The sequence below is a fragment of the Pyrgilauda ruficollis genome, unplaced genomic scaffold, assembly GCF_017590135.1.
Source record: "Pyrgilauda ruficollis isolate IOZ18807 unplaced genomic scaffold, ASM1759013v1 scaffold12, whole genome shotgun sequence".
Lineage (NCBI taxonomy): Eukaryota > Metazoa > Chordata > Aves > Passeriformes > Passeridae > Pyrgilauda > Pyrgilauda ruficollis.
In genome coordinates, this window is record NW_024510321.1 from 9,388,431 (window position 1) to 9,532,609 (window position 144,179).

A 144,179-nucleotide genomic window follows, 5' to 3' on the forward strand; every position below is an offset into this window, starting at 1 on the left:
ATCAGTTGTGTCAGGTAACTCCAGAATGGCAAAGCAGGCCTATTTGGCTTAACTAAGTGAAGAGGAAAAGGTTTATTTGAACTTATTCTGGAATGCACAAGAGTTACTTAGATTTGTTTTATCTTGCAATTCAGAAGGATTTCATGGTTCAGAGAGAAAAGCTTTAGTTCCTTTAGTTGAAAGATTTGGGGTGGAATTCATCTGATTAAATGCAGAGGCCTGCTCTTTATCTGAGCTACCCCAGCCTCCAGAAATAATCAGTAAAAATCTAGTCACTATAGACTACAAAGTCTAAGACAGAATTTCTCTAACTCTAAAATAGACATTTAAAATACAACCGATGGATTGAATCCTAAAAGGGTCTGTTTCTCTACAATGAATATAAAGGGAGGCTCAGAAATAGTTGTTACTTGTGTTTAAGGAACATGAGGTGACTCCTGTTCCCAGGATCTGCTCTTGGTCTTCCTGCTAACCTGCTGTATGGCTCTGGAAGCCCAAATGCTATTTAAAAAAACCCAAAAATAAACCAAAAAAACCCCAAAAAACAAACAAACAAACAAACAAAAACCCCACCAAACCAAGAATGTTATTTCAGACGTCATTACTCTATTGATGACATCTATTAGGCAATATCTTTCAGGCACCTATATTTACTCACAGTGAGTTTTGATTTTCATATTTTTGTACTTGTGCTCTGACACTCATTCTGTGTGTTCTGCATGTATACTTGCATTTGCGAATACAATATTTATAGAAATATATATATAGATATATATATATATATATACATCTGTATGGTCTTCAAACAGCAATGTCATACAGAATGTAACAGGACAGAACATCAGTATCAAATGTGCCTCTTTGTACAATACCATACAGATAATTAACAATGAATTCTTTAACTGTTGGCGTCATCTAAGGTTAGAAAATTTTCCTTACCAGCTAATGTTAATAGGCCATGAGTTTTAAAAACAAAAACAATTAAATTATTCTTCACAGTGTTATAAAAGAAAAATTGAATGCCTCACTGTAGATCCCCAGCTGTATGTGGGAGGTGAGAGTGAATATAAATTTCATGGGAAAGTTACCTGAGGATAACAGCAAAAAGGAATAATAAAGAATCCCTACCTAAATCTACACTTTTAAAAGCCCATTGTGAAGTGGATTGCTAAATTTATTTAAAGAAACAATCAACTACAGAAAAAAAAAGCTGCTTCAAATCTTGAAATCTTGTATCTTAAGAAGTATTTCTTTTTAATTTATTTGAAAAAAGTTGAAGAAAATATGACTATTAAGTTTAGAAGAGTTACCTGAAATTCATCGTTACAGAATATAAAAGGATTGACTGAGGATCACTGAAGGGCCGTGTCTGTAAATTGGTTACTTTTTAATTTCTGTGACACTTTACAAGAAGAATTTCTGAAAAGAAAAACCCCTGAATAAAAGAGAAAGGAGTTGTGTTATGGAGAAAAAAAAAAAAAAGAAAAGTATATTTAGCCAATTTTCCAAACTGCCTGAAGTCTTGCATCATTTAAGCAATTTATAGTGTTAATGAGTTAGAACTCAAATATAAACATATTTGTAGAATCTTAGATTATGGGCAGGGACACCTTTCACTAGACCAGATTGCTCAAAGCCCATCCAATCTGGACCTGAACAATTTCAGGGATGAGATATCCACAGCTTCTCTGGGCCACCTGTTCCAGGGCCTCACCACCCTCACAGTAAAGAATTTCTTCCTAATACCTAATCTAGACCTGCCCTGTGTCAGTTTTAAACCGTTCCCCCTTGTCATTACTAGTAATGGTAAATGTCTCTCTCCATCTACCTTATAAACCCCTTTAGGAAGAGAAAGGCTGCAGTGAGGTCTCCCTGGAGCCTCTTCATACTTATTACTAGACAAGATGATAAAGAAAAGTGAATCAGAAAAGTATTCAGGAAGGTGCCAGAATATATATTGTGGCAGCAACTTAATGTTGCACATTTAAGGCATGTATAACTTTGACTATCTGAATGCACTGTAAATTATTATTCAACAGAAGCCAGCCACAGCAATCAGCTATGTGCCACTGCATGACCTCACCCAAGATCAATATCCATGCAAGCAAATTAACCAATATTACACAATGAAAAATGAAATAAAGTTTATTTTAATGTCATTATAGTATATCATTATTTCACCAAGTGTCCAGGATTTTACCAGGTGAATTCATTCTATATCCTTAGCACTAATGCACAAGGAATAAATACTTTTTTCATTAAGGTTGCAGAGCACAGCTCATCAAACAGCCTGGTTACCAAATAATATTCCATTTAAGTTAATGCTACATTTATTATTACCCAAATTACTGCAGGTCTCCCAAATAGCCTATATTGTAGTCACCCTTCTTGCCAGGATATTATTCTGAGCTAAAATCTATGTTGCTGTGAAATTAGACTGGACTTACCCAAGCCATATGGTTTAAAGCTATCTTGAGTGTCTTTTTATTACAATACAGTCATTCTGAGTGGTACAGCTCACAGATTTAGATATTTAAATTTAGATGTTTACAAGCGAGCTAAGATCTCATTACAATCAAGAGAGATCTAATCAGATAAATTTACTGAAACCTAGAGATCTATTCTGTCAACTCTAAAATAGACAGTTACTTTTGAATAGTTTTTTAGGCTATCCATAGAATTTTTCTCAGCATAATACCAATATAGCACTGCTTTGCAATGCAGTCTCAGGATCCTTAATTCGGTGATCCCTAATGTAACTCCAGTAATATCACTCTGTTATCTAGGCTTTGGAATTTCTGTTATCTAGCTTATCTGTTATCTAGGCATTTCTTTGAAATGTCAGTCTTTATGGATTGAAATGCTGCTGTCTTAATTCCCTCTTTTTGATTATCATACAGAGCATAAATAGACAATAGTTATTCATTTTCATCTCAATTTGAAACTTCAGACTTGAAGCTCAGTTTATACGCAGGTTATCCAGAAAAAGACAAACAAAAAGTGGGGAAATATGACACTGTTTCCCGGATAAAGGTAACTGTTCACTAGGGGAGAAATAGTCTGCTATGATGGTTGGCGCACAAACCAAAGCCTGACATTTCACAGTCCTTTACTCTCCTGGCTGTAGAAGTTCTCTCTTAGCCTTTGACAACAGGCCAGGCTGCCCAGGACTCACCTTCAGGCTGTCATGCTGCCACAGCAAACAGTAACACAGCTGTTTGTGCATAGCTGACCAAGTTCTTATTGTACAAAGGGAAACTAAAAAATAGAAAACCAGTACAATGGAATTAGAGGCTAAATTGATAGGAAAGGAAATGAAGCCATAATCTTAAATAAAGGTTTCTGGACTTGCTTAGAACAAAAACTGGTGATATCTCATTCTTTCATACGTTTTCTTTTAGCTAGGGAAAATGATGCAGGGATAATGGAACTCATAGCCACAGTAGTACTTTCATTAATATGTCCTGCTCTGCGTAGGACTCATTGTGATGATTAAGTCAGACCTGCCACAATAGACCACTGGTGTGTAAGTGCTGCTGTCTGTATTACACATCTCTAGATATTGCTATAATAATGCTTTACCATCCTCTGGATCCATTAGACATTCCAACAGGTAGTGGCTTCTCTAGTGAGAAACTTCCATTTCTTTCTACCTTCTCTGATCCCCCTCCAGCTGTCAGCAAATGAACCACAGACTTTGGCTGAATTCTCTGTACAAATCTGTGCCCACTGGAAGGCTTTACAGTCCTCTAAAAACTGTAGCATCATCTACTGAACCATACAAAGTCTTAGTTGGGAAGACTACAGAGAGGAAAAAAAAATTAAAAATTACCAAGTAACTTTCAAACAGTTTCTATAATGTGGCTTATAGGTGGCATGTGAATATTTTACTCTACTTGGTCTACTTGCTTATTTTAAATAACTGACAGGATCAAGTGCAACTTTCAATTAAGCCAGTGACATAGAACTTTGTATTCATTGAGAGGTGAATTAGCTTCTAAATTTTATCTGCCAAGAAATTTGGGAATGACTATTTGGTAGTCTGGAAGATTAAGTCATAAAATTTGAGTCTGGAGAAAAAAAAAAAACCTATTAACCTATAATAAGTTTTAAAATTTATCCCAAACAGAGCATAACATTCCTAAAAAGTTTAACATCACACAAACCACTTTTATGCGAAATTTGAGAAGGAATAACTAAAAATTAATTTTGAAATTCTGAATTGCCTTTAACTAACACATTATTTGTGATTATTTTTGACTCCTAGGTGATAATTGATGACAGCTCATACACTTGAGAGAATCGTGGGACCACAGTACAGGTGGGGTTGGTAAGGATCTTCCAGGAGATCCAGCCCTGCTGCTCACCAGGAGGTCAGCCAGAGCAGGATGGTCAGGACTGTGTCCAGACAGCTTTTGCATAATTCCAAGGATGGAGACTCCACAACCTCCCTGAGCACCCTGAGCCAGCACTGTCACAGTCACAGTGAGAAAGTTTCCTGATGATCAGAGGGAGCCTCCTGAGTTTCTGTTGGAGCCTCTGGTCCTGACACTGGGCCTGGCTCCATCCTCTCGACCCTCTCTCTTGGGGGAGTTATGTACATTGGTAAGATCTCCCCTGAGCCCTCTCTACTTATTGGAATTCTACTTAATATTAACAACTAAAAATTGTAATTCTAGTCAAAACAAGACATATCAATTCCAAGTGCTTAGGTATTTCCTCATCAGGGCAAAAGCAAAAGATTTGAAATGAGAAGCTAAACAGGACATAGTGACTGAGTCCTTTATACAGGCTGGCAGCATTTAAGAATGGTAAATGCATGTCAATATTGATTTTTGGAAGAAAATAATTTCAGTCCTATAAATGCAATGACTCTATAATAAGATCACTTTAAGAGAAAACCAGTTTTGATAGTAGCTGTGAAGGCTACTGGAACCAACAGACCAAGATCTATTTTCAATGAATAAGCATGGGGATGAAAGAAAAATAAATTCTTACTTTACTAGAATTTCTTTCTATATATTATAAGAACATCAGTTAGAGAAGTGACAAGTTATCAGGTGGTTATAAGTCAGCAGGTGATTATCAGCTGAAGAGTTTTACCTAGTTAAGTCAAACGCACTCTATTTCTCTGATTGCATTTAGAACAGCATATTGTGCATATGATTGCTTGCCAATGATTCTGCTGGCAGAAGGATCAAGTCCTAATTTTCTTCAGAGGGCTGCCAACAGGATGGCAATCCAGCCTTGTATCATAGCATTGACTAGCAGATTACCCTGACACCAGAGAAGGGTATTTCACCAGTCATGTGCAAATCATTCGCAAAACATTTTAAGCCACATTTATATATACATTATATATTATACATTTTATCTTCCTGATTCATTCCTCGACTTTTTCCTTGTTAGAAATCGTGGCAGCATTTTGCCTCCATCAGGGAGAGCAGGTGAACAGCTCCAGCCATTCTATGCACCTGCATTAATGCTAAATCAGCTCTCATGAATTGTGCATGAGATCCAATACGTTATAGTCATTAACTCTGGCACAAAGTAAAAAAAAAAGCTTCTTTAGACGAGACTTTCCTTTGCCATGTCAAGCCAGAAATAAACAATACAGAAAGTAGTGAACCAGACCCTAAAGATTTTTTTTTCCTTTTACTTGTATTAAAGGATGAACATGTTAAATTAGGAAACATCAGCTGCAGGAGAAAGAAAGAAAAGATGGAACCGTGACATATAAAGACTGCCTGTGATTAGTTTAATATATAAATTGCTTGGTTGTCCATGATCCATAACAGTAACCAAAGTTTTAAGGTACATTTATATCCATTACAGGAAGAATAAGCCTTGTAACCTACATTCATTCCCTTAGTCCACTAATTGTGTTTTCTCCCTGAAAAATTTTAATGTGGCCATTAAATGAAAAAGTCCATTATTACAGGACCGTACTATTTTCTCTTCAGCACCATAAACTGCTGTAGCTCAGTGATGTGCTTCCCTCTAGTGTCCACAAGATCATAAGAAATCTGTAAAATACTGGGATATGAACTGAGCTACGTTAATTTTCAGTAGGGATTACACACTCATTTTACTTAATGTCTCAGACCAAGGCTCCAGGTGAAGACAGCACAGGATCAGTTTCACAGATTAAATTCTTCACTCACCAAATTGCAATTTAACATTTCCCTCTTCTCATGTCTCAGTTATTATATGAAAACTTAAATGCTATTCATCTCTTCTCTTTGTTTTTGATCTTTTTCTTCTTTGCTTCTTCTCTTTTTTTCCCATTCTATTTTATTTTGGTGATGCTAGCCACACAGGTGACATTTCATCTTATACTATGTTCGTCAAGATCATTTAGGGTGCAGATAAATATACAATTACTATCATAGGCAATTTTACATGACACAGTTAAGTAGTCAGATTATTAAACAGCCATGTTGACAAAAGAACTGGACTGATTTTTATTTCTCCTGATTGCATATCTCCCCAGGCAAATCTGTATTACTGCATTTCAAGAACAAAATAAAAGAAAAAAGAAGCATCTTTTTTTGGTTATTGGATCAACCTGGAATTTTGAGCCAGTTACCAGAACTACTTGCTCCATAATGGTGCTTTGTTTTTTTCTGAATTTTAGTTGAAAGTTCCTTGTTCAGCTTTTTCCCTTGCTTACTTGCATTCTTTATTGAGCACAGTGCAGCTGAGAGTGATATCTGTGTGCATCATTTCAGCTCTCATTCTGCAGAAAGCTCTGCCGGTGGAGCCAGTCTGGAGGTAGAGATGACAGCATTTCACAGGCCATTTGCTGACAGAGCAATGTAACTTATTCATTTTATTATCCTTTTTAAAAAACTGACTCATAATTAAATGCATTGTCTCAGTTCAACAAGAAGAAAAATATTCTGAATCTGATCAACAAAGTCAAAGCGTATTACTACATTAACATTTTCCCTTTAGAAAATAAAATTAATCTGGAAATGAGTAATTTCTTCTTTAGCAGAAAATTTGGAATGTGTAAAATTATGATTTTCAGTTGCAAAATCTGTTTTGGCAAAATCCATTTCCACACTTGAATACAACAATCCTCTCAGTAGATGTATATACTATTATCTCTTTTCCAATAATGATTATTTAGCCTCTCAGGAGTTTTATGGCAGCATACTGAGATTCTTCAGATCATAGTGTTCCTTCATACTCATAGTCTAGAGACACCAAGTTTGTGATGAAAGTATGTGTGTTTGTGTGTGTGCGTGAGAAAGGAAGAGAAAACGTCTTTGAAATGTAGACTTGCCTTTAGGTAACATATTTCTGTCTTATTGTCCTTTCCTGTTTCTTTGTGTACTAGTCTGGGAATTTTATGAAGTCAGTATTTTCTTGCACTTGCTGAAATAGCAAAGTTTCAGAGCTTCATAAAACAAAAATTGCACTGAAAAATAGTAAAAATGGATATAGGAGGCAAGGAATTTGAAGTCCAGATCAAGTACCCGAGTTTTATCAGCTCAAGGGTATGATGCTGTGAGAGATGGAGAGAATAAGGGGAAAGGAAGGCTTACAACTTTAGGAAATATTTTGTTTCTTAATGATTCAACTGAGTTTTAGAAATACTACTGCAGGCTTAAGAGGATTCAGAACAGAATTTTTGCAGGGCTAGTTCTAGCTATCTTTATAAACATTGTCTTTAGAGCACAGTGCAAGGTGTGCTAGAGGAAGAGCTACAGGTAACCTACTGCTCTTTTCTTATGGATGTTCTTTTTTTGGAGAGGGTTTTGTTTGGTTGGGTTTTCTAAGCATCACTTGTTTCTTCCTCACTTCAGAAAATAAGGTTTATGTGACTTTACCATGTGGCAGTCCTCTGATATTCACTTCAAGCCAATTTCAGCTAATAGAGGAGAAGAGGCCCTAAGAGATCTGAATAACTTGTAATCTTTGCAAAAAAATCAGTGGCTTGAGAAGAAAGAGAGAAAAATTGAACATCCTTGTGGAAGGAAAGACTACAAAATATGAGACACATGGGATCATGAACTCAAGATATGTTTTCAAACAATCCACACATGCAGCCGGAGCTAAGCACAGCACGTCTGCCCAGGCAGGGCTGCACAGCAGCTGTGTGGGCAACCTCAGATATGGCAGAAACTGGCAGTGCTACAGAGCATTGCAAGACAGTGATAAGTGTCATGGAAAAACTACGAAAAAGAAAGTGCAAAAATCTGCAAAAGATCATGTTTGCTTAAGTCTGCTGCTCATGGAACAACTCATTAGCAGTTTTTACTTCCAGAGGAAGGCTCAATGAAGGATCCAACTTCAAGTGTCATTCATACATTCATACAGTTTTCTTAACTGCGTGAGGCTTGTCTTTTCTTATTTTTTGAAAAAAAAAAAAAAAGTATGTATGAAAACATGTGTCCTGAAGCCTGCAATACAAAACTAGATTCAACAGAATCTTTAATTTTCCTTTGTATGGAGCTGTGAAATTTCCTTCCCCTAGCAGTGCCAGTGAAGTCAAGGGCAGTAGAAAGTCCAAGAAGTACAGCTTCTGCTTTGGAAATAAAAAGAACATAAAAAGAGAACTCTGGAGATGGGAAGAAGTGGTTTAGGTTGTAACATGGGATAGAGAGTGTGCTGTGTTTCCATGCCTTTGAACAGGTCATAAGTCTTTGGAAACCTATTTGCTTAAGAATGGCAGGTAGTTACACCCCTGAAGTATCTTTGAGGAGCCATGATTAAGATACTCATCCCTCCCATCATAACAATAGCATTTCTCTCTATCACAGGAATTATGTGCAAAGAAAAAGGCATGTTGATGATGATGAAGCAATCAGACACTTCTGTAATCAGAACCTTAAATTGTACTTGGGATGGCTGATGCAGCCGGGTAGAGGCAAGCAACAAAGACCTGTGAAAGACATACTCTGCAGAAACTCACTTCTAAAGCTACTGTTGGTGTCCTCAGGCAGGGGGTTATCTGAGTCTCAGTCTCACACAAAACATACTTGCAAAGAGAGCTACCATAGCCCAATGTTCTGTTGGTAAGCGTCTGATTTTCTGTGACCCCTTTTTGTTTCAGAAGTCCAAGTAGCCTAACTCCAGCTCTGCTGAGCTGTACTGCCACCTCCACAAAGCACCAGCTTCTTTTTGTGCCCCACTGCTGGCTATGCAACTGGAGGCTGGCTCAGAGCTGTGCACTCAGAGAGTGCCTGGCAAGCTCCTGGGGCTGGGGTCACCTGGCAGGCTAAGGAGGATACAGACTTCTGTGCCTCCCACATGACCAGTTTCTCACTGAATATCATTGATGCTCTCTTGTCATGTTTCTGGATTTCTAACCTTCAAGCTGAAAGTCCAAAGGAAGTAAGGGAAGGTCCCTATAGCTCAGCAGCCCCAAAAATATATCACTACCACTGCCATTAGCAGGCTACAGGCTTGAGCTGTCTTTTCAAGGTCTTGAGATTGAGGCTTGGTGGGTTTGGTTTGAACTTGGCCTGCCTGGACGTTTCTACCAGCTTGTGTAGATATAACACCAATTATTCTATGTGGAAGGGTTGCTATGCCTAATTAGTTTTATGTTTGCTTATTTGTCAATGGGAAACCATAGCTTTTCTACGGACAGAGTAAAAAGTAATTCCTCTATGTAGAGGGAAATATTTCCCATTTCAGCATGATGCTGTAGTGGTAGGGCAGCGCAGGGATGGTATGGCAGTGCTGAGAGCACAGGATGCAGTAGAGAGAACAGGCATGGGGTGGTAAGAAAGGTCACAGGGTAGCACTGGGGGTGTCAGGGATGCAGGTAATTCTTCAGTAGTTAGTTAACAAATGGACACAGCTGGACAAAATTGTTTTTTTACCAAAAAAAAAAAACCAAAAAACAAACAAACAAACAAACAAACAAAAAAAAAAAAAAAAAAAAAAAAAAAAACAAAAAAAAAACCAAAAAAAAAAAAAAAAAAAAAAAAAAAAAAAAAAAAAAAAAAAAAAAAAAAAAAAACAGAAAAAAAACCCAAAGAAAAAGCATCTAATATTTGTAAAGCAGTTTACATACAAAATTTGGATGCAGTATGAGGTTGCAGACATTAACTACAAACAAGGCATCAATCTGTGTCAGAAAACATAAACAGCTTAAAGTGAAGAAGAAACCATCAATGTGATACTTGCCTGACAAAGGGGAAGAAACACCATCATCACCATCATTCCTCCCAGGACATAATGTGGGGGCAATGAACCTTCATGCAACACCCTGCTCCTTGCATTCTTTGGGGGAAAAAATGGACCCTTTCCTTTTCTCTTTCCTCATTAATTAGACATAGCAATTCCTTTGATCATCCTGTTGAGATTGAAATTGTATCAACAATAAATTCTTGGCTTTACACAAAAGGTGTGTTTCTTTTTTTGCATTATAAAATTTTGAATTTAGCAGACAGACAAACAAGTACAGTGATGACATAAACTCTCTTTCTTTGAATGCCAGGCTTGGAATTGAGATTCAATTTTAACAACAGAGTAAAATCCACTCCCTTCTATCCTCCTTTTTCTTTTTTTTTTTTTTTTTTTGGTTGTGACACAACTCTGCTACAAAAGTCTTTTGTCAAAAACTACAAGAGATAAGCCTTCCTTTCACAGCATCATGTGGATACTTTCACATCAATAATCTAAATAGCAGCACTAATTCAGCACCAGACTAAGAGACTGCTGGGTTATTCTAATTTATTTAAAATTGAATTAAGGGAGATTTACTTCAGAACATAAGAGAAAACTTTATACAAAAAGAATAGTTGAGATTGGAACAGATTAGATGTGGAGGTCGTAGAAAAGCTTTGTAATTTGAGCTTTTTAATTACCAATTAGTCAGGCTACTGTGAATGAATAGCTGAAATGTTGTCAGGCCCGATCTGGGGCAGTGGGATGGAACAGATGGCCTCTTCAATCCTCTTCCTGCTGTATTTCCAAAGATAATTCTATATTTACTGCATTAATATTTCCTAGTTCACTCATTTTCCTTTGCTGTTGTGCCTTTGACTTAGGCTAGAAGTTTGTTTTCTCCTTTTGTGTCACAGAATCTAGAAAAACACGCAAAACCACAGTGATGCACAGAGAACCCGTCTCACCCAGAGAAAAGCATTAGCTAGTGCTAATGCCTAAATCAGCCAACTACCCCTGGATGTATAATTTCTTCATTTCATTTCATAGGACCTGATGGACTGTAGAATTTTTATTATTTCTTTGAGACTCTGAGCATCTTTGTAATGATGACACAGAGGAAAGATTTAGTTAGGAAGTTTCTGCTGAAGTGCCTGTACGGCTGACATTAACAGGGCAAGGTTATCTGGGTTGTAAGGACAGCTTACAACCCAGAAAGGTGTTTAGTTAATGGCTGTTCCATGCAGGAGACACAGCGAAGGAACAGAAAATGTTATCAGTTGAAAAGAGGGCACAGACTGTGACCAGGAGCAGATAACTGAGACAACAGCAGGGCTCAGAATTCCCACTGCCCGACGTGCCATTCAGGACCCACCTGTTCAGCCTGTGAAAGGGTCAGCCAGCACTTAGCAATGCATGGGAGAGCAAACACCAAGATCAGGGTCTCACAGGAAAGACCAAATACCTTACACAATATTAGAAGAGGCTTATGGCACTGCATGAGACTTATTATGGGGTGTTTTGAGGAAATTGTAGGAATGTGAAGGCCTTACTTGGGATACCTAGGGGAAAGGGCAAAGGTAGCAGCAGGGCTCAAGGTGGATTGGGAAAGAGCAGGCATGGAAAATGGAAGAGGACAAACTAAAAGAGGGCAAGTCACAGGTAAGTAGGTGGCATGCCAGGGTTGTTGTCCTGTGCTTGAGCTCTCCATTAAACTCTGTTTCTACCTATTTTCTGTGCAAGCAGGCTCTCCTGCTCTCCGCTCTGTGTGTGTGCAAGCGCATGACTGTGTGTGCAGGGGCACGTGCTCTGCTGCTGAGCCTCAGGGCCACCTCTCAAATATAAGGCTAGCCAGACAGACCAAGGACTGAGAGTTTGACAGCATGAATGGAAGAATTCTAGAGACAGATCAAGTACATTTAAGATTTAACTCTACTGGTGAAACAGCAAAAAGCAGTCACAAAATGTCTGCACGTCCAAGGCCTCAAATTAGTCTTTTTCTGCATTGAATATAAGCACCAATGTAGTCAAAATACAGTATACAATGCAGCTTGTAGAATATTACTAAAATTACACATAAATCAATAGAAAAATGTTAACTACTTCAGTTTTATGGTAATATCTTCAGTGTCTCCAAAGACTCCATACTGATCTGATTAAAAAAGATTTGAATCATATAAGAAAATACTTAAAATAAGCTCAGTAAAGGCAGCAGATTGTTACCTAGACAACTTGACTCATCTGTGGTGCTAAAACCAAACACTGAGTCTATCACAGCTAGGAAAGGTGTGACCAGCATAAATTCTTAGGGCCTTCTTTTAAAATAGACAGTTAAAATGTAGATTCTAGGTTCCAAACATGAAAACATGCAAAATAAGACAGGTCTAACCAGTGGATAAATAATGATGTACTTTAAAAATTTTATTTATAGACTGTTGAATTCATATTTAAGATTTTTTTTAATTCTATAAATTACATTTCCCTACTGCAACACCCTTGTTTCATATTATTTACATTTTTTTCCTAGGACAAGGAGAAACCCTAAGCACCTTTTTTACAAGTTACATGTTATTTTGATATCTAGTGTGTTAAAGTTTATTTTTCATGTTGATTTAAAAAGCCAAAAATTTACGTGAGAACAAAATACTCATACAGGAACAAAAGATTCTTGCAAACACAACATGTGCATTATAAGGTATGAGGGGTCCCTCTGCTGGGTTTTCCTGTTATTCCAGTCCTGAGATACAATGCACACGAAAGCTCACACTGCATAGTTCAAATTAGTTTTGAAGGAAGTGGCAAAGAAATTAACACTCCTGATAGTTCAGTTGTAACAATTCTTAAACTGTGCACTGATAGGCAAGACAATAAATGGTGTCACAGACATTTCTGAGGAAAATGTATCAACCAGAGTTGTGTACATCTAAACTGTTGCAGAGGAAAAGTTGTACAAATTGTAATACTCCTAAACTACCATTTTCATGAAATCCATGCTAGTTGAGCACTGAGGATACGCCAGTCAGAGATTCAGCATTTATTTCTTCAGAATACTATAAAAACCTACCCAGAAAAACAGGCAGGTTGCAAAGTCTCCTTACAAATTACTCAATGTCTTAATGCTAGGTGGAATTTTCAGCATTACAATGTGAAACAATATGCAATTTTGAGAATAAAATAAATATAAAATAAGCAAAGTAAGATAACATGGGTGTAGCAGTCTGCTCTGCCTACAGAATAGCTTAAAAAATACTCTACATGCACAGGTGATAGATGGAGAATGGGGGTCACACACTGCTGAGCCCAGCCTAGCTCATTAGTCCCAAAGTTAAACATTCTTAGAAGGTTTCCTGACAGAAGCTGGCACTGAGCGGGATGTGGCAGACAAAGCTCCTGATAAAGGAACCATCCCAAAGTTAAACATTCTTAGGTTTCCTGACAGAAGCTGGCACTGAGCAGGATGTGGCAGACAAAGCTCCTGATAAAGGAACCAACTTGTGATAACCCTGATAACTTTTTTAAAGCCCCTGAGCTGACACAGCTGGCCCAGCGATGTATGACATATAAATAAATCACTTTATCCTAGAAAAGCCCAGTCCCACCTTTTTGTGGCAGGGTCTTCCAACATACCCTTTCTTGGAGTGTTTGTGGAATTTACTTCCTTGAATGAGGAAGTCCCTCAAGGCTTGTCCCTGAGTCTGACTGACAGAGATTTGCCCGCAGTCACTGGTATAGGTTACATGGGTATGAGTGACACCAATCTCTACTTAATAATTATTTTTGTAGATTTAGCATCACTGCTTCAATACTTAGTATATTATAGTTAGTTTTAGCTACCTATACCGTGTAGTAAATTATGCTGATTAAGATCTTCCAGTCTAAACATTATCACCATCAATTTAAACCAATATATTATGTTATTGATGTAAATATATTTCATTTGCCATTCTTAATCCTGTGGGATTAATCAGTATAAAGGCTCAGTTACTCCTATATAATAGTTTACACCTAAACCTTTGATTAAGAATATGGCTAAAATTGAATTCAGCTGCACCTAGACTCCTGTTTGTGAAGGAATTCAGAAAGCAAGGAGGTCCTTTCTGCACCCTGTAAATCAATGGGAGAATTTCTCTAACAAACTGTGTCTGAAGATCCTGCTCTGCCCATGACAATGGGTAAAGGCAATCTGCACCAAAATTATTTTCTAAGTAGATTTGTAAAGGATTCTCCAGGCATAGTGCTACTCACAGTCGTGAAAACAGAAACAGAGATAATAGTCCATAATGCTCTCAAATAGCCCATAATGGTATCAAACAATGCCATTCTGTGGGAGTTGTGTCATAATGGGAGGCAAAGAAACATAATAGAAAGAATAAATAAAAGCAGTCAAGTACATAGGATTATTTATAAACAATAAATCAAGGATTAAGCAAACTCAGGACTCCAGAGGCCTGAGGGTGGAGGTGTCTCCTTTCAGTTAATGGTGATGCTGTCTAAGAGACACAAGTGCAGCACAGAATCATCTGCCTCCCTGCAGCACCCAAAAGCACACTTTGATCAGGAAAATGAAAAACAAAGGAACACAAAGAGTTCTCTTCTGTGTATTTCTGAGCTCTTCCAGAGAGTGACGTTTGCTGAAGTGCTCCTCCACAAAACGTGCCTGACCTAGGGCACGTCGTGTGTTCCCAGTGGCCTTTCCCTGCAGTAAGAACATCAGACTTCATCTGCACTTTCCAACATACTAGGCTGAGGTTTTCCCTTTGTACATCAGCTTGAGTTTAATTTTCCTCATTTTATCGTGTCATTTCAGGGGTAACATGTTCTCTTTTAGAAATAATTGCTGGTTTTCTTTGTGCTGCAACAAACATGATGAAATATCTTACAAGGTCTCATTTCCTGTTGGATGTTGAATGATTTATTCATCTCAGCTTGCAAAATTTTTTGCAAGAGGGAAAAAGTGGAAAGAAAAAATGAACAGAAAACCTGGTGGATGCAAATGAGAAGCCCTCACTTAAGATCTGGACTTCAGACTTTAATGCCTTTTTATGGGGTTAATATGTGATGGTTCATGTGGGGAATAAGGTGATGAAGTCCTTTAAGCATAGTCTGTTGTTTAAAATGAGCATTTTACCTGGTTCATACTGAGCAGGGAATAAGGTGATGCAGTCCTTGAAAAAATGTCATTTAAGCATAGTCTGTTGTTTAAAATGAGCATTTTACCTGGTTCATACTGAGCAAGAAAATGTCCTCTATTCTGTTTTTCCTTTTCAGTCTAGGGCAGCTAGAGAAAAAATTTGTGTTTAATTTAGACTCTTTGTAGCAAAAGAATAGCTTGGAGAATACTTCAGGCCAGTACATATTACACTCAGGGTGTGAAGAACAGGACTAGTTTAGAGAGTATGACACCCTGAATTTCCTGAAGCATTTCACAAAAATGCCAAAGGGAACATCCTGCAGAAACTGTCTTGGCTGTTTGCTGGGCAGTTTCCCCTATTATCAGTGTACCTGCTGGGGTTTACTGTGAGTTACTTCTTTACCCACATATGTATAATCTGACTTTTTCAATATTCAGAAAGACTATTTCATATCTGCTCAAATTTATAAGTGAGAATATATTTTTTATTATACACATTCATAAATATTCATTTATTTTGAAAAACCCCAGCAATTAAACAACAAAAACCACCCAAATTAGCACTTATAAGAGAGAGAAAAAAAGTTTTAAATACTGCCTTAGGAAAAAATTTATTTGATCATTCTTATAGGTTATTAAATGCATTTGGAATTTACAGCCACGTAAGACAGGGTATTGGTATATCATCAGAGACAGAGAAAGAAAATGTTCAGATCTTATCTTTTTAGAGTTAAAAATGTCAAGTAAGAGCAGGAGACTCTCTTTACCACAATAAACCATCCCCTGACATGAGGCTTGCTTATTGTCACTGCACCAACATGACAAACAAATGCAGCTTTGGGTCCTCAGCTGGCCTGTAATACCTTTCTGCTCCTGTGAATACATTTTCTCCAAATAGGAACAAGAGCACAGAATCAGGAAGGGAAATGGTGTTGCCTCATCCCAACACAGATCCACTTCTTGTCCCAACATGGTCAGGGCATGCACTAAGAAATAATAACAAATAATTACTGTGAGGTGTCTGAACACAGCCTAAGAGAAACAAGAGCACAGTTCCATGGAAAATGTATTCACTTGAAGTATAAAATAGGCCTTGTAAATATAGAAGCATAAATTTATTCATGTAAATTCAGTCTTGTAGTCCTAGTTAATCTGAGGACATTTATTGAAATACATGGGACATTATAAACTTTTAAATTAAATATAGGAATACTCCAGCATGGTGAGATTCAAACTCTAATTCACTAGATCCAAATATAAAAGAAAACTATTTTCTGACTGGAATTATTGTGCACTCACCTGGAATGCACATTCCACATTTACCATATTCAGAGAAGGGAAAACAACTGTTACACAAAAGGACATAACACTCAGAGCAAATATTGAGAGCTGCAAGATGAAACAAGTATGAAGATGAATCATCAGGAATGTTTTGCTGAGCCTTTGAAGTTGTATTCCCATTTATCTAGAGCACTCAAATGGCAAAAAGCACAATGACCATGTGATAATTTCAGACTGGCAATTGCATTCAAAGTTAAAATGTTTGATCTTATATTTTGTAGCTCTCTGAGATACACTGTTGGGTTTGTAGATTTACAGACCTTTGACTAAAATCTCTTCCTCATTGTAACTCATTCAACTAATTTTAATATCTTTGCAAGGCTTTTGACATGGTCTTCCAATGTAGCCTTTAATCAAACTGGTGAAATACAGTTTCAATTCATGGGCTATGAGTGGAAAATTGACTGGGCAGGTTGCAATCAACAGCATAGAGGGCAGTGAACTCCCAGCACTGAACTTCAGGAGTCAAAGATGGGATCAAAGGATTGTGGACTCATTTAGTTTGGAAAAGACACACACAACCAGTCACTGATCCAGAATGTTACCTGCTTTCTCAGCCCCAGTCTGGTGGCTGTGGGGCAGCAGCCTTTGCTGGGGTCAGTGCTTCCAGTGTCATTTTAATGACTCAAACAATGCAAGTGAATATACTCACAGCAGGTTTGGAGAGAATATCAAAGTGGAGGGAAGGGGCCAGTACACTGGAAGGTAAGAGAATTCCATTCAGAGGAATTCCAAAGGACTAAGGGTATGGACTGATATCAATGTACTTGGGATGGAATAACCACACTCAACTGCCCATGCTGAGTGCTAGCAGCTAGAAAGGAGCTGTGCAAAACACACCTGCGGTCCTGGGGGCATGAAAATGAGTCAAAACTGCCCCCTTCCAGTGGAAAACATCCTGGCCTCTGTTAGCAAGGGTTGGCAAGCAAGGCCAAGGAAATAATTGTTCTCTTCTGTTTGACACTTGTGAGAACTCACCTGGAGTTCTGTGTCCAGCATAATGAGGGATATTGTCATACCAGAGCAAGTTCAGCACAAGGGTCCCCCAGAGGATGGGGGCTGGAGCAGAAGATGAGTAGAGGCTGAGAGAGCTGGCTTGTAAACCTGAAAAAATGAAAATCTAAAGGGAGGTCTACAGCTGCTTAAAGAGGGGGTACAGAGAAGAGAGAGCCAGACTTCTCCTGGAGGTGCAAGAGATGGAACAACTGCCAGTGGACACATATGGCAACAAAGGAAACTCTGACTAGTGTGGAAAAAACATTCACAATGAGGGTAAGCAAAATAATGTCCAGAGAGACTCTATCTCTTCCTAGTGGACATATTAAAATCTCAGTTGGATGCACCCCTGTGAAACCTGCCCTAAGTCTGGCCTCACTTTGAGCAGGGAGTTGGACAGCAAACCTGCAGAGGTTTTTCTCATCAATGCTATTAAGAAGATTCCTCAATACGCAAATTTATTCCATCCATTCTAGAATGAAGCGACTTAGGATAAGTCCCTCTTTCCTCATGGCCTACCATTATAGAAAATATGTAATCATATAACTGCTATCTTGTAGATGGTTAGTATTACATTAAATAAATTCATGTTTTCAGCCAGGACATTTAGTTTTCATCCAGGATATTTCTCATTTAAAAAAAGAAAAATCCTACACAATTAGTATGTTCATTATTTAACACCCAGAACAATCATTAATTTAAACCAGAAATTCTTGAGAAAAACAAAATGAACTTTATATGAGGAGATCGAGGATTAAGAAAATGAATTAGAAATAATTCTATAGAAATATATTTTCTTGTATACAAATTTCATTTTAGATATTCAAATACATAGGTCAATAAAAATCACAAAGCTACACTCTTTAGTTTCTATATCAGAAATTACAAATATACTACAGAACCACTCAATGATTTCTTTAAACAGCTAAGCTTTTGACTAGATCCATTATGAGTTGGCTTTGGCTAAAAACCTCAAAGACTTGTCAGCTGAGATAGATCAAGGAAAATTATGCTGATCTATTTGAGAATAATAGATTTATTTCAAGTGTTCAGGTGATTATTTTTTACCAGCTACATAAGATACTTTAAGCAGACTGATATGATTTATACATTAGTGAGGTTGGAACCTAGCCCAAAGCTACAATTTTAGTTGTTAGACATCTAGGCCTGAGCTGTTCATTGTACATTCCTTTCATATTGATAAACAACTAGAAATTTCTAGACAATTCTGGAGTTGCCTATTTACCTTCATTGATTGTTAAAAAACCCCAGATGACTAACTCAGAGTAAGGGCATATTGATGTTTTGGGTCAGGAGTGTGTTTCCAAGGAAAATCTCAGATCGTGAGTGGGGGCACTGCAACCAGAAGATGCATTCCAGGATCACAACTGAACACTTCTACTGAGACTAGAGTTAATCACAAATAGCCACTACAAAACTTGGATAGTTTATCAGTACTCCACTCCTCAGAACCAACTGTTTGGGTTCTACAGATTCATTCCTATTGCTTGCATAATTTTCTAATGATGACATAGTCCATAACCAAAATTTAGACCTGTATTGTTTAACAAAGACTAATTTCATTTTAGATACCCAGTCCCTAACAACTCATTAATGGGAAATACTACTCATTCATGCCACCATGAGGTTACAGTTTACAGAACAAGGTGTCACTGAAGCTCTCAATTGATTTTGTGATTTAGAAGTTGTCTTCAATTATTGACTTCTTTAATTTACTTAAAAGAAGAATGATGGCATAAAAAGTTTGATCTGTAAATATTTAAACCTTCACAGTGGCTTTCTACTGACATTTGGAAGGTCCCCATGAATGCCATGTTAAAGTGAGGTTTAAGAGACAGTTGTTTCCCTGAGGGCCCTCAGGATAGGAGCACTTTTTATTTTTTTCTTCTCAACAATTTGAGTTGTGTCATCACCTGCTTTACAATTAATTTGAAAAGTAACCCTCCTATGATAGACAGTGCAGAAGTCTATGATCTTCTCTAGCTCCTCATGTTCCTCTGTGAGATCTTGTCTTGTAGGCATGATAATAAATCTAATGAATTGACTGGTGATTAAGCTTCACTTCAGGGAGAGCAAGTCAATCAGGTCTACCAGACTTGAAACAGTTTCAAAATTCACAGACTCCTGCCACACATTTCAGATTAAATTGAATGATAAGTAAAATGAATTTTAAAAAAAGCCCTACTGGAAATTTCACTGACAGATCACTAGAAACAGATGGGGCATAACTCGCTGGTAATGGACTTAATAATTTGTTTCCATATTATTTTGTTACATGTTTGTATTTAATTATTTCCTATATTTTTGTTGTTGTTTGCTTCATTTATTTCAAGGTTTGTTTAGTTTGTGGTGTTCCTTTTACCTTTACTGTATAAAATTTGTACAATAAAACAAAATAATTCCACTTAACAAAGACATATCAAATTTTTCCAGGCAACCTTATCATTTTAACATGGCATGACATAATTTAAAAATGTACTTTTTACTACTTTTAGCATCTAGTGGCAAGTATAGGCAGCAATGCTACTAGACATTGCAAGAGTTTTTCTGTCAAACTACACAGGCCAGTGAGATGGCTGTGCAAAATTCTGTGCCTTACACTGAGGTAAACCCCAAATTACTTATATTTTCAACTCAGTCATATATCAGGAATAGGAAGAATAGCCATCAATTCCGACTTGCCAGATCTCCCAAGATCCTCAAGTGACAAACACATCAGTCCTACATGAAAGATAGCATTTTGGAAGGCAGCCTTAAAATCAGGTTTGAGACGATCAGCAGAAGTTATGAGTACTTTGTAAAGTCACTCCTTGACACTATCCAACATATATTCTCTGGGATCTTGAATCCCTCACAGACAAAATTGTGCAGCTGGCCTAAGGCTGACAAGGCTTTTTCCCCGCATACAAAGCCCAGTGCTTCTGTTTGTTGCTACTGAACTTGGCACATAGCAAGGAAATTGAAAGTCAGTAGGAATTTTAGACATTAGGAGTAATTTCTTCATAGAAAAGGTAACGAGACATTGGCATGAGCTGCCCAGGGAGGTGGTGGAGTCACCATCACTGGCAGTATTTAAGGAAAGACTGGACATGGCAATCAGCGCCATGGTCTGGTTGACACGGTGGTGTTGGGTCATAGGTTGGACTCGATGAGCTCAGAGGTCTTTTCCAGCCTGGCTGATTCTGTGAAATGGGCATGAGCACACTAGAAGGAAAGGAAAGTAAATGTATCAGACTTTTCGAAATGTAAAGTCATGAAATGTAGAGAAAGCATAAAATTCCCCAAGTCTCACTGTTACGTCATCATCAGAGATGCTCCATTTACTGCCAGGAAACCCATTAATGCATTAATGAAATTCTGTGAATTAAAAAAAACAAAACAAAAAAGAAAAACAAAAAACCCACCAACTCAACCTGGAACCTGCAGGAATAGGAATGTACTGTACAAACAATTGTCCATTTCATCAAATGGAACTATAAAACAAAACAAAAACTGAGTTGGCCATTAAAAAGATTCTGCACATTATTGTAAAGTGAGGTGTTTAACTTATGGGAAGGGTGGAGACTATTTTCCAGCTTCTGGTCAGAGTAAAGTGAAACAATTCAGTACTACTCTGACCAAGAAAACTGAAAGCTAGGAATTGAACCTTCTGATTTTGCACAATAAAAAATTGGGTCCGTTAGGCAACTGGAACAATCTAAACCATAAGAAATTTGATTTCTTTTCTGTATAAAATTTCTCAGTTACATACATATAGGAAGATTGTATATAAGTATCCATGTCACACTACTGGCATTGCTTTCCAAGCCCATGCTAAAGAAAACCAAGTATTTATTATAGACATAAGTTTTTCTAGTCAGAAATAAGTGTTTAAAACATGATAACATTTCAAGTTCATTTACTGGTTTTCTTTTATCAGCAATCAACAATCTTTAAGGTCTCATTTACCCCTGTAGTTAAAAAAAAACAAAATAGTCACTATAAAAGTTTGGTTTAAAAAATTTCAACAACTGCTGTTTTCAGATCTTGTGGCAAATTACTTATTTTTTCTATAAAGTATAGTAAACCCACATTGAAAATAATATTTTTATGTATGGATAAATATCCATATATATGCACATTGGTTTAGAATATCTTGCAATTATATGTTCACCATTAAAATATCTTCCTGAGTTCTGATAACAGCAAGAATGAAAATAAACAAATCACATTTTATCTTGGATTATGAGATAGGTAAATCTGTAACTTTATGCTGTGAAATATTCTAGGATTTTGGGAAAGTTGTATCATTTGCTAACTATGAATCACAAAGCTTTAAAAATACCTAATAATTTAATGTTATTTCAAATAACTCTTCTAAAAAACATTACAAAAAAGTGCTAGAAATTTAAATTCATTGAAAGCACCTTTCAGAAATGCATATTTCATACTTTCCAGTTTCTAGGTTGCATGGAAATCCAGATATAGCCTTCTAAGACCAGACTTTATAAAATGCCTATGCCATGATGATGCATTTTCCTATAATACCCTGTAAAATTTAAAAGAAAAAAAAAAAAGAGAAAATAGGACTGTAATTGTTACTGCAAGTCAGGACAGAGCTTCTTATGACTGACAAATCTAAAAGATTGAGTGGCTTGTACAAATCTTCTAAATGTCCATTTCTGGGAACTGAAAACAAACTGGCTTCATTCTCTCCACATGTATTACCTCCTCTGCCCATCCATTTTGCACTGAAGTTAAGCTTTCCTAAAGCAAATTGCAGTGTGCTTACCATATGTAAATAAAATTATGTTCTATAATTTTGCCACCTAAAAATTATTAAAAACATTAATGTTTATGAAAATTTTCATTAATTTAATTCAGTCTTTTTATGCTATCAGTAGATGGAGGTAGTTCAAAACCCTGCTATCAACAATTCCAAAACTACCATGATCCTCTTAGCACAGTGTGAAAAATCTGTTTTATTATAGAAATGTATCTGCCTTGTGTACATCACTCCTCAATTTAAGTATATTTGCACAAGTGCCATAAGCCTAAAATATTTTATTACAAATGAGGCTGGCAGCACCTGATTTATGAGGTTGCCCTTTATTAAGCAGAGGAGAGTTTTGACATCAGGTTGCAGGTTTATTTTCCAGGCTTCACGTAAATGTGGATGACTTGCTCTGCATTTTTAAAAGAATGAGTAATCCTAAGTTTTCCCAAAAACCAGAATGAAGGTGCTTAGTCTCTGGAGACTTCCAATTGCATTGTACACCAGCATCTGTTTTTTACCACCCACTCAGCTACTTTATCAAAGCTACAGATACAAATGGAAAATTGAAGCCAAAGTCACTGTAGCAGAAACCACCTCAGATGTTTCCATAGTCATCTGTTATGTTTTTATAGATTTAAAAATCCTCATTTCTGGAGTAGCACTTCATAAACAAGGACATTAAATTGTCACTGGAAAAAATATTTTCATTTTGGATTGTATTATCCATTCTTCATTGTTTTCCCCCTTTCATTTTTAATCCTGAAGCTTTTCCATGCAGTAATTAATAATAAACAACTAGCTGTTGAAAGGCTGAAAGTGCCCTGTATATTTCTAATTTCATTGACTTTTTAAATGTCAGAAGTATTTTAATGGCATTTTCTTGCAGGTAGTTGGTGGAATCTGGTGAATAAAGAAGTTTATTCAAGATATAAGTTAATGCATACTGGCCAGCTATTACAGTGCACATATATATCACATTTATATTACATATATATTTGGAAGGGAAAAGGGAAGTAGCTATAACATCAGGCAGTAATGTCTGTTCTATAAAAAGGATTACTTTGGAACAATTCCAAAAAAGACTGAATTAATATTGGAGTCCTACATCATACACTTCTGTTCAAGCCTTCAGTTCTGGAAGCCTTAGAGATGCTTGAAGGTTAATGCATACTCCAAAAATGCATTCGTTTATTCAAGCCATGTAATGTTCTTTCCCTGTGCACTACTGAGCCTGACCAACATCTATCTCACATTTAAGCACAGCACAGATCCTGTGTCTGAAACTCTCAAGGGAGGCAGTCTGGTAGTTTAACACAAAATGACACAACTCTACTTTAGTGGGAAGAGAAAATGGATCAGCTTGAGAAAGAAGTCAATGAAGTTTAGTTTTAAGGCATATCTGGGGAAGAACAGCAGTGCCTCTTCCTCTTTGTGTAACAAATGAAACACACATTGCACTGGAAAGCTGTGCAGCTCTCACATTGCCTGTACTGCCTCAGCAAGCTGTCTGGGCAGGCACAAGATTCAACTAAAATGTTAGCACCAGTAGGATGGCTGTTATGTTCATCCCTAGTTGGTACAGCTTTCCTTAAATGTCCAGGTTTTAATTTATCCAAAACTGAAGGATACCACCTATGTCTCTTACTGGTTTTATCCTACACTGTAAAGCAAAATAATTGGGTTTTTTTCCAAAAATATTGCCCTTGTATTCAATCACAGACTGATAGAATGGTTGAGATTGGAAGGGAATCTCTGGACATCACCTGGTCCACTACCCATGGCAAGGAACACTACACATGGCAGCAGACACTACCCATGGCAAGGACAATGAACAAATTCCCTTTTCAGCTCAGTCTCTCACTGTATCTGGTGTTCCAGATCTGTTTTATAGCAGCTGACTTTTCCAAGTACACTTTCCAGAACCTTTGTGCCTAGCTCAGGAGCCCAGAGTCCACATTAGGAAATACATAAAGATAAAGAATATGATGAGGCTTAAGAAAATTCTAGAGAGTTGAAAATTGGTAGAGTTTTTGAAATATTTAGAGTTCTTTTAAAATTAGATTTCCTTTTTGTTGTACTCTTGTTTCTGTTATTGGCCTTTCTACTTCTTCATCAATTCTTTCCCAAAACGGGAATTTCATCTGCCAATCAAAAAGCATACATTTTTCTGATAAGAATTTAATAAGTTTCCATCATTTTTATACTCTATCACTTCAGTGCAGCTTTTTGTGCATCTTTTCATAAATATATTTCTGTGTTAAAAGCATAAATGACTGCTTTTAATTTATGTTTTTAACACAGAAGTACATTTTTTTAAAATTGCATTGACCTTTAAATAAGTGAGAAATTCTATGGAATTTAATGGGAATTAAACAGTGAATTTTAAGGTTTTTCATTTTAAATTTTGAATGATAAACTGTCACACTTTAGGGAACAACTGGAGTATATAGCTAGACAGACTTCCCATAAACATTTTTGTATTATTTTCTGACAGAATTGAGTTTTTAAATAAAAATTAAATGCTAGCAGGCCTATATTCATTCACACAGAAACAGGGTAAATTTAGAGAAAGTTTTAACAAAAGATAACCTTTAAAAGGTTACTGCAGAGTTAAAAAGATGCGTGGCAATGATTTTGAAAATAATTGATTATTTTTTATGTCATAATTATTTAAAGTATTAATTTCAGGGACTGGATGATCAGTACTTCCAGGAAGCCAGGCCTTTTGACAGTGCCTTGGTCTGGATGCCAAAAAAATGACACCTATAATGCTTCATATTACAATATTGGTGAAAGAGATTATATAAACCACAAAGTACTTCCAAACATGAGCTCAGGATTATCTGACACAGAGCTCAGTCGTTGCATGAAAAATTGTACTCAGAAAGAAATGAATGAGAATTTTAAAACAGATGCATAAACCTCAGGAATAGAAAGCAGGGATTATTAAATCCTATGGAAGGAAATGATACCAAAACTAGTAAGGATTATCATTTTCAAATGAATCCAGGCCCCACCACAATGTTTAAACAATCTTATCATTTCTTCAATTATTTTAATTAGGCAATGAAGTGGTTGTGAGAACTGAAAATGAGACAGCTCCTGTAATTTTCTGGCTTTCAAATCAGAATTCAATCTGGCTGAGTTAAAACTTTCTGAAGAATGTTTACACAAGCGCACAAAAATGTGGGAAAAAATATGCAGGAACTTCTAAATTCACCAAATCCAGCTTCCAGCTCTGGCACACGCTGGATTTCATTATATTTTCATCAATTTATAAAGGCCATATGTTAATGCAAAATATAATTTATCACTACTCCAAGCAGCAAATTGTTCTATGGTCCAAGAGGCTGTAAAATGCCAATTAAAAATTGGTATGTTTAAAGCGGACCCTGTGCAGTAGGGTGACTTTAAAAACAGCTGTGCTAAGTACTCTGGGTGGCCTGGCCCTAGTGAAATCAGGAAGCCACCAAAAACAAAGGCACAAGATCTCTGGAGTGATGTGTTGTCATGGCTGTCACTCTCTACAACCTACTCCTGCCACTCAGTTATGCCACATACTCAGAGCTTCAGTATTCAAACAATGCCTTCCTTTTGAAGCAAATTAAACACTGGTATGCAATCACAATTTAATCACATTTGCCTTTTCTTCTAAAATGTAGTGAAATGTGCTGAAACAAGACAATACTGACAGTCAAGTAAAATATTCCTAAAACATCATAATTAAAAAGTCAGGTTATTAAATCACCACTTCTACATTCACCCTTTGGACTCTTGTATGCCTCATGTCCTAATAGTCATAATTGATAACTTCATATAATCAATAATATAATATAATCAATAGTCATAACTGATCACTTCACTTTCGCTGAAGTTAAAAACTGACACAATTTAATAGAGTTTATTTGTTTGTTTTTGTTTTTTTTTTTAAGTAACCTGAATTTCTTATCCATGAAGCTCAGGTAGATATAGCAGAGACAAAATACTAGTATTCTCTCCCCTTCCTAGTAAATATTTTAGTTTTAGGATTTGTCATTCTAAGTTATTCACTGAAGTTAAAAACTGACACAATTTAATAGAGTTTATTTGTTGTTTGTTTTTGTTTTTTTTAAGCAACCTGAATTTCTTATCCATGAAGCTCAGGTACCTATAGCAGAGACAAAATACTAGTATTCTCTCCCCTTCCTAGTAAATATTTTAGTTTTAGGATTTGTCATTCTAAGTTATGATGAATTTGCAAGACAACTTCCTTGTGAAGACTAAAAATGGAAATGAATATTGTGAAAACATGGTTTAGATCACGCTGCAGCCTTCTCCACTAGGAACGGTAGGAATGATTACAGGCTGATATGACAGGAAAGATATGATTATGGTAGGAAAGATATGATTATCATAGGAAAGAGTCTGTCCATGCTCACACTGTTGAGTCTCCAGAGACTTTGCTGTTCCTGGCTCTGCTACGAACACAAGCTCTCACTTTTACTCTCTAACAATATTTAGGTTGCTTTCTGCAGACAGAGAGCCTTCTTGAAATTTCCCAATGGACACTCTTCTAGAGATAAGAATTAAAGTAATAAAGAAAAAGTGATTGCACAAAGGTCACCAAAATACAAAGTCTGAATGTCCAGATTTTCCAAGTTCCATTTTGGTGCCTTAAAGACAATTTATAACCTATATCTTTATGAGGCCTAACAAAGGTTAATCATTTCCTCACTATCAATCTTGAACTAGTGAAAGCAAATTTTTTTATTGAAAGCTATGATGCTATAATTTCAGTTACAGGTCTTTACTTTGAAATTCCAAGTGGTAAAGTCAGATGCTTAATTCCCATGCTTGGATTCCTTTTTCTGAAGAGCAGGAAATTGCCTTCTTTCAGATGTCACTTTCACTTTCTGCAGTCATGTCTCATATGGACAGGTGTGCCTTTTCAAAAAAAAGCTAAAAATAAAAAAAAAAATAGGTGGGGCAGAGTAGGTACACACTTCCCACACACATTAATCCCAAACAGAATGGGATTTCCTAGCACAAGGAATTTCTATACTTCCGTAGTGAAACTGACACTATTCCATTACCTCGTTTTTAGAAAACGAGCCATTGTTTCCTCTGTCAAACCAGCAGAAAAAGGCCAAAATACAATAAAGACTTTGGTTCTTATGATCAATAAATTTACTGTGAAATATTTTTCATTATTTAATTAATTTTAAAGTATTTTGTTTGTTTGCAAAAGCTTTAAAGAGAAACACAGCAGAACAAAAGTTTTACCACATCAGTGCTTTCCTTATAAAAGGAAAACCACAATACAGGAACAAAATATTAAAGTAAAAAAGCTAAAAGTATTTCAGGTGCCAGCCCCAGCCACTAATGGTGCTCCAGTGCACAAAAGGAAATTATATTATCCTGAAATGTGAATCCTAATGTTGAACGCCAAACTGGGTTGAAAAGATTAAGTGGCAAATTTTCAAACACAGACATTTGTCAATCATCCTTCAGGCCAAGAAAAGTCTATCATTCTAATAACATGCAAGTAGCATTTATGCTGTTAAGATAGTCTAATTTTAAAGTTAAATTTTTTAAAAAAAATCTGTTACTGAAAGATTTGTAGGTTCAAATAAGGTTATTACCATCACTACAAAATATCTATTGTCTTCATTTTTTCTGGTTTTTTTCTTCAAGAGAACATATTTGAATCCCACCATTAACAGATGATTACAGACCCTCACAGAGGTGAACTGGAGGCACACAAAATGGTTATTTCATCAGTCATCTGAGAAAGGACCTCTACTAACACACACAACATAAAGATAAACCTTTTGAAAGCTGATGTGTTTTATCTGCAGCCCCACCACACTCCTTTCCTGAATACACTCTCCAAAGCAGTCAACCCAAATTTTATTGGAGGTACAATAAAATTCTAGAAAGAACAGCTATGATTTTGTCACAGGACACTGCACAATAATCCTGGTTATAAATGAATCCCTAAGATTTAGATCCACATCTGCAGCATCAAGTTAGGTAGTCAGGGGGTTCACACTGAAAGGTGTGATCAAAGTGAAATGGCAATCAAGTCTGAAAATGTTCCAGGCTCCAGCACTGATGCCGACTTTGCCCTGTTACCACTGCCCTCTGTTCAGTCCTGACATGGCACTATGCCAACACAGCAGAATCCTCAATTTTGCCCTTCCCTAGTGGCTGCAGATATGGTAAATATTCAAGTCCTGTATCCAGAGTCTACTGTTGAAAAGATGTTCATGAGACAGCTCCAAGACAAGATAAAATGAGGCCTGTTTTACCACACACATATAGTTCTTTTCAGACAAGTGGCAGAAGTTGCCTTTAATTCCAGCTGTTAGGTTCATTACAGTTCCTGATGATTTATGAATGGCACATAGAGAATTGACACCCACTAGAATTATTAAAGTAAAATTACTGAAGATGGGCAGATATTCTCTAAAGGGGCAAACCAACAAAATACTACAGATGAAAGTTACAAATATAATCTTTATGTGATTTCCAGAAGCTGGATGTTAAGTACCTAAGGACTTCTAAAATTACAAGCAAATCCATCCATAAAGAGCTTCAAAATCCTGGTGCAATCCCCTTTCTGTCAGCAAGTGGTGCAGTGCTTAACTTTTGGCTAAACTATCACAGAGAAACCTCAGGCAGTAAGATCAAGGAGCTCAGATAGGTATGAAATAACAAGAACACTACAGTTGGAAGTACAGCAGGCCTGCTTTGAGTTTTAATGGGATTTAAAATTCCCAAGGAGAAAATGTTATGAAATCTTATTGTTCTTACTATTATTCTTATTGCTACTACATTTTCTGATTTTGTAGGGATTAATTCTCTTGAAAATTAATTCTCTTCAGGACCTCAAACCTTCAGTAAAATAAAAATTTCTGCAGATTACTTCATAGTACTTGGTGTAATTTCTGGAATTAACATACATGTGACATGTAATATGTGTGTGTGTATGAGTTTGTATTTTATATTCTGAAGTAAATATAATAGTACAGGACTAGAAACTAAGAATTTCACTCAGAAAGAGTACAGTTAAGCTTTTTTAATGTTCAATTACTACAAGTATAAACCACATTAAGTTATATGAAATTCTACATTCATACTGTAAATACAGAAGACAATGCTTTTCATATAAAAGAATAGTGTATTTTAACACCTGCATGTGAATATTTACAAACTGTTAGCATTAAAGTTATTTTAAAATCAAGTAAGATAAAAATGATAATTTTCTTCTACAGACTTTAGGTTTTTTTCTGTTTAAATAAAACCTTCAAAACATGCCACCCACAGACAACCTCTCTGTTGCCTGGAAATCAACACACCTGAAAGGATGGAATACTGAAAGAAGATAGTTTCACTCTGCATCATCTACTGAGAGTAGGTGGTCAGAAATTAATAGAGGTGGAAGAAGACTATTTAAAAGGGACTCAGCTGACAGAATGGTACCCCAGGAGCCCTACAGAAGTGCACAACCAGGAGCTCAGTATTATCCACAAGGTAGGCTTCTTTGATTTTATTACTGCTTTTTCTAGACGAAATTTATTTACTCATTCCCTTTTACTTTACTACTGTAACACAAAATGAGTTTATGAAAAAAGGTCAGATAAAAATATAATGTTATATTTAGAAGAAACTGCTCTAAATCATGTTATGAATTACAGGTAGCCAAGTTACAGGTTAATATGAATGACAGCAAATGACTGGAAAACTGGAAAAACTAATTTTTAATTCATTAATTAGTAGAAAATAATTTCTATTTAATTGAATTTTCTACAGTAAATAATGCCAGTTTTGTAGATCCAGTGTGTATTTATGAAAATAAGTCTTTCAGAAAAACTTCTTTCAGAAATGGATTTTTAAAATAAACCCCACATATGCGACCCTTAACATATTATATAAATATAAGTATATATAATATAGATAATTATAAATAAATATATATAATGATATATATATAGTATTTAAAAAAAGGGTTTCCCATACAACTTTTTTTCTGTTTCTTCATTGGATAGATGCATTTACCTTTCAAATGTCCCCACCATAAGATCTGAACTTGTTAGGTCTGTCACAGAACATCTGTAAATACAGAGCACAGTGAACAAGCAGCAGCTATCACCTATGTTTGTGTTACTTAAAACTGTAAAACCTTCCTGATTTTATTAAGCCTCCTGTCTTCTCCTAGTTCCAGAAGTTGACAATGTATTGCCCTGGGAGCTGCTTCTTCCTCTTAACTGCCTGCCTTATTGCTACATCCCTTGGTAATCCCCAACGCAACAGCCACCAGTGCTTCCAAAGTGTGCCATGGAGTGAGGTTTTACAGAAGATTGAGCAACTGGTAAGTCAAAGAATAAAACACTGCCACAATCTATAGATGCTGTTTTCCACCTTTCTTCAGTTTAGGTGTAAGGAATTCTCAATTGTGTAACTGCCAGATTACGATTTTTTTCCCCCCCCACATAATTAAAAAGTTATGAGTCAGAAGTTCCTTCTCTCCAAAAGCAAAAATTCAGAACTTTTTTTAGTTTGCACCCCTCCTGTTGAATATATGACATTTGTCTATCTTCCCAAGAAGAGTGCAGGGTCATCTGGAGGAGTCCTTCTAATTGGCATCAGCTGAAACTCTAATACCATAATGTACTTTACCACAACATAATCTCACTGAAAGAAAAAGACATCCACAGTCACAAAGTTTCTGGTACAAAAGACTCTCTGAAACAGTTTGTTAAATCAGCTACATGGAAAGTTTCCTTTCCCACTTTGGCTTCTTTTGTGGCCTGCCCTTTCTTCAACTCTGTACATATTGACATCCTTGGAAAATTTGAAAAAAAAAGTTGAAACAAACAGCTATTCTTCTCATTTCAGACAGGCTTGGGAATCAAATTAATCTTCTTCAAACTTATGAGATATAATGTCTGTGTCATCACTTTTACATTTAATTGTTAAGAAACAAAGTGAGAAGTGACTTTATGAATTTTTTACATAATAAATCTGGTTTAGTACATATTTATAGTTTCTTTCTTATGTTTTCTTTAAGAATAAAAGAGGCTTTTCCTTGGAGTGTGAGGAAGTGAGCAATGAAGATTTGTGTTTCCCTGAGCAGATGCTGAAAGCAGTAAGTAGAAAAACACACATACTTGACATTATCTCACTGTAGTAGCTCTACCTCACACAGCCTATGCATCTTGTCATGAGACTTCTTCACTAGAATTGTGCCACATTATACTACATGCTTAAATGATAACTCTGACCATTAACTTTTCAGTCTAAGTTATTTCTTGGAGAGGCTATTTATGGAAATCACTGTTTTCTTCCTTCTCCTACTATTTAAGTCACGATACCACTTTTACAAGAAAAGGGTTAGATTTTTCTTGTTAGCTCTGCTGTTTAAAGGGGGAAAATTAGTTGGAATAAGTCTGGTAGCATGAAAACCACCAGAACAGCATGCTGGCCTCAGTCAGAAGCAGATCCCATAAAGGCAGTGCAGAGATAATTCCATCTACTACTCAGCACATACATCACTTCACGCGCACAGCTCACTTTGCATCCAGATCTGCAATGCCACAAAATAAGGTACTGGCTGAGAATGTGGTACTGCACCCCAGCCACTCATTCTGGCTGTTTCCAGCTCATCTCTTCAATGGATCTTCTAAAGTGCACCCAGGGAGAAAAAGGACAAAGGATGGCAATATTGGCCTCTCCCACATTTCATCTTCTCCGAGGTAGAGGGAGCTGCCCTTCATCAGACAGGGACTGTGCTTGGGAGGAAAGCCCTGCACAGTCTGATGTCTTGGGCCTGAATTCAAAAGATCTGCTTCTTCCTCTTGGCCTTTTACTTATTGCTTATGCGTTGTAAATATCAAAGTATATAAATGCAGCCCAAAAATGCAAGATAGATTAATTTTACAAAATAGGGGTCCTCCTTATGAAAGCAACTTGAATTGACGCAACTCATGAATTGCAACTGCAAGTTGAACATGCAATTCCCGATTTTCAAATAAATGACATCTTTGCAGTGCATATTACTAGCTAGAATTTTTGCACTGAAAAATATAGAAAAGCACAGGAAAGTGGAGAAAATTGTTTAACAACTTATGATAATTGGACTCAGGTAGTTGAAAAATTAACTTATGTTTAAGTACAGACTTTAGAAACTGAATTTGTTTATACTTTTTTTTTCGGTCATCACAGGTTAAATATGACAATGCAGCCATTGTTCATATAGTGCATGAAATTGCTGAGATTTTCAAGAGAGCAGACAGTCCTTTTCAAAATAAGGACACTTTTCTAAGAGAAATGTATGAGACTCATGCTCAGCTCAAGACATGTGTAAGTACAATTTATTCATTTATATGGCATGTAATTCTAGTCAGATATTCATGGTGAATAAAACAACATGTATGTTGCAAACATGTATGTTGCAGTAGAAAACTTAAAATGCTACATTTTTAAATAATGATAGCTAAATCTTACATCTGCAAGTAGACAGGCATCTTTCAACTCTTTTACTGACCTGTATGGTACAGGAAATTTTAAATTCACACATTTTATTTATGGACTTATTTAAAGATGTGATGCCTAAAAACCAGTATTTCACTTTCTTCTCCTTAAAAACTGCACTAGTTCCAAACAGAGGTTGTTATTATTTTAACTAAATATCAGTTTCATGTGTTTTTCTTCAAGCATGTATGACTTCTGTCAGGACAAGCTAACATAAAGAATTGTAACATAAAGTTGTAGGCAAAAATCTTAGGCCTGCGTTCAGCCTATTTCATCTGAGTGAACTAAAACATATGTGCAGCTTGTTAACTCAGTTGGGGTCAGCTTAAGAACTATTTACAGAGGACAAAGCCTCAGATTTACTGTAGCTTCCCTTGCAACTAATGCCTGTGCCAGGCACCAGATTTGCCAACAAACCTTCAGGAGAGCAAAACCAGGCATACAAAGGTACACCCTACCTGTCTGCTGCAGGGGAGGGAACCCAGGGCTCAGCTCTACAGGGCAGAGAGCTTTCCATGGCTGGACACTGGCCTGAGCAGGAGCACAGGAGCACTGACCTCCAAACCCACTCTGCTGCTCCTGACCAGGCCAGACCCCAGGACTAAGTGTGTACAGCTGTGGACTGTAACCACTGCTTAATACATAAATATACACACATAGACATCAATAATTAGTTTGTGTTACTGATCAAACATAATCACCTCTGCACACCTGTAACACTGAATGTCAGTGACCACCAGTTACTCTGAAATCTGTTTCCTTCAGACTGACAAGACCAGTATTGCCAAAAAAAAAAAAAAGATCCATAGGTGCTTGCCTTGCCCTGAACACTGATACATTCATTTCCTGATCTCTCTGCAGACACAGTGTGTGCTGCACTACCTCTAGCGTTAACCCGTTCAGCAGGCTTGCATATGGCAGCAGAATTACAGTGCTCTCAGCTGATAATCATGTCCATCAGAGGGCACTGTTTGAACTTTTATATACTAGTTATTGTTCAAAATAACAGTCTTCTCTTCTCTTCTCTTCTCTTCTCTTCTCTTCTCTTCTCTTCTCTTCTCTTCTCTTCTCTTCTCTTCTCTTCTCTTCTCTTCTCTTCTCTTCTCTTCTCTTCTCCCTTCCCTTCAGCTGAAGCCCAGACATAACATTAGCCATGAATCTGTAGTGCAAGACTGCTTCAAAAAAATGGAGGATTTTTTGGCTAAGGTAAGTAGGCTGTTTCTTCCTGGCCTGTTTTAATTTAAGGAAGGCTAAAGATAAAAAGCAGCATCTTATGCCAGAAGTCCCACTGCTGATCAAAGCTGCACATACCTGTGAAATTGTGTCCCACTTCCATGCACTACAGATTTTCACTCACTGAAAATCTTCTGGTCCACATTCATGTCAAGGGCAATGTATCATAATGGTCTTTTTAAAAACATTTTATTTTAATTCAGCACCAAAACCCATGGCAGTCTGTGCCTATTTAGAAAAACTTTACATCACATTGGCCAGGATTAACCATATGGCTGTTGGTGGAAAAGAAATGGTCATCATATATATTAAAGAATATTTATGCTTTAGATAGACTTCCTAAAATTAATAATTTTTTTCTTAAATTTCTTTTAAATAATTATATGCTTCTTCTCAACTCACACTGAGTTATTATTGCTTGCCATAATATTGGATGTAATTTTTACAAACCAGTTAATACACATTTCTTAATAACCTTTTTATTCCCAGTCAAATGATCACTGTGTTTGGCAAGAGATCCATGCACATTCCAGAGAGATACTCCAAAGAATTGAAAACTACTCTTTCAAGAGAAGAGCAAAAGATTAGCAAAGTCAGTTTCTATCACATCCTTCAAGGATCTTCTATCAAGTCAAGATGTAAAAATTAAAGGAAGAAGCAACACACTGCTTTCATTTAAGACTATAAACAGATTAACTTATTTTTGTCAAGATATTTTTCTAAACTAATATAAAAACTTAAACCTTAATAAAAAGGATGCAAAAAGCCCTATGTGGACATATTTGTATTTATTTGTTTTACAAAACCAAAGGTGATATTTTTCATAAAATAGATATCATAGATAGGGCCCTCCAAAACTGTTTTCAAGCTAAAAAGTCAGCATATCAGTTACACTATTTGACTTCACATCCATCAAGCTATGGAAATACAAACCTCTGGCAGCCCAATGCTTTTCCAATGCACGTCTCACATTTGCACTCTTGCACTTTTAGCACTGCAGTCACAAGGCTCCCTAACCATTCATGTGTGAAAAGATCAGCCTCTTTCCACAACACTGTGCTGCCAGGCTTCCACAGCCATTCAGGAATTCTGAGACGGCAGTTTGATCATCCAGAAGCAAATTTTATGTATGTACAGATATTTAAAAAAAACAAACACAACAAAACAAACAACAAAAAATCTCCACATTCTGTTGTAAAGACTAGGCCCCTCAACAGCAAAACACCTTTAAATGCTCACATGGTATCTAGGAGGCACTGGCAGCACTGCATACTGGCACATTTTTCCAAACAGCTCACTGAATATTTGAGAGCCTGTAGAAGAAGATAACATCTATGAAACTGACAGTTTTGCAGGAGAGAAAGGAGGGGTACAGTGAATGAACAGTGTTTCATAACATCTTTTAGCAGTATACGCCTTATTCCTGTGGTTCCTGATTTCTAGGTATTGGTTTTCAAGTTGTCTCGTCAGACAAAGATGCTAAAACCAATCAGGAGACTGCAAAAGATTCTAATATTTACACTTTTCTTAGATTGCACAAAGATGAAAAAAGTAAAAATATTTGTAATACCTTATGTGTGTCATTTTCTTTCCATTTTTGGACATTGGCTGGTTTTAAATCTGGTTTGAGTCTTTATAGGCAGCCTAGCACCTCACTTTCCCAAAGTCACAAGATCCCTTCATCTCTCCTTTCAAAAATGGCTTCAGAAAAAACCCCGAACTTCTATCTTTTACAAAGAAATATATGAGTAACCAGTTAATCGATATTAGCCCTTTTGGACCATCACTTTGTCACCAAGTTGAACACAGTTGTGTTCTTTCATGACATATTCACTATACTGCCCTGTTGATGCATCACCTGAATTGGAAAGTGTTCACTCAGCCGAGACTCGATCAGTGTGCAGACACTGTTCCAGCTGAAAAAAATAATGCCCAGAAGTCACACAGAAATCAGTACAAGAATCATAATTCTTCAATTAATAAATTCCACTAAGCCAAATAATACATTAAAATAATGAACAGACTTTCCACATCTTTGAACTGAGGAAGTGTTTCGCCTTCTAAGGCAGATATTGATACATATTAGCATTATTTTTATATGAATCTGCCCTTTCCATCATAAATGGCACAGTGCCAGTGTGAGCATATTATATATACTGATAGCATTAAATACTTAAAAAGAAAATTATAGTAATAATAATGAAAAAGTCTTACTGTCACTTTCCAATGTATTCCCTTGATTATAGTCCAATTTAAAACATACACATATTTATTCTGGAACATGTAGACATTTGTAAACTGAGTTTGGGTACGATGATTATTCAATGCATATGTCTGAATATTTATTTTGATAGTGGTCATAACCTGTTTTAATCAGATTGGAAAGTACAAAAAGCATTTAAAATATTTAATGCAGAACGCATAAGGAGACAAAAGCAACTGTGGAAAAATAAAGGAGTGAAGAGATGCACCGGGCTTTCAAGTTTCAGATAAAGAATCATTTGATGAATGCATTATTTTTACAATACCTATCTCAGTCTTCTATCATAGAAGAAGAGTGACTAGCATTAGAAAAGTTTCAGGCATCTAGCAGTGACACTGTGCATTTCAGATAGCCATTTCAAAGGACAGACACTTTAGTTTCTGAAGGAAAAGTTGGCTATTTCTAACTTTCTTTGGTCTTCAATTAATAAACCAACCTGTACTCTCTTCACAGGAACACATTTTTCTGTGTATTCGCAGATTTGCAGGCAAGTTAGAGCAATACATGAAATTAAGACATCTGTTATCTTCTGTCTGGGGACATCAGTCACAAGACATGGCCACAATCCACTCTGTGTGCCAGACAGTGCCAGAAAGTTTGGACCAGCAGGTATAAATATATAAACATAAATATATAAATATATGTAATTTTTCCCCCTCCATTCTCAGGAAAACTCTCTACAGCACAGGGTAGTCAAAAAATACCTGACCTAACTTTAAAACACTTGGCCATAGCATGATCAAAAAACAGGCTAGAGATCAGTACTTCACTTAGGCTCTGAAGAGCAGAATAACAGCAATCTTGGTTTTATACAACAAAAAATTGACATGACTCAAAAAATACCAATTCATGAGTGGCTTATTCAATTTGTCAAATTCTTGACAAATAGCATTAGAATTGCTAAAGGTTTTTATGCTTTGGAGAAAAAAAGACAGAAGATATTAAGCATCTTCTAAAACACTAATTTTGCAGTGAGAGAGAAAAGACTGGAGGAAAAAGATTTTGAAAAAGAAGAGAAATAAAAATATGAAAGAATTATCATGTTGAACAGCCTACACTTTTTCTTGGAAAATTGTAGATACAGGATTAAATATATGTTATCTTATTTAGCATATGTTTATGAAGTACTTCAGCATGAAAGTATTTCAGAATATAAGTAAAGCAAACAGACTGTACATGCTATAAAACAACATCTTTGCAATAGACTAAATTTATTATTTTTTCTTCTATTTGAAATCACTAGCATGCACAAATTTAAAACTACTCTTTTCTAGTACTCTTTTCAACTACTTATGTCCAGTATATACGAATTTATCTGCCTAGAGGAATTTGTAATATCAACATTTAAGCACAGTTTTGAGTATTCACACTCAAATTTTCATCTTAAAAGCATATTTGTAAAACCTAATTCCTCAGCAGCAGCCTTGATAATTACAAGAAGCGTGTATATCCTCAGATGCAGCAAGCACAATCTTTTAAGTGAAGAACACATTTTAAGGTACAATACTGGAAATTGACCAGTAATACTGTATTATATTAAACATCATATTTAATGAGACCAGATTAATGAGTGTCTAATTCCAACCTCTGAAAGAGATGAGAGTGGTCACTCTTTCCAACACACGCATAGATCCATGATGACTTTGAAGGTTTTCACACTTGCATTCTTATTTCCATAGGCTTTTCCCAATATCATGTGATAAAATTTGATTTTAAACTCTTCCCTAGTCTGTATTGGATAACCAGCATCATTAAAAGTCTAATGGTACTCTCCTTATAGTCTGAACTGATTAATTTAATGAAGCACATAACACAGTTTGGTTTGTCACTCAGATTGAGCGTGAACATTTTAGTGTACCTGATATGGTAAGAGCTTGTAGCTGTCCTTGACCCAGCTATTGCTCAGGAGAAAGGCACCTGGTGGCATACAGGAATGGCAAGAATAGCAAGAGCAAGTGAAAATGGACATATTTATGCTATTAGCATATGACAATCCAAATATACACTAGTTATTTGATGCTTGAAGTTTTAACCCACTCCATTTGCACAGAGGCATCTCAAGAGGAACAGGCACGAGGCAAAGGCACAAATGGGAAAATTCTGCTTACTCAGATTTTACTCAGCTATAGCAACTGAGCTGTTTAGGCAACAACAGTGGTGTCAGTTGTTATTCAGTTTTTAACATGAACTCACAGCTGAAAACAAGAAGAAATGAGTGCCATAAACCAGCTTCTAGACTTTAATGAGAATACATGGTTTTCAGTTTAATCTGAGCTAACCACAACATTGGAAGAAAGCAGCCCCACATTGCCTTTTTATGTGATCTTCACTCAGCCATAGTAGAGGAAAAAACCTTGCTACAGCACGGCCTGTTATAGGCTGGGGTATGTAGCTAATAAGAAAAAAATAGCTGCTCTGAATTATACTCCAGAGAACCCTTCAGAGAGCTTCCATTTAGCTTAAGCTCATATGAGTCAGTCCACACCACATATCAAAACACTAACAGCTTATGGTGCTTTGATGAAGGGACAATTTTATACTGTTTTGTTGGACTTTGTTAACAACACACTCTTCACGTGATAACCTTATTGCTGTAATCATTCTAAGTCTAATGTGCTTTAGACAATTTTGAAATACTTAGAGAAAAATAGTAAAGATTTTATAACAACCATGTTGCTCTTTCCAAGTTACTTTTAATACTTCAGCCATTGTGATACTACAACATTACTAAATTCCACTTCTTGAAACCACTCAAATCCAGTACAAGTTAATAGTCCCATTGTCTCTAGCTAGCTTGGAATACCAACATGATTTTTCTAATGGAAACTGTTCAAAGACAACGCTCTTTCTGACAAATAGAACAGCAATTCTGCAATAAAGAAGTAATATTTTATAGCTAAAGCTTTTTCCTTTCCATATTTTTATATTCTCACCCCATCCTTTTTCCTTCTTCACTTGCACTTTCCCTGAATATATCACAACTGCACATCAGAAAAACCTAGCATAGTCTAGCTGAGATACCAAGTTGTTTTCCAAGTAAGACTTTTCCTGCAGCATGGAGTCCTGAAAATAATTCCACCATCAACAATTTGAGTTCATAAGACAGTCTCACCAGAAATACAGAATTTACCTGGAAGCCCAGCTTCCCCTCTAGAAGAGCAGGTCTAGCACAGAGGAACATGTCCAGCCTTTGTTCAGCTCAGCAAATTCACAATTCTTTCTAGACTCAGCCTTGAAATTTCAATGGACACATGGCTCCATTGTCTCAACTGCTAAACTTGCATAGAGGTCACTTCAAAAACCATCTAGGTGCAAAATCCTGTGCAACATTTTCTAGAATGACCGTGCTTGAGCAGACAGCTTGGGCCAGATAACCTTCCAGCCTTACCCAGTCTGTGATCTGTGACTTTCCTGTCTTTTGTCACAGAACTGTTAATGTTGTTGGCTAGAGTGAAGGATTGCTCCTGTTGACAGGAATGAATATTCTGCTCCTGCTTATTTAAACACTGTTCATCTTTTTGTTTTGTGGATAACTTCTGCTTCTTAAGAAATATAGATAAAATAGGTAAAATTGCTAGTGAATCTTAAGCATTACAGATAAAATAATGAAAATACTATTGCCATATGGTACTCTCTTACATTTGAATTCTTTATTTCTGGTCAAAGAAATTTTCTTATTAAACTCTCATGTCCTGAAAGATATAACTAGATGCAATGTTCATTTTTAAGTACAATATCTAGGTGGCAAAATTATTTAAAGGAAACTATTTCAAATTGTTATTTCATGTTATCTCATAAGGTTTAACTTTGAAGGCCTAATCCAGAGCAGAGGGGAAACTCTGCTGCAAACCTGATGATGTGAACTCATTACAAGGCTGAAAAGGTTGTAAAACTGAATTAGCTCCACGATAAAGGAACAGAGTACAAATCTCCCATTTGCCCTCCTCGTGTGATCCATGTGCTGGATCCGTGCTCAGCAGCCTCTCCCTCCAACACCCACACTACACCTTTCCTTTTAAGAATGTTTATTGCTCCTTTTCCAAGTGTTTGCTGACTGACATTGCTCGAAGATGACAAGGAAGGGATTGCTGCTCCAGACTTGGCTGCGTGCTGCCAGACCAACTCCACAAGTCGTATTCACTTTCATTTTCAGTACTGGCCTTGCTCTGTAGCAAAATCCCCTCCTTTAATGACATCATCTACAGGCACAGTGGCCTCTTGTCAGGGTGCATGGCTTTTGGGACATTGTGGCCCTAACACCTGCAAAGAAAATCCCTGTAATTTCAGCAATTTTGTGCTCTTCATGCTTCTAACAATTCTTTTCCCTGGACAAGGAGGTACCCCTTGGGTCTGAATCTGTCAGCTATGAAATGTTTCCTCTTTTCTCATTAATCACAATCCTGCACTGACTCATGCTGTTCACCCAGACAACTGCACAGTAAGAATTTCCTCACACGAGCCCAAGTTTCTAAAACTACACTGGTTCTTTCTTAAAACAAAATTATTTTCAGGCCAGCTGTAACTCGCTTGGCAGGGAAACCACGTGTGTAAGCCCCACCTGATGTTTTTAGCCTGTAACTGACATTCTTCCCTTCCACGGAAGATGCTATGCCATACTCCAAAGTACATCCTACACTGGGACACAGGGGAGGAGATAAGTCACACGCACCTTCTGATTCCCTTGATGAAAAAGGTTGAAGAAACTACACCAAAATACTTGTGAATGCAATGGGAGATCTGTGCCAACCTTCTTCCAACACCAGGATTCTAAAGGCAAGATGCTGTGCGAGGCATTTGGCCCTAGCAGCAAATGGAGACACTCAAGGTCAAAGAAACACTGCCTTCCTAGAAGGGAAATGAGCAGCCTAAGAAAATTGACTGTAAACATTAAACATTAAATGTTCTCCATCTATGCCTGATCCAAACAATCACCGTTCAATTTACTCACAATATGCTGTCTATTTTCACATAATGATCCTAATGGTATTACTCAAATGTATTTTAAAAGGGCTTTGGTCACTTGCAAAAACAATCAAATAAATCAATTTTTCTTCATTAAAATTCTAAGGGGATTCAAGGAACTATTATACAAGTAAAGAAAAAAGAAAAACAAAAAGGCAAGAAACCAAATATTTAATATGTTTGTATATGGATATGTAATATATTTGAGGCTCAAACTCTTAAATTCTTCAATTCTACACTACACTACACTACAACAGTATTAATTTTGTAAATAAAAGCAAAATCAATCTGGTTTGGGCTTTTTACTCAGCTCTGCTCCATAGTTTAAATATGTAACTTAAATTCTCAGTTATGCCTGTAAACTATTTCTAAACTGTAGGTTCTGGCATAAGCAATATGTTTGGGCTGGTTTTTTGTGTTGTTTTTTTGGGCTTGATTTTTTTTTCAGGGAGGGGGTGGGGGTTGTGCTACAGAATCTGAGATTAGACTTTTTCCGGTTTTGTTCTGTGCGAGGGATGCACACAAATGCATTTTCCAAGGAATTCAATATTAAATACATCTTTGCTAACTTATTAAATTTCACAGACAAGGAGAAATGAGATGTTATTAATTCCCCTCACAGGAAGAAAACAGATCACATTGCATAAGGCATCCAGACCAGCTTCTTGCAAATGAAAATGGCTCTGCCAGTTATTACAGGCTTTTTTTTTTCAATTCTGTGAGGGAAACAGTACATATTTTTCATCCTCTGTTATGATTCTGAATCAAGGTCATAAAAATATTTAGAAGCAAGAGTATGGAAATTGTAGCAGTTAACTACTATACTGAAATTAACGATGGCAGTGAAAAAACTCCTGTTATTCTTACCTTCAATTTAAGAAGAAAGGGGGAAAGAGGTGGGAAGAAAGTTGAAAGTAGTGAAAGCAAGGAGAAAAGGAAAATGGATGATAAGAAAATACATAAAAGGAAGGAAAGGAAGACAAAGACTGCTCTTGAAATGCTAATTATTTGGATGGAATACCTTAGTTCATTATGATCTCTAGGTACTCGTAATCTCTGTCAGAACCTACTGGCTACACGTGTGCATGTGTAATGATGATCCCACTCTCAGCACTGGTACCAAAATTGTTTTTCTAGTCTCCTCGGTCCCGCAAACACAACTCTGTGGCACTGTACTCCCCAGAGAGTTTTTGAAAGAGACAAAAATGTCCTGTACACTCTGGAACACATTCCATTAGAGCAGTTATGCTCTCCCTCCACCTCAGTGCCCCCAAATCAATGTCTCCATTAGGCTTAGGCAATTTTTAATCCTCTTTCAATCCGAAGACACCACGCTGAACAAGAGCCTTTGGAGGACTAGGGTCGCAGCACATACAATAAAATCTGCAGTCACGTATCATTCTGTCCATCTGAGCAGTCTATCACTAACGGCTGCCTGAGGTCTCCACAACCACCTAAGTTATTTTAAGCATTGCTGGTGCTGCCATTTTCAGGCAAGGCACAAAACTGCAAAGAAAACAAGCACAATCTCTATTGCAAAGAGTGAAACCTGTCCTCAAAGGTAAAGCAAACCAATGAGAAATATATATCAAATACATCTCTTAACAGTACAAATAAAAGCAATATAAATTCTTAAACTTCAGCAAAAGCATTTGGTAAGCAAGATGAGTATTTATACTGCAATGGACAACAAGGTCATCTATTTAACTCTCATGTATTACAAAACATAAAGATTGCAAACTATAAACCACAATCAGTTTAATTTTAAATAAACTAAAATTCTCCAGTATCATGAGAACTGTTGAATATTTGGAGGAACTGCTGCACAAATAAGTATTTGGGAGGACTGCATTCTTAATTCATCATATCAGTGATGACATAACTATATTTATATTACTTCAATTATACTGCCATATTAACTTTGTAAAATTCTATTCTTTGTGGAAGGGAACAACCATTGTGAAGCTTGTGAAACATCAGAGCTTCCATTTAGGAATGAAGTTACACTAACCAATCAAATTAATGAAATCAGACTACTGAAATGCTACTAATGGTAGCATTTTTTGAAATATAGTTATGAGTAGATAATTTTAAGTAGAAAAAAATTCTTGTGATTTTTTGGTTGTTTTTCTTTTACACATAAAAATGATCCTCAATGTCATAAAAAAGGGGAAGAGACTCCTGTCTCCTTGAGCAGCCCTAAGTTGCACAAATCATCTACATTCTTTATCTCTCCTAGTTCTTTCAGACTTTTCCCCTTGCAGTTATTTCCATCAATCCTGCGAAGGAAAGGAACAGAGAAAGCTTCAAGCCAAATTATCCATTTGGCCCCAATCCACATAAGCACTTAGTTGATGTGGTCTGTATTCGTGTCTTTTCAGAAACAAGTGGCCAAACATTATTCTAACCAAATTCTGTCAAGGAATATGGTATAACAAATCTTCAGAGAAGACTTTAATATCATTCACTCTTTAACAGTAGTGACCTCCATGTAAAATAAGTCTTGCCCAAGTACATTGAAGCCTTCCTCCACAATCTGCCCACCAATCAGGAGGACATTTTATGGATGGGGACACTCCAACACTCCTGGTGAAGCTGTTCCAAGGGTTCACTAATTCAGAAGTACTGTACAAAAGGACAATACCACCTATAATAAATTAGGGCATTCACCTAAAAGTTCTGCATTTTAGACAATGTTCTAAGGTTATTGTTCACATTTTTACACTGAGCATCAAAGTAAACAAACATAATTTGAGAATTATCCCACAAAGAGTAAGAATTCTCCTTGGTATCTCAAATCCTTTCACACTACTTAAGGAGAAAGCTGCAGGAAGAACTACCACATTCTGAGAACACATGAGTAGTCTGTATCCCTTTAATGCAGACTATGACTATGCATACATGGCCTTACCCACTTCAATGAGACATATACCTTTTGTGGCTCAGTACAGCAAGTTTGCAAATTATTCTGTGGTGCCAAATGATGGCTCACTGTGGAAATTTTCTAGGTGAGAAAGGCTTTCACATCCTTTGACCCCAAACCTGGAGAAATAGCTTAGTCAATTGTATGATTGATTAATTGACTAATTAGCAAAATGTTTCCTCTTATTGAAGTGTTAGGCAGGTTTTTTTCCTGCTTTTTGAGGGTTTTTAAAAATCTCTGAGCAATTATGATACATTTATGACTAGCACTGCTCAATTTTTCCAAAAAGAGTATATCTTACACTATGTATCTTTCACAGTAACAGATTCTCTTTAGTCTGCAATAATTTTGGGTGGTATTTAGCTCAGTTGTGAATTTTCCTACCCAATAAAACAAAAAGAATGCACTTTTCAATTAAGAAGTGGACTCCAGGTCACATCAAACCACAGAAAGATGAGGTTTTAGGGGTTTAGAACTTGGTTGGGATTTTTTTCAATAATCAAAGTTTGAAAGTTAGATAACCTAGACAGATACAGCATGTTGTTTGATGGTGGCACTAAGCAGTAAATTTAGGAGCCAGCAGCAGAAGGAAGGAAAAACAGTGACACATAATGAACCTGTTGGGTACAAATTAAAAATTTGTATGTGTCATTTAAGAAATCATACATGAATTTACCAGAGAACAAATAATATCAAGGCTAAAGACCACACTGACATATTTTCCATATAACTACTTATAGAACATTTTCCATAAAACCCTGGAGGCTTCAAAACTACTATAAGCAGAACAATAGCTTTTGGTTTTAAAGCTATGTAACAACATTCCCATTCAAAATGTTTTGGCTAGGAATTAATTTGCTACTGATTTGTCATGTTTTACATTTAGATTCCAAGATAAAAACGGAGTGGAAGAAATTACTTTACCAAATACTGTTCAATCATTGTCTTTTTTATTTTAATTAAGAACAGTTATAATTAAGTAAACATAGGGATTAAATTTGTGCTTTTAATTTACAGAAGGCCAGATTAAAGTACCATTCAAAACTCTTGTACTTTTATTTCAGCTCAATGCCTTAAATTTGTACCTAACCTTTCAACTGAAGAATCAGTTACAGCAAATTCAAAGCAACAGCCTTTGACATTCAAGAAAAGGTTGTAGCTCATGTTCAATACATGATTTTCATTCATGATGAATATATGGTGATGTTTTGTCATTCCTCACTGAAAACAATAAATAATCCTCTATAGTTGACATGTAGGACCAGGAAATTTTTTCGTACAGGAAGTAGGGGAGTACTATGAAAGAAAGCAGTCAGTTCTCTTAAAGAAATCACTGTCACCATCTGCTCAGAAACTATACCTAAATGATTTATTAGTTCCTTCTTTTCATGCTTATCTGGGCATTCCATGATTAGCTCCCTTAATTTTAAAGTGCCAGAATTTCTGTAAATTCTTCCATCTCATTTTCTGTTCTCTGTGTGGTTTCTAATAATACTAAAAGGTTGAATATGCAGAATTTATTTATCTTTATGATTCCTAAGTCTCATGGAAAAAAGACAGCCAAGCAGAAGAAACAACTCCTCCAAGCACCTCAGACAAACTTGGAAGTGTGGGCTCATGTATCATGGATGCCAGAGAATCCACACCCAAGAAAGGTCTAGCTGTAGAAAACTGTTTCACTTGGCTGGAAATCCATTCATTCAGTTCTGGTATCCATGCTGTAATGTTGTTCTCTTTGGGCATAACTTGTTCTTCCCAGCTGAACCTGATTTCAATGGAAAACGCTGTGCTGAATGTGGTACTGGGTGCATCTGTGGTATCAGACCCAGAAGATGAACTGCTGTACAGTTTAAAGCAGCACCTGGAATGATGCTGGGGCAAGGGGAGGTGGGTAGCAGCCCAAAGTATGTCAAAGAGTCAATCAGGATTTTTTAGGTCATGATGAGATTCAAAGATGGGCAGATAGACTTGACCTACACGGCACAGGGAACAAACAGGCAATGTGAAAAGGATGCACCAGACCACCTGCAATGGTCAGTATCAGAGAACAGGCAAACTCACCTGTCCTCTCCCTATGCCAGGTAAACTGGTTCCATTTAGTATTACAGTAACAGGACAATTATAGCACCTAATGTAGCGTGCAAATGACCTGCTGAGGCTTTATTCTGATACACAGTTTCTGTTTATCAGTTTGCATATCTGAAAAGAGCCTATTCTCTTGGTGTCAGTGTAATTTATACATGTGTACCTAGCTGCATTAACAATATCCCACAAGGCTAACACTGTTTTCCCCAACAATCTTCAACACTTAAGCCAGGCAGTCACTCACTCTTAAGATTAGAGGCAATTGTATTGCTGGAAGATATTTAAGTATATCAAGACAGCCCCAGGAACAAACAGTTCCAAATACTTTCCTCTCCGCCCACCTCTAAAAACCTGGCACAGCCAAAACACAATTCTTCCCCAACAGCTCTACTGAAGAACAAGAAGTAGCTATAAAAAATGATGAAAACATTGGCAGATTCCTTGTTACACGAGGAGGAAAAAATTAATCACTTACAAGTTAATGTGTACAATAGAGCAATTGAAGAAAAAAAATACTTTCAGAAAATAGGAACTCCTTAGCATTGAGGTTGTATTGGGAAGTAAGAGGGACACATCTACTTCCAGACAAAGTGTGAATGCTTCAGCTACAGTGAATAGCCATTTTTTAGAAATAGCTGCACCAAGCAAACACAAGCAACAAGAAGTTGTTGCTTTGTCAAAGTGCTCCTGAGATGACAATGGTCCTTGGTCCATGGTGCTAAAATAGTCACAACAGTTTCTACCAGCAAAAGATCTTCTTGATTTTACAGGTTTTGGATCAAGCCCTGAATCACTCAAAGACCTTAATTCAGCTTTTGCAGAGCTATTCTCAAATAAAATAATGTGATTTCGAATCAAACCAAATCTTCTGAACACAGCATGACTTTGTGGATGTTTACATAGTTCTATAACAGAAGTTCACCTTCATTATAATCTGTGACTCAAGACTTCAGATCCGGGAAAGAATATAGTAAATTCCTACAGAGATATTAATGCTCATGCTATGCAATCTATTTGTCAATGGATCATTTCTGTTGTCAACTCACACTCATAATAGTCTCAGTGTAGATTTGCAAATGTGAGCTGCCCACACGCTAGGTATAAATATCCATTTTCAGGTATGGCTTCAAACACTTATCTATGAGTAATTTTGACTGAACTACTCAAATGACTGTACTTCCACATGTGTCTGCGTGAAAGCTGACAGGATGAGCACGTGTATTTTTACGATGTGAGCTGTCTGTGATGTGATGAAGACATTGAATTAAACCAGTAATTAACACAGCAATTAAAAAATAAAACTCGAGTCAGCATTTTGATGCTGTTTCTGACTCTCTCCCTGACTTGCTTTATTATTTCGTGCAAGTAAATTGGCCGGATTTCGCAAATACTTTTACTTATGCAAAGTACCACAAACAACAGTATACAGGGTAATACAGCTTTATTTGCTTAAATTACCAAAACTCGGCGCTTTTAATGTTTCCGTGACTATGCAAGCTGCTATGATCAAGAACATTATTCTGCCAGCGTGGTGTTACAATACAGGGAATTTAAGAGCGTGCTTAAGTGGTAGTACTTAGTACTAACCACTCCCCAAGCAAAAGCATCAGCGCATAATAGGAGGACGAAAATAAAGGCAGAAAGACTTCGATTCCCACCCGGAGCAATTCCTCCCAACTGCTTGACCTCCGTTGCTCTCTTTGACTCAAACTCTGTCTCTCAGCGCTAATACTCACAGAGCAGCCTCCTTTTCCTACCGGCGCCCGCTGCGGTGCTGAGAATCCTCAGCGGGACGACACACCTGAGGATGAGAGGCCACAAGAGAAAGAGCAGAGCTCGGGGCCTCAGGGTGTCCCTGCCCGCCCCCGTGACACGGACCCTGCCAGACGCGGCCCCCAGCCGTCTGTCCGTCTGTCCTGCATTCCCAGCGGGAGCCGCTCTCCGCTCCCCGCCGGAGCCTTCCGAGCAGCAGCCGGGCGGGCCAGCGAGCCCGAGCCGCGCCGGAGGCATCGGGCTGCGAGGAACCGACACGCTGGAGGCGGAATCCCCCCTCGAGCCTCTGGCAGAGCCGTGAGGGCGACGGGAAGCCGCCGGAGAGCCTCAGCTGAAGGAGCCGCAGGCGCGACGGAGACACGCGGCGCTCCTCAGCCGCTACTGCGGGGAGGATGAGCCAGCTCTAGCCAACACAACTCCCTCCCCCGCGCCGCCGCCGTGCCAAGGCGCCAGCCATGTTCCCGCATCGCCCCCACCTCGGGCGCCGGGAAGGAGAGGGGGAAGGGGAAGGAAGGCGGGGAGGCGGCGCCGGGACTCCCGCCCCGCTGGGGCCGCGCCTCGCCCCCTCCCACCTGCCCGCGCCCCGCGAGCGCCCCCGCCCCGCCCGCCNGGGGCGGGGAGGCGGGGAGGGCGCGGCGGCGGGGCAGAGCGGGGGGCGGCGGGTGCGAGGAGCTTAAGAGGTGCTGCTCGGCTCGCTCTGTTTTTTATTTCCCGGGCTTTTGCACACAGCCTTGCCACTTCCCTCCGGTTTTCTGCAGAGATTTACCTGTCGGTAACCACACACCCACACCGGGCTGCTCGCGCTCTTTTCCCGCAGAGGCCGAACGCTCGGTCCAGCGGAGCGGGGGCAGACCCCGGCGGCCAGGGGCTCCCTCAGCGACCGCGCTCCGCCTCGCCCGCCGGTGCCGCTCCCGCAGCGCCATGGATCACCAGCCTAAGTTTTTCGAGAACCTCTCGGGCGCCGGGAAGGCCATCGGGGTGCTGACCAGCGGCGGAGATGCCCAAGGTAGCGGCTCACACCGTTTGCTCCGGGAGCACGGGGAGGACGAGGGGAAGGAGCCGAGGGGGAAGGAGAACGCGGGGGAGCTGCGGGCACGGTGGGGAGTGGGGCAGCAGCAGGAGAGGGCGAGGAGCCCCTCGAGGGCGGTGTGAGGGGCAGGAAGGAAGGGCCTCCCCGGCTGGCGGGGCGCCCATGCGGGAGGCCGGGGAAACAGCGTGGGCTGCTTCAGGGCTGGTGTCGGCAAACCACGGTGCGGCACATGGAGGGAGTGGAGAGAGGGCTCTGGGAGCGGTTCACACGGGATTGCAGTGGTGCTCGGGTTCCTCTTTCCGTGCTGGCCTTCGACCCGGCTTTCCTTCTAAGCGCGTTTAAAAGATAATTTTTTCACGGCCTGGGCGCTTGAGGTTCAAACATCCCCTCACCCCTTTTTCCCCTGTGCCTTCCTCTCCACGTTTCCTCTGCCCCAGGCTGGGCAAGGGAGAGGGTAGGAACACTGCAGTAACTTTTACTACCAAGATGTCTCGTTCCCTGGAGAGATGGTGGGGTGAGGAGGGATGGCTGATGCGAGCGGGGGAGGAGGAGGTCGTGCCGCCCTGCACGGCGGGTGGGAGGCTTGGCTGCGCTGCTGGGGCTCTGCCAGCCCTCGCCTCATCTGCTTTTCACTTCGTTTTGGCACCAGCAACACGTTTATGTTCCTAGCCGTGGTTTAGAACGCTCAGATCGTGGTTTACTTTCCCCCCGTAGGAGTATGTTAGAAACGTGTCTCGCCTTCTTAAATCTCTTCAGTGTAGAGGAAGTCGTAGCTACTACAGGACAGGGCGAACAAAAGACCTGCAGACATTGAGAGAGATGGGAAAGAAAAGAGGCTTGATCACAATATACCTAGTCAAGAATCCATTTTTTCAACACTTTACTTTCCCTTTTCCTACCAGAATATCGTAATGGGTCCTTTCCAGCTCGGCATATTCTGTGATTCTACGGTAATAGTTTGAAGTTTCAGTTAATTAAGATTTCAAACACGCAATGCTCCGTGCTGTTCGAGAGGACTCTTGCTCTGCTTATACGAGGAGAGTTGTTCAATGATAATTGCTTTTAGCACCTTCTTTTAATTTACAGTTGTTTTACTTTTTTTTTTTCGCCGGGACTGTCTCGAGACTACATTCACTTAAAGAAGAAGCGGCACTTATTCGCGTTTGTGAAGAGAATGGGGGGTGCGAGCCTCTCCTTTCGTTCTGCGTGAGCTCGGTGGTTTAGGGAGCAGTCTCTCCCCAGATTTTACACGGGGAGCTGCTGGGACGAGCCCGCGGCGGGGCAGCCTCCCATCTCCTCTTACCCGGCTTTCCCGGCGCGTCCATGCGGTGGTAGCTTGCATGGACCAGTGTCTCCGCGCTCCCTCCCTCCCTCCGCCGGTGTGTACGTGATCCGCTGCGAGTCGCTGCAGATTCCGCCTCTTTGCGTCATCTGGGCTGGGAGAAGCATCCTCCCTCCCCCTGCCCGCAGGAATAACGGGGAGCCCCCGGGTTTACCTAGGATTATACGAAACTCTAATCGGGATGAAAGGGATTTGTTGCCATCGAGGAGGAAAGTGTTGCAGCTCTGGAGAAAAAAAACAAATAGATGCGTTTAAATGGCTTCTCTTACCCCTCGGTGGGGCTACACTTGTTCAAGTTTTATCCAGTTTGCCCTCAGTGATATCAATTCCACTGCTAAAAGATTCTAGGAGGAACTGAGCATCAGAGCGTCTCTGTCTTAATGGTCTGGTGGCAAAATCGCCATTTTAATTTAAAAGTGTGGCAAAAAGGGTACTGCCTGAAGCAGCAATCCCGTGCTCAGCAAGAGGCTGAGCCCTGCAACTTGCTTCTGCATGGCTGGAGATTATATAATGCAGCAGCAGATGCATCTCTTTTTATAAAGTACTAATCTTCACTGGTCACTGTGTGAATTAAGGCATTTGAAGGACTTGCAGAATCCACGGGTAACATCTAGACTTTATCTCTGGCAGATTGCCACAGAAGCATGCAGAGTTCCAGAGTAACAGCCTGTGAAAGTTACTGTCTAAGGAGTAGGGTTGTCACAAAGACCAAAAAAAGTAAACTGGATGCCTGCCAAGCTGTTTCATTGGCAGCATTGTTGTCCTAACTTTGAAGAACAAGGAAATAACCTTCCCAGCATTTTAGAACTTGATCATTTCACCTGAATCATGCAACAGTGTGTGACCATAACCCCTTACTATCTCGGTAGCAGCAGAGATGTGTAAAATAAGCAGCCTCAAGTCAGTTTGAAGGTTAGGAGTTAAACAAGGGACAGAATGAGTCATGCCCTCTCAAGGTCATTTGCCCTTTGGAGGACAGAGTGTAAATGTGTGAGAGAAGTGAAGTCCTGAAGTGCATGAAGAAGGAAGTATGCTGCTGTTACAGCTATTTGAAAATAATCTGTTCAGGCAAAGTGTAGGTGAGGCAAAGGTACTGACTCAGAAGTAAGCAAAAAAGTTCTAGTATTAGGAATAAAGTTCCAGTCTTCTGTTTTGTTTTGTTTTAGATTTGTCAGACACTAAAAATCTTCAAAGTATCTGTAATCCAAACTAAACTCACAAACAATTGAGTAGAAAAAACACCTGTTAAACACAAAATCTTAATAGGTGCCAGTATTTAGATTGGACTGTAAGTCTGCGCAGAGAATAAAATATACATAAAATTATTTTAAGGTGAAATTAATCCCTTTACTGTTATTTGTACTTCTAATAATTTAAAAGTAGATTTATGTAAATTACACAAAGCTTTCTATTTATAGGGCATGTTAAGTTGTCAGTTACTTCCCCGCATTGGTACTACTTCCTTGAAAGTTTCATTTTTCTTTTTTTTTTCTACCAGTAGAATTTTAAAGACTATAGGATGTATATGTGTCATACTGGACTTTTTTCTTTGTGGAGTTAAAGAATTTATCAGTGATCTGTTTCATAGGAAAACAAGTTCTCTATTTAGTACACTTATAATATGTGTAAGTACCAAACCTGAGAGTCTATCACTTCAGCTAGCCAGCTGTTAAATTGTGAACTGAAAATGTACTTTCCACCGTAATCACAAGTACCTTGAGAGGCAAAAAGTTCTGACAATCAATTCTCAATATTTGTGGGTTGGTTCAGTTTCTGGAGTATTTCTAAATTGTACTGGTTGCAGCTCAGGAAGGTGGTTTAATAAATGGTGTTTAATAACTCACGCTTCTCACTTTGTTGGATTCTCTGGCCATTCTTCTTCAGGTCATGAAGTGCACTGGTTGAATTTTCTGTGGGTTGCCAGTGTCTGCCACAGACAGTGTTGACCACCTAGGTCACTGACGTTCACGCAGCCTCCCAACAGCCTATTCCGGGACCGTGGTAGGCACGGCTCGGCGGCAGGAAGCGTCGTGGGGAAGCCGCTGACAGAAGGTGATTGTGCACTCCTGGGCAAGGATGTGCTTGTGGCTGTGGAGCTGCTGCCCAGCCAACTGACTCGAGGCCTTTGAATAGGACTGTGTTGTTTTTCAGATAAACTCAAAGATTCAGTGTTGAGGAGGACAGCATAAGTAAGGGATGGAAGGTCTGGAATATCATAGCTCATCCTGCTGAAATAAAGTGCTTCGTATCTCTACATTCACAGCGTTCCAGGCTTCCCAAAAACCAAAACCAAGTTGGTTCTAAGGCTTTGTTAGTAGTGTAGATATACAAGTCTTGTCCTGGTGGCATAGATTGGAAGAAGAAATCTTGGCACTGAGCAAATTATAAAGCTCAGCTCCTTCAGCAAATACTGGGTTTAAAAACAGCATAAAAATAGCCCTGAAGAAGCCTTTTGGATTCCAGGGCTTTGGAATACCACTGACCATGACTGTGGAAGCAAAGATTTACATATTTCTGCTCTTGAAGCATTACAGGCTGAGTAACAGAAGATGTATTCAATATAGTAGTGTAAATGTATTAGTCTTGTCCGGGTGGCAAGATTTCTTTTCCACCATAAGCTTCTCAACTAATACAGGAAAATAAATATTTTTTAAGAAGTCACAAACTAAAACAAGCTACATTCTTCTTACGTCATCCAAACTAGAGTTTGTTAATGCTTACGTGATTTGAATATAGTCACAAGGAATTTTTGAATTCTAGCCCCCCAAAAGGCACCTTTTCCAGCTGAGAATAGTGCATGCCAATAGGCATGTATGTGAAATACATATGTGTCTATAGATACAATATTATTAGTACTATTTGTATGTTAAATTAAGGAATGTAGTTATTAATGGATGAATGTAACTATTTCAATGCATTTAGTATTTTTGAGAAGCTGCTTTTATAATTAGTGGATTCAATGGTTGAAACTGGTCTCTTAAGATTTTTAAGAAAGAGGTATGTTTGCCATCTAGATGTTCTGCAATTGTGTTATTCATGCAGTAGAACGTTCTGATCTAATACAGTTGGTGTTCAGGAAAATTGTGTAATGTAGTCTTCAGGTATCTAGAATAACTACTGTGTTTATATGCAATAGAATCTGTAATATAATTAAAAGTAAATGGAACAAATTCAAGTTGTGTTTTTATTGATTCATTCAGTTCTTGATTTGACTGTTCTCTTTTCATGATTATAGGCTCTTACTGACATAACCATTTACATATTTGAATAAAATCTTCCTGTTTGGTAATGTTTAGACATTTTCCTTAGTGATTTTTGCTATATAGTCTTTTAAGTCTGAATCTTTATTCAGGGTAGCACTGAAACATATGTGTTAAGTCATTAAGCCTGTGTTAAAGCCAATGTTTATCTTTAAAATTGGTGATACTTAAGTATTTTTTGATGCTTATCCAAGATGCATAGTTTTGATTTTGCTTTTGAGTGGTTTATGTTACAGTTGTTTATTTAAAGGCATGTCTGACTGACTAAGGCAAGGCAAACTTGGCTTAAACACAAACTCATGTGGAACCTCCTCTGTTGTAGAGGTGCATATGTTCATGAGCCAGGATGCAGGCACAAGAGAGGGGTACTCTTTTGGGGGCAGAGAGAGCCTTTGAAATAATTTAAAGATTTCTGCAGTACTGTTTGTAACCCTGTTATGAAAACCAAGTGCTCCTTTTAAGGACAATTGAATAAACAAGATCAAGGATAATAAATTATCAACTTTTAAATTAATTCGGATGTTATGTAAAGCCCTGAAAGTAGTTGTATTTCACTTAAGCTTTGCTGAGTCCAAAAGAGCAAAATAAAAATTTCCCTCTTTCCTAGGCTTTAATTAAAAAGCAAGTAGTAATTCAGAAACATTTTAAATAATTCTTACATTATTTAAAAAAATACTGGTTTCACTTGTGGCTTTCTTTTGAAGCTGCTATTCTAATCCTGTATGTTTATCAAACCGCATTTATTATTCAGGACTAAATCCACAGTTAACCTGCTAAATCTCTTATAAAGTAGTAAGCATGAGTAATAACATTTCATGGTTATTACAGTAATTCATAAATACTTTTGTAAGACTCCACAAATAATGAAATTTTATTAGACAGTCCTACAGAGGCTTCATGATTTTTTTTTTCTTGAATTACTGCAATTTAGACAGCCAAACTGTAGCAGTCTAAAGCTGCAATGTGTTAACTGTATTTTGCAGGTATCAAATTCTAATATCCTTTAATCTTCAGCCTTTTGAAATGTAAGCTAGGAGCTTGCCAGTAGACACCCAAGTCCTTTTTCTCTATAAGGAGGTAAAATATATAACACAAAATAACAATAAAGTGTAGATTACCTAAATTTATAAAGCTGCAGTGGTAGTACTGGGAAAATGCTGTCTGTCTGTAATCTGTGGGATTACAGATTTTTTTCCCTGGGATTTTTCCTTTTCATGGAGCAGGCAAGTTGTGAATTTTACCTATTTTTTCATGCAAGAAACATGGAAACTGAAAGATATTCACTAAGAAAGTATATGGCTGTATTGAGGATTTATATACAAACTTCCCACAAATAAACCAAACCAAACAACAGCAATCCCTCTGTTTGGAAAAACAAAAAACCCCAAAAAAAAAGCAACCAAAAGCCAAAACAGAAGTGCCAAAAAACCTCCGTACCAAGCAGCAACAACAAAAAAGCCTCCCACACAACGTGTGCTTCAATAGAAGCAAGCTGTGGGCTTTGGTGAAAGGAGTACCTTGTGCTGAGTGTTCCTGTTTGTGGAAAATGGCAGTGCTGTGATGAGCTGTCAGTTTGTTAAAATTAAAGGTCTTTGTCTCTGAGGGGTGTTAATTTTGTTGTGAAAACTGTTTCACTGAGGAGATAACTTTGCTCTGTTTGATCTGAGATTTATCATGCTAACTTTCATTACAGGCTGTCAGATGAGATTCTCTGTTTTTCTTTGGCATCATCTAGTTCTTTGTCTAAAGCTGTGCTTTTAGCTGTCTTGGCATTTGAAAGCTTTTTCCAGCCGTGCCACAAGGCCGACTCCAGCTCTGTAGCAAGAATTCTTGCTACAATTTCCTAAAACAGAACTTATGTGAAAACATTGTTACTTGTGATTTTTGTCGGAAGTGTAAGTGACATCTACACAAACAGCAAAATCAACTTTTTGGTTTTGGCAAACTTAATTCTTTTGTTTCATGTTGAGCAACTTTAGGGACTTTCTGGTTCATAAATAATGAATCTTTGAGAAAAATTCAGCCTGATTCTTTAGACAGGTTGACTTCTGCAGCTCAGTATTTTTTGCAGTTAAGGTCAATACTGTAGGATTAGATCTTTGTGACTTGCTCTGTTGTTTATGTATTCAGTTACCAGCTTTTATATCTGCGGAGAGGTGAACACTTAACACTTGTGTTGAGCAGCAGAGCTTACCTGCTATTTGGCTGTTTTGATATTAAATACAGCAGATTTGGAGAATTCATTCCTGGTACTTTGGGTTGTTACCCTTCTTGGATCCATTTTTTACTGATGAGCCAAGACTGTCAGTGTAGCCCAACTATTTCTCTCTTCATGCTTTGTGTGATCTCCTGTATGTGTTTTGGTGTATGGAAGCAATTAGTTGATTAGTTCTAGAAAGTTCCTGAATAATGGGAAGGGTAATGCAGTATCTGAAGGAATGAATCATAAGAGAAATTAATTTGGCCTGTCTAGAGGGATCAGGGGAACTTCCACTGTTGCTCAAGAGGTTAAGTGTTTGACCATGGGACTTAAATGGAAGATTTTCCAGGATTATAGTTTGTCAGATGTCTTGTGAGCAGAGAATTCCAATCAGAGCTTGCATTTTTGGGACCAAAGTGGCGTTCAGATGCTTTTCTGTCAAATGAGTCAATGTAGTATTATTTATATTAATTTACTGCTACTTTTGTCTTTTTAAATGAGCATCTGTCCTGGTCAGCTTTGGCTCTGCTCCCCACAAATGCTGTATATACACCTGTGTTATTTTGGAAATCCCAGAAAAAACTGTTTGAATATAATTTCTCATTTAAAGAAGCTAAATTTTAGCTTGCTGAATGTTTTGCATTTCAGACTGGAAACTAACCATTATTGCAAAATTAATTTACTTCGTTGTTCGGTAGCTGTAACTTCTACAGTGCTATTTTGCAGTCAGCAGCAATTTAATCTCTGATTAACACACACACACTGGCATTCACATAATTATTGTAACAAAGAATAGTTCTGAACCCTTCATACTCATGGGCTGCTTGCACTGTCATTAAGCAAATTTCTGTTTTAATGGATGCTGGTCATTGTCTTTCTTTAGGAATGAATTAATGTTCTCTTTATTTTCAAGACACAATACTTTTGCTATACAGAAAGTGCTGGATGACTGTAACAATGTGATTTTGCTTTTTCTTCCCAGGTATGAATGCTGCTGTGCGCGCAGTAGTACGCATGGGAATCTATGTAAATGCCAAAGTCTATTTTATTTATGAGGTTAGTTTTGTTTCATTCATTCTGTATTTTGTCTTCTGACTAAACTTGAGTTTTTATAGAAATACACTGGAGACTGAATAGTATAAATTAAAAAATGTGGGTAGGTGCCATTCCTGTTCATTGTGGGTTTTATTTAGTACTTTTTATTTTTGTGGAAATTTACATTTCACAAGGTATATTCTTAAACTTTGTAATTTAAAAGTAATTTCTTAAATATATGGAATTCTTTGTGTGTCACCAAAGACTTGAAAGCAGTCGTCACCCTGCAGTGAGCTACATATCTGTGCACTTGTTGGATGTTTGGCCCCACTTACTGTGCTTCATAAATATTTATTAATATTGTTTAAAGTGCTGATTGTTAATCCTTTGACTCCATTTTCCTAGAGTATGATAAGGCTGTATCCTCACCCTCATTTCACAGATTGCACAGCTTGGTTTTGATCAAGAGTACTGTGGCACTGGTGCCATCTTGCCTGGCTTACAGGTTGCAACTGAAGAAACTCAACCAACAAACAAACAAAAAAAAAAAGCCACATCAAAAACTTGACCCTCATTGGTCTGTCCTGACATCAGAATTTTGTGGCTGAAATTTGTAACTGTATGTGCAGAAAGACTGTAAATTTCTGTAGCAATTATGCAATATGAAAAAAAGATGGGACAAGTTTAATGTCAATGCCAAGGTGATGCTCCATGTATTTGTCTTCCTGGAAGACTTTTGCAGTTAGACTTCTTGTAAAGGATGCTTTAAAATTGTTTTTATACAATTTTTGTAGATTAAACTATACTGTAAATATATTTATTCTATTCCCACTGGAATTCCTGTACAGCTTATTAGTAGTTTGAGGTTATTACAAATCATAATAAAAAAAACTATATGAGAGAAGCTTGGTAGGTCCGCAGTAAAATTCTAACTTTAATATAAAAATATGGAGTACTAGAATTCATAGAAGTGCTTAGAAAACGCTTTTGTTTTAGTTTTGTGCATGGCAAATACTTTTTATCTTTAAAAAGTAGCTGTTTATCCATTTTTTTCCTGGTCTGCTTATTCGTATAGCTCATTTACTAATGAGATGCAAAGTATATTGAAATGCAAATAAGCAGAGGACTGTGCTCCAAAATTCTTTCCTACTACTGTGCTAGAGCAAGTTGCTCTGAATACTTAGTGTGTGCTAATTACATGGCCAATCTCTGAAATTCCTTCAGTGTTCAGCTGTTTCGCAGGCTCACTGAAATGGGTCAGATGCTTCTCTGGAAGTAAGGAGGGTGTTTTGGACATCTTTAAGGCCAGAACTTCGATTTTGAATTTATTTTTTAATTAAGCTTAAGTTAAGAATTGCCTTTTTTTTTTTTTTTTTTTTACCTTTTAAACATATTTGGTACCACAGAGTGATAAATTTCAAGAGAAATGTGAATATTTATTTTTTCTGAACAGGACTTATCAAAATATCACTATTTAAGTCAGGATATTCCTGTGTTTGGTAGAGTTGGCCAGTGTGAAGTCACAGATAATTCTGAAGGAAAAGTGATTGTAAAAAAATTAGTCAGTGTTGGGAATTTTCAGTTTCCCATATATATTGTCCTTCTGTCTTCAATGTAACAGCAGGGTCTGTGAGAAATGCACATTTCATTGCAAGTATGGGCTCTGGAAAAGATCTTGCTTCTAGATCAGTCCTTTCAGTTCTGTATTTCTTAAAGTATCAAACACTAAGCTTTGTTCTTCTCTGACTGGTAATAGTTGAAATATGAAGTCAGTTTTCCTTCACAGTGCCCACAAGTACTTCAGAGAAACAGTTGCAAGCATTGAAATGAAACAGCTGTTTAATTTTACCCCTTTGAGATGGGAAACAGATAAAGGTGACAAGTGTAATAGAAGGTAAAAATCTTCTTCTGATACTTGTCACTAATGTTCCCTGTTCTAAGCCTTTGTGTGATGTATAAAGAGGAGATGTATTTTTGGGTATAGTTTCAGTTATTTATTGCATTTAATAAGGTGTTCCCTCTGAGTTACAGTTTACTGAATGTGGCTTGAGTGTGTCAAGCAAAAAGAATACTGTACCTTAAGCCTATGTTTTGAGCATTTTAACACGTAGGTTGGGATAAAATGGTATTTGTATTGAAGCTGCTCTAAAATAATGAAGGAAAAACCTGAAATGACCATATCTAAAAGAAGAAAAAAGGTATTCTTATTTGGATCCAAAAATTGAGTTATAGGTCTCAGCCTTTTCAAGCTTACTTTGCTGTAGTCATCATGCTTTATTTCTCCTGTAGCTGTGTCTGTCAAATGAACTTTTTTTGTGCTGCAAAACCATCTGTCTTCTACAGCTGTGGCCAGCACTAGTTCATATTCTAAGTAAAAAAGTAACTCTCTTTTCCTAACTGCATTTTTCTTCATCTTGTGATGAGAGATTACTAAGATAAATGAATTAAAATTGGTACTGAATAAGATCTAAGTAATTTTCTAGCCTTTTTAAAATTGGTTTTATGAAAGCCCAGAGAAAGAAGCATTTACATACTAGACTTCATGGCCTATTTGGACTTCAAGTCCCAAAAGGAAAAAAAGAGTAAACTCATGTGAAAATGAAAACTAGAAGATAATTTATATAAAAACTATTATTTGCTATATATCTTTTTATAGTTTATATAAAACTGTGAATTTTTAGCTATAAAATTTAAAAACCCCTTGTGTTTCTTAATTCACTGAAGTTAGCACATTTCAAATTTTTGCTATTAATTGTAAATCTACACAGTTCTGCTAGCTTCACAGTTTAGTATTTTTTAATATTTTATTTTAGTCTGTAGTTATCCTTTTTGGCTATAATCTCATTATTCCTCAAATCTACTCCAGTCTGAATTAAAATTTGAATACCCATGGATTAATTTCACTCATGGTATGGAAATCTAGGAGCTGGAAGTATGTGTAGAGTATCAGGCTGTTCAAGGGAGCTAGTTTATTTTTTTTTTTTCACGAATTAGAAACTGTTAAATTCAGGTTAATTTTTGTTTTGTCTTGTTTTTCTTTTTTAATTGAGAATGGGAAGAAAAAGTGATGCCCCTTATTTATGGCATCTCAATTTTAGAAACTTGAGGTCTTAAATATTTATACAAATAACCTGCCCTTTTTGCAGGATTGAAGCACATAGTTCCCAGTGGATGCGTGCTCTTACTACTAAGCTATGGAGCTTTTAGATTCTGCATCTTGGTTAAGAGTCTTTTTCTCAAGAGGCCAGCATTGGGAGTGCAATGGTACGGCAGTCATGGGTTTCTGTGAGGCAAACTTCGTGTCTTTTCTGTGGGGGTTTGTGCACTCACTGGCAATATTATTTTTTGTTGAGCAATGGCTAAGAATCCTCAGTAAGTAAATTCACATAACTGTTAAAGCCCCAAATGTCTCTCATGTAGCACATCAGAAGATGATTGTTCTTTTTCAAAAGCTTTTGTCTTCAGAGTTCAGGCTGGAAGCCATGTTTGCTCCTACCGTGCTGTCCTGGAGTTGCAGTGTGTGTGAATGTACCCTGTGAGCATTGGACCCACAGAGATTTGTTCTTATTCTTTGAATATTTAGATTTTGGATACATGAAGGATTAAACATAAAATGGAACTTACCTTCACACACTGTGTGCAGTATTTTTGACTGTTCATTTTTTCCATTCTTGCCCCACAGTTTTAGTATCTCAGTACCCAAGCTCCTGTATTTTTAGGATCTAAGTAAGAATTTACTTTTTAAATATAAATTGACAGATTCCCACCCTCATATTACGCTCTGTAGTCACATCTGTGATTTTCAGTAACCATACAATTGATTGGAGAAGTGGTAAACCTTCAAACATACATTGTCCAGTTCTCATCAGTGTTTATCTAACTAAAACAATAAATGGAAATCGTCACCATATTTTACTCAGTTGTAATTAGTAATTAATTTTTTTCCCCAATAACTTTTTTGGAAAGCTGTTCTAATTGTATAGCTTGTATCTTTTAATGGTGTGGAAAACAATGTGACAGTTCTATCTGCCTTATTCAGAGGCAGCATACACATACTTGGAAGACAACTGAATTAGGAAACGTTCATATAACAGTTCGTCATGATTCCAAAGGTTCCCTGTCCTTACCTTGTAGTGGGAGGAATTGTTAATACATCCCCGGTTCTCACTTGGCAGCACAGATATGAACTCCTGACCGAAATGCACAAATTCCTTCTATTTCAATGAAACATGATTCAGGAATGGATCATAGCTCACTCTTAGCCTAGCTGTGAGGTGTTTCATGTCTTAAGCTACTATTTTCTCTCTTTGCTTTTTTCTGTGTTTTAGATTTGTTAATCTGAAAATTGAGAATCTTATTCCATCAGTCTTATTTATGTATATATTTCTTATATGTAATACTTCTTTGGATGCACTTTTGTTTTTCCTCTCAAGTTAAAATGGAAGGTGAATGACTTGAGCACACTTGTACTGTACATATTTTTGTCAGCTCTCAGTGCAATTTACTGTAGTCAGTGTTACAAACTGAATTAAGATGCAACATTACACTGTTTATTGCCAGTGGATCTCTTGAGTTACTGTAGTCGTCAATAGAAATACTTAGAGGAAAAGCTTTTACTCCATTACTGAATGATATAAGGAACATCGAATTCTATGTTAGGAAAAAAAAGGCAAACAAGCAAAGCTGGTGATGAATGAATTTATTAACTTATTAGCCATCATCAAGCTTAATTGTATCTACTGCCATGTTTCTTTCTGAGGATCTTTGCACTTTATCTGAGGGAGAATTTTTTTAAAGTTGCTATGTAGATTAAGCATTATTCTTTTTCCACTTTGCTCTAATTTTGAATAAATTGTGTAAATAATGGCTTAGCTCTTCAAGTCATTGTGTGTGTACATTAGCATACAAATAGTATGTCCTGTATGTAGGGGCCCACAAGGGAACTGGGAAGATGGTTCATCGGGAGCTGTAATGATGGGACAAGGAATAATGGGGTCAAACTGAAAGAGTGGAGATGTAGGTTACTATATGGAGAGAATTCTTTACTGTGAGAGTGGTGAGTCACTGACCAGGTTTCCCAGAGAAGATGAGGATGCCCCAGCCCTGGCAGTGCTCCAGGCCAGGTTGGATGGGGCATTGAGCAGCCTGGTCTAGTGGGAGATGTCCCTGCTGATGGCCAGGGAACCAGAAGGTGATGGATCTTTTAAGGTCCTGTTCAGCCCACGCCATTCTGTGTGTATACATTAGATACATGTCAAAGTTATCTGGAGAGTGTACAAGATATTGAAAAGGTCTGTTGGATGGCAGAAATTAGAGACATAAGTAGTTTTCCATCAGGATGTTTTTTGTTATTGCTTTATCATATTGTCTAACTGAGCAGAAACTTTCATGCTTTCCCCTTGGAAGCTGTACTGGAATCCTGAAATGTCTAATTGAGTAACTGATACTTTTGCTGTGGCCAGGTTATCTTTACATTCTTATTTTCTCATGCCGGTGAGGACTCAAAGTTTGACATTAAAAAATCATATATATTATATGAATACGAACCACTTTAGGCTTAGTATATTTCCAAGTTACTGCTTATTGAGTAAATTCTGCATATTGTGCCTGAATTGTGCCAAATTAAATTTTTCCAGTTTATAGTGTCAGTTTTGCTGTTTTCTGAATTCCCTTCTTGTTCTAGTTCCTGACTTATTGGAAAACCTGCACATAGAAAAAATGTTAACTAACTTCCTTGCTGTGGAGAATATGTACACATAATCTAAAAATGGAGACATAAATATTGTCATGGTTACTTTTCCTTAGTAGTTCTTTGTTTATTTTCTTTAACACATTATGATTTTCCCTGTGGATTTAAATAAATGTCAAAAAGTTGAATGGTAATTCCAGTTTTATTCTGGTGTCTGTCAGTTAGGGTTTTCCAAACTTAGGACTTTTCTCTTTTCTCTTTTTTCTCTCTTTTCTCTTTTCTCTTTTCTCTTTTTTCTCTTTTCTCTTTTCTCTTTTCTTTTCTTTTCTTTTCTTTTCTTTTCTTTTCTTTTCTTTTCTTTTCTTTTCTTTTCGTGTTCACAATATCACCTAATGGAAAATAATGTGTAATTGCCATCCTGCTAGTATTTTTGTAGAGGGGAAATAAAGCAAAGCCAGGCAAAACCCTTTAGCTGCTTGGTGGATAGTTTTCCTTTTTTCAGATGAGTGTAGTTCTTCTCGTATTAAAGCATGCAGTGGTTTTAGAAGACCATTTAAGTTAAGGTAATAGGAATTTCTTAAATGCATCACTAAAAATTGTATTTCTTTTTTAAATGTCTTTTATTTATTGTGTGACTGCCTCAAAAAAAAAAAGAAAAAAAGGTTGTGTCATCTGAGTTCTTGTTCTTTCATGAAAAAAATTTGGGTTATTGCTCTTTATCTTGTTTTGCTTATTACCAGCACTGGGGGGAAAATGTACAATGTGTTACAAAGATTTCCTAAGTTCATGGCCTCAAGCTGAGGTTATGTTTTTAAGGAACATATTTTATAATGCATTTCAAAGTTCTTTGTAGATTTTTTTTTTAAAAATTGAACATTTATTCTGAAAGAAGAAGCACATTACCATTCTAGTTTTATATCTGTGTAATCTCTGTAAAGTATTGCCTTATCTTGATGTTGTTTTTGGAACTAATGCTTTAGGAAGAGGATTTGTTTGGCTTTTTTCCCCCCATAAAAGAAGCACTGATACTTTCTTGAATATTGTTTCATTTAAATTGAGTATTTTTTAATTCAGAGTTCTTAATTAAAGTTTTATTAAAGTGCACAAAGTGAGTATTACTGTAGTGGAAATTTTATGTAGTTTTTAAAATCAGACTTATGAAATACTTTCCCTTTTACAGGGTTACCAGGGAATGGTTGATGGAGGTGATAATATTGTAGAAGTTTCATGGGAAAGTGTTTCGAGTATCCTGCAAGTGGTAAGTGCTAAGGGATGAGAGTGGGACCCAAAACCTCTTTATTCAAACAGAAGAGCCAAAATTCTAGATCCACACACCTGCTGGAGTTATGTATTTGGACTGTGTGATGACTGAGTGACCAGCATGTGCCACTTCCAGGAGAGCTTGATTTCTGCAGTGTGGATGGCTGACACTTGCTAAAGATCTTTTTGTGGTCTTGAATTTGGAGCCCAGCAATAATCTTGAAAACCTTGTTCTAGATTTGCAATGTCACATGTCATTAGCCTCTTAAAGCCATATTGGCAAGTCTGTATTTAATAAGAAAGACATTATAGGGACAAAACATGAAACAGCTGTGTTTTGTAAGGCAAATAATTTCTTACGAAACCCTGTTGGTTTTCTTTGTAAGTGGATTTAGAGTTATAGTAACGGATGTAATTGCAGTGCAGTTCTGCAGAGCTCAGGTACTGCCAATGACTTGGTACATTTTTATTACAACATTCTGCAGTGTGGCCATTTGGATCTCCTCAGCTTTTGCTCAGCATGGTAATGTTGTTACCTCTTCCAGAGCAGGTGCTATGTTTGGCGAAGAGGCCTTACTGCTTGCCAGGCTTTCTGAAAACTACCTCCAGGTGAAGCGTGGGTTTCTTTGGAGTTTTTTGTAATGAACATAAAACAGTTAGCAGAGACGAATTTTTTTTATTATTTTTTAAACCAATGCCCTGGAGTACTGTGAGGTATTTTGTCCTCTGTGTTTGGTTGTTTTTCTTTTCTTCTTTTCTCTCCCCATGTCTATCTTGCAGAATCTGTAAGTAGAATCATGGAATATATCAAGTTGACAGGGACCCATAAAGATCATTGAGTCCTAAAACTAAACAATATGACTAAGACCATCATCCAGATGCATCTTATGATGACAGGAAAATTGTGTTCTCTTGGCCAAGCCGCACAAGAGCATAGGCAGGAGCAGGATGTAGGCTCCTCTATGTGTGTAGTGTAAAAGAAAAACATCTTTCTGAGCTTTATTGCTGATAATTCAACAGACCAACAATGAACCTCAGCATGTGTCTTACAGAATGTGTTTAGTTGTTTTGATGAGAAAGGTTTTGCAGCCCATTGTGTATTTCTGTTTATTCAGAACAAGTAGCATTTTGTTTCAAATACAGTTTCTTTTGCTCTTGCAGCTGTTTTCTAAATATGAAAATATCTAGTTTTAGAGACATTTTTTTAGTCCTATTTTTTTTTTTTTGAGCATCTCTGTATGTACACATCTACCTTTTTGTCTGGAGACAGCTGAATTCTGTTCCATATTTTTCTTTCCACTAGCAGCTATGCAACACAGATGGCAGACTGGCCTGAGAGCTGAAACATCTATTGATAGGGTAGATCGTTTCAGTACAGCCGCTGCAGGTTTGAAGTTCAAATTTAGATGCATGTGACAGATTTACTACAAGTTAAAGTGAAGGGAATGTTTATGCAAAAGTGATGTAATTATCTCCAGATTTGCTTGCAGGAAAAAAAAAATTAATTTTTTCAGTCTTAATTGATACTACTTTTTACTGTGACAATAAATAAGGCAAAAATTAAACTCCTTGAGTGACTGAACAACATGAACGCAGAAGATATGTAAATGATGTGTGTCCAGGAAGACACCCAGCAGTTTTCAGTGACAGGGCAGTTCAGTTATTTTTTAAAATGCCCACCACCGTTTCCAAAAGAAGCTTTTTAATTCATATTAATAAATGCAACAGATAATCAATAAAACAGAAAATGTAGCATTAGTCTGATCTATGAGGAATTAAAGACAGTTATTTTCATAATTCTGTGGAATAACAATGGACACTAATTTTGAATTTCAGGGATACATTTTTTCTCTTACTGTCTATGTATCTTGTGATATTAGGGGGAAAAATACCACACTGAGGCAAATTAATGTAAATATTTAACAAGTTAATATATCACTTTTATTCTTAAATATAAGTAGCAACCTATTTATTTTAATACTGCTAAAATTAATCCGATGTAATTTAATATTTTCCTTCCAGAGTAGCTCTTTATCAGTCATTTCTGAGTGTTTTTTTTGTTTTTCCCTTGTGTATGTATCTGTTCTTGAACATAAATTCCCACAGGTTTGATAATTTTTTTATAATTACCTTACCTCACTGTAAAATGAAAAGACGGAGGTTATGCTACAAAACTCGTCATTGATCCACCTTAGAAACGTGCAGCAATATACCGGATCCCTGACTAAAAGTGCTGTTCTTCCCTCGCCTAGGGAGGCACGGTGATCGGCAGCGCGCGCTGCAAATCCTTCCGCACGCGCGAGGGCCGGCTGCAGGCTGCCCTCAACCTGGTGCAGAGAGGCATCACCAACCTCTGCGTGATCGGCGGCGACGGCAGCTTGACCGGCGCCAACCTCTTCCGGGAGGAGTGGAGCGGGCTGCTGGAAGAGCTGGCGCAGAAAGGTGAGTGTGCCTTCAGTGTGCCTAGACTTCCCCTCCAGTCTGCAGGGAAGGTATGAACCCAAACCGTGGGTGTGCAGACTGTATCCAGAGGGTACATCTCAAGTTTAAAAATCAAAGGTATTCATTCTAGGAAATCGTGTGGTTCTTCATAAAATAATAGCTTTTGGTTTCTGTGCATCTGCTTGTGTGTATCATAAAGGTCCAAAAAAGACCAAATAAGTTACTGGGCAACAGTCTGTGTGGTTTTTGTCCTCTATTATGAATAATTTTCAGGATCTGAACTTCTTACCTTTTGCTTGAAAAAAAAAACTCCTATGCCCTCACATCCAATCTGAGGTGGTAATTCCTCTCCTACAACGAGCTACACATTTGTATGTTATTAAATTATGATGCTTTCCTTCCTGTATGTCATTATTTGTTTAAGATCAGAACATTAAGTGGCTGTTGATAGAAGTACAGCCAGCCCAGTAGTTGCCTTTGATAGAATCCAGGAGAATGTGTAGGGAAGAGTAAAGACTAAAATAATGCCGTGTTGATGCTATGTGTTACTCATAATACATAAAAACTCTGATAGGTTCCATCCATTTCTGTCTTCAGAGCTTCCTGAACCAGATGCTGTTAGCAGTCCTTTATGAATTTCTCTTTCATGAATGTATACTTGAAAGTCTACTTAAAAGCATACAGAATTTTGCTGAAAACATTGCGTAGCAAGGAGTTCTGCAGCTTCACTGAATAATGAAGATTGTGAAGAAACTTCTTCTGTTTATTTTGATCCTGCTGGCTTCTAGATCATTTGATATCCATAGTTTCTGTGTTAGAATAAACCATGAATGATCAATCCTGCTCTCTCTCTGCATGCCACTTGAGATTTTACAGCTGTCTTATTTTCCCTTCATCATCTCCTTTTCTAGATGGAAGAACCCTAGTTTGCTTAGTTGTTCCTTATATGTAAGTTCTATATCTTTGATCATCTTTGTTGCCCTTCTTTGAACCTTTTCCAGTTCTACCCTGTTTTGAGGTGGGGAGGACCACAACTGCACCCAGTATTCAAGATGAGGGCAAACCATGGATCTACACAGTAGTATAATGATCTTTGTTTTGTTCTCTATTATTTTCTTAATATTTTCTAATATTTTGATTTTTTTTTTACCGCTGTTGAGCATTGAAGCTGATTCATTAATGAAAACAGCATTCTTATATTATGCTGGAAATAGTGTTGTTTGTGATGTTAGGGTACATTTTTTTCATGTGTCTTAGTTTACATTTATCTGCAATGAATTCCATCTGATACTTTACTGCTCACTGTGTCTTGCTAGTCTTCATTTCTTCTCAAACACTCCATACGTTTAGATCCCAGTAATTCAGTTTGCAATTGTAAACTTTGGCACTTTGCTGCTCATTCCCTTTTCCAGGTTATTGCTGAGTGTGTTGAACAGTGCAGATCCCTGTAGAACTCCATTGGTTACCTTCCTAAGATACAAGAATTTGCATTTACCACTGCCCTCTGCCTTGTATTTTTACCCTCTCTTTCACATTATTCACATTATTACTCTATGAAAAGCCTTCTGTCTTATACAGTGACTGCTTAGTTTCCTCAAAACCCTTTGGCAAAAGACTTTGTCAATGGCTTTTTAGATATCTAAGTAGAATATGTCAACCAGATATTAAGTCACATTTGGAACTCTAGAAGAGGTTTGTAATGCATGGTATACATTAATAGAAAACATTTTGATTCTTCTTTACAATGTTGTATTCATGGACATTAGTAATATTTTTTCATTATGGTTTCTGCTGTCTTTCTGTAATGTAGAGATTAAACAAACTGATACATAGTTCTTGAATCTCATATTAAAAATTTGGCATTATATTTACTACCATCCCATCCACAGATACTAAGGTAGTTTTAAGTGCTTAAGCAGCTAAGGTGTTTCATCCTTGAGATCCTTTAGAACTCTTGGATGATGCAGCATTTTCATTGCTGTCTTGAGAGACACCGCTAAGACATAGAATAGGAGCTTTTCTGTTCTGTTTGCTTATTAATCATGAAATCAGAGCCTTTCAGTGTTGCAAAACAGAAGTCTTCAAAAGTTGGATGCTGGTTTCTAACTGTTTACATATGCCCATAATCACATCCAGTTTCCATCCTTTTGCTTCTTCATTGCATGTTATACACTGAGACCACGGTTTGAATGATACTGTTTTAATTTGAGACCGTCAATTTTAAGGTTGGTTATAAAACTTGATAATTATTTAACACTTTGAGATAGACTGAAAAGCTCTTATTTCCTTCCTTAATGTAAGGAGTTCTGTGCAGGATTTTTTTGCTTGGATGTTTGATTGGCTTTTGTTTGTAGTTTTGACTAACCTTGTTGCCTAAAATATCTAAACATAATTTAATGTTTGGATATGTTTAGTTTATCAAAGTAGAGCACCCGAGCAATACATCTAATTTTTTTTTTTGGTAGTCTTACAGTTCTTTCTCTGAATACTCCTTTACAGGAAAGATTGATGCAGAGGCTGTTAAGAAATATGCTTACCTTAACATTGTGGGAATGGTTGGATCCATAGACAATGACTTCTGTGGCACTGATATGACCATAGGTACTGACTCAGCTCTGCACAGAATAATTGAAGTTGTGGATGCCATCATGACCACTGCTCAGAGGTAAATGGAGCGTGTTATAGAGATTGATAACAAATACACACATATTTATGCTTTTGTTTAAGTTCATTTTAAATAGAGGTTAGGTAGGTGGGGAAATAAAATTTCTTTTTGACTGCGTGTTTCAAATGGCTTGGTTTCTTTTTTTCTTAGTAACTGCTTTTTCATCATTCCTGTCATGGCAGCACTTCAAGTATGCAATCATAGACTGCATCAGCCTTAGGGGCAGACTTGGTTTCAATGTTTTTAGTCTTTTTCAGACATAGTCTGTTAGAGAAGATCCAGACACACCGTGAATAGTACAAAAATAGTATCTGTCTTATATAAGCTTTATTTCAGTAAGAGTGAAGCAATTAATTTTTTTTTTTTTAAATACAGCTATATCATTACAGTTCTTAACTATGGGTCTGCATCATTTACAATTCCAGTAAAGGTTCATATCTTCTCTCATAGCTGCCCATACATGCTTTGCAAGAAAATAGTGAAAATGAGTTATGCATTGGGAGAGATTTAATTTTAAACATATTATTTAATATGGCAATGATTTTGTTTTCCTAATGTTTTTCTGTTTTGCTATGGAATTCTGAGTTCAGTAACCATAATAAACACAAGCTGTTTCATGATACTAGGTTCAGTTAATTTGTTTTCTTATTTTGACAGCCATCAGAGGACATTTGTTCTGGAGGTTATGGGGAGACACTGTGGGTATGTATTGTCTTCAGCATTTTGTGTCTTGTACAGGTACAATTATGAAAGAAATCTGAACCATGAAAATCTAATCATTTGTTCTATTTTTTAGCTATCTAGCTCTGGTTAGTGCCTTAGCCTGTGGTGCAGACTGGGTGTTTATTCCTGAATACCCACCAGAAGAAGGCTGGGAAGATACAATGTGTGTTAAGCTTTCAGAGGTAATTTGTTAATGTGTTTGAGATTCCCTGATGTCTTTGTGGATGTTTATTTGAAAGCAGTGATTAAAAAGTGTGGTCAGGACTTTAACCAAGTCTTTGGTTTTGGTGTCACATAAAGTTCTCTGTATCTTGAACATTTCTTGCACTCTGTGATTGTTTTGAGGAATCATATGACCCGCCCTGGGAATTGCATAAAATTATATCTATATAAGCAATATGTGCACATTTCCTCAGCAATTTGATGTTAGACATTTTACTTCATCAGTGAAAAGATGTGTATGAAAATAAAAGGTGTGAGATCACATCACATATCAAATTTGAGTGATCAAATACAAGAAATGCTTTCTCAAATCCTAGCAGCTTAATGTAGGGCAATTGATTATAAAATTATGTTGTAAATTACTCTTGTTTGTTTTTTGACTACATGAATGTGCTTTTATTTTTATTACAGAACCGTGCACGAAAGAAAAGGTTGAATATTATTATTGTAGCTGAAGGAGCTATTGATTGCCACAACAAACCTATAACATCAGAGAAGGTTAAGGATGTAAGTGTCAACTTCCCTGTGATACAAGATTTCTATTCATAAGATGGGGCTTATTGTTAATAATGATATTTCTTTACAGTAAATCTGTTCCTATAAGGTAGCTTATCACACAATTGTATTTTGTGCTTGTGCTTTATCATCTAAAATTCCTTAATCAAATTAAAGGCCAATGTTTTCAGTGGCAGTTTATTGGAACCTTTTCTCCTTATAATGCAGCACAGCAGTTCAAAAGCATCTGCTTCATGGGTGCCTTAGTTGATAATTTGAAATCAGCTCAAGCCTGTATTTATAATCCTATTTTACTTTGTATGTCTTGTAAAATTTTTAATATTGGTCTGTCTTACAGTGAACTAATACTGTGTGCTTTGGACAAAGTCTTGTCCAAATGGTTGCTTTGCTAAAAATTTCATTGGTGTTTAAGATGAAGAAATTTTTTAAGCTGATTTTTTCTGCCTTTTTTTTTTTTATTTTAAGGCCTCATTAAGAAATAAATTGGGAAATAGTCATTGGTGGAAAGGAGCTATGATATTTTGACTTTACCTGGGGTTTATCTGTCCTGTAACTATGAAGTTCTGTTTTCCATAGGTTTTAGAGAGACCTTTGACTTCATTCAGAATTGCAGTTTTATGAAGTAACATTTAGCACTACGTGTTCCTAAGTGTACATGATGCTAGCATACATATAAATACTGATAATGATAAACCCACTGTATTTTGAAATTCTATGCAGCTTGTGGTTCAGCGGCTTGGTTTTGACACCCGGGTAACCATCCTGGGCCATGTGCAAAGAGGTGGAACCCCTTCAGCTTTTGACAGAATTCTTGTGAGTATTCCCAAAACAACTGCTCATGGCAACACATAGGGCAACTGCATTTTATTATTTATTTGGGGGTGGGATGGTCTCTACCTGATTAACTTGACAAATCAAATTGTTACCTCACACTAATTGTCTGAATAGCTCGAATTCAGAGTAGTGAAGCACTTTGTGTGAAGGAATCTGTGCTTAGGATCAAAATGCGAAGCTTAATTGTACGTACTTATGGGTATAAACAACCCAAAACTTTATTTCACCTTACCAAGGAGTGATTTGTGTCAGCTTGAGTTACAGAGAAATCAGGACCATTTCTGTGATTGAGGCCTTGTGCATTTCAGTGCTTGCTTGAGCACTCAAACATTCTCTTCTTGCAGGCGAGTCGTATGGGTGTGGAAGCCGTGCTTGCCCTTTTAGAAGCTACTCCAGATACCCCTGCCTGTGTTGTGTCCCTGTCTGGAAACCAGGCTGTCCGTCTGCCTCTGATGGAGTGTGTGCAGATGGTGAGGCTCTGGCAAAAAGCCAATTTATATTATTTATTTACTACAACAGACTACTATGTACAGTAATTGCCTGTTCTCATTAGGACATTGATGGAATGTGTACAGCACTTTCCCATATTTGGGAATGGATAATGAAGTTCATGTATGTCCTCTATGTGTTATCATTGATTTGCAAACTATGAAGGAATAAGAAATACATGTCTTCTTAATTTGTTCTAAAATTTCATCTCAGATCTTCTGTTTTTATTGTTACAACAAATTCTTCAGATGCCTGCATCCCATTTACATGTCATACACAAGTCAGGTTTCTTCACTAAAACCACAGTTTAAATGAAAAGAAGAAAATGAATAATAGATATGCTGATTTTTTTTGTCCCATTAAGGCTTTACGTATTTGTTTCTACTTTCTTCTCCTCCTCCACCCTGTAATTTATGCTATGAGAGGAGGTAGCTCATAAATTGAGGAACTGTCAGTATTTCTTTTTTCATTGTGCAAATATATTAACACATGGAATATATTAAATAATTGAACTCCTGTGTTTTTTAAACATACTGAGTAATCAACTTGTTTTTTCAAGACTCAAGAAGTCCAGAAAGCCATGGATGAGGGAAGATTCCTTGAGGCTGTGAAGCTTCGTGGAAGGTATGGCCAATAGCTCATATCAGTTTATTTGCTGTAGAAAAGCATAGTTACTTTGCTGTTATGCTGGCATGTGACATTTTATTTTAAATATTTTACAAACTATATGGTTTTATGGGTTTGAGAATGAGAGGAGGCAGAAGAGTTGCCTAAATAGAATAATTTAAATTCTTACCTGCATCAAAACATGCAAAACAAAGCAAACTGTAATTCTCTCCTGTGTCAGACTGGGAGCTGTTCCTAGGCTAACTGGTCACAAAGCAAAAAGCTGCTGTGCTGTATGACCTGACTGGTAGCTACCATAAGCTTGTTTATTCATGATTTTGAGGCCAGTCCTGTGAGCTTGTTTGTAAGTAGTTGGTAATTTTCCAGCAGCAATGTAGGAGGAGGTATCCTTCAGTCCTGTCAGGAAAGTGATTTGTGTTTCAAGTCATCTGATAATAAAATGCTTTCTCCCAAGTCCAGAAAACTAATTTGTTAGCTGCATAGTTGTTTTATATTTTATGACTCTTATCTTAAAGAATTGAATATTTTTCATTGTTCTCTCATTTCCAGTTTTTGCATGTTTTACATTTGCAGTAACAATGGTGTTAATATTTCGTACCCGTTTTTTAATGTTTCTGAAAAATTCAAATGTTCCTTTAAAATAACTATGAGTTTGAAATTTTACTATTTTATTTGCTTATCTTATTTGCTCATTTGTTTAGGAGCTTTGAAAACAACCTTAACACGTACAAATTACTATCGCACAGAAGGCCAGATGCTGAGCTTCCAAAGGTAAGGGGGTTTGTTGAATGTACAGTGCATGTCTGCTTTTGGGATCTATTAATAACTCCCTTCAAACCTCTATTATAGCATAGGTTACAAATTAAATATTATAAACATGCTTGAAGCACACTATTCTAATAATAAGTAACATTTTTTAAAGCGAAATACCATTGTAACTAGAAAATTGCTATAGACAGTTTCTTTCAGTCTTGGATGTACAGCTGGTCGAAATTGTTAAAGTGTCTGGTCCTAACAGTTACTGTTTTGCCCTCTGTTTCTTACTATGGGGAGAAGGAGGGGTGATGTTCAAGATCATGATTAAGATTCTGAAAATCTTTAGATAAAGGAGGGTTCCATATTAAAAGAATTCTAAGCCTTCCTTTTGAAGGGTAAAACCACTCATGGGGAAGGGCAAATACAGGAATTCATGGGAAGCAGTACTGAGGGCAGATCCATCACCTTTACGTGAAATAAGTCACTCTGCATAACACAGTTTAAATTAAATAAACGGGCATTGTAGTTCCTAAGATTTATATAAGAGGAAATTTAGATTTATTTAGGAATCAAACACTAAGTTTTGTGTGCAAACAGATCTTGGAAGGAATTTATTTTTGGTTTATTAGAAGTTTACTGAATAATTCTGTTAGATCATAGTAGGTGACTGTGTTATCTGACTTGTTAATTCCTCTTTTAATTGTAGTTTGTGACCATTTGTTACCTTATTTGCATAATTATGTTGCTGTTATACTTTCTAGAAATATTTTTCCCAAATAAATATTTGAGTAATGATTAGTGGTGGTAGCTTCTCAATATTATTAAGGAGCAAAATTGCATTGATAATACAGTAAGCATCTAAAACTGACCTTCAAGAGATTGGGAATTCAGGATTTTTTAGGTGGATATTTAACATTTTCTTTGGCAGATCAGGTGTTTGGGTGATGGGTTTTGTTTTTTTTTTTTTAATACAGCAATGCAAATCCAGGCCTGTTAGCACTGGGCTTTTGTTGTATTTTTTTTAGTACTTCTGTCATACCTTCTGTGATAAATGGCATTAGAAGGAAATGTAGGCCACGTGTAATTACTAACTACTCAGACTTGACCATACTAACTAAATCTGTGTGCCTTTGGTAAAAGAGGTTGAATAGGAATTAAAAAGTAGATGAAATGTGCATGTCACAGGAGCTGAGGAAAGAGCTAAGCTGATTGGATCAGAAGAGCCAGCTGAATGCTCTGCTTCAGCAGTGCTTCTGCACACATTATATTTTGCTGTTTGTGATTACATTGCATTTTTCTACAATCCTTCAACTGTACCACAACCAAAAAAAAAAAAAAAAACCCAAAAAACCCCTACATATACTCTGGTTTGTGTCTCTTTTATTGTGGTTTTTTTTTGGGGGGGGGTTGTTGTTGGTTTGGGGTTTTTTTTGTTTGCTTGTTTTGGTTTTTAATCAGATGAGATTCCATGATAGTTACTTAACAACTGTTCTATTTTTTTTTTTTTTTTTTTTCTCATCTTCCAGAATAAAGCTAAATAATTTCTACCTCTTCTGCAGGACCAAAGTGTTGCAATTGTCATTCAGAAATATTTTAAAAACTTCCATAATCTGAAAATGTGTGGTGTTGGGAAAGATGCTGAGTGCTCGTGTTTGCTAATGGATTATCAGCTTCTTGAAAAACCTGACCGAGAGCTTAATTTTAAAACTTGTCTGTTCCTCTCTGCATTGTATTAGTGATACACACATAAATGCTGCGGTGCTACAGTCAATTCCTACTTTTTTTTCTTCTTTTGCTATTTTGGTGTGTTTGCAAAAAAAAAAAAAAATTCCTGCTTTAGTAACATGAAGCTGGTAACGTGGCCATGATGGGTGGAGCTCTGAGCAGCCTGGTCTAGTGAAAGGTGTCCCCGGCCATGTCAGAGGGTTGGAATGAGATGATCTTTATGGTTCTTCCAACCCCAAATATTCTGTGATTCTATTGTATGTTTCTTGAACCTGGGCTAGAATATAAAAACCTGAATAATTTAACTTGTAAACCAAATGGAATTATGATAAAGTCTTATTTAAGAACAAACATTCTTTTTTCTTAATTGTTTGTCTCTTTGATATTCTGCAAGTGGGGAAGTGTGTCTGCACCTTGCAGTTACCTTTAAATTTTCAACATGTTTAGGGGCTTTGAAATTTTGTTTCCTGCATTCCAGTATTTAGCAACTGCATATGATGTACAAATTAACCGTGGTGTAGAAATCCAAATCCTTACTAAATATTATTTTTATCTTGCAGACTAATTTTAACGTGGCAGTTTTAAACGTTGGTGCCCCTGCAGCTGGAATGAACGCTGCCGTGAGGGCTGCAGTGAGAGTTGGCATAACCGAAGGCCACAAAATATTTGCTGTCATTGATGGTTTTGAAGGGTTCGCTAGAGGAAAGGTCAGTGTCATGTGTGTGCCTTACCAAGTGCTAGGTACCCCATCCCACACCACCACCTTTGCTCACGTTCTTGGAAGGTTTGTTCTGTCATAACTGCTGAGGGAACTGGTTCTCTAAGTGCTTTTATTCATAAAGATCTCTAAAACCTAGATTCTAGCTGTATTTCTCAGCTATTCACATCTGTAGAGTCATTTATGCTGTGTTACTAATCACATGCTGCAGAGCTACAAAATGAGTTCAGATGAATCCTGCCTTTGAGTTTTGGTCAATATTTAGCATGTTGAAGTTTTTTCACAGAGTAGCAGAATAGTCTCTGATTCTGAACAATGAGTTATTGCACATGTATTCCTTTGCTGTAAGAAACTTTGTGATGGTACTTCTTGAGGGAGGAAGCTTTTTTTCCCCTTAGGTATGTTAGATTCTTCTCTTTGCCTGTTTTTAAACGTTATGCATTGGTTGGTGTACTGGCGAGAAACTGAATGCAAGATTACTGATTTTTGTGCCTGGCTGGAGCCACAGATCCCAAAACTTACATCAAAGACCTAGCTTTAGATTTTTTTGCTTCACATTCAGTAGGAGAGGATGTGAAAATAGAGATATGAAACACAGAGACAGGGTTCATCTTGGTATGGAAGAAGAAAGAACAAATGGAATGGAAAGGACTTGCAGCCTACTGCAAGGCAACAAAGCAGTTACGGAATCCAGGGGTGTCACCAAAAGGGATTGTAGTAATTCAAGAGAAATAGAGTTAAACTCTTGATGCTGTTTTCTTCCTTGGCCTCATTTAGTTCTAGTGATGTCAGTGCCCAGCATCTTGTTCCAACAGCTTTTCATGAAGTAGTACCTGTTGTTTGCTGCAGCTCAAGAGAAGTAATTTGATAATCACTTAAAAAATCTCCTTTTTTACTTTTATTCAAAGATAAAGGAAATTTCCTGGGGAGATGTTGGAGGCTGGACTGGCCAAGGAGGATCAATTCTTGGTACAAAACGGTAAAATCAATATTTTTGTCAATTGATATGATGAACTGTAGTGCTTTATGCCACTAGTGTATGATTCCCTGTTCTTTTCTTCCCACAGAGTGTATTTAAGACCTCAATTTTTGTACATTTGGGTTTTTTGAGTTTGTTTTTTGTTCAAATCCTTGTGTTCCAACTTGGGTATCTTTATAGTACTGAACCCTCTCTCAAGAGTGGCAGCTGGGATCTCAACTTAAAAATTTTCCAGGGTTCCTTACACTTCAAAGGATTTCAAACCTGCAGTTTCTTTATATTTGTCATGAGTCCTTATTGTTTGTCTGGAAGAGCTACTTGTGTGGATAAATATGTAAAACAAAAACCATTGTGTTGCCTGCTGACTTTATGGTTTCAGCTTAGTAATGAGTTCTTACTGCTTAAAAGTCTGTAAATTGTTTTTATTTTTCTTTTGATTTAATGATTTTTAGTACTCTTCCTGCAAAATATTTGGAGAAGATTGCTGACCAGATGCGCACTAACAACATTAACGCCCTTATGGTTATTGGTGGATTTGAGGTACACTGAAATATCTAATTATGTCTGAGTAGACTAGAAATCCTAACAAAATTAATAGTCTGGTTTGATTTTTACCCAATCTTCATGTAAGGTGCATTTGGCTCTATCTGTATTTGATACATGACATAGTGTTTAGAATCGTAAGCGTTGTCAGTCAGGGGTTCTCTGGAAAGCTGGCATTCAAGGCAGTGACTGGAACTGCTAAACTGATGTGCTAAATGGATAAATGAGATGAGATAGTGTTATAGTTTTTTGTATTAAAACAAATTAATAACTTCAGTTGTGCAAGTTTCAGTCTATAGAACATCCTTGCAGAAGTTCTTGACTCTTAGTAGAAATTGCACTATGGTTCCTTTTTCAAGCCACTCCTTTCACATAGTGCATGTCAAAACCTGTAATGGATCTAGAGAAGTTTTTTTTTTTTGGCTATATTTCATGTCTGCTTTATTCTAAAAAAAACAATTAATTTTTGAAATTTTGATTCAGGAAAGTATTTTGCCTACTCCTTGCAGAAAAGAATGTGTTCATTGCTTTTTGATGAAGACTGTATCTTCCTTTTTTGTCCAAGCTGTTAGCTATGACCCTAATTCAGGAATATTAAGATGTTTAAATCAGGAGTAACAGTACCTGAAGATTGGGGAACTACTTTGTTTTGTTGAAAACCAACTTTCTGTGCCTAAATATTTCATTTTCATAAAAACATATGCTCTATTTATTGTTTTCAAATATATGCCTGTTTCTAACGCTTTCTTTTTTGTCTGTGTTAGATTTTAGTGGTTCCTTAGTGCTCTGACTTGCTGAAGTGTGCTGTGGTAGAAATGGCTCCCCCTGTGGCCCTTCTCATTTTGTCACTCCCAACTCTGCCCTTCCTTTGTTCATCCTAATTTTTCACGTGATGCCTGTGCCCAACAGGCTTACCTTGGACTTCTGGAATTGTCAGCTGCCCGGGAGAAATATGATGAATTCTGTGTTCCAATGGTTATGGTTCCTGCAACTGTATCCAACAATGTACCGGGTTCAGATTTCAGCATTGGTGCAGATACTGCTCTGAACACTATAACTGATGTAAGTCTGCTCTGGTGTGTGCATATACTAACAAAGCAGTTGTTTAGACTTACTCAATTGGCTACTACTGGATATTTTTGTAGACCAGAACTTAAGAAATGTGATCTGGGAAATTATAATTACTTCATGGCACCACTTTAGAAAAGAGAAAGTCTAGGATCCCAAATGCTTCCATTTAGTTTCTGCTGAAACTACAAAGACCTCTGAATTTTTTAAGTGCAGGATAAGATGGCATCTGTTGTTGTATAAGAAAGAAACAAACAAACTTAAAGCTGAGACTTGGATGATCATTTGCACTGTAGAGGGGGAAAAAAATCTGTTCCTAATATATAGTTGTAGTATACACAGCTGCCACAAACACTGAAGGAAAGTTGCTCTGTTGAGAAGGAGAGTCTTAGTTATGTAACATCTTTACTCCTTGAAGAAAATATGTAAAATCCATATTTCTCAATAATAGGCATTACATTTATTCTGCTAATAGCAGATTTAATAAAAAGAGTTGAGACATGTTAAGTAATTTTTAAAAAATCAAATCCAGTAATACAACATAAAGTAAAAATTGAATGTTTAATCTCTTATGAGGAAAAAGCTTCTCTACTTCGAGTGTGATAGAGCACTGGAGAAATCTGCCCAGGGAGGTAGTGCAGTCTCCTGTGGAGATAATCCAAACCCTCCTGGATTGTTCTTGTGTCACTTGCTCAGGTGTTCCTGCCTTGACAGGGCATTGGACTACATGATCTGCCGAGGCCCCTTCCAACCCCAGCCATTCCTCAGTTCTCTAATACTAATTGCAGTTGAGCAGAAAGCTTAGTCAGTTGGACAAAAAGAGTTTCAAGTTGCTTTTGAAAATTAAATTATCACTTAAATGTATTTGAAAATTTTAATCATGATAGCTTTTTAATTTCAAGGATTCTTCAGGTCCCACCAACTTTAAATGCACTACTATAACTTTTTTTTCCCCCACAATTCCAACATAAATAATTTTAACTTCATCAAAAGAAATTCTTCAATTAGGAAATATCAGTTTCCTGAAGTATTGGCTTGAATAAGACTGTAAGCTACCTAAACTTCATTGAATTAATTTTTCATTGACAACTTGGGTTATAAGTGTTGATGTTGTTTCCAGTTCTGGTAAATAAAAATATCTGTCCAAAATGACTGATTATGAGCTAAGGTGAGTAAAATGATTGTGCATAACATCTGCTTTCCCTCTTTTCTTATCTTCATAAACTTTGTTAACCAAACTGACTTCTTTTTATAGGTTATTTCATGCAAAGGAGGTATATAGTAGGCAGTCAGTCTGTGTTTATATGGTTTGCTTTTCTATTTAGGTTTCTAGGTGTCATTTGCCTTCATTAGATAAAACATTTGTATTTTCAATGCAATAGTTGAAAACTTTCCAAAAGCTTTTATTTTTGTTTTTTGCTAATAGCTTTCTTCTGGTTGTTTTATTTTTGTGTTTAATTTTGCCTACAGTTTTCTCAGGATTAAAGATGAAAAGTAATGGCTTTGCAAGATCTATATTCAGTTGAATGGAAAATTAAATTTGGGTTGATTTTTTCTCTCTTTTTTTTTTTTTAATTTTTTTTTTGTTTGTTTGGTTTTTTTTGGAAGGAGCAGACTTTTGCGTTCGGAAAACATCCTTTCAGTTTTTTGCTCTGATTGTTTGAACACAATTCACAAAACTCCCAGTGAAAAATACATCCTTTCATTCTTGTGCCATGCTCAGATCAGGTGCAGTAGCAACTGTGCCCCTGTTAAATGTCACCAGATAAGCTCAGTACATGTCATACAATTGACTGTGGTAAACAAAAGTAGGAGGTGGACATGAATATCCATTTTATCAAGTTTATATATAGGTTTTATTCTCGTTACCACAGTTAGGTCAATAAATGCATCACAGTTTACAGTGCTGTCAGAGCACCAAAAGAGCTCAGTTTTTCAGTGCTGTCTGAACACCAAAGTGTCATCACACTTAGTTTTTCTGTGGTACAGTTCTTACTTGTGTGGTCTTGCCTACCTCTAGTCAGGTAAGTACAATTGTGCTGGTCATCAGGGATTGCTGCTGTTTGGCATCATTAGACACTTGTCAGTTGTTTTAACTTGGCAAGTGTAAATAGGATGCTGAAACAAGTGCTGATAAAATATGTTAAAATTCTGCATTTAAAAAGAGAAACAAAACCAGACTTAATAGATACATAACTTCTGAATGAGAGATTAGTAAAGAGTGTGCTCCTCACAAAGGCATGTACATTTCTCAATAACTAATTTAGATTCTGTAGCAGATCATGGGGACCCTTCTGAAATGTTCCATTTTTTCCACTTCTGTTCTAAAATCTTGGCTTCAGATTTTGAATAGTGTTTTAAATTTATGATAAACTGTATTTTTCACTTCACTTTTCAGAATATTAGAAAAACTGCTAATGACAACATAAATATAAAGTACCTGGGAAAAGCTGAATGCTTCTACCTGAGGAGGATATTCTTAAGGCTGATATATATAGGCATACAAAATTATCCTTTTAGGATTGTGGGATAAGAACATGAACTTCAGATTTTCTACTAAATGAAGCATCACTAAAATATCTACCATAATAAAAGTATCTATATTTTCAAGTATGTTGCTAATTCAATGAAATGAATAGGGTGTTATTTTGGATGTCAGACCTCAGGAATGTGGCAACCATGAAATGAAAGGAAAAGGTATCATCTAGATGAGAATAATGGAACCCAAAAAAGGGAGAGGCTAAAACTTTCTATTGTGTTTCTTCCATCTTACCTTTCCTTTCACCACAAGAAAAGGGGATACAGACTGATGATTTTGGTTTTGTGGGGGGGGGGGGGGGAAAAACAAATGTTCCCCGAGGAGTAAAGAAAGCTACAGTCAGATGCCTTAAGGCAGTCTCCATACATTTCCTGTGGAAAACAGACGCCTGTACCCTCCCACTAACATGTGTGGCTCCACATTAGTCTGAACTAGGAAGCTGAAAATTAGCCAGGCCACTAGCTAACCTGTTAATTTTTCATCTCCTTCAGTCCTGGTAGCAGCTGATGTGGAGTAAGGGCAGTAACTCCATTCCCTTCAGCTGCCATTTGTATTTAGATCATCTTAAAGTCAACAAACAGTAGTCTTTGCTTGACTGCATGAATTTTTATAACGCATCCTTGGTTATGTTGGTTATGGCAACAACCTTTTTAGTAACACAAATCCAATAAAAGGGTAGGAAATTATTAAACCATTTTATTAACACAGTGCAGTATCCCTCTATGGCCTTACTGTAGTAATTTAAAAAAAATACTAGCATAGCAATTGCTAAAACCATTGATCACTTATTTACCTTTTATAATTAAGTGACCATATATTAAAAGCATTTTCATGTTTTGCCACAGTGATGCAAAGATGTTGCATATAATCATCTAATGCTCATGCTTGGTGAAGGTACAGTCATTGGATATGTTGGCTGAAATCACTTGCATCAAATAAAATGGCAATATTTAATGCAAGTAAAACATATCATAACTGCATCTTAACATACCATAAATGCAGACTAACCAGTTATGTTAGTTATTGCTCTACATCTCCCTTTGACTTGTTTTTCCAGAAGTCTTAATATAAAACTTTTTAGAGAAACTTGTGTTCTGCAGATCTCCAGGAAGCTGTGTGGTTTTACCAAACCGCTGTAACTTTGTATGTCTTTATTCTTTTAATAGAAATAAAAATTGAAAGCAGCCTGACTGAGCTGAGTTGGGCCAGGCAATTACTGAAATTTCCTAAGTGAAGTCTCAGCCACTCAAAAAACCAAATCCCAAATAAACCCCTCCTATTTGTTGCTCCTGGCTGTACTTCTGAGCTCTTTGGGTCTGAAAGTTCCATCTTTTAGGCTGTGTTTCAACCTCAAACTGAAAGTGTAGCAGTGAGCCATTTAATTTACCAAAACAGTGAGAAGAGAGAGATTTTTTTAAAAAGTCAGTTTGCATTTATGCACCTACAGCCATAAATGCACCTACAGCATAAATATCCTGTCTTCTCACTGAACAGGACCTGCTCTGTCTAGGACAAAAGCTCAGAAGGGGAACTCTCACAGGTAGGGGATTTACCCATAATTTTCTTCTAATTTTCTCATTAAACCAGTCACTGTGGAGATATGCCTGGAGATACCTCAATAGGTATCTAATTTTGATCTGCAATAGTTGGCTTCTCTGAACCGATTTGAGAAATCAAGAAAATGAGACTTCTGTGAACATCAGTTTCTGGGAGAAAGAGATGAAAAAGTCGTGTATTGCATAATTAGGCTTTCTGGTGGAGAGCCATTACACAGGCAGTTTGAAAAACTGCCACACTTCATGAGAGATGCTGATGAGTTTAGATTAGAAATAATTGGAATAATGTAATGTATGTTTATTTAAAACAGCTGCAAAATCTTAACATTTATTTTGACATTCACTAGGAGCACCTAATCCTTTTGACATGATAATATATTTTGTAGATTTTGGAGTCTTTCCAAGGACCTAAAACTGCTTTTCAAAGAATCCTTGAACTATACTTGCAAACTTTATTAACTCATCCATCTGCATATGTTCCTGGATTTTTCTAGGCCTACATCTAGTCTGTGTTCACAGAGGCAGATGTGTGATGTTGATAGAAACTTTGAAGGCATGGGTGAACTTTTTTTTCCTTTCTCTTGGTGGAAATAGATGCGTGTCTTGACTTTCTAGGATAACATAGTTTTTTTTAAAAATGTCTTTCTTTAAGCATTGTCTTCAATTTGCAAGAGTTTTACTAGTTAATTTTCTAAGCTCCTTAGCATGTATCAAACTCTGTTCTTCAAGTTCTTTCCTGTGGAATGACTTCCAGTCTAGCTTTTTGCCTTCCTTTCCTACCCAGTTGCTTCAGACCTCTCTGCTGTGCACACTTCCTTCAGTCTGTACTAATTCGTACTAATCCTCTACATTTCTTCAAAGAGCATTGTGCCAATGCAGCCCCAGTGCACTGTTGTGGTATGTACAGGATATTTTCACCCTCCCCCCACCAAATAATCTCACCAATTGTATTTACTTGGGCCAGTGGACAGCCACATTTACCATCACATGCCAGGAGTCATTAGCAGAGCGAGCAGTCCAAAGACAAGGAATGTTTCACTCACACTTGTACCACTGCTTCAGGCCTTTGAAAGTTGTCTGCAGCTCTACGAGGCGCGTGCCAGCTTTGAGGAGTTTAGAGTTCCTATGTGTGTGTTGCCTGCTACTATTAGCAACAATGTGCCAGGCACAGACTATAGCCTTGGTACTGACACTGCCTTGAATGCTATTGTGGAGGTAAGACTGTGTATCTTTTAAAAGTTAAGATGATAAAATGCATAAGATGAGGATACTTAAAGACGTTGAAATGTCTGGTTTTCTTAAATAACTCAGTTACTTGTGTTTTTTATTGGTTAATAGTTGAGTTTTCCAAGACTGATTAAAGATTAACCTTAGAAAAAGTATTACGTTAAATGCTTAATTTCTGGGGACTCTCTTTTGTTCTTCAAGACTCCTGCATTAGGGTATTTGCTTTTACTGAGAATAAAATATTTTGCTTTCTTCAATTTCATTGTTATTTTACATATTACTTAGGTAAAAGAAGAAAGCACATATTTTATAAATAAATGCCCCATTTATTGGATGAACTATTGACTGAGCTCAGTGCAGCAGAGCATTTAAAATGCATGATTAACACTAAATACATGAATAATCCTGTAAACTCCATTAGGCTTAACATACATTAAGTGCATATAAATGCATGGATAGTAGAAGCAGTTAAGTCTGTCACTGATGTTCAACTAAATAGTGCAGGGTCAGAACCATCAGTGTTGTAGTTTTAATCTACCATAGTTTTTCCCTTGGGTTCAACTGTTTTATGAGCTCTTTCAGTCCTGTTTACTCTGCTTAAGGCACAGCAAAGGGAACTGAGCTGAGATGCAATGCAAACAAATGAGTAAATCTTACCAGCTCTGAGTTTTATCAAACCCGTCATTAGCAAGCCATATAACTAATCATGAAGTAATTTGTTAAGGAAGTCAAATCAAGACTACAGATCCAGGGTGTTGGGAAAAGCAGGTTTGTTTTCCTGTTCTTACACAGTGAGTGAAAAAGCTCAGGAGATAACTGGAAGAGCTGTGGCAGAAAACAGGGTGGCCTGCACTGCAGCATCCCTGGGCTGAGATGTCCTAAGGTGTCATTTGGGCACATCATGTAGCAACATTCATAGGCAGGGCATGGGTACTTTACCACTCCTTCAGCTTTTTCCCCTCTTGGCCTGACATTTATAGAAGTAGCTAAGTCTGCTAGTTGTGATGTTGCACCTTCAAAAGTGGTAACAATGGGGCAACAAATGATTGCATATAGTGCTGCTTCCTCTTATGAAATTGTTTTTGGTAGTAATTTAATTACAGTCTGTATAGATATCAGTAATGCTTTCTGTAAAAAAAAATATGGTTACATCACTTGAATTTTATTGTCATTAGGATGTTTAGTTAATGTTAATAGCAGAACACTCGATTTGGTGTTTCTAACTTTAGGATTTTTTATTAAGCTGGGTCAGTTCATATGAAAGCTCAGCTAGCAATAGAATTCCAAAAAGAATTCTCATGCCTTGTTTGTGATGTCTGAAACCTGCACTAGGCATTTAAGGTTTGGCTTTTCCAGCCTGTAGTGTAGTGTATGAATTAATAATTCATTTAAGTCTACCTGAGCCAATTTCATATTTGGGTATTTCTGTCACAGTCATTCTGAGAAAGCAAGAGTAGTAGAAAGTTTGTACTCCATCTCTTGTACGGTCAAGGACAGAAACCCTTCTAAGTAGGTTTCAAGTGATTAGTCCCATAGGCAGTGACTGATTTACCTCCTTGCTTAGTGCTTGGGGATTCTCAAAAGGCAGAAAATTCCACTCTCTTGCCAGCAGATGGAAAATCTTTTTAGAAATCTTGGGGTTTACAAATATTTGAAGTCTCTCAAAATGGTGGGAATCTTCACATGTATCTTTATTGTCTAAAGACAAGATTGTTTTACAACATAAGTTAAACACATAGTACCTATCCAGTTTCCGGCAGCTCTTTAAAAAATTAGTTAAATTGCTCCAGTGCTACAGTATTCTGCGAAAATTTTCATGAAACAGTGTCTGCAAGGAGAAAGTAAAGTCCTTGGGGACACTGTAAAACCCAAGACATGTAAAAGTGTCATTTTGAAAAACTGTTAGAAAGTCAACATAGACTTTTGTGATGTAGTTTGTTATGGAGATACTTCTCTGCTTGGGATTACAGAATATCCATATTCTGAATAAATTGATGTGAATGATGCACTTATTTATGTAAGCACATAATATGCATATATGCAAATACAAAAATAAAATATGTATAAATTAAATTATACGTATCTTTTGCTAGCTTGACCTAAATACATGCATACACTGGTCGTAGTCTTTAACTGTATTAAACTGTATTATGTTAGAAGTTCTAGAGTTTTTATATTAAGTTTTCTCACATATCAGGTAATGATTTGTTCTGTGATGTGTTAGGTATGGTTTTAGGACCATTTTGTTCACAATCTGAATTGCAGAAATAGTATTTTCAGTTAGCTGAATGAAGTTCTGGTTTTAAAAAACTGTGAACTAGAAATACCTCAAATTTTATGGCACCTATAGTTACTCATTCAAAAAATCAGTAAGTCATGGGGATTTTTTAATGTTACCATAATTCAGGTTGCAAGATGACAAACTTTCCAGGTACTTTCATTTCCATTTTTATTAAACAGAACTGGTGTTGGGACACTACATCGGTTTCACAAAATTCTTCCTGTCACAAAGTGTGGTATATCCTATTTATTTATTTGTTTCTAAGACAAAGAAGAAAATAGGGCCTCTTTATTTCTCTGACTCCCTTCTGAAAGGAAAATACATTAATCAACAACTTTAAAATAACTTCAAATGGTAGAAAAATTCATTCCAGGAGGTAAGTTTGTCAAATAGATTCTTGAGTATTACTAAAACCTAAAGGTGGATAGTAAATAGTTCCTAGGTTTCTGCATTTTCCTGAGTTACAGTGTTTTCCTAAGATTCCTAGGTCTTGCCACACTGGAGATTGCCTCTGTCTTTGTAACTTTCTGCTTCTCTTAGGCAGCTCTAAAAAATATTGGTGTTAATTAGTTTCATGTAAGTAACAGATCTCCATTCTTTATGCTGGTCAGAGTAAGGTGCAAGTGGAGATTTCAGTCTTCTTACAGTAACTATGTATGGGTTAGTAAAAAACAAAAAGCATTTTAAAACATGCACCAGTAGTGCTTGAAAGAATTATATTTATGTGGAAATCACTACTGGAAAGTAATTAGGCAGTACATGCTCAGGACTTAAGTTCAGTATAGATGGGAATGCAGGGAATTTCAAAATCAATAATTTAATCTTCATTAAGAAGAAGTAAGCCTAAGGTAATGAATAAAGAAAAGAAGTTTTCATCCCACAATTTCTTGAAAAGCTTCTTTATAGCTACTTTTATCTGTGTTAGAAAACACAGATACACAACTGGTTAATGCCACTACAAACCAAAATGAACTCGTTTCAGTATTTGCAGGAAGCAAGTAAGTATATGTTAAGAATTGCTAGTGGAAAAACATTTTATTTCTATCCTGATGTTCAGTATATGATTTATAAGAAATCCTTTATTAGATTATTATAGTTACATGGGCTATACCTTTTCGGAATTCTTTAAAGGTTCATTCTTTATAAATGCTTTATTTTAACTTTTTTGTTACCAGTAGGTGACACAAAGTTGCATGACATACACAAACGTAATCAGTGAGGGGTTGTAGTGCATACTCAGGCTGTGGTGTCTCTGAGCAGACGTGTGACCGCATCAAGCAGTCGGCCAGCGGCACCAAGCGCCGCGTCTTCATCATCGAGACCATGGGCGGCTACTGCGGCTACCTGGCCAACATGGGGGCCCTGGCAGCAGGAGCTGATGCTGCTTACATCTTCGAAGAGCAGTTTGATATCAGAGAGCTCCAGGTATTCAGCACCTTTTGCTCATTCTTAGGTAGAATTCTTAGTTGTACGTGTGTATCGTAATGTGTATACTTGAAGTAGTAGGCTCGTAAAAGAAAAAAGCAGCTGAGGTTGGGCCTAAAATCTGCACTTGTCATGCCAGTTCCTGTGCCATAACATTATATAAAGGAGTGTAGACACAATCACTGTTGACACCCAAGTTCAATAAAATGACAAAAATAATTGTACTGGCCATTAAGCACTACTAAATTAATTGTTTCATTTTTTAATTGTCTGATTGAAATTCAAATTAAATGAACAGAAATGGGTAGTTTTAAAATGAAGCCAAAAACAAGAGAACAGTATTTTTTCATTACGGTATAGTTGTATTTAAAGGCTGTTCAGGAAAGAACTGACCAGTATGTCAGGTTTATTAGATACTGACTCTGTTACTAGAGCTATTCAGAGCATGTGTGGAAGAGTTACTAAAATAAAGCCCTCAGGCTTTAAGGATTATGGATTATAGTGTGGTACATACACAAGCAGATATGGAACTTGTCTGCTGTGAGGACTTTACACTTCTGAGATCGTTAGCACTAGCTGCAGTCATGGACAGACACAAAGCTAAAAGGGTAGAAATTTCCTAAGCACAGAGATGTGAAATGAATCAGAACTTATCCCCACGCAGTTGTTGGCAGGACTGGAAGGAAGGGCAGGCTGTAAACTTTAGTGGCAATTTGTGTATTTTTATGTATATCAAGCTGGATGCTGTACTAGTATAGCATACAAAAACCTCCTTTGATTTAATAAAATCTGTTAATCTGTTATTTGTTTAATAAAATTCTGATATAGAGAAAGATGTTAGTTTTAACCCAAGATGAATTACCATACACAGTATGTTATCCTGCATCTCCAAAAATCTTGATAATTTGAATTTGCACATAATGCTTTATATGGATTATTTGACAGAAGTTCTCTGGAAATGTAGGCTCATTAAAGTTCTTTCAGATACAAAGTTCTGTATGGATCTTTAAAAATACTTTTGTTTCTAGGCTAATGTGGAACACTTGACTGAAAAAATGAAAACCAGTATCCAGCGTGGTCTAGTGCTGAGGTAGGTAAAAGTAGTTGTAATAGATGGCATCAGTGATACTAAGCATCCCAGCCAGGTAGGCTGCTTGGCCACTTGGAATGACACTCCAAGTCTATATTCCTTGATTATTCCTTTAATTTGAGATTTTTAGAAAAGCTGTTGCTCTAAAAGGGAATTGTGGAACCTGTCTGGATGTGCAAGTCTAAAACTTCATTCTATGTAAATACATTTGCTCTGTAATCTAATACTTCATCCTGTCTTCAGTCTGTTTTCTCATTGGGTTTGTCTTTTATTCCAGATTCTTTCTTACTAAAGGTAGTGTGTCACACTATGGCCTTTACTATAAAAACCCTAAAAATCGTGAGCCCGTTACATGGAAGTGAGTGTATGCAATCAGATGAAAATGTCCCAGCCAGGATTACTGCTATCAAGAAAACAGAAAAGACTTGTAATTCAGTAGCTGCAAAGACATCCAGTGCTTTAGAGTAAATTTGCTAACTGTCTGGCCTTAATTGTTACAGAAATGAGAACTGCAATGAGAACTACACAACTGATTTCATTTATCAGCTGTATTCTGAAGAAGGAAAAGGAGTGTTTGACTGTCGAAAAAATGTATTGGGCCATATGCAGCAGGTAAATAGAACCCTAAAGTTACAGACAGCACTAACTTTGTGTGCACAAAGTATATACACTACACTATTCAAGCATTTGAAACAAGTCTGACTCAAGATTAAGGGGAAAAAAATGTGGATTTTTGTTGGTAGGCAACTCAGGTTTTTTTAGCATCAGGTTTTATTGCAAATTCTTTTTAAAAATCTAGGAAAAATGCATTAGATCCTTTATGATTTAATTTTTATTCCTCTTCTGTCTATATTAATAAATAATTCCACTTTTTGTCTTATATGTAATTGTAATACCTTCTTCATAATACAATTATCTGCCCATACATGTCTCTGCCTCTTGAACCCTCTTGAAGAGCAGAGATTTCATTAAGAAAATCTGTGCAGATGGGTGTTTTTGTGGAAGAGACAGAAGTGAGCTACTCCTTTGGCCTGTGCTGTCTGCATTGCTCTGTCTCACTGTGCAGCTGGTTGGTGGGCAAAGGGAGGTCCTGATTTGGCTGTACTCGTCACCGAGGCTGACGTGGAGGAAAATGCACAGTCCCCTCCATTCTTCTAAGTGAGAAGTAGTATTGATTCTGTGAGAATTCCACAGGTGCTGAACACAAATTTTAAACACCTTAGACTGACTGATGGGGTGAAGCTTTTTGTTTGTTTTTCTAAGTGGGGGAAATGGAAATAAGAAGTAGAGCAGGCCATTAGCAGAGATAACTGATAAACACCAACCCTGCTTTGATAAGCTAACCCAGAATTCAATTTTTGCACAGGGTGGAGCACCTTCACCATTTGATAGAAATTTCGGGACAAAAATTTCAGCAAAAGCTATGCAGTGGATCTCCAAAAAACTGAAGGAAACCTACCGAAAAGGTGCAGAAATGTTTGGTGCAGTCTCTTGTTACTGTCTTTGATTGTCTGTCAGTATGTAAGACTCCTCCACTTTGCAAACATAGGAATATTTGTTAGTCAACATGCTTGGTGTTTTTATTTTTCAGTAGTGCCTTGCTGTGCTTCTTGCTGTATGAGCATTTCCACTTGAGTGAGGTCAATAATTCAGATAGCTGTTTCATCATCCTCTTAAAACAAAATAGCCAGTGTGATGGAAGGTTTTCATGCATGCAGGAATTATGTTTGTATAGTTACATTTGTTCTTTTTTGTTTCATGCTGCCTTCATGGGAGACAGAAGGAGGTAATATTTAGTCTTTAAGAATTTTTCTAAAGCACTACTTGCTAAAATCTGATCTAAAACTGGATGCTAAAATTCAATAATTTTGTTTAATTGCACTGTTATTTCATTGCTAATCACTGAAGTTAAGCTAAAAAGTAAAGATTTAACCCTATTAAAACACTAATTTGATGTTATATCAATCTATTAAATAATCAGTAGCTGAAATTAGGCTACTGTAAGTTTTTGTTCAGTTTAATTACAGAAAAGTCGTATTTGCCCTTATACTTGTAACAAAGATGCTGAATTACTTCATTCTTTTTAGGAAAAGTATTTGCCAATACCGATGACTCAGTTTGTTTGCTGGGAATGCGGAGACGCAACCTTGTTTTCCAACCTGTGGCTGAGCTGAAGAGTGAAACAGACTTTGTGTACGTATGCACTGGCTGGTGGTAAACACCTCACCACAGCCTGCCTTGCACCACTTCAAACAAACACTTCCCAACGCCTTACTGCTTTTGCCTTAGGTCTGAATTCTGCCAGATCCACTTGGATTGTTTGCTTCTCTCTTGCCTTTGTGCTTTTACTTCATCCTCCTTACACTTGAAAGTCTCATGGTGAAGTCTGGGACTCTGCTGTCCTGTTAAGTAACTTCCATGTTATTGCCTTTGCCTAATGCCTAGAATTACTTTACTTCTGTTTCAGTTCAGTGGGGCAGCATTTTTGTGCCGAATTTGGTATTATGCTTAGCATCTTCCAGTATGACCTGTTCATTTCTTTGGGATTCTGTCCTTGATTTTTCTCATTTTGTGTCAGTGTTTTACATCCCCCCACGACAGTCAATGCTTGATTCCATTCCTAAGGAAGGTGTTTGCCTTACCCCCATGTATTTCACCTTCCTGTTTCCCCCCCCAGACACAGGATTCCCAAGGAGCAGTGGTGGCTGAAGCTGCGACCGCTGATGAAGATCCTGGCCAAGTACAAGACCAGCTACGACGTGTCAGACTCAGGCCAGCTGGAACACGTGGCCATGCTCCCAAAGGAAGCTGAGACCGGAGCCATCTAAACACACCACACTTAGATTGTTGTCATAGATGCACATTGTGAGTAACAATGCTTTAGAATCCTTAAAGCTTTGTTTTGTAACATTTAAATTATTGTTCCAGCACTTTATGTGAAATGAGACGTTCAGCTGTCACACAGATTTTGTCCTGTTTGTGTGTTATGTTTGAAACAAACCCTTGCATCTAATGGAAAACACCAGTATCGATACTGCCCTTTAACAAGCAAGTGCAACACCGTTCTATGCACTCCGTAAGTTACTCATCTACTGCACTTTGTTTCAGAGTACTTACACCCAAAAATAAGTGTAGATGGCTAGTTCTTGTGTTGAGTTACAGGATGTGCTAAATGTTCCTGAAATGAAATAAAATACTGTTGCAAACATCACTTGTGTGTTCACTTGCTTTAAACAGCTGAGGGAATAGCACTTGAAGGATCTCTATAGACCCAAGTGAAGGAAAAAGAAACTCTCCTTTTCCTTCCTCAGCTCTGCAGGAAGTAGTCAGTCACACTAGGGCAAGTGTTTTTTCATTACTGCTTCAGGATCAGGCTAGTTGTTGGAATAATTTCCCCTTGTACAGGAATGATAAAACTAGTTCTTGGGGTTGGGAGTGGGGAAGAACAGCTTCAGCAAGGTGAGATTCATAAGGGTGTAACCTGGCCCTTGCTTCATGTTTCCTTTTTCTCAGAGCTTCTTTAAGATTAACACCCCCAATACTGATCAGAAAGGGTAATGAGGCTGAAAAACAGTCAAAAATGTTTTCTCATGCTAGTTTATGTTAACTGGACCTTGGCAACAAGGTAAATCCTAAATCATGGTGTACCAAAATCTGACTGAACATTGCCCAAACTGTCAAGCTAAACTGAACTTGATACAAAATAGACACCCCTGACTGATTAGGGATTTTCCCACTGCCCTGCACACTCAGCTTGGTGGAATGTAATGTCACAGACTGCGCAGGCTGGAGGTGGCTTATGCAAAGGCAGCTGGAATTACCACACTACAGAATGAAATCTGTCAGTATGAGAGACAGCTCTTTATATACCCAATAGCAGACATGATTTCAAACAAAACACCATTTAAAACTAGAGTTTTACATATACAAAAATATTTCATTTATATAGTATTCATATGTGATTGGAGGACTGAGTCTTCAGTAAAAGATTAAATTCTGTCTTTGCCATGCAGAGCATGTAATTTTTGCTCTTAAATACTGTATGGTTAGAAAATTTTTCACATTATTTTGAGAAGGGGAGCTTCTAACTGGTTTGGTGAACACTATTAAAAACCAGCAAAGAGTATTTCAGTTGGACCATAGCACTGCTAAAATTTACTAAAAACCCTAATGTTGTAGTCACACAGATTGCAGCTGAACACCCAGAGAAAAGCCAAAGTCATCGTTTGACCCATGAGGGATCTTTGGTGATATCTGCATTTTCTGGGCCAAGTACAGCTTGACCGCGAGTGCTCTTCCCAGCTGCAAGGTACCTGGAAATGAAAAAAAACACATAAACAAGTGAGAAACTGCTACATTTGGTTAACCACAGCTCTGCTGTCAAAGTTAAAAATACTCCCATCTCAGGAAGAGTGTCCTTTGTGTTGTGCCCACTCATCACAATGAGTATTTGGCTGTAGTGGAATTCTTACATCTACAGTGGAATTCAGAAGTCACACACAAAATGCTACAGGTGGAGTAGAACCAGCTCATATAGTGCACTCATTTGGTCTACCCACAGTTTCTGGGCCTTTCAAAAGTAAATCAAACCCAATCTCCTACAAACTCAGAGTGTAGGAGGGAATTACATCTGCTAAACATGCAATAAGCAGGATATAATTAACATATCCTTTTCTAGGTTACAGAAGAAAATAGTGAAAGTAGTATGAAAGACCAAAGGAAGAAATCCAGTAACTTAAATATGACAACTGAGCACAGGCTTACTTGTTTGATACATCAACCAAGTTATCACTGTTGACAGCAAAAAGTTGCTCTCTGTGCGACTGCTTCATTTCATCTGAAATCCCATACAAGAAATGACCCATTCCTAGGGAAAAGAAAACAAAACCACACTGCTCTGGTGCACTGGAATGTGTCACAGCCACGTGCAGGAATGAGAACAAACTACAATAGGAATGTGTGAGCAAAAGGAATAGAGGCTTCCATCAAACCATCATGCTGAGAGAAAATCCAACTGAATCAAGCACAGTAAGTTAAAACCAGGGTGAGGTAGTAACAGTTTCCTATTTAGGAAAAAAACAATACTATTTTAGCAAATGTCAAAAATCTGAACATAATAGTGGTCTGGGAAACTTAGACATAATTCATTCTGAAGAGTGTTGGTTCTAACAACTTTTTAAACAAACTGCATTTCATGAAGCTTCTGTTTTTGTAACTATTTTATTTCCCATCAGTTGTGATGTATCTGCAACGTAAAGGTTTGCTCACAGTTTTGTACTACACACAGAAATCTGCACACAAACGCTTTAATGTTTCGTTGGAGTGCTTGCCCACAGCATTTTAATCGCTCCTTGAACAAACAGAGAACTCCAAAATAATGACAGAAAAGCTTTTTGTCAGGCAAATAACCACAGGGAAATAAAAGTGGCTGGGAGGATTTGTGTCAACTAGTTCAAGCTCCTGCCCAGGGCAGGGCTGACTTCCCAGCCAGGTAAGGTTTTCACATCCATCTGCAGTGCCTAGTGACTCAAAAGCATGAAGGAACAGGCATTCCTTGCACCAGTTCCCAGGCCTCTGGAACAGAGCTCTCCTATTCAGTGCTCTGTTAAGATCTGTGTTCAAATGCCAAAGAATGCTCGTCATCCCTCGCTGACACCAACACCCAGAGTGCAGGCACTGCACTCGTGTGCACCTCGCACCGATTGCTTTTTAACTGCCCAGACCAAAACCAGATCCTGACAGGTAAAAGCTTAATTTGAAGTGTTCCTGTTTAAAAAGTTAGTGCAAATACAAGCACATTTTAAAATAACACTAATCTTAACCTTGTAATTCTTTTGTGTATGGGAAGGAAACGTGTTTTAACTGGGCAAGTTTTGGATTGAAATTCAGCTAGAGAACAAGGGAGGGAAGTGAGGACAGCAAAGCTACATGTCAGTAAACTGAAAAGATACTACCAATGCATCATGAATGTGCAGATCTGCAAAGAAGCTAAAAACGCCCTCCACCCCACCAGACTTCTGTGCTTTAACAGAGAACATATGCACAAAGGGCTAGTGACATTCACAGTCAATATGCCTGCTTGAGTCAGGAAAATAATCCCTCAGCTCTTTTTGAATCAGAGGACCAGTATTTCTTTTTATTTGTCTGCATATAATGTTCTCCAAACCCAAAATAATTTCCTCAATCTACCTCCATGTGACACAGAGGAGCAGTAACACAAAACTTCAGCAGAACCTGAGTGGATGAGGTGTTTCTGAAAAGGAGCAACAGGAGCCAATAGATTCATCAAAACTGCCATTATCCCTCATCTTCCAAACACAAATTTTATCATCTAACACAGTTTAGCGAAGTATTTTCTTCCCTTTAAACCCAAATTCAAAAGCAAATAAACACTGACAGCACTGGGAGGATGATGAGAATGTACCTTTGTCTGAAGGAGCTATTGGTGCATCCACAGCAGCAAACACTGCTAGTTTAGCTTCATCAATATCTTGCTGTGTGAATTCTCCAGATTTGGCCCATTCAACTGCTTTTTCAAATGTTTTCAAGGTGGCTAATGAATTTGGGTCTCTTAGAAGAAAAAGAAAACATAAAAATTAATTAGTTCTGTCTTACAAAATGAAAAACCGAAATTCCTTCATTCTCACTTCATTCATAATTTACTATGCATTACACATGGGGAAAAACAAATTATAAACTTTTCTTTATAGAAAAAGAGGTTCTGGGGTTTGGTTTTTCATTTCTTTTCCAGAAGAAAGTAGTCTTGCAAACCAAGCAGATTCAGAATTTTAGACACACAGATACAGAACTTCAGCTGCCTAAAAGTAGTTCCAAGATGGTGTAGAGAGAAGTGGTGTAATAAAAGCAGGTGAGGTAAGCTGTTCACAGTGGGCTCAAAAAGCACCACTGCCATTACTGCCCACACCAGGAATATTTATGATATGCCCTATCTTCTCTCTGTTGCTTTTCTTGCCACACCTGTTTTTACTCTCTGTAAAACAGGTGCCACAGGTTAACTACTACTGGCAAGGACAAGTCCTGCCATGTTGAAACTTCACAGAAAGGCCGGACTGCTCAAACCTCAGTCAGGAACCCTGACCAAGCACTGAGCCAGCCTGCCTTTGGGCGAGGAAAACAACTGAAGCCAGGACTCCATCCACACAACCTTGCTAGTGGGGATTACAACTGTAATACCTCCAGTTCAAATTTCATCAGAAAGTGCCTTGGTAAGCTAAATACAGGGTAACTGTTCTGGACTGGCAAAAGAGAAGAATAGAAAAGAAGGAACAAGCAGTTCTAGCTTATCACCAGCAATGCTTTCTGCTGAATCTCTGACGATTTCAGACAGTTGCTTTAAGGAAGATGCATATTTTCAAACTCAGCATCTTAAGGAACATCACCATTCTACTTCATGGTCTCAAATTTAGAGTAGTCTTTAATTTCCTTGTTTAAGGGCCTCCTTAACCCAGAAATAAACAAGTGAAAGCCAGTTATACATAAATCTGAGACTGAGACAGTGAACACCAAAGTGCAGAGGTGCAGCAGTGGTTGCTACCAGCAGAGATAAATTAAGCTTTCCCAAGGATACAAACTAGATAAAGCAAGGATGGTTTTATTGGGCAATCTAACTTAATTAGCACTGAATCACTCACTTAATTTCATCCCTTTTATTTCACTTCTTCTTGAAAGACTGCTACAAGGAAGTCAAAAATAAGACAGAGTGAAATGCAGTCAGTGGTCCCCTCAGGCATCAAGAGGAAAGAAATGCACTGTTACCTGTAGGAGTAGAATGTGAATATGCCATTTTGACTAAGCTTAGCACCTCCACCATAAGCCCCTCCTTTCTCTCTGATTTCTGTATGTAGGAATTTAGCTGTCATCAACCGTGCTAGAATTCGAAGGCTGAAATGAGAGAAATAGAAGCAGTGAAGACGTGAAGTGAACTGGGCAACAGTAATAGTCTCAACTGCCTCTAAAGCTCACCCAGATCCCCATTTGCAATGCACTGCTGCTTGTAATCTATGACAGTTTCAACAGCAATGCTCACTATTTCATAATAGCTGAATAATGTCACATCATTGTAAGATGGGCACTGAAGAGGGGCACTGAACTTTGTTACATGCAACAGGACTGTCAACTCAGGACACATCCAAGTAGGCAGGGCTGTTTATTCCAGGGTAGGGGACAGCAGCCCCTCATCACTTAATCTCAGTATTCACAAGGCTGCTCTGGGCCCAGCCCTGCAACAGCTGCTTCGTAAAGATTTTGTGACAAATGCACTGCAAATCATTTTCTATCAACACTCCATTTTCCACAGTCAGCCCAACCCTTTCTGTTTTGTTTTGTGCTGTGCAGTGCACAGAGAGCTCCCTGATGTTGTGCTTCCCACCTGGCATAGTCTGCAGCTGTGTAGGGAACCGTTCGAATGCATTCCCCAATATAGTTCACTGGGAAGGGAAGTACAAAATGGGTCTTCATCTGGCATGGCTTGAAAGTAGGATCCTAGGACAAGAACACATTATTGTCACAGCAGCAGAGACAATTTACCCATCTGAGAACTTTCACTTTTTTGAGAACTAGGAAATTCTGCCAAACATACAGACACACAAATGCTAAAGCTGCCACTTATCCTACCCTGCAACCAGTGACATTTCCCTTGTGCCTGTTCCTGGATCAGCAATCCAGTACAAAGAATTGCCTTGGAAAACTAAAGGAGAGGGGACACCATACACCAGCTACCCATCCTTGCACCCCCCCTTCTCAGCTCTGCAGATTTTGAATCACTACCAAGGAGTTTGGATTTAGCCACAGATTTACTTTGATTGAAACACGTGTTCATAACTCTCCACTTGTGTCACACATGCAGATATCATCACATCATATCCCAACCCATCCATTCTAGACACTGAAAACAGAGTCAGGAACTGTGTACCCACAAAAAAGTAAGCTATTTATGACAGCAGCTGTAGTATAAATTCCTGCTCAAACTTCCCCTGCAACAGACTCAATTCTTCCTTACAACCTCACTTCCAACCTTCCAGTCCCTTCAATGTCTCTGGGCCTCGGCAGAGCTTGCTCCTTTGCCTCTGACACATCATCACTTAGCCACAAGCACATCCTTAGACACCTCCAGTGCCACTATTTCAGAACTCCCCATCCTTTCTTAAATTCAGAAACCCCATTCCCAGATCTTCACACAACTCTGAGCAGTGTATTAGCAGCACTGGTCAGCACTGGGCTGAGCTCTCCCTGCCCCTCTCTTCTAAAAGGAGAGTTCAGGGTATGCCTTTTACTCCTGTAGCCAAATACAGATCTTCATTTTCACCTAATTTTCACTAATGCTCTTCTGTGAGGTGTCACTGTCATTGAGAATCATTTAGGGAGGAGACCAAGGAAAGGAGGGGACCAACTGGAGGCGACTGAATTTGATGGTTAGTTGTGGAACTGAAGGGCATGAATTATGTTTCAGTGCTTCTGTAACAGTTTAAGATGGACCATTACCATCAGTAACAGCCCTGCAATACCAATATCCCTCACCAATAATGTACTTACATTAACTAATTTCCTTGTGATCTGCAAACCAGTAACCATTTCACTTCCCACAGGTTTCACTTCTGAAGATTTCTGCAAGAGAGCCAGTTCTCATATTAAAAAATGATTTAACAATTTAGACCAAGACTACTACAAATGCAACGCCTTCCACTCAAACCTCTCTAAGGCAATTATCAAACCATGCCTTCACAAACATAAAGAAGGTGCTCAATTGCTTCTTTATATTTCCTAAACAAATCAAATTATTTTCTTCCAAGAGTAATCTGGCACTGAGAGACATCAAGACCCTGATTAAATGAGGCCCATAAAGTTACAAACTATCATTTCACTCATGGGTAAGGAACTGGGAGGTTATTCCAGTTTCATCAGAAATTAAGACAGATCTGCATAGTGACAGAGCAGATCCTTTGTCAACTCCACTGAATCAAGCATATTTTGTGCCAAATGTCCTGAACACCCTGATAACAAAACAAACTCATATGCAACTGAGGAACTGCACATCATGCCCTATTTGCTTTTGGCCACCATTTCAAGTAAAGCTCAAGTAAGTTTTATGCAACAAGGAAAGGAAGAAATTCTTTTTCCACATCCCACGCTGAAGCAGTAACCCCAGGGTAAGGCTTAGCAGCTGATCTCCTGCATTTCTATTGTCCACTGTGCTGCAGTGAAGACACTCCATGGCAAAACACAGAGCAGCTGATCACAGAGATGTCTGGCAGATTTCTTCAGACATCTTTACATGGACACAATATCCGAGTTCAGACTTTTCTGACTGCACAATGGTACTGACATGATCAAGTGTCAATTGTATTTGATGCCCTAATCACAAATGACAATTTCTCACCTCAATCACATGTGGACGAACAGGTTTTCTCTCTTTTTTACTTCTGGCTATGCCCTTTAGAAATTTCTCTACTTCTTTAGATGCTGCTGGTATCTGCTGAGGTGCTGCATTCACAGAACATCTGTCAGAAATACATATCAAGATTTTAAGTATGGTTTTGTGTTTTCAAAAAGTCTTTTATAATTTGTACCACTTTGTCTTTCTAAGCATTTTCTATTAAATCATCAGAATGTTAGGTCAGTGATCTCAGGTAATCATTAACAGAGAGAAAGGCAATATAGTCAATCTAGCATCTGATGTGAAAAAAAAAATTACAGTCCAATTGCTGCTGTTTTGCTCATCCTAGAACACTTTCAGACCAAAAGTTGAGCAGTAGCTGTCAAACCACTTCTGTGCACAAGACAGGACTAGCTCAGTTTTGCAAACAAAAAGGTCTCTGAAGGAAAATAATGCCCTCTTTATCCTCTCTTTACAGGCAGCCCTAACATGCTTTTGAACACTATAAATATTTACATAATTTCCTTTATCATTTCATGCTTTAAAAAACAAAACTTTGCAACTTATGTCACTTCAAACAGACCCATCTTTGGAACTCATGCATCTGGCTTTAAACTCCTTAATGTGCTCTCTTTACCTTTTCCAATATAAGCATAAAGCAAGTTTCAGAATGTCACTGCTTTTCTTTTAGGAGCGAAACAAAAATCCAAACCAAACTATATTCAACTGTTACAAAACAATATAACAGTATTTGTCTAAGGGGCACCTTGAAGAGAAAAGTAAAAGGCAGATTTTCAACTATTTCTGTAAAATTGCACAGGTCACTTACAAGCTTTGGGTACAACTGTTACCTACAAAATTTGCTCAGTAAGTTTTGCTTTGTAAGTTTCTCAAACCATTTAAAAACTGAACAAAATGAGCTACCACAGCTACTGCTCTGTAAGCAAGGGGAATTTAAATTAAACATTTCTGTAGTTTTCCCATGGACATCCCATTTCATAGAACCCCAGTACACCATGAGGTGCACTGAGAAAAGCATATTCACAGGCCATGGCCTCTCTTTAACCAAAATGCCCTTTCTTTTTAGCTCACCTGATGTTGTCACTGTTTAATAAATACTTCTTAATTCGTGGTAGTTTGCGTAGCACTGGTTTAATATCAGACATTTCTGCTATTCTCTTCATCAATTTCACCTGTGCAGGAAGGGAAGGCAGAAAGACCACAGATGAAATTAACAGGAAGAATTAACACAAACCAGCCTGTAACTCCACAGTCAAGGATTTGGGCCTTGCTGAAGGGCATTATTAACTTCTCACCTGATCCATCCCACTGAACATTTCCTGCAGCTCTCCAGAAGGTGTGAGGTTTTTGCTGGCTCTAATAGAGGCATATAAATGCCCACAATCTGGAATACCATTTGACAGCTCCTGGGCAGTCTTTTTAACCAGCACTCTGAAATGTTCTTCCTCCTCAAATCTTGGGCTGAAAAAGAATACAAGCAGGTCTCATGCAAAATGACACCACTGAAATTTATTTTACTGAATCATTCATCATGCCAAATTCAACAAAGTGCATTTAAACTGTTGGTTGTCCATTTAATCCACTATACAGTCATGCTTTTGATGCAATACGTAAGTTTAGAAAGACATTAGAGATAGAATTATGAAAATAAATCCCAAAGTAGGATCTCTAAGAAGAGATGAATGGTTGGGGGAAGAGCGAAAAAGAGAACCCCAAAACACATGCAAACCCACAAACAAACAAAACCCAATGTACTGTACTTGTTAAATATTTCACTCCATAAATGCATCATGTCTGGCAGATTTCTATCCAAGCACAGAGATGAAAAGAGCACACCCTGAAGGAAAAAAATAAACAAAACACAAAAAACCCTTCACACAAAACAACCACAGCAATGGCCCAAGAAATGCACAGTAACTTTTCATGGAAGTGATGTAATGATGCCAACTTAATGCTACACATTACAACGTCACTCTAATGCAGGCTGTGCTACTGAAATGAGAGCAGACATGAAATGTGATTGCTCTTCTCACAAAGCAAGCCTGGCAATTCCTCAATTTCTTCTTTTCAACAGCAAGCAACAGTTCAGACACAAGATTTCATACAGTAAAGTACAAGTTCTGTTCTGGGGTGCACCTTTCTCCAAGGGAATTCCCTTGATTTAACTCCACGATCCACACAGAGCAGACACCTAGCAAATTTGCAAAAATCTCAAGAAATATTGCCAGAACTGTTATGACCAACACACAGATCTAATGATGCTGCCAACAGTGACATAACACGTTAAATGCAAACTCTGTGTGTAACACCACACCGTTCTGCCCCTGACCCTCTGCTTCCACAATATTCTGGAGCACTCAAAAATATGGTGACAGATGCTAGCAAAGCACTGCCTCAGACACAACACCCACATCAAGCACTGCCCTTAACAAAGAACACAAAGTTCTTGTAATTATCTAATTTATACCTTACAAGGACTTCCAATGCACATTAGCTTGACCCTCTACCTGGAAGCCCTGACTGACCCTTTACTACAGAACTGTTCCTGCAAGTGTAATATCTGCAAGGTTTTGACTCACTTACCTGTTCATAGACATCCAGGTGTGAATCATCTGGAATGATATGTGGGCTGACAGACATACCACCTGTTTTTAGTTCTATTTTCTGGGCTTGTTCCCTGTAATCAAGAGCTCCACATCCCATCCTGCGAAAAACAAGAAAGATTTGCTTCCCTTTTCAGTGTATGCCAAAACCAAAATCCATGCAGCATTAGTAAATTAGTAAATTAGTAAAAAAGTGCTTGTAGGACAATACTAATTTAACAACTAAACAATTTGGGGCATTATCGAGCAAACATAATACTTCATAACTTATAAAAACTTCCCACCAAGCTTTTCAATTAAAGCACCCTGCTAATTTAAAATGCTGTATTAAAAAGCATGCTTTATGTGCAGACTTGCCACCAACATCCTTAAGAACTACATTAATAACATAAATTGTTCTCATCAATAAAAACACATTCCTCCCAGCCCAGGTCACTTGTTCTGCTCTGTCCTCCTCTTTCCCTTGTGATGGGGTCACTCTTTCTGTCCCCAGATGGCAAAATTGCACCAGAAGTCCATTCAAGCAAAATCTTTAATCTCTGCTAGGCTATTTCTCATTTATAGAAATTTTCCAGTCTGTTGAGGGAATGCTTGGGTTGACACTGGGCAAAAAGGCAATGCAGAGACTGGTGGAGAAGGGGAAACAATTTAGCAACACTGGGGAATAAAGAAGACTTTTTTTCTGCAGGAAACCAATTTATTAGCCTTTCCATTTCATAGTAAGAACAGATGCAATTATTAAAAGCAGTATTAGTATTTTGGCAAGCTGTATCACAGCCTGTTGCTTCAGCTTCTAAGAAAGCAAACCTCTCACCTGGTAATGACGTTGCAGAAGAGTGGCACATATGGCTTGAGCTCCTCAGGAAGTGTGTTCAGGCTGGAAACAGCTCGGAAATAAACCACCCCATTGGTTGGCTGAGCACAGTACTGCACAGGAATGTCATCAGCTAGGGATAAAAAACAAAAGCAAAGAATAACCAGCAGCTTCCTACTACAAACACACAAAAGCAAAATGATTTCTTACAAGAACATCCCATTAAGAAAAATTTTCTATTGGTATTTCATAGCCACTTCTCGTTTAAATTTTGCACATTATACTGAATGCTGGACCAAAGGGGTTTTTCTGCTTCTGTCCATAGTAAGGTAATGGACACCTGGACAATTTGAAAAGAGAATTCTTCTAACAGAGAAATAGCAAATCAAGTAAGTAGTAACTTGTTCCTGAACAAGTCAAAAAGTTTTTCTTCCTTATCTTTGCATTCATCTCTTCAAAAATTGAGGAAAGCAGCTTCTTGTACTGTACACTCTTCCTAAACCAGGTCATTAGACTATAGACATTAGAATTTTCCCAAAACCAGGTCATTTTTTGCATCAAAATTTAACAGTCTTGACACACTTGCTGATAACTTCTGAAGAAAAACGTCTGTTACAAATATATGAAAGAACTGTATTTACCTGCAAAATTTTGACAGAACTGTAACAAAATTCAGAACTACCATCTTCTATCAGTCCCTGAGGAAACCACTAGCAAAGCAGGGAAAAACATGCACTGAAGTTATGAGGAATTACAGTAACTTATTTTTTTCCCGTGGCTCCTCTAGGCCATATTCTGTAAGGAAGGGAGGGACTGCAGTAAGGAAGGCTGGCTGCCCTAGCTGCCAAGAGCTCTGCAACCTGGGTAAGCCTTTGGAAAGTGAGGAGATTGCTCAAGAGCACTGAATGATTGCTCAAGAGACTCCTCTGACTGCAGGGCAAGGTGGGAGCATGCCTGCAGCAGGGAGCTGCCATCAGGAGCTCCTGCCAGCCCTGGGAAGGATGGGAGGCTGCTCCATATCCATGCTGCCCCTCAGAGGCGACGGCTCTGCGGATCCACTGCCACATCTGCTAGAGGTGCTGGGCTGGACTGGAGGAAAAAGAGCACAACTATGGGCCACAAAGCCAGTCTATGTGCTGGGCAAGGGGCCACAGCTGGGCCAGCAGCCAGGGAACAACCCAACACTGCTGCTCTTCGGGACACGAGACAGTGTGACACCAACCTGTGAGTGCTGTCTCCAGCACAGTGAAGGGGATTTTGGGCTCGATGTCAGACACTTTTAAAGCTGGGAGACAAGAGGTATCCTGAGGTTTGCTTTGAAGAGCAATTAATTCCAAACCTAGTAATAAAAGAATAGCAAATTGTCATTTTCAGCTTGTAGTGAAAGTCCTGTCAAGACGTAAAACCTACTGAGATGATGCAGAAAAACTCAAGAGTTAAGTTTGGAGTCTTCTATCAGCAATTTTGCAAATATTTTCCTAAAGCAAATTCTGCAGATTAGCATGTAACAACAGCAAAGAGAACACTCTTGTTAGATTTTCTTTCCAATCTCCTCTTCACAACCTGCTTACAGTAACATGTAATTTAATCTTTAAGTGACACCTGCCAGTCTGTCCTGTCACTCAGCTCAGCAAGCATCGACCCAGACCTGGCAGATAAGAAGCTTCTTTCTAACCAATCCGTTCCAGTTCTTACTCAAGTGCTCTGTCAGAACACTGATGCAGCTAAATTGTTGTGATTACTTTCACATTTCAGACTTTCAGATACTAGCTGGTCACCTCTGAGTACTCTCCAATTTATCTCTGTAAGTAGAAAGCCTCCTCTGATTTCGTGCTCCCCTATCTCCTGTCACACACCAAAGCTTCAGAAGATTAACGCCACACTTTTGGAGGATTTCTGTGACTACACTGCTCTAACAAAATTAGATGACTGCCCACGGTTTTCAAGCATAAGTTATTCTCCAGAGTAAGTTAAACCCAGCATTACTTTTATAGTTGGCTTTTTAACCAGAAAATGTAAGAAACGGAATTACAAAATATAAGTTTTACAGGAGCATGGAGCAGACCTCATGGTCAAAAATAAACAGCTTCAAGGTACATGGTATGTAAGTACCTGAAGAGAGGATGCCAAGAGGATGGAGCCAGGCTCTGCTTGGTGGTGCTGGGCAAAACGACAGAAGGCAACAGACACAAACTGATGCACAAAAAAGTTCCAGCTGAACATGAGGAAGAACTGTGCAGTGACCAAGCATGGAACGGATTGCCCACAGAGGGTGTGGAGTCTCCCTCTCTGGAGATATTCCAGAACCGCCTGGATGCAATCCTGGGCCATGTGCTCTACGACATCCTTGCCTGAGCAGGGAGGCTGGCCCAGATGACCCACTGTGGTCCCTTCCAACCTGACCCATTCTGGGATTCTGTGAATTCACCTTCCACCCAGTGCAAGTTAACACAGGAAAGAATAAACAGATTGCTATTTTAAAACAATTTCCTTTTTTCTGTCCTAATGAAGACATTGATCATTCTATTTTCGACTGTTAAAACTAATGAAATATACCAACCATCCACTGTAGTGTAAGCACTGCCCTGCATAGCCCTGTAAAACATACACACAAATTTGCAAAAAAAAAAACCCATCCCTTTAAGAGCAAATGCTGGAGAGCACCTGAGAATTTAAGATATTCTACAGAACAACAGCGAAAAAAACTGTTATACATATAAAAATGTGAAAAAGCAACCTAACCTTTTTCAAAGATTTGTGTTTTTTCTTCTTCAGAAAGTGCATTGACCTTTTTTTCCAGCTTTTCTGCTTCCATTTTAGCTTGTTTATCATGGTAGTCCTCCTCTGGACTCATCGACAGAGTCAGTTTGTGCGGATTATCCTGCAGAAATATAACCCAAAACAAAGCATTAATTCTGAGGGCAACTTCCTTGCCTCAGCTTATTGCTCCATCAGCAGCGGATAAACAGCCTGTGCATCATTTGGCTTGCACATTATCAAAAGTATCACTACCACACAGACTGAACCCTTGGTTTCATACAGAACAAGCTGCTGTGGGGAAGAGGCTGCTCACCACAAGAACAAGCACCAACAGCCTTCTGCTAAGTTTCACTCTAGAGTCAGAATCCCTCAACAGCACACAGTACTCATTAGTTTAATTAAATCCAGGTTAAACAACTGTACATAACACTACATGCTGTAAGTTCTATCTGGAGGGTGTTCTAAGATGGGGAAATTCTGTTAAATGCAGGAGGCTTTGATTAAACACCTCTTTCAACCTGCCCAAGCTTGAGTGCACAGAGATCCCAAATGATGTAGAATGTGCATGCTTCATCCTGCTCAGAAACACTTTACACGTCACCCTTGCTGCCACAGAACTCCAGGCATTATGCAGGCGTCATAACTGCTGTTGAATTCTTCCTTCTTTACACCAGACTGTGGAATTTCAGTATCAAAATTACTCAAGCAGCTTCCATTTTCCATAATAGGAAAGGGAGGCCAGCCAAAAGACAGTAACCTCAAAAATGTCCATTTCAATGTAGGAGTCAAACAGCAACATCTAGCACTGACAGACACCAATAATTTAGGACAAGGTAATCAGATTCTGTTCTATGACTTTATCTCCCCCATGCCTCTGTGAAAAGACTACAGAAATGTGACTACAGAGTTAAAGAGAGAAATGTGAGATTAACCAGCCATACCAAAATGGACAGGATGAATAGCATTCTCCCCCTTGCTCTCTGCCTGCCTGCTTTAATAATTTCCCAGCACAAGGTACAACAGTGCATAACCTTATGATGCAAGAACATCCAACTTTTCTCATCATTTCCTACTGAGATGTGCCTTTGCCTCAGCCCCCTCAACAGAACTGCACAGGAAAGGACATTCACAAATGCACCTGTATCTCTTCCCTACAGAAGCCAAAACCTTAACAGCTCCCTACCTCCAGATATGAGTAAATATTCTTAGGAAAACTGATGCCACTGTCTCTTGTTGGTTTTGAGTATATTAGAATCCAGATTTATTCCAGTCAGGGTGACAGTTACTTATACTAAATCTGCCTTTCAAAACAAACAAGTTGACTAAGGGAAAAACAAAACAAACAAACACACACACAAAAAACAGCAAGCAAACAAAACAAAGCCAACAAAAAAAACAAACCCCACAAAAAACCCAAAAACCCACAGCACTTTTCCACTGCTACATTGCTATCACTGGATTTTTCTTTTCTGGAATTAACTAATGCAGGGCTTCAGAACCATTCAGTGTTATAATGCCTTTACTGGATATTCTTTATTTCTGCAAAAACTGCAGAAGAACATCTGGAGAGGAAAGAAGAGAAAGAGTAGAAAGTAATTGGCACTGACAGCAAGATTCACACAGCAGTTCAAGGAACATGAGGAAGACCAAGACAATGTTACTTGAAACCAAATCCTCTGCAAGGAAAAGGAGCTACACCTTGCTATGTCAATACTAAGGAACACACTAGTCCAAAATTCTCTGTTCACATCTGAACTTCTCATCAGGAAAAAGATGTGCCCTTCTACAGGAATCATAGTTTGGTAAAACATTGGCAATTTATCAGTGTTCTATTAAATGTGGTTCCAAATGACCAGCCAGATAATTTTTTTTTTTCCACTTTGAAAAAGTGGAAATTTAAACCATTAAAATTAGCATGCTTCATTTGAATATGTTGCTGTCCAAGCCACACCTAGAAACAGGCAATATGATGATAAAAAATTTAGCCTTCAGTTTAACTTCAAATACAAAATTGTGTTTAAAAATTAATACAATGTAATTTTCTGTAGGTTTGCCTACCTTGAAGTATGTTTTAACTTTTTCCTGAAGAAATCTGGGATTTTCTTTAAGACACTGCTTGAACTGAGAGACTTTATCTGCAATCTTCAGAAGCTCCACTGGATCCCCATCTTGATTCCAGCAGGAGGCTATGTACTGAATGGGAAAGAATAATTAGGTAAACAGGACAATCCGTCTGCATTTCTATAACTGACAGCATCAGTGTTCCAAAACCACCTTAACACCTGAACAGCAGACACAGAGTGAGCAATCCTAATGTAGCTGTAGGGGGAAAATATTGTTCAGATAAAGGTTCTATTCCATCACCACCTATCCCCTGTTCTCTCCATTCTTGCCTCTAATTTCACCATACCAAACCACCATTTTTAAAATTATTACCTTTTTTTTTTTTTTTTTTGCATAGCTGTGCATATCTGGAAATATACTGTAATATTCTTTAGTCCCTCACATTAAAATTAATTTTTCAGCTCAAGAAAAAAAACCTTTGGGTCAATTGTTCCTTGGTGTCCCCTCCCAGCTCCTTGCCCATCACTAGCCTCCTGGCTGGTGGGGTGAGGGGGACAAGCAGAGAAGGCCTTGACACTGTGCCAACACTGAGCAATAATGGAAACACCCCTGTGGTATCAGCACAGACCCAGAACACAGCCCCCTTCCAGCCATGGGGAAGAGATTTAACTCTATCCCAGCCACCTGGGAGAGCTTGTTCCAATGTCTGACCACACTCTTGTGAACAGCTTTTTCCTAATACCAAACCTGACGTAACCTATCCTGACTTTCACCAGACTTTTGACAGTCCCAAAAAACATCCTTCACTATTAGATTGGAGAGATATGGATTTGATGGATGGACCATAGGATGGATAAGGAATTGGCTGGATGGTGACATGCAAGCAGTTGCATTCCAATGGTCAGCATCCAAAGGGAGATCTGTAACAAGCACTGCCTGTCCCTCGGGGCTCTGTACTGGGTGCAATACTATTCAACACTTCCATTAATTACACAGCCAGTGAGGGAACTTGCAGCAGGTTTGCAGATGACCCCAAGCTGAGAGGTGTGGGGGACATTGTGGAGGGAAGGGATGCCATCCAGAAGAACCTGGACAGGCTTGAGGAGTGCACCTACATGAAGCTCATTTAGTTCCAACAAGGCCAAGTGCAAGGTCCTGCACCGCGGCTGGGGCCATGACCAATAATCAGTACAAGTTTAGTGATTTAAGGTTTGAAAGCAGACCTGTAGAGAAGGGCTTGGGGATATTGGTAGATGAGAAATTGGAAATGAGCCCACGAGTGCTCCCAGCCCAGAGAGCCAATTGTATCCTGGGATGCACCAAAGAATCAGGGTCAGCAGGGTGAGGGAGGTGATGCTGCCCCTCCACTCCACTCTTAGACACCACCTGAGGTACTACATCCAGCTCTGGGGTCTGCAGTGCAAGACAGGCATTGACCTGTTAGAGTAGGTGAGAGGAGGACCACGAAAATTATCAAAGTGCTGGAACATCTCTCCTACAAAGACAGGCTGAGAGACTTGAGGTTGTTCAGCCTGGAGATGGAAAAGGCTTTAGAGAGACCTTACTGTGGCCCTTTAATATATGAAGGGGGCTTATAAAAAGACTTTTTAAACATCCTGTACAGACAGGACAAGCAGCTATGGTTTTAAACTGAAAGATGGTAGATTTAGATTGGACATAAAGAGGAAACTCTTTACTATGAGGGTGGTGAGACAGTGGAACAGGTTGCTGACAAAGCTGTGGGTGCTCCATTGCCTGGAAGTGTCTGAAGACATGTCTAAAGTGCTCTGAGTAACTGGATTTAGTGAATAATGGCCCTGGTTATGGCAGGAAGGTTGGACCTGGATGGTCTTCAAAGGTCCCTTGCAAAACAAACCATTCTATGATATCTATGATCACTTTAGTTATAACTAGGTCCCTATAACCAGGCCCTCTTCAAAGCCAACTTCTAAAACATGACTTCACGGAAATAAACTGAAACATAACTCTCCTCTATGGGAATATTAACACTAAATGCTGCAAGACTGCAAGAAATATTCAAGAGCTTTCTTTTCTACAATGAAGGCATAGCAGTTGAATCAACTTCAAGACTTAAAAACGTTGAGGGATAAAGTTATCTGCATAAATATTTCATCAGATAGAATTACTCGCAACATCTGAAGACATGCCAGAAAGTAAGTACTGACTATTAAAGTCAGGCATATTTGGCCAGATTCACCATGAAACATGACAGGCACTTAAATACCCACAATTTGCCTATTTGGCTGTATGGCAATCTGATTTGAAACCACTTTTGTATGTACTCACCCATTTACAAATCCCCTGTTAATCCAGCGCTCTGCTTCTTTGCCTAACTATATATCTAGAAATGAAACACTGCTCATGCAAAGAATGTACGACACCTGAGAGACAGAAAGCAGAAGAGCCACTGAGGAACTGAAGTTGCTGCAGAGCAGAAAGGAACAGAGAAGATTAAAGAATGAGTGGCTGCAGGACACCCTGATTTCCACAGTGACTGCAAATACTGCACCTCACTCATTCCAAATATAAGATGACTTGCACTCCTTCAAGACACAACACTCCGCTGTGAAATGGATTTTCTGTAACAGCTTGGCATTAAAATTTGAGGCCAAGAATTATATTACTGTACATTTTCCCTTGTGAATCTAGAAATTAACTTGCAGCAGTGCAATCCTGAAGTCCACAGAAAAATACAGTGCTTCTATTTGGCTTTTAGAAAATACAGAGGCATCTAGCCAAAGCACATAGTTCCCAGAGCCAGTATGATATGCCCCTCACAGAATAACCAGTGCAACTACAATCAAAGCTGCTATTCAGGCAAAGACAACAGGCTCACTGCCTGATTAACTCATACACTGGGAAGTCCACAGACAGTCTGACAGCTACTGAAAAGAAAGAAGAAAGATGTACACAATATGACAAAGGAAGAGCCCTTAAGTGGAAAGTTTTACGCACCAAGAGCCAGCAAAATGACCTGTATTTATTATAAAGACATAGGTGGTAGATTTTTTAAAACTATTCTTAAAAGAAACACACATAGACTTACAGATGTCAGGGCAAGTCCAAAACTTGTAGACTGATGCTTCAACTGTATTTCAATTTTGTGAAGTAGAGCTTCAATCCTATCTTCCTCAAATCCTTTCCTTTGGGAAGGGGTGATGTGAGAAGGAAATCATATCCATTAAAACTGATCACTTTAAGTGAAGTTATGAAAATTAATTATTAGCTTGCTAAAGGAAGCATTACAACATAATGTCTTTCACACTGAATAAAAATTGATGTCAAAGAATGTAATCATGTTTGTCATTTAGAGAAACTGAACTAACATCATTAAACTCCTGAAGGGTTACACTGATGAGAACAAACTACAATAAAGGAAGTAGCAGACACAAGCTGTAAGAGTATTGAACAATATTACTTCTGCTTTGGTGCCTTTATTGTAATATAACTATATTTTTAAGGCATGTTATTATATACAAGTCTGTATTATTACATGGCTACATATTATATTAACTCATATATTAAGAGTATTCTTAAAAAATTAGCATTACTTACACAATAACTTCATCAATTGTTCTGTCAATTATCTGTTTCACAGTATCAATGTCTCTTTCAGCAATACCCTGTAGACCCACACTGAAATAAGCTTCTCTTGTTGAGCCATTAAACCTAGAGTAAAACACAACCAACTCAGTGATAAGTACTAGAACTTAAGCATTAAAGCTGCCAACAAAGGCAAGAGAAGGGAAAAAACATCCATTGTTTCCAAATAGACAAACACACAAGATTTAAAAGCTAGATAGAAAGTAAAATAATTACCAAATAGGCAAGAAATGGAACTTAAAAGCATTTTGTGTTCAATTTCAGTAGTAGTAGCCACTGTCAAGAAAATCCACAGCATATGGTTTTAGAGAAAGAAAAATAGCTACAGAAGTAAAGCTGGTATTTTTCTGTTCATCTTCCTATTCATCTGTAATTTCTTTCAGGTAAAGAAGTCTTTTTAAGGTGAAAATTTTAGCTGTGTGTAACACCAAATACATACATTCTACTTAAGCAGGTGAGTGGAACAGTACTTCTAAAGCAGTATTTGTAAAGTAAGTGGTTAAGGTGAAATTTTCCCTGTTTACCACAACTGTTATCAACTGTATTGAAAAAAAAATTATAACAGTAAAGACAATTTTGTCCAAGCTGTCAGGCAGGGTTAACCACAGAGCTCATCTTTAGAGAGACAAAACAATGGCACTTGCAGAAATACAGAACACCTAGCAGTTCAAAGCCAACAAACAAAAAGCAATAGGTGCTCATGCACTATTACATGTCTAAAAACCACAGAAGGAATTCACTGGCAGGCTCAGGTCCTAGATTCTGCAATACTCATCTCTGGACTCAAACTTATGCCTGTAAATTCATCACTACAGTCACTAAGGCAAATTAAAGGCAGTTCACTCAACAGTTCAACTCCATATCAATCCAGTCAACCTGGAAAAGGACCAGCTGACAAAAACTATAACACAATCCCTTCTTCAGTGTCTAAAGAGGGATTTCTACTGCCATGCTCTGGAATGTTAAGATGCCTACGTGGCACTGGCACGCAGGACACAGAATTTGCACAAAGCCAACTACTTCATGTAGAAACAGGTCAAGCCAGGTAGAGTAAGACACTAAAATTATGGGTGAGTGAGAAATTAAGGTTTCCCACTTAAACACCTGTGAGAGTCACTGGAGAAAAAGGCATGATTTTTGTCATCCTCAAGTCTAAAAATCAGACAGATGAATCATGCCTGGAAAGCACTTCCTTATTTGTGCTGACAAATTCGGTACTGAGGTGATGGGAAGTTAACAGCACCTGACTGCACAAAGGCACATGTGACAAACCTATCTACTACTAAACCATAGAACTGACTAAAAAAAAGCAACACAGTTACAGAGAAGAGCTCACAAACACTACAGAGTAATACTTAAATGTCCAAGATGAAAACCCAGGTAAATTAAGGCACTGAAGGTATTCCAAATTTTATCCTATCAATTTCTATGGTTCATAAGCAGTAAACAATACAACTTTGATTAAACCAACTTAGCTTCTATCCAAGTACTTTGATGAGACAGAAGTTACATCTGAGAATGCTTTACAGCTCACCAGGAGAAACTCTTATGATGTTTTAATATTAAAATAAGATTACTCTGGTGTAAATTGTGTGTATAAAAGATGTGTTCTTCCAACTCAGAAGTGCCTTTTAGTTTTTCTAACATTGCTTATAGTGATGAAATGTGAATTGCAATACTTACCCAACATCAGGAGAAAAATCTGTACCAACACCAGACTCAATTAAGGCTTTGTAAAAAGGAGAATTAGGCCCATCAACCATCAGTGAAGACAACAGGCTCAGAGTGAAAGTTTCAAAAGTGTCTGTAATACTGAAGAAAAACAATTAGTTCTTAAAAACCGTATGTGACACCCAGTTTCACTAAGTCCATTTCAAAAGAACGAGAAAACAAAGGTAGAGGGAGCAAGGGAGAAATAATTGTCAGCTGTGAAGCCCACATCAGACCTTAGGGAAATAAGAGGGCTCTGCATCTTTCACTTGTTATAACTACCAGGAAAGCAATTTAAATTGGGCTGCAAGGGGAGATAAGTTAGTAGCAGGGTCATACAGAAGAACTTGCACATGGCAGGGAACTGAAAGGAAGACAATGTTTTCAAATGTCTCATCCACTGAAAAGCTCTGTAAACTAATACCTGATTTTTCTTGTGTCTATCTGCTAAAGCAAATTATTCAGCAATTAAACGTTTATTTACTAAAGCAGGACTGATCTATTTTTCCATGGCATTATTTTCTTTAGAGATGACATTTATCAAGAGGGACTGGGGACAAGAAACATGCCTGCACCTTGCTTAAAGATCTAAAATGAACCTTTTATTCAGAATTTCATTTTGATATACTTACTCTGTCAACAAGTAGCTGACACTGACAGTGGTCTGCTTGGAAGGATCAGTAGCAAAGGAGTCTAAGCCACATGTTACCCTGTGTTCTCTCTATAAAGTACAATAAATGATACACAATAAACTCACAGCACAAGTTACAAAAAAAAATTACTTGCATCTTCATAGCATCAAGTTTCCAATTATTTAAAATAATTTTACAGATGCTCGTAAATAAATTTAAGATCCATGAGCAAATACACAAACACACATTATCTTGAAAAATGAGTGGCATCTCAATGTTTAAAAGTGGACAATATACGAGAGGTTGAAGAAAATCCAGCCATAAATAACATTCTGAGCTATTCTTGAAAGAAATGTTTACACCTCTGGGCAAGCCAAGGAGGAAAAAGAGGAGGGGGGAGGAAGAGAACATGAAAATTATTTTTGACACCCATGTCTGGAAAATTAGATAGCGTTAGAAAGTCTATTTCCTGACGCTAAGAACCAGTATTTCTTTCATTAGCCCTAAATGCTTTCCATTAATAAATGCTTCAGTGTTTCAAATGACAAGGGACTTGAAAAATGGAAATAAGAAAAACAAAAGACTGCAGGCAATCATTACATTGCTGAAATTCAAAAGTAAGTGTAGTTTGTCCCCTGTGTAACCAAAAATAAAAATACTTCAGCTCATTTGCACAATTCTAAACAAATTAGTAACTCCAGCAGGTTAGGTTAAAATATTAACCTGAGGGGGTTTTGGATTTAGTGGTTTTTGTTAGTTTGTTGGTTTTACTTACAGGCTTATCCCACAGTTTCTGTTTTGGGATGTCAGTATTTGAGTGAATTCTTTCAAATTTTACCAATGCTTCCTCATGTATTTGCTTCAGATGTTGCTCCAGTGGAAAATTACCATAAGTGAAAAATCTGCATTTCAAATAAAATATTGGGATTAAGCACTTGATTTACTACAAAATTTACAGTAGCTACCTGTATTATACTCTGAATTTCATGTGTGCTTTCCAGTAATTCTGTTATATCTGGAGTGGAAAATAGTTTGGTGGGTCTTCAACCTATACAACATATATAAAACTCACAATCTCTTGATGAAAACCCACATTTCTCAGCTTGTGGGCCGAAAACTGAACGTTATCTTCATTATGTTCAGTTTTATTATGTTCAAATTTGTTCAGCTGCAGGAATATACAATGTTCCAGAAAAAAAAAATATTAGTAATTGAAGCCAGAAACCCAGTGCTCCTGAGTTTCAGAAGAGAAAATTCTTATGGTACTCACACTTTAAGCATAAGATACAATGATCCATATCCTAGGTTTTGTCTGTCTATAAAATATAGCTGGGTTCCATGGTCACTCCACCAAACACATTCCCACACCTAAAAGACTTCCACTGGACCAAATATGAGCACAAGCTGGGCCTCAGGTAACTCTCATCCCCTGACTAAAATCTCAACACTACTACATCAGGACACCTGGGATGATGAGAAAAATCAACAGATTGTAAATTCACTGTCATGACACAAGCTGATGTTCCACAAGTGAATTAATCAGAATAACAGATTGGCCATAAAATTAGTACAGGAGAAAGAATTATTTCCCTACATGTAACTTTCAAATTGACTTCCAGTTTAAATACCTTATTAATACCAACCAAATCAGTACCTGAATCAAATGACTATGCATTATTTACAACTCACTACAATGATGCAGGAGGAAATGAAATCATTAATTTGTAACTTCTTACTCAATCTGTGTTACTTCAAAGAGGACAGGAACCCTTAGATTAATCTCTGCTACTTGTATCTTAACCCCCTAACATTATTATTCCACACTATTCCAACTTCTATAAGGCACATGTTATCTTTGTTGCTGGCCACGTGGATAAAAACACTGTGCTTCTGGTTTTCTGCTCACAAAAATACAAGAAAGCACTAACCCAATAACCTAAGAAGCCAGTCACCAATCTCACGTACCTGGAATTGCTTGGATGATAATGTGTGGCATGGAACTGCTTAAGCTGCTCCCATGTAAGGTCAGGAATACATAATGGATCTCCACCAGAAATTACACCATAAGTGTGATCAGGAAGGATTTTGTTCTGCAGGTGCTGTGCAAATATCCTCTCGTTATCTGTCTTAATAGGAAAACACCACATTTCAGTGAAAGCCACCAAAACACATTTAAAAGACAAAAGGTGCTCAAGAAGACCTCAGAGCTCTAAATTACAAAACGTCCTCACATGCAGTCCCACATACTTTAATAAAATGGGTTCCATACTAATGTAAGAGAGTATTTTACAATAAAATCCATTAACAACATGCCTTTCTATATGTAAACAAGCTTTTGACAGGCTAACTTTAAAAAACAAAATCTATGCAACAGTGTTGACTTTACTGAGGACTTAAATTTTCAAAGGGAGGAATGGGAATCTGTGGTGCAATAATGCCATTGATAACTAACAGCTGAAACTACTTCACCATCTGTAAGAACTCAAACCAAACACCCACAAAACTTACAAATGCCCCTTTCATTTCATTAAAAACAACTCCTTTGAAGACCAGAGGTGTCTGAGGATCAGCTGGATTCTCATGTTCTAACCTCCAACCTTCTTGCCTGAAAAATTAATAACAAAGTGTTGAGAGTTTGAAGGTTTTATTGACTTGGGGGGGGTGTTTAAACTGAAGGTTTGCATACATCTCAAACTGTCCTACCAGAAATCTAGCTGACGCAAACATGGAAAGAAAGCAGCATCCAGGTACACTGACAGGAGATTCTGAAAGTCCTTGGGATTTTGTGTTGAAAATGGATAGAGTGTGTAATCACTAGCTGCATATAAATAAACATAAAAATAATCAGAATTTTAGAAATTCTAAGATGCATTTTGCCCTTGTTGATTTTTAATTTCTCATCCATATAAATAACTGGAAGAGAAGAAATGTACTAAATGAAATGTATTTTTGCTGAGGAATACACATATTTAACACTGCAGCTATTTTACCATGAAAACTTTGGTTTATCCACATATCCATATAAATAATTAAATGCATTTTTGTATACCCAAAAGCTCCAACTCTGCTGGGATTTTGTAACTGACAAACGAACAATATTTATTTTGCTGTCTTGCCTTGTTAGCTTTTTAATACTTCACAACATTCACACCCAATAATAATGGCTCTCCAAAGCCAAATCAAGGAGAACCGATAGACAGCTGTACTTAAACAAAACCTCTTGCATTTTAAGTGGCATTATTTCCTTTGGACTTACCTGTGAATGCATTCATAAATGTGGACAGTGACCTGTTTAACATTTTAAAGAAGGGATCTCTGCAGGGATACTTTTGGGAACCACAGAGCACCGTGTGCTCCAGAATATGTGGGACCCCGGTGCTGTCCAGCGGAGTGGTTCGGAACTGGATACTGCAGGAGAGAGCACAGAGAGGAATGCAGGCATTGTGAGAGAAGTGCTCCCACTCCTGCCTGCCCCTGTGATTTATGGGAGCATCACCACTGCCAGATGCAGAGTTTGACTTCTTCAGACTCCTGAGTGCTCAGCCATCTTTTTCAGAGGGAGTACAGCCTCTGCACTTCTGTTTCTGGAGTTGGTACAGGAGTTTGTACAGGAGTTTCCAGCACACGAGTAAACACGTTTATTTTTATCTAAAAGGCTCAAATAAAAAAACTTCATGGAAGGTTATGGTTGCAAAATCTCTGTCTCTGAAAGTTTTCAAGGCAGGAACTGGACCTGAATTAAACATTGATCCTATTCTGAGCAGCAGATTGAACAACAGACTTCATGATATCTCTTCCAACATGAAAAATTCTAAGAAGCCCTACAAAGGAAGTACTGTCCTCCCTGTTATCACAGAATAATCCAGCCAGGATACCAGATTACAACCGAAAAAACACAAGGTGATGTGGAGATTGAACATGCAATACCTATATTAATGTCTTACCTGAACAGATTATTGGAGTCCTCCCGAGCCACATGTAAATACCTGGCTCCTGTACCATCGTGACTAAGCTTCACTGCAGTCAGGAACAGCTCAGGAACAGCTGTCACCTGCATTGGAAGAAAACATCTCTAATGCAGTGTGCCTCCAGCTAGATTAAATAAATTGTGCATGATATAGGAATCACAGTTTGTTGGTCCTATACATAATAGTGGCTTACACAGTATTAAATAAATTTTTGTTTCTGTGGTTTGAGGGGAAAAAATAATTACACAAATAGAAAACAAAATTTAAATTAATTTTTAACCTAATAAAAATATACTACCACCGAAGAGCCGTACTCTTATGGTACAGATAAAAATTCATTCCAAAATACAAAAAGAAAAGGCGTGTATTCAAGGCATATTTCGGTGGCTAGGGCAGATATAGGAAAAGCAAGGACCCAGTTGTACCACTAGCTCTGTCACTAGCAATCACTTCTCACAAATATCCTTTACTCTCCACTCCTACTTTTTTCCCTTTGAAAAAGAAATTTAACATATTTCCATGGCAGCTTTCCAACACAGGTATTAAAACCATCTTAGGAAATAACGTATTACTTGAACACGTTTATCAAAACACATTCACACAGCGAAGTCCTGTTATCTGTCAGGACTTTTAGAAGGCCTCACCGAATGGCCACATCTGCAGCAGAAACATCTGCAGCTCGTGGGATGCATTATTTACTCTAGAATTAGCTCCCTATAAGAATATGTATTAATGGCACCTAAAGTATTTGTCTGCAGAGAAGTAACTACAAGGAACTCCTGAATCATTTTCATGACTGACCATCCAAAGCAAGTACTTAACGAGCAGACGCCTGGCCTCACCCAGTGCCTTCTAAGCACGGGGAAGTTTCTGTACACAAACAGAGCAAACGCCCGCGGCGGCGCTCACCTGCTTCACGGTGAAGCCGTGGATGTGCTCGCCCACCCGGTACTGCAGCGCTCTCTCGTTCGCGGCAATGCTCTTCCACCTCCACGCCCTCCGGCTCAGGGACCTGAAACGACACGACTCGTTCTGAACAAACGCGCTCCTGCCGGCGGTGCCGCAGCCGCGACCGACACCGGCCGCAGCGAGGGCTTCCCCGGCGAGCAGGGCCCCGTGCCCGGGCAGGGGCTCGGAGCTCCGCGGCCCTCGGCCGAGCCCCAGGGGCCGGGGCCGCGCAGGGGGAGGGTCCCCGCCCGCTCCGCGCTCGCTCACCGGCCGCGGCCCAGCAGTCCCCGGTAGCGGCTCCACATGGCTGCGCGGGGCCAGGCGCGCCGGGCCGCACGGCGCGGCCGAGCGGAGCACAGCCACAGCGACAGCGGCACCGGCGCAGGCGCCGCCGCCCCGCCCGCATTGGCCGTGGGTCAGCGCTTCGTTTGCCGTTCTGTAGGGGGTGGCGTGGTTTCGGGGGAGTCTCTTGGAATTGCCTTTGCGTTGTTCACGAAGTTCTCAGGATAAATCGAAAGCTCCGTTGGTTGTGAAAGGAGCGGCCTTTGAGCAGAGCTTATTGCTTGCTTTTCCAAATTAAAGAAAACAACAAAACAAAACACCCGAGATCAGTGTGTTCCGAGGGCTGCATCGCTGCCCGCCTATGCCTTGTCTGTGGGTCGATGTGTTAACGCAAAGACTTGGTGAGGAAAACGGGCAAGGTCAGCAGTGTTATGAATAAAAAGTTATCTATTTTTGTTTAAGGTTAGCCAGCTTGGGCGCAACCCGTCGATTTCTCCCCACCTGAGCAAAATCTCTTTAATTAAAGGCATTAAAAAGGAGAAAGATCTCCTGCCCATTTATTTCAAGCATCAGTAGGTAGAGAACCAAAGCCGCTTTAGCGACCTGCGGCCGTGCCCGGCTGTGCGGAGCCCTTGTGCCTGCAGAGCCCCTGCAGCCGCACGAAGCCTCTGCCCAGCGCTGCACGGTCAGATCGGCTTGGAAACATCCATGTCACTGTCGTGGTGCCACCTCACTGCCGCTGCACAGCATGTCGTACCCACCAGGAAAGTGCTTGTACGTGCCTGGGATTTTATTCCTGCCGTTTTGTGGATGGATAGGATTTTGAGATGGTAACTTGAAATTTTACTTCATACTGCATGTTCATGAGGTTGCCCAGAAGGACGGCACCTGTGAAGCATGGCCACCAAATTGCCAACCCCTTGTTCCGGGATATACGAGCCTCGTTACCTGATTTAGACATAAGATGCCTGTCTGGTGCCAAAGGAGAGTACATGGGATCTTACATATGTAGTGAAGGGCAGCTGCTCGGCAGGTGTCACGCTGCTGCTCCTCAATTCTTTGGCTATGATGTTAACTAAAAAAAAAAAAAAAAAAAAAAAGGAATGTAAAGTATGCAGGGAATTTTTGTGTCCACCTTCTCACCTTCTCTGATCCTCTGATCTCTTCTCTGGCCGGAGTTGCCTGTCTCCAGCTGCTGCTGCAGTCAGTCACTGTAGATTTTATCAGCCTCTCATGACTCTGGATGCACATTAGCCCTCCTGCCCCGGCTGTCCGCAGACTGTCCTTCCCAGGGGCCACATGGCTCCTGATTGCTCCAAGACCCTTCATTTTCTCTGGCTGCCTCATTTGTGTTTTCCATGTAACTTTCCCGTTTCATGAATTTTTAAATTAAATTAAAAAACCCAATAGCTTGCCATAGTTAAAGTCTGGGTGTTGTGCATTAACCCATCTAACCTGTCATCTATCTTAATTCTTACGTTCCTCATTCTTTTTTAAGGTTAGTGGAAAGATCTAGTAGCTCATGTAAAGCTTAGATCCTGGATACTAGCAAATGCAATTTGCTTGCTACCTGTTTTTATTATACCAGTTTTCTTCATTACCTTCTACCAATTCACCTCCTCTCTTTGTCCTATTTTTATGTATTTGTTTCTGATTAGGTTCAAATCACACCCCTTTTCATAGGACCTGCTTCCAGTATATGTTTCTTTTCAATATATGCTTATATTCCTAGCAGTTATGTCTAACACTATGAAGAACCAGTCATGATAGAAACTTCAACATTTTTTCAAATTAAAACCAGACAATGGTGTAAACATATAATGAACAAGTTCTCAAAAGGATGAACATATTTAAAAAAGTATTTTTGAGCTTGCATAGAACCATGCTATTGCACTGCATGGTTCAGTTTTCAAATACTTCTAAATGTTTTCATATGCTTATGGCTTATTGTTGGACTCAACAAGGTTAATTTGTAGCAACTTTTGTATTCAAGGGTATATTGTTTGTGTTGACTGTTCAGCTCCTTCATTTAGTAAGAATTTGCTAATCTGACCATAAGCTACTGTCTCTCTTTACAGATTTCTTGTCATCAATATTTAGTTTTCTTCATGGCTTATAACATTCATCTTAATGGAACATCAGGCTGCCATTCTGCTGCAGACATTTATTTACTTTGAGTTGATGTTTATATTGGAAGGATGATTTTCTGGCTGTCTGTTTTCATATCACTGACATAGCGTTTGACAGGCAACCTTTCACAAACTTCACCAGTCTGAGCAAGCAGAGTTTCAAAATACATCAAACATCATTCCTAAACTTAATCACAAGATGGAAGTCTTTTATACTATCCTTTAGACAACTTTAAAATATTTTTTCTTTCTTCTGCTATTGTCTCTGATATGTTTTGTACATCAAAGCTTTTCTTCTGTGAAACAAAACAGAAACTGGTGTGTTACAGTATTTTTTTTTTCATTTTCTTACTGTGTAAGATCTCTGGTGATAATGCAAGAGTAGTACATTATATTCTTTGTAAAATCCAGTCACACACATATATATGTAACATGACTTTTGCATCTTAAGAAAAGAGTAATTCATAAAAACCACTGGTATGTGAAAATATAATTAACATTAGTTCTGTTGACTTGTCTTGATAAATGGCATAAAACCATTTTGATTACCATGACCAGATTTTGCTTTCAGTTATTTAGTGACAAATTCTGTGTAACTGTAATTGTGTCAAATGAGCTTTTCCAATGGTGAGAATGAGATGATAATTTAATTCTCAGTGTTTGAATAGAGAGATACTTTTGTTTAGTATTATTTTCCTTTAAAAGATTTCATTTTCAATCACATGTTTATCAAAGTTAGATATTTGGTCTAAAAAGTCCCATGCTGCTGTATGCCTACACAAGCTGTTTCTTTCAAAAAAATTCAACATAATATGTTCAGGAATGGAAATGCTATTTTGTGTTTAACCAAGAAGTTCCATTCTTTATCCCCTGCAGCAGGGGTTGGTCCCTCTCACTTGACAAATGCATCTTATATTTGTAGCCAATGAGACCCAAAGTTTGCCAAGTTAAAGTATCTGAAAAAGAGAGAGACTGCCTGCCAGTCCTTTCCTGAAGGCTGTGAGTAAAGGTTCACAAAAATGCTGTTAGCTGGTGGGTTGAGAATGACCTTTAACATCCCAGATGCCAGCCCTTCTCTACCACAGTTCCCTGCAATCAGCACCCATCACCTTCCTGAGAGAGGTTCTGCTAATAATAAGTCTTTGAGAGGATGGGAGCATGATCCCAGCTTCAGCTGTACCTTGAGCATCATAGAATCCTACTAGTACCCTTTGCTTTTGTTTCTGGAATTTATCATAGAATCATACAACAGTTTGTGTGGGAAGGGACTTTAATGATCATCTAATTCCAACACCCCCTGCCAAGGGCAGGGACACCTTCCACTATGCCCAAAGCCCCATCTAACCTAGCCTTGAATACTTCCAGGGATGGGGCTTCCACAGCTGCTCTGGGCAATTCACATCAGTGCCTTACCACCCTCACAGCAAGGAACTTTTTCCTAAAATCTAATCTAAATTTCCCTCTTTCAGTTTATGGCCATTACCCCTTGTCCTACCCCTACATGCCTTTACAACAAGTCTTTCTCTAGATTTCTTGTAGACTCCCTTTAGGAATGCTCATTTCCATCTTTAAGTGTATTTTCTTCAATAACAAAACCTCAGCAAGCCAAGGATCTTGTATCACTATTGTCAGACAATATTCAGTGGGGCACTGAAATCAGTATTTTACAAAGCCACATGGAGAGGAAGCCCATGCCTCAGCACACCTTCTCATTTACCCTGTCTGCATTTTTTTTCCAGACGGGTTTGCAAGAGGCAGAGACAGAAGCTGATGGTTGTACTGCTGATGCTTTTCTTCTTCCTTCCTAATTTCACAAGTGTATCATTAGCCTGAAATTTAGGACTTTGCCAGGGATTGTCTGCCCACTAGCAGCTTCCTGTCAGTAGCATTTGGAAGATTATGAAACAAATATGTGCTAAAGAGAGGGGAGCATTTCCCGAAAAGATTTTGCAGTAGAAATCAGAATTAAAACAAAGCCCAGTGTTTAGGGTGGTGATTTTTGTACAATTTATTTCAAGAGATCCCATAAGGTGGATATAGGCTTTGCACTGGGCTTGGTGACCCCATGCAGGATTGCAGCTGGCACGTGCAGACCCTGCTTTGTACTGTCCTGCCAGAGGACAGGATACTGCTATTGCTACAGTGCCAGAAGTAGGTTTGTTCCCAAACAATCATTTGAAGGAAGGAAAAAAGGAAACTCATGTGCCTTGCTAAAAGCTCGGATAAGGTAGTATATTAGAAGTGCATCTGTGTTTTAGGGTTATTGTAAGCAGACCAGAATGTCTGGTTGGGATCCAAACAAAAAAACCTTACTTAATAGTTTACATTTGAAATAATTTTACTACCCTCTTTAAAAATCTCAAAATATGAACATTTTGATCACTTCTTCTACAACAAACAGTGTGACAGTGAGGAATTCAGGTACAGGAAAGTAAAGGGGAAATAAGGGTTTGGGTGAAGGTTGACAAAAAGTACATGGTCCTGTAATTTTATGCATGCATATAAGGGAGGTCACATATTAATGTTATTTGCCCAAGACAGGATATTATGAAGGAATAAATGAAAAACGTTGCTACAGAATGTAGAAATGGAAAGTTGCTCAACACCTCAGTTTCTCAGGAGTTAAGCAGAACTTTGTTCACAACTTGAATGCTGCCTCCAAATTGCAATTTAGTGTTGTATTCAAACTCTGTATGAGTCACTTGTTAACAATGGCAGCTGAAGGATCATTGTTCTGTTTGGAAGGACCTCCCTTGGCTGATTGCTTACAATACCCAGAAATATTCTGCTATGTTTCTTACCTAGTCTTACAAGACTTTTCATTCATCCTTTTAGAAATGTTTTGGGAATATCTCTACTTAATATTGGTAATGTTACTTTCTGTAGGGAGGTAGCTTTAACATAGATTATCATGAGTTACATTGGAGTACAGTTTTCTCAACAGGAAAAAAAAAGCCATTTCACTGTTGTTGTCACAGACCTGTTCATAAACTATAGTCCACAACACCAAGAAGAGGATAAACGTATTCTCAGTACTGCAGAGTGATCTAGATTTTATGAATTTTCTTTTAACCTTTGTTGGCTAACCTTAGTTGGATTATATTTAATTTCTCAACTTCTTTGTTGAACAACAGTGAGAAAAGCTAGGGAAGAGATTAATGATGTGCAGATGTGGTCTCTCACATAACTCTAACAAGGTTCATCAGTCTTGCTCCTGTCACCCTGCTGACAGAGAGCCTTTATTAAGTCCTTAGCAGTGCAGATACACAAATAGCACAGCTACAGGCCAAAGCAAACTCTTTGTGTGTGGGAATAACAATGTCTGCATAAAGGAGTTGTGGAGTTCATGCTAAAATTTTCATTTTCAAAGGAAACTCGCTGCCTATATCTGCAAAACCACATTCTAGATCCTGTGGAGGTGTAATAATGGAAAAAAAGTTAAATACTTGCCTGCACTATAAGTGAAACATATATTGAGGACAGGTGAGATCTACTCTCTATCTGATGCTGTCCAGAATAGATGGAAAATTGCTCTGCATCTATTTATGTTTCAACTGCCACACACTGGAAATAATTTCTTCACATTATCTCTTACCTTTCATTTTGGGAGGAGGACTGAAAGGAGAGAAAAAGTATTTAACCCTCCCATTTCTAGCAATTTTTGCATCCTTAAGTGTCACAGCATAAGTCACAGTTGAGACAGCCATGATACACAGAGTGCCACCATACAATTTCAGAAAGCTTCAATCCATACACAGTAACACTTCACTACTCCAGAAGGCTTCAGGTGTCTGCCCATACAGAAAAACATAACATCACCCCAGAAAGCTGCAAGTACCAGCTCTTCTTAGTCTTTAGCCCAACCTTTTATACCCCTCACATCCATGCACTGCCCCTGTGTGCCCTCTGCTCCCTTTGGTGGTTGGTCAGTGCCCCTGGGCACTCCATGGCTCATTGCTGTCAGTGCTGCTCACCTGCTGCTCACAGCTGTGCCCACTGGGCATGAGGCACAGCCCACTCCCAATCGCCACAAACTGTGTACCTGCACTTAAGTATCAAAGTTACAGGCTGTCCCCATGATGAAAAGCATCTTCAACCAGAGAAAGAAGACGGTATAAATTAAGACACTTGGTCTCCTCAAGTCACTATGTGGCCCCACAGTACAACTGAGGAGAGGGAATTTTAGTTAAAATTAACTGAAATAGTGAGAGAGCTGTAATACAGCTTACTAGGGCAGTGTTTTTATAAGATGAAACTGTGCTTCATTCCTCTGTGTGTGTAAAAAGGGCCTTGAAGGAATCTGAAGTGCAAAACCCTGGCATTAATAGCTGTATAAGGTGATGGCAGCCTAACCCCATAAATTCCTGTTCCAGTTGCCTTTTAGAGAAGGTTTTTGAGCAACTTGTCTTCATAATTTTGCCAGGTTTCATTTCAGGACTCAGTTATTCACTTTAAAAGCCTGAGAGTGAATTAATGTTTATATAATCACAACCACCAGGGGATGGTATTGCCAGAGTCTGTACTCCAATAGCCAGAGGAGCAATTCCTTACTGATCTTCAGCTCTCCTTATTATGGTTGAACACAGTGTACTCAGCTGGGTGAATTTGGACATGCTGAAGTAGCAGTGACAGTAAAAATGCCTTATTTTCAACTGTGACTACCTAAGGTATCAGAAGTTTGTTACGTGAAGAGACAGGTCCTTACATAAGTTGTGTACATTACATTGAAATAAAGGCATTCCCCATTATCCGTCCCCATATTGCAGTGCTGTCAAAGCCTCTGATTTTTTTATTTCCTGTGCTAGCAGTGTGAAATCAAAGAATCATTTAGTTTGGAAAAGACTTTTAAGATTATCAAATCCAACCATTACCATCACACTGCCAAGTCCACCACTAAACCATGTGCCAAAGCAGCACATCTACAGGTCTTTTGAATTCCTCCAGGACTGGTGACTCAACCATTTCTCTATTCTAGTGATTGACAGCTGTTTCCATTAAGATATTTTTCCTAATACCCAATCTAAACTTCCCCTGATGCAACTTTGGGTGATTTCCTCTCGTCTCTTGTCACTGGGAGAAGAGGCTGATCCCCACCTGGGTGCACCCACCTTCCATGGAGCTGTAGAGAGCCATGAGGTCTCCCCTGAGCCTCCTTTTCTCCAGGCTGAGCTAGAACTCCCAGGTTCTTCAGCTGCTCCTCGTGGAACTTGTGCTGCAGACCCTTCCCCAGCTCTGTTCCTTTCTCTGGACACAATTCAGCACCTCAGTGTCTTCCTTGTCAGGAGAGGCCCAAACTGAGCGCAGGGTTCGAGGTGTGGCCTCACCCGTGTGGAGTGCAGAGGAACAATGACTTCCTCAGTCTTGCTGGCCGCACAAGTTGTGCTGGGTTTGGCTGAGGTAGAATTAATTTTCTTCACAGGGGTGGGTGTGGGGTTGTGTTTTGGATTTTGCTGAACACAGGGTTGATAATTTAGTGATGTTGAGGAGGGCTCACACTGAGCCAAGGCCTTTTCTGTTTTTCCTAAGGCCACAGTGGTCAGGAGGCTGGGGGTGCTGGGAGGGTGGGAGGAAACAGCTGGGACAGGTGACCAAAACTGACCAAAGGGACATTCCAGACTGTGTGACACCGTGCTCAGTGTATAAAGCAGGGGGAAGAAAAAGAAAAGGGGGATGTTTGGAGTGATGGGGTCTTGACAAGTCACCATTATGTGTGATGGGGCCCTGCTCTCCTGGAGATGGCTGAACACCTGCCCACCATGGGAAACACCAAATTAATTCCTTGTTTTTCTTTCCATTGTTTTTGCTTTCCCTGGGTCTTTATCTCAACCCACAAGTTTTACCCTTGTGATTTGCTCCCCCATCCCACTGGTGAGACAGTGAGGGAGCAGCTGTGTGGGGCTTAGTTGTTGGCTGGGGTAAAACCACAGCACAAACCGTGATGCCATTGGCCATCTTGGCTGCCTGAGCACCATGGAGGCCGCCTGGGCAATCACATGTTGGAGCTGATTTGGAGTGATGCATGGGCTGATTGCTCAGCAAACTGGGCATATAGGGATAGGCTCTTCCTGCTTTTCCCTCATCTGAGAACTCAGCTTTTCTGTTGCTCATCTTATCTCTTTAAACAAAACATGGAATCTAATATCCCTGGGACTTCTGCTCTCATCAGCTTCCATTGCAATTAGTTGGCAGAGGAGAGGGGAACTCAATGATCGGCAGGAAAAGCATGAGCTGCAAGTCTAATTTTCTTAGCAAACCAAGATGTACAAAGGATATCCAGTTAAAGTAATCAAAACATTCTCCAGTTTGCTGACTCTTTCTGAAAAACAAGGCATGTTATATTCTAAGTAGTACTTGGTTTTAGATTTTGTACTGGGTTTTAAACAGCTGTTTAAAATGCAGCACAAAATGCAACTTGACTTACACTTTATTATTGTAAACAAATGCTAAGCAGAAACCATCTGTATCTTCTGCTGTTAATGTCTACATGGTGCTACAGTTGGCCAGCTCTTATAAACACATTGTAGACACGAGACACAATTTCAAGTCTTGTTAAATGTCTTTTTTGTGTCATCATTTTGTACCATTGAAATTAAACTTTAAAATGTGGGTCATTTTTCTGAAGATTTGGAGTCAAAACACTTCAGAAATGTTGAAGATTGTGCATTATTTTTTTTAAAATTTGCTCAAAACCCTAGTTTTCAGTTAATCCGCAAGTCTCATGGGTCAAGCAATTTCTGCTAACTTACATATGTCATAGTAAGTTGTGTACTGAAATAATTAGCATTTCATGAAGTACAAACCAGTGCAATATTGTCCCATGGCTTTTGTTCTTTATGGTGCTTTCTCCATAGCTGTAGTTACAGTGGCTGCTGACTGGGAGGAGAGGTGCACAGGTACTGTTACCACCAGAAAAGCATCCTTCTGACAGAGCTGCAGCTTCTGCAGTCCTTGAGTTTCAGGCAAGGTGCAGGCAGTCCTGTAAATCTCCTGGGAGCTACACCTAGGTAAGGTTGCAGAACTGAAGCAGAGTTTTTATCATGCATGTTTCACTTCTACTTACAGTTTTCAGGACATGTAAGTCTCTCTCCTTTGAATAATCCATAAAGTCTTCAAATAGGCAACATGACCTAATCTGCTGAATGATCTTATGCTTTGTCAGATGTAAAATATTATCCAAAGTGAATGAAATGAGATGATTTGAAGTTTTGAAAAGATGTCTCTGAAACGTATGAACATATTTGTTTCATCTTCCACATGTAACCCAAATAAAGAGCCCATTATGATGTACTCCACACAGTATACAGTTCATTATGTTCAGCAACATGTCTCTCCCCTCGTGTATTAAAGCAAAGTATTCTCTTTCATCTCTGTTCCTGATAAAGACCTGCCACCTTTTACTGCTTAATAATTGAAGGCAAGCTACTACAGAAGCTTAGTGTTGGATGACTGCCTGTAACAATAATATGAAAACTGAGTTAGTATTTTTGATTAATTTAGTAGTTATTAAAACTGAAGACTGTATGTCATGACTCCAGGAATCTTAACTTTGCCACTGACTTACAAAAAGAAGCCCTGACCTTGCTAAGGTTAATGGTGACTTCTGCATCATTATAATCTCTACTTCAGTCACCAAGTCTCTCAGTCTCATTATTGCTCAAAGGATTCATGAGTTAAGGTAGCTATTCTTATCTATTTTATATATAATAGGATTACATGAATTGATCAGTAGAACTCAGGAACAATATTAATTTCTTTATCAGAAACCTATGTGTTGACATATATAGGTGAAATTTCTTCTGGAGTTCCAGGAAAGTTGGCACACTTTTTACAGAAATGCAAATCTTAATCCTTCATTATGACTTTCAAAACAAGGCAATTTTCTGAAATATTTATTTTGCATAAATGGATTTCCTACACAAATGGATCTAGTTTGGACACAGACTAAGGTGTTTTTATACATTTTGAAAACTTTGGGGGTTTTTTGTGTTAGTTTTCTTGGCAGCATGAAAAGTAATTCAGAAGTGAATCTTTCTCAAGAGCAGCAAATTCTCTAAAGCTTGCTCTTTGCTCATTTTGACTAAAATAATAGCAAAAGAAATGTTAAAAGAACTCATGATGTTAGCTTGTAGCTACAGCCTCCTGCATTTGTTAAAACAAACAAATGAGGAGCATTTCAGTGTGGATTTCATCCATATGTATGGGAAATGTACATGTCACTCAGCTTTCTATCCTTTTGCAATGTCATCTCCCATGTCTTTCACAACCAAATGGAGAATGAAGAGGATGTGAAAAAATGCTGATCTAATCAAGGACCACTCTGCAAATAGGGTCAGCAAGGTTTCGGTTACGGGTTTGTCCTTTCATTTTATCAGGAGAAACTGGACTGAACTATGATGTGTGGGGTATGTAGTCACAAACAGAAAAATTCCAGCCTGAAGTTCTGAGGCTGTGACAAAAGGGAACTAAAAAGAGATTGGAAGACTCTAATTAAAAAATGTATGGCTAGAAATACAGAGTCCTCGGAGCCTCCAAATCTTACTGTCAATAAAATATAATGTTTTTCACTTTACCCATTCTATATACTTCACATTTCTGTACTTAGCAAGTCAGAAAAAGGCACTTTCTGTTTCTGGAGCATCAAATACTGTTTTTTAATTTTCCCCGTAAGATGAATACCCAATAAAAATATCAAGGCCAGGCAGCCTGTAAGTGTCAGTACACTATGTCTCTAGAGTGACAACTGAGCACAAAGTGAACATGATAATAATTTTGACTTATTCAACTCTTAAACATAACTTAGGGTGCAATTGCATCCAGATGAGGCAATGTCTCATACAGTGCTGCTCTGGGCCAAAGCTTTTGCCCTCTTGCAGTTTGTGTGCCATTATTATGATAAACTCTTCTATTGTGGTTAACTCAAGCACATACAGTTTGCCATTCAAAACAGAACCAACAGTGCTTTCAATAAATGGAATAATGTACATCCTAAATGTCAGATACAACATCAACCATTAGAAAAATCACCATACATGGAAAAATCATTGAATATACCTGCTCCAGGCCTGCTTACAGAGACACTTCTTTCAGTAATTTATCTATTAAAAGTAGAGCTCACCAAATTCACATTTTGCCTTCAGATAACTGTGTTTGGCTAAGATAAACTATTTAACTGTGTGCTGTGTAATGTATCAAGCACCAATGTATGTTGTACATGTGCAAACTATTGAAATAGCAAATGTGGCAAGAATCTCTCCAGTTTGAGATTATAGATTATAGACTATAGATTATAGATTATAGAATATCAATTATAGGTTATAGATTCTTCTCTCTTAATGTCAGTGCCAAATCTTCTTCTGGTATATCAACAGTTTCCAGAGGAAGATTTGATGTAATTAAATTACAAGAAGGGCTGCATTTATTTGCAAAACCGAACAGTTACATTTTCTGCTAAATACATTTGTTCAAAAATAGAAGATATAAAGTCAAGCTAGGAATTCAAATTCATTTTCATTTTCAAAAATAACAATTTTGCACAAATAGGTTTTGAAATAATATCTCATGGGTAAGCTTGTTTTGAGAGAAGATTAATTGGAGAATTACATAATGTTGTTAGTAAGCAATTAAAATTCAACAGAGCCTTAAAATTTACACCTTAGGGAATGCTGGTCAAATTTACACATCTTTCAAAAATAAAAGTACAAACTGCTTCCGAAGTGCTATTACATGCCATGCATATTTAAGAGTTTTCTGCTAAATGATCCGTTTAGCATTGCTTAAGTTATCTTGGGAATACTCTTTTAGTTTGGTGATTTTGGAACTGTCAAAAAATCATTTGTCCTCCACAACCAAACAGGTTTTGTTACAAGCCATCCATTCCTTGGATGACAATTTTGCTTTCTTCGCACATATTAATGGTTCATTTTTTAAGGAACCAATACTGACAGTGGAGGATATTAGGCTGGCATAATAGTAGGTGTTGGATTAGTGAAAAGTCACAAAACTCCCCCATCTTCCACACCTTTGGAGACTGAGGAGAAGGTAGAAGGAAAACTAACAGAATGCAAGACAAAGCTGGTGTATGTGTGTGGCACACATAGGGTAATTAAAGCTGGCCAGAGAACAGGGAAGGAGAGGAAAGCTGAACTGAGGCTATGCCATGGGAAGGGTGATATCAGTTTTAGGTGAGATCGAGGATCATGGCAGATTTAATACTCCAGAAATGGTATTGGAAAGTGACACCTGCTCTGATTTGTTCCAGGAAAGTCACGATTTGCAAGTTTGTAGCTCCAGAAGCTCCTGAATCATCTTACAGATAGCTTTAGAGTTCAGACTGATAGCGTGAGTGTTCAGTTTTTGCAATGGGTTTCATGGTTTAACCTCAGACAGCAACTAAGCCCCACACAGATGCTCACACACCCTCTCCCAGTGGGATAGAAGAGAGAATTGGGAGAGTAAAAGTGAGATGCAAGTAAAGGAAAACAAGGAACTCATTCCATGCCTCCTGTGTGCAGGCGCGTGTTCAGCCATGCCCAGGAAAACAGGGTTCCATCATGTGCAATGGTGACTTGGCATGACAAACTTCACCACTCTGAATGTCCCCCCCACCACCTTCCTCCCATAGCTTTGTTCACTGAGCATGGTGTCACATGGTGTGGGACATCCCTTGGGTCAGCTGGGATCAGCTGTCCCCTCCAGCTGTCCCCTTTCTCTTGCCCCCCAGCCCCCTTGCTGGTGGGGCAGGGTGAGAGGCGGAAAGGCTTTTACTATAAGCACTGCTGAGCAATAGCTAGAACATCCATTTGTTAACAACAGTTTCCAACTCAAATGCAGAGCCCCATACTAGCTATTAGGAAAAAAATTAACTCTGTCCCAGCCAGAAGCAGCATGGACAGCTCCCAGGCCTGCACACAGCCCTGCCCTGCCAGCACCCCTGCAGCCCAGGCATTTCCTCAACCTGAGCCGTTTCACACATGAGCTGCAGTGAAGGATTTGTGAGCCCAAGAGAGCCAGGTTGGCTGTTGGTCACAAAGCCTCTGGAGAATGAGGGCTCCCCCTCATATCTTAAAACCTCCTGGATATAGGACTGAGTCCTATTTTGCAGCATTACTTCTACCCCAGTCTTATTTAAAGCTGATGCCATCACCCTTTTTTATGGCAAAGCCTTGGCTTAACCTCCACTCTCTTGTCAGTCACCCTGCTGGTTTTAGCTTCCCTCCTTTTGCTGCACCAATTGCATTATCGATTGGGCTGCCTCCAGGAGGAGCTTTGTTTGACACAGTTGGCAGTGAGACAAGCCGAGCACTTAGAGTTCATTAGGTGGGTGGGATTAGATTCTAAAGCTAAAATCTGACACTGCAGCAAAGTGATAAAACTCCTCCAATGCTATTCACAACCTTCTCTGAAAATTGAAGGCAGTTATTGCATGTGCAATTTATGATTTGTTGTCTTAAAAGATCTCTGTAGATATGTGATTTTCCACTGAAATTATACAAATTTTTTAATATGTGGTCTAGGCTGGGTTTTTGTTGTTTATCTTTCTAGAACACTGTCCATACCATGACAGAACTTTGCAATGTGATTATTTTAACTTGAAACTGAAAGCAAAATCCAGGTTTGCAAATGGAGCATAAAAGAAGTGCATTTTAAAGTGCCATAAAACTGCTCCCATCACTGAAAAACCAAGCTGAAGGTATTCTGTAATAGGGGCAAAAACTTTCTAAAGCAAGAAAAACAATATCTCTTTTTTCACAGCATAGTGAAGATAAGGCCATGTTTGTGTGATACAGGACAACACTGTGTTCCAGATCCCTCTGCCAGCTTCAAGTTGTTTGGTGTGGCTGAAAGGCAGAGCACATTCCTGTGGAGGGATACTCATCTGAGAAAGAGTGTGATTCTCATTCCATGGCAAAAAACATCTCCTTAAGGCAAGGTGCAATGTGACACTGCTACATTTGTAATGCTTTTAGCTTTGTGGCTGGCCTGTCCATCTCTCCACTGCTTGGTGCACACATGCCTGGAATTAATGAATACTTGTGAAGAATGGAGCTATGATATAGCATGAAAAGGCCATGAAGAGATGGAACATCCTACATGCACATTTGTCTTTAAACAGCATGTAGTAAATAAGAGCCCAATATTGAGTGTCCTGAGAGTTACCAGGAATAGCAGTTTATGGTGTACTAGCTATTATCAGCACTAAATAACATTGTGGAAAAAAAACAGTGTATGAGCAAAGACAATCTTCATTAATTAACAATTAGTTAACTTATTAATTAACTATCTTCAGTCTTATATTTTCTATGCACTGGGTTTTTTATACCTGTTAAAGTTTCTAAACCTAGTTTTGTAAAATAAAATGCAAAGACTGGTATCTACTGAGTATTTCTCTAATGGAGACAGGATGTATGAGAAATGTCCCACTCAGCAGTCTGGGCAGGATTAATCTAGAAGGAAGATAACTGAATTATGAAGAAACAACCTGAAGAGTCGAAGCCAAGACTGCAGAGACTCTGTAAAACTTCCTGGCTGTTACAGCTCCAAAGGGAACCTCAAACAAGAAAAGAGTGGAGGCCTCTCAGCTTCAGATGAAAGAAAACAAAGTTTGAGCACTCACTGATCAGTGAATACTGCCCTGTGCAAAACATCATTCTTTAATTAAATCTCTTCCTGTCTGCCAAGGGACAGGACACCATGCGGTTTTGCTGGCAGCTAACTTTAACCAATAGATTGTAGCATTCTCTATATACAATATTTTCTTAAAGAACCGGAAGGTTGTGGTTGAAAGGAATGAATGTTTCTGCCCTTTGCACCCTTGAACAGAGGGAAACACTAATTGTCCATGAGGAAACAGCCAGCTCAGTTTTCCCATGGCCACTCAAGCTGTTGTACATCTGCACAGAATTAAAAGTTATAATTTCCAACTAAATATGCATACATATGTAAACTGTGCATTTATTAGTTGTGGTTGTGTTTGAGGGCCATGATTAAAGATCGCAATCTTCTTGCCTAAAGGACTTCACATGAAAATGAAAGGACAGTTTTTGTCCCCAGACTGGCTGAGGGAACTCCAGTAGGAATATTTCCCCATTATGAACTATGATTAAGAAACACTTTGAAAAAAATGTAACAAAAACATTCTCCATCATTTTCAATTGCAGTTTTACAATTAAATCAGAGCATAACCCATTTGACAATTAGCACACAATGATGTCCGTCCCTAGTGGTAAAAAAGTATCAGTTTGACTTTGCTATGATGAAAGCTTTTACTTTTCAAGGGTTGATGCACTCACGTGTTTGGAACTAGGCTGATATCAGATATGTCCAGCTGGAATATACATCCCACTCACTGATGGAATCTAGTGGGGGTGTTTTCTGTGGGCGAAGTTCACCAGAAAGGAAATGGAAAAGGGGCCAATATCGTAAGGCATTTTGAGCTGTACAGAGAATACTCCATATGTTAGCACTGAAATCAGCAGGCAGAGTGCTGAATGACACAGGGTGGCAGCACAGATCAACAATACTGCCTTCTGCCCATAGAAAGCGTAATAAATCCCCGTGTCCTTGCAGAAATTTGTGATTTTTATTGGGGCTATTTTGTTCATGGTTTATTGTCACTGTGTGATAGTTTTCCTTAAAAGATCGTTCACCTCAAGTTGGATTGAAGTCAAGGTAATTACTCTGGCTCATTCTAGTGCTAAATTAAGTCATTACTGGGTAAAGAAACGAGCTCCTAGGGTGGACAAAGTTAGACATTCCAGGTGAAATCCTGGAACACTGTTGAAATCAAATGAGTGGGTTTTTATGGACTTTAATGAGACCTGGGTTTGAATCCTAGACTAGGAGTTTCAGCAGATCAAAGGAAAGGGCAGTAAGATTCAGGCATTTAAGTCATTTAAGTCACTTAGGTTTGAGGACAGTGTTGCAGAGGAGAGATCTAACTTGTTTGAAAATTCTAATCCCAAATCCACATTCAGTCACTTGCCTCACTGACCCGATTCCTAGGAGTTTTGCATGTTTGCACTCCCTGTTGTCTGAATGCAAATATATTAGAAAGTGTGTGACGTTACCTTTAGGCAGCACTATTCCTGGAATTTCTGTATTTAAAAAATAAGGGAGTTCAGTTGAAAAATTTAATATGTTGTTTTAATCTCCACATTTTCCTGTTGTGTAATGATATCCAAAAGGAAAAATTAATTTATAAATTTCAGCAGAAGTAAACTTAAGATGTATTTCTCCATGTCCAGGATGCAGAAATTTGGGTTAATTTGTGTGCTCATAATGGCTGCCTTGTCCATCTGGGTTTCCAGCCCACAAAGACATATGCAGCTTCTTAGCTTTAAGCATACTAGTTTTGCCATTGCAATCACATGAAATTACTCCCATGTTTTCAGTGCATGGTAGCAGAATAAAGGACCTTAAGTACACTGTGAGGTAGTGATCATTCTCTAAATTCTGTGACTCAGTGGGAAGTAATAAATGTGTAATGCCCTTGCATTTTCCAGCCACAATGTCAGCATTGCTTTAATTTAGTCCATCATATTTATTTTCTCAGGAACAAAGTCATTTTCAAAACATTTGGGAAAAAAAAAAAAGGGTTTTCTTCCATTTGCTTAGTCATTTATTATTCTTTAATGTGCTTTCAGCTCTTGTCCATTGTGCAAAACACTATAGTAACTGGAGATACAATGAAATTATGACATCTCAGGAGAAAAGAGACTGAAATCTGTGCAAATGAGAGAAGAAAGGATTTTTAGCCACTGTTCGTAACTCTTTTCATTCATTTTGAGTGATATCTACTGAGAAGCTCTGTCTACTAAGCATTATATGAGAAAATAGGTTTTACTTTTTGTATAGCTAACACTGAAAATAAGTGCTTTTCTCAGATTTGATTTCTTGTCTTTTGAATTAAAAACCAAAACACTTTACCTATCCTTTAAATGCTGCAGTGAAGATAAAGGTCAAGTGCTTTATCTTCATATAAAGATGATTACAATAATCTCCTTACGCATTCCCTTCAAAAAGCTGACTTTTCAGTGCCCTCCATATCATCCATGCAGTCCTTCTTTGCTTCTGGACATCCTTGTTTCATTCCCATTTACTGGGTGTGAATATAAGAACATTGCTTTGGCCCAAATCACTGCACGTCGCACCCACTATCATTAGATACAGGGAAGATAATAAATAAAAAAGAAGTTAGCTATAAGAGGGAAGAATTTTGCCATGAGTTGAGGCAATCTGTGTCAATGTCAAAAGGAAGAAGGACATTTTCATGGCATGTATTATGCAGCTCTAAACACTTCCTTGAATGTACATTCTGAGCACATAGTCTCTATGATAGAGGTTGTAAGGGGATTTTTAACTTTTATTCCTCAGGGCTTCATCCTGCAACGTGGTGTTGAAAGGCTGCAACTCCTTCTGAAATCATGAAAGTGGTGGCAAAACGTTAGCTGATTTAAATACTTGTAGACCCATTGAAGTCTTTCTCCTTCTTGCAGTAACAGTTTACCCCAGCAAAAATCCTAGTCCTTAGAAAAAGGAATTTAACAGTTCCAGAAGCTGTTCTTTTGTTACAGGATCAGATCAGCAGGCATCAACAGCACCATGAAGCATATTCCCAAGAGACAGCTGGGATTTCATACATCTTGGATATCTGTCAGAATTCTGGTGCTGAGAAAGTAAGCACAATTCAGAGAGGCAGAAAAACCTGAGCAGTAACTACTTTGTTGCTAATATTAAGGTGGCATCTGATATTTGAAGGTATAATCCTCTTTTATTGTGATACACTCAGATTAGACAGTAAATGAATTTTTAAAATAGCCAAAATGGCTAGGGATAATTACAACCAAATTTTCCTCAGTACTATTTAAAGAATCACTAAGATAATAAAGATCATTTAAAAATTGCCCAAAATACCCCCAGCTATATTATATCACCTCCAAGTAAAAGTACCCAAGATGATTCCATCAGCACATCAGAGCACTGAGAATTTCTGTGGAGATGTGAGGTGTAATGGATAATCTGACAAATGTAACTATTATGGTTTGAGCACATCACCAAAATAGCTCCCTGCCTTCTGGAAAGTAACAGTACGTTTTAGAATAGCTCAGACTCAATTCATATTGATCCACATAAAGAATAATGACCAACCACACTGTTTCAGTAGAATTAATCCAATCTCTTTCCCTACTTCTCTTGTTGAAGCCTCAAGAGAGAATTATTGATTTCTTATACTGTTATGCTCATTCACTTACTGTGTGGCAATGACCTACTTTCTGTTTAACATAGTAAACGCAGAACTCTGACTGCACGAACATACAGCATTAGGCTTATGCATATAGAGCTGTGATTGTCAGAGATAAAATCTGACATTCAATAAGTCTTTGATCTTGAAAGGAAATGGTGCTTATTTGCATCTAAGTGCTTGCAAGCAATTGCAGGTAGTCCGAATGGAGAATCAAAGCCAGAGAAGCTTTTTGTGAGTAATTCACATTTTAAAATTCTAGGTAAAAAGTGGCTTGGTTTTGATTTGCTCAGAGAAGCATGGGCACTAAATTTGTTAAAGTTTATAAAAGCAGCTCCTTTCCAAGTCCCTGTGACCTTGCCTTTGGCCATTGCAAAATAAATGCTAATTAATGGAGCATTAAGTGATATTTATTTGTTCCTTGGAAGTCTCTTACTTGAGAAGGATGCAACCTGGAGGGCATGTTGATATTGATTATTATAAAAAGAAAATAGTATGTTTCCTCCCATGTTACAATCTTGCACGTGTACTGGGGAGAATGGAAAGCCAGGTAATGAATAACAGAAAGGTTTGGCTCCAAGGCTTGTGGAGCGCACATCAGCATACCTCAGGATTGTGGGCAATAAGCAGTGTCAGTGACACATGGCTTTATGGCAGGACTGCTTTGGGACTGGGCAAAACTGTCATAATCCTGCATGCTTTGTGCCAAGAAAATTGATTTACTTGAAATGTGGAAAATTGGATGATCCCACTGTCAATTTGTGATATCCTTCATGTGAAGGCAGGAAAAAAGCTCCAAAAACAAACAAACAAAAAAAAAATTGAAAATTTGGGTTGACTAGAATAAAACTTCCACTGCAAAAATCCTCTGTAAATGGAATTTTTGTTGGTGATTTTTATTTTACCTTGTTTTGTTTTGTTGGTGTTTTGGGTTGGGAGGGTTGTTTTTGGGTTTTTTTTTTGGAAAGGCCATTTAAAAATAAAATGTGGGATTTTGCTCAAAGGTACTGGGTAATACTTTTTGGTACAAATAAGACTCTCAGTTTTTGTCTAATTTAGATTCCTCAAAATGAATGCAGGCCGGTGGTACATACAAGTTTTGATTGAATTCATATTTCAAGGCAGATTTTAATTTTTTTTTTCTCAATCATTATTCCTCCAATGTCTTCTTAAAATTCCTGGTGAAGTTGGGCATTGCTCAGTCTAGATAAAGTTATCAAGCAAGCTCTAAGTGAGTATGTAGGACTTACCTACATGAGAACCTTTAGCTAAAAATAGAGTTTAGCTTCTTGTCCTGGTGTGCATGTCCTGGTTTTCTACTATTATGGGTTTGTGAATCATGGCTACATGGATGATATATAAATGTATGTGTCAAAAGTTTCTTTATTTTTCTACTGCATTTGTTTGAGAAAAATAACATTTTCATCTACTCAAAAATAAAGGAACTATGAAAAATGAAAAAGGGGGGTTTTATATAGTCTAGTGAAAAAATATCAACAAAAATATATTTTTTCAATTTCTAGAATATCTTAAAAATTAATTTTGTTTGCTTTAAAATGCTCTCATTCTTGTATTTAACAAAAATGAAGCCATCTCCTGAAAATGAAAAAAAAACCTCCATAATAAATGAAAAGCAGTATTGCTACAAGACATTTCCAGTGACAGATCCTTAGATTTACTTTTAATGTGCATATATGACAACATAATTTTAGAAGTTCAGAGCTATGCCTCTGTAGCTGCTAGTTGCCCTGTGTTACTTGACAACCAAGTCTTTTACAGTGCATCAAAGAACAGGATCACTAGCCATTTTTCACATGCCAAGTTTCAAATACAAGTTTATCTGGTTTTGAGTGATTTTTCTGGGGGCAAAAGTGTTCATATCACTTTTTTTCACAGTTCAGAAGCAGCAAGGCTTTTCACCTTCTCATAATTCAAAATACTTTACCAACTTTACTCATGCTGTAAAAGTTAATTAGCAGCTATTATAACATTCCTTTCACTTTCTGACAAGACATATAGGTGTGTGTACATATACATATATAATTATAGTTTTACATCCTTTCATTCAGTGCATTGCATCATCTGAACCTGCACGGTAAATGACAATTATTGTCTCTGTGTTTTCTAGCGGTATTAATGTTCAAAGTCACAGTGAACTGTCCTTCATATAAAGAAGTTTAATCCTAGAGTAATTAGGTTCTTCTTTCATCTTCTCTCGCAAGACAGAAAAGAGGGAAAAAAAATCCAAACCACTAAAAACATGCAGGCATTGAGTCAGTCTTTCTATGATGACTGTAAGTGAACAAAAAGACCGCAAACTTTCTGAAACAGTCAGGAGAAATCCTTTCATGTGGTGTGGATCTCAGAAACCCTGTTTGCAAATGTCATGTATGAAATGGATCACGTTAGAAGTGAGGCTGCTCCACTGCAGCAGCTTCTTTCACTGGTGCTTTCCAGGTTTATTGAAAACAATCAGCTGGAAAGACCTGCCTACACAGGGAAATGGCACAAGTGGCCCTTGCTAAGATGTGTAATTTCCCTCTTATTATGCTAATTAAAGAAAATTGCCCTCAATAGTACAAAATGATATATATATATTGGTTCAATTTAACAACTGTTCCAGAGCTGCAAAGGCAGTCCACAAAAGCAAATAAAAAAGATATTCAGGTAGAATTTATGGAGAGTGTTCAAGCAACTCTCCAAAAGAAGGGCTGAGGTTTAATGTTCCCACACTACAGATCCTGCTTTATGCTGTTCAAGGGATTTTCTACACTGTTTTTCTGATTTTGTAATATAACACTTGCTGACTCTCCTGATAAATCTGATTCAATGAAGACAGTATTACAAAGTGAAAAATGCTGTCTCCTTTGACAAAGAGAAAGCACATATTTTTCATCAGAATTATGTAATTTCACTTCCCAAGAACAAGAACAAATAAAATAAAAATCTTTTGTAGGTTTGTCCCAGGCTACTGAAGATTCAGTGGGCATCTTTTAAGTTAACATTAATAAAAGTTCAATCTAAACTGCCTTAACTCTGATTTAAAGGGAGTAAAACAAGTTATGCAGCAACTACATTGTACAATGTGGAAAATATAATGGCTGTTGTCAGAACCATAGTTTTGTATTCCCTGATTAATTTCCAAGCTATCATTGTATCTTTGGGATACACTTTCATGTAATTTCCATTTGTTTTAAGAGACTAGAAAGCAGAGCAAAATTTATGGTTATAGAAGTGTTCTTATTTATTTTGAGAAAAAAAAAAATCATTGTAGAAATAAAAAGTAGCCTGATTGACTGCAATAATCACAGTTTATATTCCAGCAGCAACCATGAGAAATCAACCTTTTCTGGATGCTTCTGCAAAACACCATCCTTTTTTCTCTAAATGTGGGAGATCGTGAACTTACATAAAAAAGGGTGCAGCATTTTATTGTAGCTCTATGTTGACTTGGTAACTACTGGGGTGCAATTTTTCCATGGGTGTGTTAAGTATAGGTGTTAGGTTTGGCAACCATAAAGGTTATGGCATTTGTGGGAGGATCCATTTCTTCACATTGTGTTAGTGTTTTCCTAGTACTGTGGGCAGGAGCCTAAAAACACACCCACCACCAGCAAATGATCTAGAGTGATAAAATAATGGCACTGTCATCGCTGCCAGTCCTAGAGAAAGTGCCAAGAAAAGTTAAAGTTGGGCTTTATCCTGTGAACTTAAGCCCATGTGGGAAGTGGAAGGAATCCCAACAGTTCCAGCCTGGGAGCACACCCCATCACCTACAGCAGCAGAAGGACTTTGCACACTCTTCAACTCTTGGAAAAAGATTCAGTTTAGAAACCTCTTAAATCTTAAAACTTGTTCTGCTTGGATGGCCAACAAGTCACCCAGTAAGTGCCAGTTACAAAGTGGTTTCCTGTTCAAAGAATGAGGTGCAAGGTCAATGAATTTCATAACCAGCCCCTGAGAGGTGACACTTTGATTAGGTTTTAATTGGTAATGAAAGTAGAATGATTCTGTCCAGTTGCTGGTTTCTGAAATTATTAAAACTCCCACCTCTGGTCAAAACTTATCATCTTCAGCTCATATTTTAAGTTAAATGAATATTTGGAAACCTCATTTAAAGAAAAGTGACAGGAGGATGAATGAATTAATTTATTTTGTAGCATTGGCAGGAAAAAAAGAAATGGGCAAAGTAAAATATATCAGCTTTGCTGGCAATAGATGCATAAAGGATCTCTGGCTTTCAAATCAGTAGTTTGGCTTTTAAATAATGTGTGTAAATTCTACACTGGATTCCAGTCAGATCACCTGGTTTTTCAAGTAACAGGGCTTCTTTTATAAGATCTCCTCTTTCTCAGAAGTAGCTGGAATTCATGCTTTGTTTTCTGTCTGTGCTCTCATTGGAGTTTTCTCTGTCTGCATTTTTTGTGGATTTTTTAAAATTTGTGTTTTGTTGTTTTTTTGATTTTATATTGTTTCATTTGGGGTTTTTGTGGCTTTACTATCTAAGCACCTGACAAGATTTATTTTTTACACTTAGAGCACTCCTGTTAGGATTTTTTTGAGTAATTTTGCAAATAAATTTTCACAATACAAAATGGAAATTCTGCAAGGTCCCCCTTCAAGAGCTGTAAATTCAGAAAAGATTATATCACCTACCACTTCCTGCCTGCATCATTCCTACACAAAATCATTTCTATATTGTGGTTATTTTTTTTCTGCACAAAGGGCAGCCACTGAGCTGCTGTGTAGCTCTCTTGGAGGGCAAGCTAAGCACTGGGGGCAGGTGGAACATGCACAGTTCTGCAAAGCCTCCAAAGGAGTGGTTTTGGATGTGTATTTGTCTGGGGCAGGTCCTGGTCTCTGCACATGGTCACCACTGTAAGGCACAAACAGACCTGGGCATCCGAACCACACCATGAATGTGCAGCATTCCCTGCTACAAACTGGAGGGAATCTGCTAGGAAAAAAAGAGATATATCATAGTGATACCATTTATCCATTAGCTGTCCAGTTGATTCTTCTCCTCACGTTGAAAAAATTGGCAAAAATCAAACTGCTCTGATGAGAGAAAAAAATGAAGTGTATGGGAACTAAAAGCAAGGGATCGCAGATTTGCAAGAGGTTGTTTTGTGCTGACAGTAAATGATCTTAGAGTGACTTCTAGGTAAAATTGTGCAAACTTGCAGATGTTTCTCTTCTCTTGGAAGAGACCTACCTAATCTCTTACAAAAATCTATTTTTAAGATTTCCTATGTTACCTTTCTTGAACTTTGTTTGGAGTAAAAACTAGTTCTAATAATACCATGAAGACAAAGAGATATCAAGAGAGACAAACCTGAGCTCTTTAGTGAGATGATAGAAATTTATTATTCACAGCTGCATACACACGATTTTGAGTTCTAACAGCCAGCAATTAGTTTAAACAGTAATACCACCAAGGGAAGCATAACTTAGTTAAAATTTACATTTAAATGAGATCATTTGGAGAAATCAAATGCAGAACAATCTGTTATTTTTATATAACATTTCATAGTAGATTTTCTTAGCAAGGTACTCCTCACAATATATTTTTATTACTTGCTGGTTGGAAATTACTGTGATTCATTTGTACGTGTAGCGGAAAAAAGTTTCTCTTACCATTTGTTCATTAACAACCTGATGCAGAAAATTATCTCTGTTCAGGAAAGCATATTAGCCATGTTTAACTTAACTTTATTTAGCTTGGCCCTGCTGAAAGCTAAGCACGTACTTAAGTGTTTTTCTGAACATGAATTGAAATTCCAAATGCATTTTGTTGCTCTCTTCAATCATCTTCTCAACTTACAGCAGTAGAAACTGTTTCTGTTATGAAGCTTTTTGAATTTGTCAACTATTTTGAATGCTTGTAACCAGTTAAAAACAATGATATATCATCTTTCACTAAGACTTGGTGGGGGGGACTTTTATGTCAGATAGGAATCTCTTGGGATTTAATTGTGAATATTAGAATTAGAACAAAATGAAAATCAGATCTTCCATATTCTGGGAAGACCCTTTATTTCAGTCCTTTTTTAAAATCAGAAATTTTGGCCATTATTAGAATTAAAATGATCCACAGAATAAAAATTTTCTAGATAAAGATTACTGACATTCCCAAGGGAAAATAAGTCCATTCAGTTTTGTCTTGAAGTTAAGCATTAAACTGCATCTCCCAATGAAGGAAGAGTATTTATAGGCTTTCAGGAATTTTTTTTTTTTCAAATTTCCCTGCATAGCGGGACTTTCTGTCTGTATTTGTAACATTGAATATGTAATTTTTAATGACTCTGGAGAGTAACAGTCTTTCCTCTGTTGCAAAACAAAATGTCCAGCTATTAACTTTAACAGGATCCAGGCAAGGAACAGGGGGGAAAGCTTTTGGGGCATAGCGCTCTGGAAAAACACCTTGCAAAGAGATTGGCAGAGTAGGACCCTTAGCCCTGAGCTCCCTGGGGAGCCAGGAGCCATCCATCCAGCCTGGGGAAGTACAGAGGATTCTGTTCTGGGAGCTGATTCCTGGAGTGCCTCTGCCTGAGCTGGCAGGTAGCAGGCAGCATGCAAAGGCACCGACAGGAATGTGGCTTGAGGAGTTTATCAACAAAAATACTGTCAGCCAGGACTGTGTCTCCTGATGGAGGGACTGCAAGAGTGTGCCTGTATCCATAAGACACTTCTCTGCTGAATAAACTGGGTATGACAGAGTAGACCAGGGCCTGTAATGGATGACTTCATTACCCATTCTGCACCTAGAATGAGCAAATATTTCCTAGAGGACAGAGTAAGATGGGTTTGTGACAGAAAGCATTTATATAAAGACTTGATGGAACAGCTAATAATGAAAAACAGTTACATACACAGAATAAGAAGTTCCAGGACACAAAGGTAGCTGAATTGAGTTTATATTAATAGTGAAGAGCTCTGTGATCTATTAATTATGGAAGAATCTACTCTTTCATTTCTTATTTTTATCACAATTATTTCTTATTTTTCTCCCTTTTTTCTTCCTCTGACTTACTGCAGTGGTTTTTCATACATCAGTGGCATGGCATTTTCTGACTAAAAGCTAAACTGGGCTCCTTGAGCATTCCTCTCACCACTAGACAATGCTAATAAAACCTCTCTTGAAAAGCATGAGGTAAACCTATTTTGAGATGGGTAATTGGATGGGGATCAAAAAGGCTTGTGCCAGCAAAAAAGTTTAAAAACATAAAAGCCAATGGTCAAGGCCAAAAATGATGTAACTTAATGAAAACTTGGCCATCCTCAAACCCGAAACCCAGACTCATCAGTCATTCCTGATCACTGCTGCAAGCTCCAGTGTAATAAAACAGAGGTTTAAACAGTCTCGTTTTGACATGTTTATGCATTTGTGATGCACTCTTGTCTCTATCTGAAAACGACCCCCTGGCAATGTCAGCAGACAGAGAGACCAGGATGGGACAGCCTTGGAGGCACTCATTTCTAATGGTCAGCTGTGTGGCTGGTCAAGAGGGAGCAGGGCACGAGAGGCAGCCGGCTCCCGTATCCCCTGTGCTGGCCTTGCGCCTTGGTGTACCCAGCTGCCACTTACAGAAACACTAAAATTCATGGTTAAAAATGTCCCTC

At 38.1% G+C, this 144,179-nt stretch overlaps 2 protein-coding genes across 6 annotated transcripts; one reads left to right on the plus strand and one right to left on the minus strand.

Annotated features, from left to right (window-relative positions):
* Positions 1-48,755: 48,755 nt before the first annotated feature.
* Positions 48,756-91,579, plus strand: LOC121365631 (phosphofructokinase, platelet). 5 transcript variants are annotated; one of them, XM_041490019.1, is made up of 23 exons: positions 48,756-49,133; positions 56,942-57,015; positions 63,864-63,941; positions 66,196-66,385; positions 68,885-69,050; positions 69,708-69,752; positions 69,847-69,955; positions 70,407-70,502; positions 71,232-71,324; positions 71,690-71,815; positions 72,394-72,458; positions 73,163-73,232; positions 75,503-75,649; positions 76,569-76,639; positions 77,092-77,179; positions 78,092-78,244; positions 83,408-83,560; positions 87,114-87,278; positions 88,307-88,368; positions 88,869-88,980; positions 89,735-89,834; positions 90,456-90,561; positions 91,046-91,579. In XM_041490019.1, the coding sequence occupies exons 1-23, from the start codon at positions 49,049-49,051 to the stop codon at positions 91,194-91,196; spliced, it is 2,505 nt and encodes an 834-aa protein (XP_041345953.1). In that variant the 5' UTR covers positions 48,756-49,048; the 3' UTR covers positions 91,197-91,579. The 5 variants fall into 5 exon arrangements, with proteins under 5 accessions (XP_041345953.1, XP_041345922.1, XP_041345929.1 ...); XM_041489988.1 differs by lacking the exon at positions 83,408-83,560 and adding an exon at positions 90,149-90,154; XM_041489995.1 differs by lacking the exon at positions 78,092-78,244 and adding an exon at positions 90,149-90,154.
* Positions 91,580-92,208: 629 nt separating this feature from the next.
* Positions 92,209-118,290, minus strand: PITRM1 (pitrilysin metallopeptidase 1). The gene is made up of 27 exons (XM_041489978.1): positions 118,173-118,290; positions 117,867-117,969; positions 116,934-117,040; positions 116,246-116,397; positions 115,693-115,807; positions 115,498-115,594; positions 114,955-115,115; positions 113,765-113,891; positions 112,990-113,078; positions 112,331-112,459; positions 110,600-110,713; positions 110,091-110,187; positions 107,018-107,152; positions 104,942-105,080; positions 103,422-103,538; positions 102,200-102,332; positions 101,366-101,486; positions 100,543-100,619; positions 100,078-100,243; positions 99,854-99,954; positions 98,765-98,885; positions 97,921-97,992; positions 96,758-96,870; positions 96,145-96,270; positions 94,793-94,938; positions 93,133-93,235; positions 92,209-92,681 (listed from the first exon to the last, which is right to left on the minus strand). The coding sequence occupies exons 1-27, from the start codon at positions 118,208-118,210 to the stop codon at positions 92,588-92,590; spliced, it is 3,093 nt and encodes a 1,030-aa protein (XP_041345912.1). The 5' UTR covers positions 118,211-118,290; the 3' UTR covers positions 92,209-92,587.
* Between the last annotated feature and the right edge of the window lie 25,889 nt (positions 118,291-144,179).

What these genes read in the sequence shown, in the direction of transcription:
- PITRM1 (XM_041489978.1), bottom strand. Translation starts at nt 118,210, where the DNA reads ATGTGGAGCCGCTACCGGGGACTGCTGGGCCGCGGCCG. An exon ending in ACGGCTTCACCGTGAAGCAG is followed by an intron (nt 117,041 to 117,866) that starts GTGAGCGCCGCC and finishes CTTCCAATGCAG; the next exon opens with GTGACAGCTGTTCCTGAGCT. An exon ending in AGAAACTGTGGGATAAGCCT is followed by an intron (nt 113,079 to 113,764) that starts GTAAGTAAAACC and finishes TGTACTTTATAG; the next exon opens with AGAGAACACAGGGTAACATG.
- LOC121365631 (XM_041490019.1), top strand. Translation starts at nt 49,049, where the DNA reads ATGGATCACCAGCCTAAGTTTTTCGAGAACCTCTCGGGCGCCGGGAAG. An exon ending in GTTATGGGGAGACACTGTGG is followed by an intron (nt 69,753 to 69,846) that starts GTATGTATTGTC and finishes TCTATTTTTTAG; the next exon opens with CTATCTAGCTCTGGTTAGTG. An exon ending in TGATGGAGTGTGTGCAGATG is followed by an intron (nt 71,816 to 72,393) that starts GTGAGGCTCTGG and finishes TGTTTTTTCAAG; the next exon opens with ACTCAAGAAGTCCAGAAAGC.